Raw genomic sequence first — 124402 nt, forward strand, 5'->3', positions numbered from 1 at the left:
CTCGCTGAGCCCATTGTCAAGAGCGGTAGGCTTTAGGTTAGTCCAAATTTTACGTCGAATTTGTAATGTTTTCTCGTTCTTCGTCCCTTTTCATGGAAATCTAGTCTGTAGTGGCAGTTAATTGTGCAGTAATGTAGTTACAGAGAATGTTTGCATGGTTGGTCATTGAGAACAGACGTCGGTATGTAGTTTGAAGAAGCCGGCGAAATTTGTTAGAAAAAGTGATTTATACTCAAAGTAATGTGTCACTTCAGATAAGAGTAATCACTGTTTTTTGTTTGTAAGCCGTAAGGCGTTTGCAACAGCTCTGAAAAATACCCGCATGGTTCCAGTTCTTTAAAAAGCAGATTTTCGAAGTTTGTGTCTAGTGCCAACTTTCAACCTCGAATAATCAGTCTTAAGAAGTCGTTTCAAAATACTTTTCGTAGTTTGAAGATAAATTTAATAGTGTGGCAGAGTAGGTAACCCCAGAAACCTTAAAGTGCGTTTTAGTTAAATCCAGGTAATTTTTTTTTTGTTTGAACTTTTAAAATAAAGATTGACATTTTTTTTAATAGTAATACATAATTGCTTTCATATCAATTAAAGAAACTGTAATAATTAAAATTGTAGATCATAGGGCGTGGCTTAGCTGTCATTTTATTTGTCCTCAGTTTTAAGATTTCAACAGGGTCCGCCTAGCCATGATGATTTCCAACCTTTGATAGATGGAACTTAATGAAGAAGAAGAAGAGCAAGTCCTGAACCTGAGAAAATTCATTGAAGAGTCGAGACAATTTCAAGTACCTATGATAATATACTTTTTTCCTTAGCATAAGGCATTCGATGGTGTAAGATAGATAAATCTTTGGTAAATTTTAATACAGATGGGCGCACCGATACACCTGGTGATACAAGCCAATTCAGAGCAGCAAAGAGAGTGGTTAGACAAGGATGCATTATTGTGTCCCTGACTTTAATATTCAAGATTTGCTGATGACACTATACTTATATCTGCAAACTAACAAGAAATGCGTAGAATTAAGTGAAAATGTATTAACGTTGATCATAAATTTAGTAAAAACAATGCAAAAATAATATTAATAGGCAGAATAAACACTATTTAGCAGAGTAACTACTTACAGGAATACCAAATAGTAGACAGCTTCCATTGGTATGGAAAAAATGATATGAGTCGTTTAACTAAAGTTTAGAAAGACAGATCTCTATCAAAAAAATCAAAATGAGAGTGGTAAATGCATTTGTATTCTCAATATTGATATACGTGACAAAAAGTTGGATTCATCGTGTACAAGAGCGCCAAAACCTTGATGCCTTTAAGGTGAGATCTGACAGAACGTATAATGGTGTTCTTCACTAGCGAAGAGGAATATCAAATACATAATAGAAAAAGACAAAATATAAAAACGTGAACCAACCCAACGTGAAATACCGTTTATACCCTAAATATTTGTATTTTACGATCCCTGGGATAGGGCAAAACTGTCTATTTATAGCCGGCGCGTGCTCTCCTATTGTTTGAGGGCAAATTGACCCATTTCAAAGACAATCGGAAGCGGATGCACCGCATGTCCAACACTTCGCAAGCAGCTAGTGGAGGTACGGTCAGAGTTATGGTAATTTTACTGTGAAGTGGTCTAACGAAGTTGTATTGGAATTTTTATCATTGTATGAATTACCCAACTTACTAAAACTTTTACCGCCAACACTGATGGCGTACAATAGACTTAACACTCGATACTAATCATCGGAATGATCCGACTACATTTTGGGGAAAATATTTACTTCATAGTAACGTGGGATGCCAACCGTTGTCTCTTTTCTGATCGTTAATATTGATTTTTTGGTTATCTTTGCCGCTGTAAACCAGCGAAGAGCATATTTTAACAAGTGTGAGATGCCGACTTAATACCGCCGTTAAGATAGGATGGGGAAGAGTGCTGCGCACGCCTTGGACAGCTCATCGAGCAAACATTTTCAATATTTATTTAAAACCTTTAGGTTTTTACGTGAAAATGGTGATTTTTTTACAGATAGACTTGGGTACAAGCCCACTCAATTTTGTACTCACCCCAGTTGCAATCGATTTGGGGCCAGTTTTGGATTTGGTTTTACAGTTTCTGGTGTGACTTCGCTGGTTCCACTACTTTTCTCTGTTCTTCTCTCTTTCTTTAATCGTCCTTTCTATATTTCTAATTTCCATTCTCCTTAAATCTTCTTCCACTTGTCCCCATCTTAGTTTAGGTCTGCCTCTAATTCTTTTACCTGGTAGTATCCATTCAGTTATAACTCTTAACGGATTGCCTTTTTCTCTTCTCATTATGTGTCCATACCACCTAATTCTTTATACTCTTATTGCTCTAACTGTGTTCTTTTGACCCATCCATTCTTGTATTTCGTGATTCATCCATTGTCTTGCATCCTCTTCGGTTTGCCTCTTTGGCTCCAATATGATAATCTTCCTATCAAAGACTTTCAATTGTTCTTATTCTCTTGCTGTTAATGTAAATGTTTCTGCAGCATATACCACTATTGGTCTTATGGTCGTTTTGTAGATTTTCATTTTTGTGTTTCGGGTTACCTTATTATCTCTAAACATTTTTTAATTTCAAAAAAACACTGTATCTCCCGCTTGAGTTCTTCTTTTCATTTCTTCTGTTGACTGTTGTTCGAAACTGTGTGCATCTATTGTCAGTTCTGTCATTTATGTCTTCTTTTTTTGCTTACGTTCATGTATGCCTTTTTATTTGTTGCTACAATCTAGAATGTTTGCTAGAATCAGTACAGAACTGTTCCAGGCGATCCCAGTCGAACAAGCGGGTTTTCGACCAGAACGAAGCTGTGCAGACCAGGTAATGTCACTCACCACCTACATCGAAGCGGGTTTCCAAAGAAGACTTTTATTGGCATTTATTGATCTCTCGGCAGCTTACGATACAGTATGGAGAGAGGGCCTTATATACAAAATTCTCCGTGCAATCCCCTGTAAACCAATAGCACGCCTAATAGATAGCATGCTCAACGATCGAATGTTTCAAGTAGTGATGGGCACAGATATCAGCCTACCAAAGAAACTTAAGAATGGCCTACCACAGGGGTCAGTGCTCTCTCCACTACTATTTAGCTTATACCTAGCAGATATGCCGGAAACAGTCAAGAAAGTTCGGATACGCCGATGACTGAGCCCTCGCTACACGATGCAGAATACTAGAAACGTCTGAAGAAGTTCTGACGGCAGACTTATATACATTGGGCAAATATTTTCGCAAGTGGCGACTTCAACCAAATGCATCCAAAACAGAAGTTAGTTGCTTTCACCTGAACATTAAACTTGCTGGAAAGGAACTCAACATACGGTTTGAAAATACCACACTTACCCACAACAAAACACCGAAGTACCTGGGCGTAACACTAGACAGAACGCTATCATTTAAAGAGCATTTAACAAAAACTGCCCAAAAGTTGAGTACAAGAAATAACATTATACAGAAGCTCTGCGGTACCACCTAAGGAGCATCGGTTTCCACTCTCCGCTCTCCTGCCTTAGCCCTTGTTTTTCGACCGCTGAATATTGTGCTCCAGTCTGGCTACACAGTCCACACGTAAAAAAGGTCGACAATCAGCTGCACAGCACTATGAGGATGATAGCTGGTACAATTAAATCAACTCCTACCCAATGGCTTCCAGTATTAAGTCACATCCCACCTCCACATTTACGACGAGTCGACGCACTTACACGTGAATACAAAAAGATCATGAACAATATAAACCTGCCGATCCACCAAGATACCGAGGATGCACGAAATACCCGTCTCCGTTCTAGAAAACCACCAATGAAAACGGCAAGAATGATACATGAGGAGTTCAACATCACGAATGCATGGTCCCAAGAATGGAACGAATGGCAAAATAACATGCCCTGCATTACCCACAAGCCACCAGGTTTTGATCTTCCACGCAAAACATGGTCCACTCTAAATAGGATCCGAACCAGACATGGCAGATGTGCATACATGCTACATAAATGGGGAAAGAACCCGTCTCCTCAATGTGACTGTGGGGAGAACCAAACCATCGACCACATTATTCAAGAGTGTCCCTCAAGATCCTACAATGGTAGCCCTGAAGACTTCCTGTTTGCAACTTCAGAGTCAATTGATTATATAAATACACTTGATGTTTGTTTGTAACTATTTAAAGTTTGTCAAATACCTATATTACTAGTGTTTGTGTATTTGTTCTAAATGTGTTGTAATTGCCATACGATAAATAAATAAATATTTGTTGCTACTATAGTTATATCGTCCAAATATCCTATTATTTGTACTGCATTCTTGTTTATAGTTCCTGCGTTTGACAGCGTTTTTATTGCCTTGCCTAGTGATAGAATAAATAGTACCGTTGAGAGCGCATCTCCTTGTTTTACTCCATTTTCTATTTTTATTATTTATGTTCATTTTCTTTCGGTCTCTATTATGGCTTGGGAATCTCGCATTGTCATTAGTATCATTCTTATAATTTTATTTAGTATATTACTCTCTTGTAAGTCTTGGATCATTTTTCTTCTGTTTAGTTTGTCAAACGCCTGTTTAAAGTATAGGAAGGTAGATGTGTTTCTCCGTCGTACTCTGTCGTATATTTTCTCTATCACTTGTTTTAGCGTATGTATAGCGCCTATCGTGGATCTTCCTTTTCTAAAACCGTTTTGGTAATCCCATATGCTTTGTTCTGTATATATTGTTAGTCTGTCTCTAATTATAACAGTCATTACTTTATATGTTACATTCAGTAAATCAATTGCTCGGTAGTTTTTGCATATTATATGGTCTCCTTGTTTTGGGATTGTCACTATAATTCCCTTTGCTCCATATATTCTGTATTAGTTAGTTTATAAATCTGTCTGATATGAAATACTAACAAGGAAAAAATCGACCCAATTTGTATTAATTCTTCATTATAAACTTTTTTGGGGCCGACACTAAATATTTATCACGTAATTTTAATGATGTATTATGATTTATAACATTTTAGGGATTTACAATTTAACAGAGATTTATTGTATTCATTTTTTACGGCATTTAGTTGTGGAAGTGCTACCATGCCACCTAATAACCAATTTTTTTTATAGGTAATTTAAGATTCTTTTAAATTATGAAGGAAGTATCTTTCGACTGATCATAAAAAACAAATAACACTACCTATTTGTTCAAGATGTAATAAAAGACTGATATAAAACGTTTATGTCCTTGTATTCATTTAGATTGGATCATTCAGTTTATTAATGTCTGTCTGCAATTCAACCTGCTGATATTTTTTGTAGAATTCAATAATATTACAATAATAAAACTTTTGCGTACGTACAGCAATGCTCAAACTTCAGCAAGATTCAACCATATCTTTAATTTAAGAGAAGAGTCGTACACCGCCGATGTCTTCCTATACCTTAAATAGCATCCACTATAAATTTTACGAGAATTTTACCTTTAATTTTAGTGCCCCTAAAAGGAAATTTGACCGTTTTAAAGTTTTATGGCAAATTTTAGGAATATCTTTTTTATAGAGGTTTTATATTTTAGGGGTGCAATTTAAAAGATTATGGAGGGTAATGGTTTTAAGATGATCAATTTAGTTTAATATGTTTAATATATGTCAACGAGAATTATATTGAAAATTGAAAACTAAACATATTCACTATCGCATTGCCCTTTCTTCGTCCCACGTCTTGCATTATAGCCCAGTCAAAATTTGCGGACACGTAAAACAGCGGCTGCGCTGGGACCCAAATCCGAAAGGAGTGCCTTCAACGGTATTGTGCAGTCGATCGTCCACTACGCAGCACTAGTATGGAGTGGGACAGTAGAGGCTCATAACACGAGTGGGCAGAAGAAGTCTGCTGCAAATGGCATGCACCTCCAGGACTGTGTATGCGACAGCTTTGTGGGCCATCACTGGATGTGTTCCTCTGCATGTGTTAGCAGTGAAAAGAAAAGAACTATATGAGAGAAGAGATCTAGAGCTTACTATAGGCGAGAGAAAACAAGAAAGGCAAAAGTAATTGAAAGATAGGAAGAAGAATGAAACAACATGGAGAATGTGGCACAGTGGACAAAGATGCTAATCCCGAACTTAAGAGATTGGATGGACCTATCCACTGTGATCACAGGCGACTGGATTATTTCCTAACGCAGGTGCTTATAGGACACGGGTGTTTTAGAACCTACCTCTCTAGGTTCGAAAAGGCTGACATGGATGAATGCCTATACTGCGGATACCCGGACACTGTGACACATACGATGTTGGAGTACAATAATTGGATAGTAGAGAGGAGCCGAATGGAAAAAGAGACTGATGTAAATTTTGTAACAGTGAGAGTAATGATTGAAAATAAAGCAGGTTGGACTAGGTACAAAACTACACCCGTGCAGTGATCAAGAAGAAAGAAGGAAAGAAATCTATAAGTTATACGAAATAGGTTTTGATAACAGGCAAATAAGTGAGTCAGATTGTAGGGAAGGAGTAAATGTTCGGCATCAGCGTTGCCGTTCTAGGAGCCTTTCAAAACAAAAAGTCAAATATTTGAGACCAAAAAAAGGGGAAGCAGGGAGCATAATGAAATATTTTATTTATTTATTGTAAAGCATACAAAAAAGAACACATAATTTAAATCAATATAAAACGTTATATGGAGTATTACAAACGAACATCTAATGTATTATTTATAATGTAAAACATTTTCGGTCGCATTCAGGAACTCATCGAAAACTCCAGGGACGCCTGGAGTTTTCGCCTTCGGGGGCATTCTTCAACAATGTGATGGATTGTCTGTCGTTGCGCACTACAGTCACACTTAGGAGTAAAGGCTTTTCCCCATCTATATAAGCTGTCAGCACATCTATCGCTGCTTTTTCTTATTCTGTTTAGCGTTGCCCAAGTATTGCAAGTCAGTTCAAAGCCTGGCGTTTTCTGATCGATACAGGCTATTTGGTGTGCTTCCTGTGGTGAGTCACTCTTCCATTGTCTTCTCCTAGCATTGTTGAGGTTGAAATGTTCCTGATGTAAGGAGTTGGCTCTTAACAATGGAGGATATCTGAAGCTCAGTATGTTTATTTCGGTATCAAGCTTATCATTGTGGATGGGTAGTTGATGGTTAGCCTTGATTTTTCAATATTCTCTGACAAAAGAATGACTTCTTTGCAGTTTCGGTGGTGGAATGTGACTCGGAATGGAAAGCCAATAGTTCGGTGTGGGTCTAAGTGTATCTGAGATCATTCGCATTGTCTGGTTTAATTGGGTGTCAATATTCTTCGTGTGTTTGCTATTGAGCCATACCGGGGAAGCATATTTAGTCGCCGAGTATACAAGTCCGAGGGCGGATGATCTGAGTACGGAAGCTGAGGACCCCATGTGGTGCCACATAGCTTTTGGACTATATTATTTCGCGTTTTCAGTTTTGCTGCTGTTCTTTGTAGGTGTTCTTTAAAACTAAATGTTCTGTCCAGAGTCACTCCAAGATATTTTGGTGTTATAAGTAAGCAGTCTGTTTTCAAAGTAAACGGAGAGTTTTTGTTGACTTGGGCATTATTCAGATAGAAACAGCACACTTCGGTTTTCGTTGCATTGGGTCGTAGCCTCCATTTTCGAAAGTATTCTCTCATAACGAGAAGGTCATCCATTAGTATTGTTTCTGTAATATCCATCTTGTTATGTCTTGCTGCAACGGCCCAGTCGTCAGCGTAGCCAAATTTTTGCGAAGTTGTCCCAGGTAGATCGGCGATGTATAAATTAAACAGTAAAGGTGCCAAAACAGATCCCTGTGGCAGTCCATTGCTGAGCTTCATTTGAACACTTTTGAAGTTGCCCATTGTGACCTGAAAAGGTCAGTCGGTGAGCATGCTGTCAATGAGTTTAGTTATCTTTTGACACGGGATGGCACGTATTAGTTTGCAGATTAGTTCTTGTCTCCAGACAGTATCTTATGCAGCTTATAGATCAATAAAAGCAACCGATGTTTTTTACTTTCTTTCAAAACCTGCTTCAATATGTGCTGTTAGAGATAGGATCTGATCTGTGCAGCTGCGGTTAAGTCTTAACCCTGCTTGCTCAATAGGTATCAATTCAAATATGTTTCTACTAATTCTGTTGTAGATTAAGCATTCCAAAAGTTTATAGACACAGCTCAGCAGTGCAATCGGTCGGTAGTTTTGGGGCTGACCATTTGCCTGGTTTTAAGCCTCTTCCTAGAATATTTGTAACAGTGTAGTAAAAATTCTGGATGGATTTTATCGGAGCCGGGTGTCTTTCCAGACTTAATTTCTGAGATTGTTGAAATAATTTCTTCTGGAGTAAACTCGTCAGAGTATTCAGATGTATGCAAGCATGCAGACTTTAGTATTTTTAGTTCTTGTTTTACTTTGGTGGTGTTGTCACGATCTCTAGGTCCTCTTGAGGCTGCTACAATTTGGAAGACCACTCTATTGGGAGCTATTGGTACTTTGTCTCTCGCTGGGAGTCTGCTACTATCAAGTTTTTCAAGTAAAGACCATGCTTTTCTGCTTGGTTTACTAAAGTCTAATTTTTCCATTTTTCTGGCTGCATCCAAACTATGTAGTAGTTCGTCCGCAATTTCTCGGTCTTGGCTTTCGTTGTATTCTTGATACAATGTCTCACATTTCTCATCTCATTCTGGGACATACACTTTACGATATCCTCTGGGTATAGTTTTCTTTGCTTTTCTTTGCTAACAAAACTCATGTAGTTTGCACGTGTTATCTATCCCAAACATTTGTCCAATCTCTCAGTAAAAGTCACCCAGTCTGCTTTTTAAAAGTTCCACCTTCTTGACAATATATGTATTAATGAAGGTAGTGCTTCGGAAGTGTTTATCCTTGAGCGCTGGATGATAGGCCAGAATCTGATTTAGCAAGAAGGCGTTCGGAAGACGTTCTCTCTCGACTGTTGACTGCCACTAGCAACAGATGTACACTCTTGACTGTTGACTGTCACTAGCAACAGACGTACACTCTCTCGAATGTTGACCGCAATTAGCAACAGGCGTGCTCTCTTGACTGTTGACTTTCGCTAGCAACAGACGTCCTCTCTCGACTGTTGATTGCCGCTAGTAACAGACATTCTCTCTTTCTCCGACGCAAATGTGCTCTTTCTCATGATCTTAGTACCGCGGGACACGTGTTTAGAAACTGATAAAGACAGCTTCCCCATAAGAGGAACAACCGCAAGTGAAAGTCTATAAATACCGCTAGTGTGTGTGAAACAGCAGTATTGGTAAGACTGTTTATAAACTTGATTTGGCTATTATCTGATTAACCCTTTATTACCTCTCCTAATTTATATAAACCAGCCCTATTTAATACAGTCCTCATATACTGACATTATATTAATAATTTCACATACGTACACCCTTTTTTGTTCTATAGGTGACTTTAATAAAACGTTCTTTATGAACAATGTGCTTCATTTGTCTCTACGAAAAGTACAGCATAGAAGCTCCAGCATAACACCTGTCTCAGATACTTCCTACACAAGCCTAAAATATGACAGAATGTTTAAGCAATGATCCCGTAAAATTAATTCGATACTTTCATGAAAATTTCATTCATTTTCACCTCACCCAAACATTGACAACATATACAATACAATTAATTTTATTTAGACCAGGCTACTATGGACCCAAAAAATCACAACGATGACGATGAAGTAATTTTAAACTTAAAAGCAAAACATGAAACAAAGCATTAGGGACTGTTATTGACTAATTCCTGATTAAAACAGAAACACCGGGGTATTTTTACCGGTCGAAACTATTATGACAAACTTTTAGTTTGCGGTATAATTATGGTTTTAATTAAATCATGAAAATTGTTTGTGTAAAAACGAGAATTTTTAAACCAAAATGAGCAAAAGCAATTGTTGGAAGTGTTGTTAAATTATACAAAAGTTTTAAAAAGTGATTGTTAAAATTTATAAAATGTCCGTGCCAAAATCTATACAGTACTGTTTTGTAGACCATTGCTAGTATACACAAAATATTTTGATATGCATTTTAGCCTCTTTTTTAAAGCCTTCTGGTCCTTGCAAATCATATGTATCGTGGTTTCTCATTCATTCACAGCGATACATGTAAAATAATTCGTCTTTTACGTCTTCATTCCAAGCATTATGCATTTCCTGCTGGTTTTGGTACCAAATTTGTGACCGATAGGTTCTTAAAAGGAATCTTTCTTCGTAGAGTACTATCTGGTTACTCTCCTCTTTATATCGAGGGTTTCCTGGATATCTGAAGAGATAATTTGTGTTTTTGAAGGATTGAGAGCAACTCTACATTTCTTACACCATTGTACAAATTTATGTAATTGAGCTGGGCCTTGTTGAATACACACCGCATTCTCCACGCCCCATCAACAGTGCCTGATTTTTGGCCTTTTGGCAATTTTCGCTTATGAAATTTTGACAAAAGCACTCTTCTGACGTCTTGTGATTTAACTGTCAAAATTTAATTCGCGAAAATGGCCAGGCAACAAACTTTCATAGCAGTTGAAAATATTGCCGGCAAAATTTGCTCTCTTATGATATTATATACGAGTAAAATTTAGCCATGTCAATTTTTCTATAATAAGCAGCAATACCATCTATTTCTGGTGGTGTTACTTCTATTAAAAATCAAATATTTAATTACTAAAACTGATTGAAAACAAATTTTTATCGGTACTCTCAGTACAGCACATTATTTTTCAAAATTTCAGTATTTTTTATAGTTCTATAGTTATTAGGTATCGCATTTTCAATGTTACGCAGTAAGTATATTATTTTATACATTTGTGTGGGTAAATGAGACAACCTGTACATAACATAGATAGAATAAAATAAATGTCCAATTCGACACTCCATAATGAAGCTCTTTTATAAAAACGAAAAACAAATATTTATTTATATCTACAATCTAACAAGGAATAATAGTTACTAGATTTTTTAAGTTGTGGAATTTGGTTATAAAAATACTTGTGTCAAATAATTAATTGGGTATACCCATAATTACCGTCAAGATGAACAAGTTTCCTGCATGGTAAATATCTTCATTTCTCGTTTAACATCTGATGTGACATTCCTTAGGTAATGTGCTTATATTTTTCATACGTGAGCTGATGTAGGTTTCGTCATTAAACATTGTTCTGGTCGTTTAGATTATCTCTTTTAAAAATTTTCATGTGATAATTTCACGAAAACAAAAGATTTCAATCAGATTAAATGTCCGAGTCGAACATAATAAAATATTAGTTCACGAAAAGGATGCCAAGGATGGATTGTTAACAGAATATTGCAAATTGCAATCCTAGTTTTAAATTATCTAAAATAACAAAATTACACAGTTTATGATAAAACTAAAAACCTGCTTGTTAAAATAATCAATTTCAACATTATCTAGAACTACAAGTATTTAAACCGTCCCTAATGGGTTTAAACAATGTAATTGAAATAGTAAACGTTGTAAAAACAATGTAACACAATAATCGTTCCCATAACAATTAGTGTGCTTTCTGCTGGACGCTTCGTCAGCATTGACAAAATAATTGGTAAATTTTTAATCGTTTCATTTAATTAAAGCAGGCAGACATGGAAAAACGGAAGTGGACGAAAGCTTCCTTCCTCTCTACATAACTGAACATTTGATTACCCGTCCCTTCGACAACATGATAAAAGTATTAATGGTCCCATATGTGTTACGCACATAAAGGTAAAATTAAGTGATAATCTACCAAAAAAATAGCAAAATTGATACCACAACCGAACAAAATGATAACAAGTTTTTTGAAATCGATTATACAGTTTTAATATAAGATAAGAATAAGAAAATATTTTCATAGGTGAAAACCAAAATTTTTTAGGTCAAATTAAAGTAAATTTAAATGAAGGGCCCAATATTGCTTATCGCTGTTAATTATTCAGGGCAAAATAGAAAAAAAAAGGCTGGGTAGTACGTAGGGGAAAGGAGAGTAGGTTGGTGAACACAAGGCTTAAAATTAAATTTTGACCTGTTATGAATAAAATAAAAATATTTATACATTTTGTAACATACCTATACATTTTTTTAAATATAAATAAATAGGTTTTTTTTTTAAGTTTGAGATTAAATACAAAAGTGTTCAATTTGTTATCTTACCCACACGTGTATTAATCTGACAAACTGTTGTGGGTAAGATAGTACCTCCAGATACCTCCAAGTACCTCAAAAAAAAGACCAAAAATAATTTTATGAAAGAAACACAGTTTAGTAATGCAATAAGGTAAGTTTAATAAAACTAAAAGTGCCACATATTAACCAAGTTTATCTTCTTCCGACTCAGGCAAGGAGATGTCCTGGCTTGCCTGCTATTTAACATTGCCTTGGAAAAGGCATTCTGAGACACACGAATTAGAGACGGCGGTACAATTTACAATAGATCGATACAAATCTTTTTTTTTAGAATTAGAAACGGCGGCGAAACAGGTCAGTCTAGAACATTTTGTCTTCATACGAAGACAAAACCAAGTCCATGTTGGTTATTAAACATCCTATAGCAAATGAGGAACGGGAAACAGCATTTGAAAGTCATATATTTGAACGTGTTGACAGCTTCACATACCTTGGCTTGCTAGTGACTACTGCCAATAAAACAAGCGAAGAAATTAAAATACGAATAAACCTTACAAATAGAGCATACTGTGGACTAAAATTATTATATACAAAACACTGCTGAGGCCGGTACTCATCTACGGGGCGGAAACACGAACTATAAGGCAGAAGAATGAAAGACTTCTGGGAATATTCGAGCGTAAAATACTCCCCACAATATTTTGGCCTATAAACGATCAAAGGCAGTGGCGCAAAATATTTCATTTCAAATTATACCAACTCTTTAATAAACCAGATGTAGTAACGTTCATTAAAACACGGCGACTTAGATGAGCCGGACTCAAAATACGAATGCCTGACAACATGATTGCTAAAAAGCTAACGACAGGAACACCTATAGGAAGAAGAAGCGAAGGCCGAAAGCGAATTAGTTGCTTAGATGAAGTTGAGTCAGACTTAGAGATACTAGAGATCAGAAGATGGCAACACGTGCCAGAAACCGAACAGAATAACGACTAGAGGAGTGTCGAGCCAAAGATGATGATCTTTTTCTGGATCCATATTATCGTCTGTACCAGCGTAAGTTATTTCGGTTGATTTCTTGGAATCGGAAGAATCATCATGAAATAATTGTCGATTTGTTTTCTTAATTATATTTTTTTTTCTTTCCCATATATCTTATTTATTTTCTTTTCTTTTGTCTTTTGTAATCCTTTATCACGTTTTCTATGTTAGTTTTTCTTCCTCTTTTTCTTGCAGAGCTTCTTTAATCGGATAAATAACAAGCAATGAATGTTTTCTTTGTAAGGCGTTTACCTTTTCGTTCGACTAGAGGTAATCTAGCCCTAACCTAAAGAGGGAAGCCCAGACGCTTCTTCTTTATTGTTTTGATGTTTTTCATCTCTTTTATTGGACGTTTTTGGTGGCACTAAATTATCTTTTTAGGACTTATTTTTCTAGTTGTGTGTTGATATTTTAAAACATTATTTTTCAATCGTTTGGCAACGTTGGAATTAGCGAGGAAACACCGTTTTACAATCCCGACACAGACATAGCCATAAAACTAGTTTTTATTATTTTTTCGCCGAAGAAATGTCGATCGAGACATCAACTATGGTTCATTTACATTGGCGTTTCTATGGGTAGTGCATGTGTTGCATGTGGAAATAAGCCACAATACATCTATTTACATGTTTATTTTACTGACGTTTCGATCTCTATTGCAGAGACCGTTTTTAAAGTTAGGAAAAAAAAGAAAATAAATAATATAAGATTATATAAATTTATAATCATAAACAAATAAAATAAATATAACTATGATTTATATCTTTGAAAACGGTCTTTGGATATAGAGATGGAAACTTCAGTAAAAACCTGCAGATAAATATATTGTGGCCTGTTTTGAACAATAATATTTAAACAATATAATATAATTAACGTTGAAATAAAAGTGAGTGTACGCCACTGGATTTTCATACGTCTTTCCCCACTTCTACGCCTTCAAACGATGAATCACTCTCCCAAATAGTGAAATTAGAGTTTAGGCAACGAAAAAATAACACTCAAGTATGGCGGGGTCAAATTTGACCCGATTAACGTGTAACACCTAACCAAGTGGAAGGTTAAAGCGATGTACTGCTTGTCGTAAAAAATAGCTGTAAGGCGAGGTTGCTGTGCCCTCCCGTCTTTTTGAGAATTAAATAAGCAGTTTGATTTAGGTCAAAATAGACCCCGCCGTACCAATTAAGGGTTAAATAAAAACCAAACTAATTATTTCCATCACACTGCAGGCGAATTCATTACGAAGCATGTTCCTCTAAGTGAGTAACAGTGTTCGGACATTTGATCCCATTTTTTAACAGATTACGTAGTTATCAACGGCGTATCGCATTTAATATATATACCACATAAATGGGGAAATAGCATTTTAATTCACTTAAGTCGAATATTAAATCGAAAATCGTTATCCGCCATCATTAAAATTTGAAAATTATTTGTATTGTAGTCTAGTTAACTTGGTTATTACTCGCTTGTAGTTTTTTAATGTCTCGATAACATGAGAAACAATATTTTAACCAGTGGCGCACCCAGAATTTGTCTTAGGGGGGGGTTTTGAAATTTTTTTATGCTACCTCCATTTTGGGTCCCTAAAATTTGGGTTTTAGTTTAATTTAAAGTAATAAAGATAGCAGTGCCAAAGATTCAGGTATCTATTATCCTGCCTACCAACTAAAACCACCCTCTCTTACTTGTGCGCAGTTGACTGTCGCACGTACCGTACTCCGAAAGTGGGGTGGCCACTGTAAGGCTGACGATATTTTTGGAACACTCCCTTCTCTTATCTAGATCTTATCTATTGTTCTAAAGTTATTTTCTTGTGGCATTTTAAAGTAATTACTATTTTAATGGGAATAAGCCTCAATTGAAGGTTAAAATAAGGTTATTGACGTTTGACCTTAATCCAACTTGTAAATACAATACATTTTGAAGACGGCTATCGCCGTATTCCCTTTCTATTCCGGGAATCCTCCCGGCCCAAGGCATGCTCCTCTTCCAAACCTCTCGATTCCATCGCTCTTCTTAATCCTTCATTTCATGAGCGTCGAGGTCTACCTCTTTTTTTTCTTCCAGGGGGCTTTCATTTGTGAAGTTTTTGGGGCAAACGTTCGTCAGGCATTCTCAATAGATGTCCAAACCATTTTGAACCTCTTCTTTCTATTCTGTCAATGACCGTTTCTGTAGCATTCATGTTATTTCTTATAGATTCGTTGGTCTTCCTTTCCTGCCTTGATGTTCTAGCACTTCTTCTCAAATAATCCATTTTAACTGCCAACAATCTTCTCTTCAGGTCTGCATTAATTGTCCATACTTCAGAGCCATAACAAAGAAGTGATTCAACCATGGTTTGTCCTATTCTTTTTTTGTTCCTTTTGGAAATGTGGTGATCCCACCATAAGAAGTTCAGACATCTTAAAATTTTACGTCTCTGAATAATTTGTGTTTAATTTCGGTTTCTCCCAAGCCATTCTTAGCAATGAGTGGACCTAAATATTTAAATTTTTCCACTTGTTTGATTTCCACGTCCTCATCTATCAACACTTCAAACCTTGCATCTGAATTGATAATTAAGTAAATATTCTGTTTTCTTCATGCTGACTTGTAACCACCATTTTAAATATTCTCTCTATAGACGCTTTATCATAAATTCTAGATCATAAGAATCTTGAGCTAGGATGACTTGGTCATCCGCAAAGTTCAGGGAGAACAGTACGTCATTTTCTATGGAGATTTGCATTCCCTGGCAGTGGTTTTTCCAATTTTGGAGGGCTGCCTCAATATATAAATTAAACAGTAAGGGTGACATACTGCATCCTTGTTTTAGTCCTTTAGTTACTTTTATTGGCTCTGATAGTCATTATCCGATTTTTAGGTAAGTAGTGTTATCCCTGTATACTTCTGTGATTATGCCTAATGTCTAGGAATAATATGGTCCTAATATGGACTAATGTCGAGTTGTTGTTAAGCTTGCCACAATTTAAGTCTTGGAACTATATTATACGCCTTTTCTAGGTCAATGAAGGCTAGATGTACTTCGGTACCAATCGCTATTTTTTTTTATTAACTGTTGAAGAATATACAAGTTATCTGTGCAAGATCAAAGATCAAAAATTGAAATGTCAATAAACTTATTTTAACCTACAATTGCGACTTATTCCCAGTAAAATAGTAATTAGATCTTATCTCTGTCGTTAGCCTGGTTGGTGTTTCTCTTCTTCTTCTTTCTTTTTAATGACTGCTCGGATGTAATTGTGAACACTATTCCATCCCTCCGTATTTCCCGTCACCTTCACGATCATCTCTTACAGTCACAGGGTTCAGACCTATTTCTTTATACATTCTGTTTCTCTCCACTGTACATCTATTACACTCCAGCATTGTGTGAGTAACAATGTCGGAATATTCGCAGTATAGGCAGTTATCTATATCTGTCTTTCTGAACCTTGAAGATACGCCCTAAAACAGACAATCTACCCAGTCGCTTAGGCTCGGAATCAGCATGTTTGTCCACTGAGCAATATCTTCCTTGTTGTTCCACTCTTCTTGTAATCTTTCGATTGATCTTTCCCATAGAGATGTCTCTTTTCTACTGCTAACACATGCAGAGGAACACAACCCGTGATCGTCCACAAGGCCGCCGCAGATACAGTCATGTAGGCGCATGCTACTCGCAACAGACTCGTTCTGTCTACTTTTTTATAAGCCTAGTATTAGGTATCTATATCTAAATATAATGAAAATATTATTAATTATTGTCTATTTATACATATTTAAAGTAGTAATTTAATTATTAAATTAGCGTTTTGGATTTTTTGTATTGTGTGTGAAAGACAAGTTACATTTTCCTACTATTCTTTATATATTGTTTACTTTATACGCCCTGGGGGGGGGGGTTTAACCCCCAAAACCCCCCTGGGTGCGCTGCAGATTTTAACTGAAGTAATAAATATGATTCAAATATCGTTGTTAAAAGCTATTTTTACATAAAAAAAGATCTGATTTAGCATAATATCTATAATTTAGCTAATTATAAACCTAATGTGGCATTAAAAAAGCTGTTTGTGTGATAGTTAATTTATTATCTCATAAATCTTCGGAAACTAGCTACATGGAACTTTCACATATAATCTCTTTTTAATTTCTACCGTCTTCTAACGACCACAAAAACAGTCTCACCAAAGTGGCTACCAGAGTTCAACCTAAACACGAAATTAGGAACATGAAGTTCCATTTTAAACATATTTCTACGAATTCCTTGCACAGAAAAAATACTTGCGTGCAGCATGTTTGATAAATATCGAGGTTTGTAATGCGGCTAGAAATTACGTGACACATAAGTGCTTTTAAAGAGGCATGACATTCTAGGCCCTCAAGTATTTCGAAAGGTTGTTAAAATAGTTAGTGCAATTAGCATCGACGAGTATATTCGTAACACAAAGAACTTATTCAAATTGTGTTTTATAGACGAAAAGTAATAAGAAAAACTAGAGCGATTTTATCAACAACTGGAAAAGCCTTAAAGGTGATAAAAAATCACAAGGTGAATTTAATATACCATATTAAGAGATTTTACCGCGAAAGGTAGAAGGGAGCTGTAGACCACGTACTCGGACAATATGGCCTTGGCCATAGCAACAGCAGAATGGAAAAATAATACAGTACTACCTTCTAACGAATATTTTTTGCCTGCCACATAGGGTATTAGTATAGTGAAGTCGTTTTACCCTGTCGTATTTCGGATTAACGCCCGAAAAATAATTTATGACTCTAGTTACAGCCACTCTGTTATACTTTCCCTTTTCTACCTGCTTTGTGGTACCGAACCTCCTACTGGTCGGCTGTAGTACTTGAGGATAAATCAGCGCTACCAAAACAATTTTTTTATAAATCGTGAAAAAACGAAAATTGACTGCTTTGTGATGATAATTTATTGAAAAAACTTTTATAATTTTATTTCAAATAAAATTGTCTCGAGGAGTGCATCCATTCCTTGCGGTCGCATAACTGGATAATTTTAGTTGTTATATTTGCAAAAATAGTAAACAGTCTGCGGAGTCGAGGCTCTCCATTCACCGGACTCATCGGCCAATGACCGACGCGCCCTGCCACCGATGCTCCGCCCCCTCGTGTATATATTCAGAGAGCTCCGAAAAATCTCGCTATTAGTATTCAACGATCGCCGGTTTTCAATAGTGACAATGGATAACGTACAAGAAAACGATAGAACACCTGAATATCGAAGTTGTATCGTTTTTTCCACACCCATTGTCTTTCACTGCTCTTCTTTTAATGCTACATACACCTCTCGTTCACTGCTTCGATGAAGTCGTTTTCTATAACGAGTGATCGTAGTATTTGTGGTTGCGTGCTTATTTTCATATACTTCGTTTTGTTGGTATTTATTATTAAACTCATTTCTGTAGCTGATTCTTTTAATGCTACATACACCTCTCGTACAGCGTTTTCTGTTATCCCAACAATATTTATATCATCAGCGTAGGCCAGGATTTACACTAATTTATTATATATTAAACCAGTGGTTGTGATAGAGGATCTCCCTGGCGCAGCCAATTACTTGTTTTAAAAGGTTCAGACAGTTTCCCATGAATTCGTACTCTACATTCAACTTTTTCAAGAGTTAGTTTTGTTAAATTTACCAACTGATTTTGTATTCCTAGCTCTTTTATTGCTTTGCACATTTCTCTTCCATTCATAGAGTCGTAGGCTGCTTTGTAGTCTATAAATATGTGATGAGTGTCAATGCCATATTCCAGGGTTTTTTCCAAAATTTGTTTCAGGGTTGCAATCTGATAAATTGTCGATTTACCACCTCTGAAACCAGCCTGGTATTTTCCTACTATCAGTTCTGCATATGGTACCATACGATGACATAGTACTGTGGAAAATATTTTATACGCTGCATTTAGAAGCGTAATTCCTATGTGGTTAGAGCATTCAAAGATATCTCTTTTTTGTGTATGGTGCAAAGTATTCCAATCATTGGGAAGGGATTTCTGTGTTCATCTTTCTTTTATAAGCTGCTGTAATGCTATTATGGTATCATGACCACCTTCTTTATATAGTTCAGCTGAGAGATGCTGCATCTTTAACTTCAAGAATCGTTGGTAATTCCTCTTTCCTCTCGTCTGTTCCTCTTACCTCATCTGTTTCGTCTTCCAAGTTTTCTGCTTCTTCTTCTAAATTAAGTGCCTAGTTAAAGTATTCCACCCATCTATTCAATACATCTTTCATTGTTATTAATATTTCGCCATTTTCACTTATGTATTACCTTGTGGTTGCCGTGAATTCTTTTTTGTTGATGTTAACTTTCTTGTAGAATGCTCTGGATTCTTCCTCTCTGTTGAGATTTTGTATATATTTAAGTAGCTCATTTAGGTGGTTTCGTTTTTTTCTTTTGTGTATCTCTTTTCTCCTCTTCTCTTTGTGTGGTAATTATCTACAGTTGTTCTAGTTCGTCGGGTAAGCATCTTTCTGTAGGCTTCATTTTTTTCTTTTGTTGCATTCTTGCATTCATCGTCAAACCAATGATTTCTATGGGCACAAATTTCTGTTTCCATTTCCTCTTTCGCTGCTGCTTCAATATCTTTCTTTATTCGGCTCCAGTAGTTGTCTATATCTGTCTGGCATTCTTTATTTAAATTTTGATTCCTTAACCTGTTGGTGATGTTTTCCGAGTACCGTTCTGCACATTCCATTTTATTTATTGTACTATTTCATAAGATACTTCTTCTTTTTCTTCTTCATCCTGTTTGCATCTACATTTCATTTCCGCAATTTTTCCAATTACATCTTCGACTTTCGTCTTGCTTCGCACATCCTCATTTCGTATATGTTCTTTAAAATAAACTCCTAACATTGCTCGATCGATGGCCCTCTGTATTGTTCTTAATCTATTCGCTGATAAGTCTGTAAGTGTCATGGTCTCCATTCCATAGGTATTAGCGGAAATTCCGTCTTCATTCCATAGGTCAGCAAATTTCTTCATCTTCATTCTAGGGTTTAGGCATGTGGCAACAGTGTTTTGCAATAGTCATTATGCCCAATAATAAAAAAAAATATGTACAATAATAATCTTTTAATTGTCAACTTATAGAGGAATTTTACGAGCAAGATTTTACTTTGTTATTTGAAAATTTTCAATTATTCTATGTCCTCTTATTAATGGGACACTCTGTATATGATATATTCCAAAATTGTTATATTACGTTAAAGTACGTAACACTTCACGATCACGAAATATGTACTTTGTTGTAATTTTCCTTTAGGTCAAATTTATTCGTCTTATCCCTGTGCTATAATACATCTTATGCTGTCACAGAAAAATGAACCCAAATTTAATATAAACGATTTTTGCAATACAAGCGTGTCCGCAAAATCAATGTCATTAATCAGACCACTTAAATTTTATATTTGTGTGTATTCCGTTATCATGAATGAACAAAAAGTTGTTTTCATTGAGCTCATTTTGAGGAGTAAGATTGATGGGAACATGGAAAAAATCAGAGTAGCGTAGCAGTGAACAGTATTATTTATGCACTTCCAACATTATGAGCAGTATACATAAATGTTTATTTATGAGCATTGACTGTGGTAGTTACTTTATTAAATTTTTTTATATTTACTTCAAAAATGTATTTTAAATAAAAATTAAAGACTTATGAAGCTGGATTATTATAGCAGTTAATAGAAACACATAGATAGAAAGAAACATCTGTTTACATAAGATTCATTGATCTTGGAAAAACAGACGATAAGACATTCTGAAAGATTCTCCAGTGGACTATAAAAAACAAAGTAGTTCCCGGTAGGTATTTCAAGGTAGCGAAATATGCACGATAGTGTAATAACTAGGGTTAGATCTAGTGTAAAATGGCAACGTAGACTTTTGATAGTGCCCTTTCCTGAAATACCCTTAAGAACACTTAGAACTCTTGGGACAAATTAATTGAGGCCAACCTACCCCGATTCACTTAGGATCAGTAGGAGCCCACACCAAAGTCTGAGTCTACCCTAATCTCAGAGGGATCATCATAATGTAGCGCTAAAATCCTGAGTAGGCCATAGAAAACTGTACAACGTTTTTATAATTGGAAAATTTGAAACTGATTGAATATTGTATCTCTACTGTACATGACATCTAGTCACCGAGCAGTTTTGCTGGATGAACGCTGAACCAAGGCCTTGCCACCTCAGGTAGGCCAGAGCATTAACAGAAGATATAAGAGGAACTTTTGTCATGGCTGTCATTCAGGCAGCACCTAAGTATACTGACCACCAAGCAACATTGTCTAGACTTAAATTGTGAGATTATTGAAAGGCCTCATTAGATCAAACTTAGCTTGTCTCATACCTCCATCCCTATCCCAAGAGTCGTGGAACTCGCCTTGCAAAGACATCGTTTTCCTCTACAGTTGAGTGCCACAGTATAAATATCATATTTTCCTTGTTTTGTTTACCAAACTCCTAAAGTTAGCTCAGATTGGAGATAACTTTGGTTGCTTCTAGATCCTTAAGAGCTGATTGATTGTCACGAGTAGATAGAGATCACGTACTAAGATAGTGAGGACCTTTATCAGCCAAAGATCCTAGCTTTATTCAAGTCAGACGCTACGTCAGTAAACTTTAGCTGCTGTATGCTAGTCAATTCTGAATAAGCTCTAACGAAGCAATATTGATTCTTGTTTTATCTGTTTATTACGATCAGGAAAGTAAACCGAGAATGAGGGTGTAAGCTCACAGTGAAGAAATATACTGTCCTGTACCATGGAAAGGACAAAATTATACTCGGCGACCAGCTCCTAAATGTCACAAACACCAATTAGTGGCCATCATGACTTGTATCTGTACAATAAAATATAAACAGTAGATCTAACAGAACCCCAAAAATTGCTGTGGCGTTTCTTGTGACTCCTAAAATTGACACCATCTGCTGAAGTTAAACCAACTGGGCTTTTGTCGAGGTCACCACACAGCGGCAGCATACATTGGTATAGACCTTACCATGAACAGATATCCAATACAGCATACTCATCATACTACAGTTGAAAATATCTAGAGTTTTTCGATAAAAAACAAGCTCTCTGGTAGGGATGGCGGTTTTTGACAAAACACCGGTTTTCGGTTATACCGGTTTTTTTGCTTACGGTTTAACCTGGCGGTTATAACCGGCCAAAAAAAACCGGTTTTTCCAAAAACCGGTTTTCGGTTTTTTTGATCCAATAGGTTACAAGTTTGCACTTTCAGTTTGCTTCTGTATTTATAAAATAAAATAAAATTTGAATTATAGGTTTGTTTGGAATAATTACTTGAGAATAATAACCGAATCCTAATCACCGTAAAAACCTAACAACCGGTTTTTACTTTAAAAATAAAAAACCGGTTATAACAGGCACAAAAAAACAACCGATAAAACCGGTTATTGCGAAGTAAAAAAACCGGTTTTCGGTTAAAACCGGTAGGTTTTTCCCATCCCTACTCTCTGGTAGGGCTGACGATACTCTCGTTAAGGATAACAAGATACATTTCTTACCCCAATAAAAAAGGTGCAGATTGGTTTTTACAAGACTGATAAACAATTAACAATTTGTTCTTATTTTGCTGTTTTCAAGGCAACAAATTAATTTTACAACTTCTATATTAAGCCATTTTGAAGCTTTTGCAAATTTGATTTCGATTAAATACTTTTTTAATAGTAAGAAAAAATCGAAAAACTGCATTTTTCGTACTTAACCGTTGATAATTAAAAACATTTTTAAAAAAGCACCGACATAATTACAGAAAACATATAAGTTTTTTTTGCTATAGGTATATGCTCAGTAAAAACAGTTAAAAATAAAGAAAAACAATAAAAATTGTTGCAGAAATGAGAATGCTTGAATGGATAATTGGAGTGAAAAATAATACGAAGAGTAGTTGAGTTTCAAGTCCGTGAAAACAGAAGAAGAAGACCTGGTAGGAGATAGTTGGACAAATAATATACCTAAGTATATAAAAAAGTTAAAAGATAAAAACTTCAAAAAAAACAAGGTAATTAGAGATAACAATCCCATGAAGGCGAAAACACCATAGAGTTGTCTTTCAGACAAAAATTCATTAATAATAACAATTTTACTTAAATACATTGTTTAATTATTTCAAAATTAATCAAAGAAATATTTATGTGTGTGGTTTTCTAATATAATTGTATTACTGTATACCTCCACATCGTTTTTATATCAATAAAAGATTTTAAGGTCTACCTTCGATGTACAATTCAATTATCTTGAAAGATAAATTTTATAGCGGTCCCTACTTTTCTATTTTCTAATGTCCAAATTACAATCTGTAGATGACGGCTCTGTTAAATTCTCATGATAGTTACGCTCAGAAATGACCTACGACGACTTCAGATGTGTTCTGCCGAGGAAAGGTGATTAGAGTTTCTCTGTGGAGAACTATATGTTACTTTTTTCTATAGTGGCATTATCAACCAAGGGGAGTTTAATAATAGGCCTCTTCATCGATTAGATATACGTGGGTGGGATTACTTTTTAATAATAGTAATACTGAGTGAATCGAAGGTACCTGCATTTTTTTCTAATACCTTTCATGTCGAGTGAAGACTCAGACAATCGTAGCAATAACATTTATATGTGTTTATTATACTTAACAGACAATATAATTTAGTAAAGTTTCTATCTTTTTAATGATATAGTTGTCATAATTTAGAATAATTATTATAGAATATAAAAATTTATTTTTTTTTAACTATTCAAAAAACCTTGAATATTTTATTATTATAAAACTTTTATATCTTTTTTTTCTCGTAGTATACACTTCTTCTTCTTCTAATGGCGCTACAACCCTTTGTGAGTCTTGGCCTACTTAACAATGTTCTTCCATTCTGCCCTGTCGGATACTTTCCTACGCCACTACCTGATGTTCATGGTTTTAAGATCTCTCTCTACATCGTCTATCCATCTTTTACGGGGCCTTCCTTTTGTTCTGTTTCCTTGGGGCTTCCATCTCTGGACTACTTTTACAGTTCGATTATCTGGCATTTATTCTAGTTGACCAAGCCAGTTTAGTCTTTGTGACTTCGTAGTATACACATTTTTCTTAAATAGCTTAATAAAGCAGACTATTTTTAAATCGACTTTGTTTCTTTTTTAAACAGGTTTTAAACTGCTTTCTCATAACGCTCATTTCTTTACACATAACGCTCAGATCAATTTGCAGCTGCATGAGTTCCCCTTGCCACAAACTGTAAAAGTTCCTTCTAGAGATACAACCGTTGATATACAATACTAACAATTTTATAAAGAAGTTACAACATTATCCGCAAAAACTAGAAGAAATAAATTTATTACATCCCCCACAAGATTCTAGTCAGTGTGTTTATGTTCGTGAGTTTTCTGTATTTTATAAACCTACCCATAATAATACAACTATACATAATTTATCATACCATCCTACACAACATAAAATAGTGGCCTACTGTAGCATGTTATATAGACTAACAGAAATTCTCATGTCAAGAAATAACGATGTATAAGAAATTAAAAACGAAAAGAAAGAACTAAAATTAGTCTTTCCATCAACAAAGAACAAACCCAATACCTTTTGTTCGATTACATATTCAGGCAAGATATTAACAAACATTAAACAAAAAGAAAAGAAAGGAATAAAAAAGAAAGGAATAACACCAGCTTTTAGAACAAACAACAACTTATGCAAATATATTAAGAACAATAAGAGACAAAACAAAACCTCTTACACAGTGGTGTATACAAACTTACATGCGGTGACTGTCCAAAAACTTACATCGGTCAAACTGGTAGAACTTTGAACAAACGTATAGCAGAACACTAAAGGGCTTTTAGTAATTAAAAAACAGATTCTACATACGCACTTCACATTCTAGATCATAATAATTATTTTGTAACATTTTTTTATAATTAGATTACTAATTATTATATATGTATTACTTTAAGATTAATTTTAAAAACCTTTTGCAATTACCGTAGCTACGCCAATAACCGTATCAAAAAATCTCCTATTTGCACCTCGCCAAAACGAATGAGAGGTGCCGATATAGTCCTTTGAGAATGTAACAGTACTTTATTTTTTGTATCTTTATAGACCTAATTCTTCGATATCTTTCAGCTTTTTTATTTCTTAAAATAAGTACCGAAACATGCAGATTACTTGATGGCTGCTTTGTTAGAAATTTAAGAGCAATCGTCATTTTTTGGGAACAAAGAACATTTAGGCCCCTTTTTATAGCGCTAAAAATAGAGTAATAAAATTTTTTAAACTTCTTACAAATAGCTTTACTTTAAAGGGGCTATTTCCTTCAATACGGTCGGAATTCTGAATTTGGTTTCGAAAATTAGTTTACGGATTTTAATATCAGATGTCGCTATTTGCGTCTATACGAAGCTATGTTAGAGTTGCTTCCTAAGACTGAAAAGATTTATTTTCACGTTCAGAGCGACTGTGAAAGCCGTTCGGAAGAGGCCTATTAGGCCGAAATACGTATAAGCGGATGCACAGGCGCCCTGTACGTGAAATCAAATCTTGACTGTCTTTTCCTTTTTATTCCGATATAATCTGTACGAGTACTAGAAACCAATTCGCTAAGAATTTTGCTTAGTTGAGGAGATATGTTGTGGAATGCAATTTTTCGATTCCCCATGTCTCTAATAACATCTTTATCAACATCTGTTTTGACTTGCAATTCTTAGAAGGCACAGATTAAGCAGCATTCTGAATTTGGTTTCGAAAATTAGTTTACGGATCTATAGAAAAGTTATTATAAGTGTGTTACCTCAAAAAGATATGTAGCAGTCAATGATATTAAATATGTAAAGAAGCTTACGACAATGGACATTATCAGATTATGTTGTATAAACAATTAATTGGAACTAAATACAGTTTACAAATTAATTTTCAGAGAACTAAAAAGATCATAAGATGCACTTCCAACAGTATATTATTAGTTAAATTTAATTTTAACTTTAGGTAACATTATTAAATTGATTAAGATTGAATTATAGCGATATTTAAAAAAAATTATAATGGTTACCACTCTTAGCTTCTTAGTTGCTGTCAGTGAAATGAGAACAACAGGTAGGATCCACGCCAACGAACGAGAAAAGACAGTGGCCTTGAGGTCAAAATATGACAGAACAGCAAGGCGTATTTAAATAGTCTATGTTGTGGCTGAATAGCCAGCCAACAGGTGACGATTGATTCAACTTCCAACAGTTCAAGGTTCATAACATTTGGAACTGAGACTAATAAAGATTCTATGAATCAATTTTAATTATAAAATTTTATTAAACTATTTGATCAGAAAACAATTATTTCACATATGTAAAAGTAACATTGACAAAATAATCAATAAAATGTAAGTTGAATGAATATAATTTAAATAAAGTAAGAAAATATTTTATTTTATTTTTATTTGAAATTATTTTAGGAATTTTAACAGGTACTTTATTCTGTTTGTACAGTTTAATAAGTTTTTCAGTAACTTGAGGAAAATAAGGTAGAGATGAGTAATGGGTGGTTGGAGTCCCAAGTACAGTATTAGGCAGAACAGTGTTATTAATGGAATTATTTGATATTATTCTAAGTTGGTCACCATTGGGTATGTCATTTAAAGAGGAACCATAGCTTTGTAAATAAAGGTATTTATTAATGAGGGAGGATGGATAGAAATTCTCAATTTTAATATTTCTAAGCAGTTGAAGGGATTCCCTTCGATTAACCGGATGTGTCAGTCTATTTAGCCTAGAGCTTAAAGCTTTAATTAGGTTTAATTTATATTTGAAAGGATGACAAGAATGGTAGTTAAGAAACCTATTAGAGGCCATTGATTTCCTATACCAACTTGTGGTTAAGCTGTTATCTCCCATTCTAATGACACGCATGTCTAAGAAGGGAATACTATTTGTGATGGGGTCCTCAAGTTCAACAGTGAACTGTAAGTGAGGATCGAACTCGTTGAACAAAGACAAGGTGGCCTGTATCTTGTCTGGGGGTAAGGCTAATAATAAGTCATCAACATAACGCTTAATAAAAGGGATTTAGAAATCTAAAAGACCCAAACGGTCAGATACTAAATCATCCAATACAAAATTAACTAGGATGGGAGAGATTAAGGAACTCATAAGTGTCCTAAAAATTTGACGATAATATTTGTCATCAAAGACCAAAAAATTAGTGTCAAATACTAATTGCAACAGTTCTGCAAATACATCCCACGATACAGGACAGTCAGGTTGGATAGAGTTCCAATGATTTCTTGAGGAGGTAGTGACACTTCTTCTTCTTCTTTAAGTTCCATCTTCTATCGAAGGTTGGAAATCATCATGGCTATATGCGGACTCTGTTGACTGCCGCTCTAAAAAGTTCTGCACTACTGCATTGTAGTGCATTGTAGTGTAGTTGTACTGTAGTGACACTAGAAAAAGGTAATTTAGTGAAAGGAGATACCACATCAAAACTCACTAAAATGTAACCTTGTGGAAGTTCAAAGTTATTAATAAATTCACTAAAGTGAAAAGAATCAACAATATTAAAGTTGTTACCCACCACTCTTCGAGTGTTCCTTAATTTATATTGGGCTGGCGGTCGTACTCCTTTTCTCGATATATATATATATATATATATATATATATATATATATATATATATATATATATATATATATATATCTATATATCTATATATATATATATATATATATATATATATATATATCTATATATATATATATATATATATATATATATATATATATACAAAGGGAATATACAAAGAATGGGATGGAAATAAACCTAAAGAAAACTAATACCTAACAACGGAGAATACAGAAATAAAACAGCTGGAAATAGACGAAGGTAAACAAATCAAAGGAACAGACAAGTATAAGTATTTAGGTTTCATAATATCAAACAAAGGAACAACGGAGGAAGATATAAAAAATAGACTAGGACAAACAAGAGACTGCATACGAAAATTGAACCCGGTACTATGGGATAAGAACATCAGCATGAAAACAAAGAAAAAAATATATAATACCATGACAAGAAGTATCCTCACTTATGGGTGTGAAAATTGGACAATAAATAAGAAAACCAAAAACAAAATAAGAGCAACAGAGATGGAATTTCTAAGGAGAAGCTGCAGAGTAACAAGAAGAGATAGGATAAATAACATGGAGATTAAGAGGAGAATGGGCATGAACTCCGACATAATAGACTACATCGAACAGAAGAGGTTAACCTGGTACGGACATGTCAGAAGAGCAGACCAAAATCGGTGGATAAATAGAATAACAGAGTGAAGCCCGATAGGAAGAAGAAAGAGAGGCAGACCCCGAAGATCTTTCAGAGATGAGGTGGACGAAGCAATGAGTAGAAGAAACCTACAGGAAGGGGACTGGCTAAACAGGAAAAATTGGAGAAAACGGTTGAGTGAAGGAATACAGTGAAAACTGTGGAAATCCTTGTATATATATATATATATATATATATATCCGTTTGTATGCATTTACTTTAAAGACCATTTACGTTTCTTATAACTTTTTACATGTGACACATTCTACAAATGAAATAGGAGTACTATACAAATCTAAACGTAACTACAAAAACACTAAAGGATAGAAAAATAAACGATATCATCCCAAAGGCACTTATAAATTCTCAGTACGTAGTATCCAATAGTAGAGATAAGAGACGTAAATAAAACATTCAAATATTCCATTTTAAAATCCGTAGACATAAAACATTTAAATTTGACTAAACTAGCCGCTTTACAAAACATATCTTCTTACTTTAGGTGGATGATCCCTGTACCTCCGTAAATCACAATGGCCCACGAGACAGTATATCTTGTAAAGAGATCAGCGATACAAGCGAGATACAAATTCTACTACCTATTTCGGACAACGTAAATTTTCGAGACATTTGTTACTCTGAAGACAGCATCATTACAGATACAATGTATGTCTTCTGGGTTTAAGTGATGGTTCGATGATAAAAGAAATCCGTTTAAATTTAAGTAGGTTAATCTCGTACTTCTTTTAGATTCATTTAGATGGGGGAGATATAGAGTAATTAATCGTTAAGATATTTCTAATACATATAAAAGATAGTACGCTTAAAAAGATCTTGTTAAGCAATATCGGAAAAACATTGACTTGTATTTTTTACGGCCGTCGAAAGTATGGTATTATTTTCATTTTAAAATGTTTATTAATATCTAATAAATGAGAGTTATAAAATTATAATTAACAAGAAATCAACAGCCACTTGTTGAGAAGAAAAGTGTTATTTAAGCTCCTTTTTTATCATTTTTCTATTGCGTTTTACCAGTTTCTTATAAAATAAATTGATGGGTTTAATCGTTACTTGACATATTATCTAAAAATAAATCATTGAAAACTTTTGTTTTAAATAGTACAAGTCCTTCTAATGTTTAAGAAAGAGAATAAAACAAACAACAACAATTACCTACTAGTAAATTGTCATACATCCCGGAAAACTGCTCCATTGCTATACATTTTAAGTGGAAAGTGTACAGTACTTGTATACTACTGATGTGTACTCATGGATTGGAGCCCATATCCCCTACTATGAAGCTTAAATATTAGGAATAATATAAAGAGCAGCTTAAAGAAGTCTACAAAGGGATTCCCGATTGAATAGAAGGGCACATGAAGAACTCAGAAAAGATGTAAAGAAAATATGTAGAAGGAAAAAGAGAGAATGTTGAATAGAAAAATACAACAAATTACAGATTATAAGAACAAAAGAGAGACTAGAAAATTTTACAAGGAAACCAAGCAATACACCCAAGGATACATGACAAGATCAACAGTTTGCAAGGACAACAATGGGGCAATTATTAGCGAGAAAGAGGAAATAATGAAAAGGTGGAAGGAGCATTTTCAAGAGCAGTTAAACCCAGAAAAAGAACAAAACGAAGATGAAGAAATAATTCACCACACAGCAGAACAACTAGTTGAGCAACAAACATTGGAAGAAACGATAAACATCATAAAACATCTAAAAAATAACAAAGCACCTGGCACAGATGGAATAACTGCAGAACTGATAAAGAATGGTGGACATGCGCTATGGAGGCGTATCCATAAACTAGTCGACCGCATATGGACACTAGAAGTCATCCCAGAAGATTGGAAAGTAGGAATCATACTTCCTATGTACAAAGGGGAGACAAACGACCCTACAAAAATTATAGGGGCATAACAGTTTTAAATGTCGTTTACAAGATATTATCATGAATTATATACAGCCGCCTGGAATCGTTTTCGGAGACGATGATTGGTGAATACCAATGTGGCTGTGGCTTCAGACCAAAGAGGTCAACTATAGACCAAATACATATGTTAAGAAGTATACATGAAAAATGTGTTGAATATAACATACCTATTTACAACTTGTATATAGATTTCAAACAGGCGTTTGATGGGTTTGAATGGAGTTAGACAAGGTAATGCCTTATCAATAACACTTTTTAATCTAACTTTAGAAGTTGTTGTTATAAAACTGGATATAAACGGCTGTATTAATACAAGATCAATGCAAATATGCGCATATGCGGATGATGTTGCCATAATAAACCGTAACAAAATGGTATTAAGCGAAAAAGTTATCGAACTGAAACGAGAAGCTGCTACGTTTGGTCTATATATAAATGAAAGCAAAACAAAATATATGGAGTGCACAAAATCGAATAAACATGAGAATCTGAAGGTAGACAACCATACCTACAAATATGCCCCCAGTTTTCCCTACCTAAGCCAATAATAAATGACAGCAACAACATCAGTCAAGAAATACAAGCACGGTACATAAATCACAAAATAAAAATATTGACAATTCAAATAACATTAAAATCTAACTTCACTGTGACCAAACGCAACCCTTTATACATGTTCTGCACTACGTGTGGCCTAACTTTTACAACAATACTCTAACAAATAATATTTTGCAAAATACTTTTTCAAAATTTTAGATTTTTTGCAAAATTTTGTAGAACAATTACCATTTGTTTTCAATGCCGATTTCAGTTCTCTACAAATAGTATGTCATGACTTTTGATGTAAAATAATTAGGGAATCAGGAATTTAACAGTTTAGAATTTCCCATTGACTTTCCGATGGTCCCTTTGACGATTAACTAACCGATATAGCTGCAGGCACAAATCAGCTCTATTTGTAAAAAATCGATTGACTTTTATTGAAAAGAGATTTTACAATGATTCTAAATATCGATGTCTGTAAAGAGACCTTCCAAAAAATACTTGTGGTGTTTTGCAGACGTACTGTTATAGACGGTATGGTATAACTTATTGTTTCTGCTTTGTCTACAATTGTGCCATTAACTAACGACAAAATGCTTTATGGGCACATAAACACAACGAATAATAATGATAAATGTATAAGGCACAAAATATCCCTTGCAGCCAACGCTGAACTGTAATTATTAAGATCGTTATTAATACTCATATAATGGTAGCTGGAGTCAATTACATTAATTAGAAGTAACAAGCTGAAGGAATAATGCTGGTAGTACAAGACTGGTATATTATTACGATGTGATAACGAAGTCATAAAATCAGCCCGCGAACAAGAATACGTGTCATATATTTGTTAAAATTTAATTTCTTTCTTGTTTATTAGACAAAAACATGCAGCCAAATAATGAAGGGAAGAGATATTTAATTTTAAGCGTACATTTTTCACAAGAGCAATTTAGTATCAAAATTATATCATACATTGGTGTCTGTAAAGTATGGAACAAATTCAATATTTTCTAAAAAAAACTTTCGAAATTGTAATTCTTCCTAATTTACTTAAAAAACTATAATACAGGGTGAGCCAGAATAATGTAACGAAATCGTCAATTTTTTTTAAATACAATGCTCTGTATTTGATGGAATTTTTCGTCTAAAAGATTCCCTCCAAGCACAAGATTTTTAGGGCCTAATAGATAGGATTTGAAGAATAAATGAATAAAGTTTATTGATCAAATTAAATAATTCAAACTAAAACCAGTAAGAGTTGATTTTATTTTAAATGTTCAAAGTGTAGGCCCTGTCGTATTTGACAGAATCCTAAACGTTGAATTGAGTCTTTGTGGCACTTTCGCAACTTTATAGAAGTATTAAATAAATCTTAAATGGAAGCTATCTGCGTTTCTAAATCACTTTGTTCCTGGTCTGCCGAAGAAGACAGTACCTTTGTACCTTTGCTACATTCATCTTCATCTCACGTGTAGAATCAAGGTTTGATTAAATACATTATTTGTAGCCAAATTACATTGTAGCTTATATATCTTACATTGTGTCGCGTATTTTACGTTTGCTTAAACATTATTAACTTTATTGTGTGTACGAAATACTACTGATTCTATTCCATTTGCTTTTATTAATAATTGCATTAATTTCAATATAATTCATATATTTTAAGTATAATTAAATTTTGTGTGCCCTTTATCAACAATGTTTAATCATTTTTAAACCGATTAATCGTTTCATTACATGGAAATATTTTACCGTGATTTATATTCCTTAAACAAAAACCCAGATAACACTGCAAAGGAAGATCTTACGAGAAAGATAACGAATGTCAACTCCCTAACATAGAATCCTTCGAAATAAAACAAGCTATGGCACAACTAAAGAACAATAAGGCTCCAGGTCCAGACCTTAGAAATGTTGAAAGAGCGGAGTGAAATTATTCTCGAAAAATTGAAAAAAATTTTTAACGAATGTCTTCACAGAGGGGAAGCCCCAGATGATTGGAATGGAAGTTCGACAATACTTCTCTTCAAAAAAGGAGACAGGGGAGATCTGAAGCACTATAGGCCAATCTCCCTGCTGTCCTAAATGTACAAACTGTTTATGAGAGTAATAACTAACAGGTTAACGTCGAAGCTCGATAGCTATCAACCGGTAAAGCAGGCAGGATTCCGAAAGGGTTACAGTACAGAGGATCATCTTACAGTCAGAACGCTAATAGAGAAAGCCAATGAATATCACTTGAACTTATACATTGGCTTTGTTGATTGTGAAAAGGCATTTGACTCCATAGAACTTTGGGCAATAGAGAGAGGTACGAGCAACTGCAGAATAGGCTTCCGATACAGAATACTCATACATAATATTTACAAGAAAGCTACAATGAAAATACAAATAGATGCGAAAACCAAAGCTATACCAATCAACAGAGAAGTTCGTCAGGGAGATATCTCACCAAATCTATTCACACTTGGACTGTAAGACGTGTTCAAAGACATTAACTGGGCAGATAAAGGAATAAATGTTAATGGAAGAAAACTGAGTCACTTGAGATACGCTGATGACATTGTAATATTCCCTACGAGTTTCGAAGAACTACAGACCATGATGACGCAATTATTTCAAGGTTCCCAAAAAGTAGGTCTTGAGATAACCTTGGAAAAAACAAAAATAATGACAAATACACCGAACATTAGAGAAATAACGTTGAATGACATAAATTTAGAAACAGTAAACGAATACATCTACCTGGGACAGAGGATGAAAGTTAACAAAGAAAATCAAACTCACCAAGTCAGCTATGGATAAAATAATAAAAGCACAAAGAGCAATGGAAAGATCAATGCTCGGGGTGAGACTTATAGACAAAAAAACAAACAAATGGATTAGAAGCAAAACCCAAAGTAAAAGACGAAGGAGAAGATGCTGCCAAATTAATATGGAGCTTCGCAGGACACAATGCCCGACTAAAGGATAAAAGATGGAACTACGAAATACAACAATGGAGATCATGGATAGGAAAGAGAAGCAAAAAACCACAGAGAAGACCACAGAGGAGACCACAAATGATGGGCTAATGACATTAAGAATATTGGAGGACACAACTGGAAGCAAGTGGCGCAAAATAGAAAACACTGGATTAATTTGAGGGAGGTATATGTCCAAAGTTGGATTACTTAAGGCTGAAGAAGGAGAAGATGGATGCATATCTTTCACTTGTACAGTTATTTCTTATTATTTTCAACCTTCAACCGAGTTCTCAAATTCCTTTGTTATTAATAGGTTTTTACACGTCCTTGCTACTTAGATAATTTAGTCAAGGCACCTGCGACGGTCATTATTGAATCTTTTGAACTGTTGTAAATGTTTTGTTTTATTGTAGTATGTATAATCACCTTTAATGCATAATTACTTATCTTCGATTGTAAATAAATATTTGTGGGAACATGGTCAAGTCCCATATTTCAATTTTGTAGGTATTAATGATTTATAATTAAATCAAAAACATAATGATATAAATAGAGTCTACTTGAATATTTTCTTTGTATGTCGGAATATACATACTCAATTCGAACGGGAGAAACTAACGTTTTCTAAAATAAATGTATATATTCAAACTTTGTTCTGTTTGCCTTATATGTTATATAGAGGCGATATGATATGATATGTGCAGAAAACAAGTCTTGTCAAACCTCTATGGTCTCTTGAGAAATACTATTTAGTTCAGTTTTTATTCTTTGTTTTAATTCAATTTCTTTTGGTCCGTTTTGCAATTAACAATGTTGAGATATCTCCACAAAAATATAATCTATAGGTTTTAGATTTGGTAACCTCGGTGGCCATTCCATGTGTTCAGTTCCTGTTTTCATCAAGATATCTACAAATAGCTACAGCAGGATAATGATAAGATGCACCATATATTATAAAAAACCATAAACCTGCATCAAAACGTCCAGGAATAATTGTACTGGAAACTAAATGTATTAAAGTTGGTACGAGATACCCTCTTAAAAACTAAAGATAGGCTGACTTGCCTACATTGCCGTCGATAAAATAGGGTCCAATAATAATTAAATTCCTTACAATGCTAGCACATAAGTGGGGCTGGTCATCATCATTATCAATGTGTATGCGTAAACTTGGACATAGGCCTCCCTCAGCTCTTTCCATCTGTTTATGCGGCTTGCATCTAGTTACTATAAACGCTTCAGGTAGTCAGTCCATCTGGATAGTGGGTATCCTCTTCACCGCGGTGCTTCCTATCATGGTCTTCACTCGACAATACGTTTTATCCATCGGTTGTCTGATAATCTGGCGACGTGTTCTGCTCAATTTCATTTTACTGCGATTTTACGATGGAGTCTGTTGTTTTTGTTCTACGAGATATTTCTTTGTTTAGGATTCGATCTCTTAGAGAGACACGTAACATCTGGCACTTCATAGCAATCTGAGTCACGCGTGGGGATGGTATGGCTAAAGAATCAAATAATAAACTATGTACAACTAGATAATAAACTATTTCTGTTAATCAACTGAAGAATACCACGAAAATATCAAATATCAATATCAATGTTTCTGAAGAATACTTTAAGCCACTGATGAAGGTAATACCAACAAATTGGGTAACTGTTTTGGCCAGTGCCGTTCAAGAAGATCTGAAAAATTACTTTAAACTTCTTGCAAAAATGCACAAATAATTCCGTGGCTTTAGCAGAGAACTCAAACTACAGGAGCCAATACAATCAGAGGATAGTATTCATCACATCAAAATTATTGTTAGATGCTTGAGTAGTATATATTTCTAGAAATCTAATAAAAATTACTTTTTTGTTTTTGACGGTTGGATTTTCAATCCTGAAATTGTTTTTAAAAATTTCTACAACTTCTACTGCTCTATTTCGCTAGAGTTTCAGCAAATCCCACAAATCCCACAAGAAACCTCATTTGTAATAGACAATTACCAGTTACTAATAATCCTAGAATGGTACCGTCCACTATACAGATGTTAATTCCTTATTTAGATATCAATCTATTGTCGATTAGCCCTTTCACGGTCCCTCAAACTCCTCCATGGATATGTAAACTTCCAAATTTCAATATCGAATTATCCAAATATAATAAGAATGAAACATCACCTTCCGTTATCAAACAAAGATTCTATGAAATACTACATCAATGCAACTTCGATAAGATCCTTTACTCAGATGCATCTAAGACTGAAGAAGGTGTTGGCTGTGCTGTTACAACGACTACAACCACCGTCAACTTGTTTCGACTCTCCAGCAATTGCAGTATTTATACTGCTGAACTATATGGAATACTACAAGCGGTGAAAACTCCACTCAACGATGATAAAACTATAGCAATCTGTACGGACTCTCTGTCCTCCATGCAGTCCATAAGACACGTACATTCTACCCACCCAATAGTTCAAGAAATCCAGAGTATATGTAATCGCCTTCAAACTAATGGAATTACAGTAACAATATTGTGGGTTCCATCACACGTTGGTATTCCAGGTAACGAAAAAGCCGATCAAGCAGCAAAACAAGCATGTTCTCTTAACGTAACAACAGACATTCAAACATCATCAGATTTAAAAAGAATAATCAAACATAAAATAATGGACCTTTGGAATGATCATTGGAAAAGAAGCAATACCAAGTTAAGCATTCTACAACCAAACATTTTCTACCACCAGCTCCCACCAATGAAAATAAAGGACAAATCGTTCATTCGAAGATTGAGAATAGGGCACACACGCCTTACACATGGACACCTAATTAATTCCAGTAATCAGATTTTGTGCCAGTACTGCAACAGCACGACTTCCGTAACACATGTACTTCTTGAGTGTCAACACTACCTAGCGGCCAGAAGAAAATACAATCTTGGTAACGACCTAAAAGACATACTTATCTCAAACAGCAGCAACTATGAAAATGTATTAAACTTTTTAAAAAACACAAAGTTATACACTTTAATATAAAACAAAATGTATTATAAAAAATGTATTGTAACTAATTTGTACCCAATGTAAAGTATTAACCATGTAAACATGAATGTAAATTGTACCTGTGTCAATGACCATTAGCTGTCGAGACACATATTTTTCGAAATAAAAAAAAAATTTCTGAAGTGAAAATTGTAAATAATTTACAATTATTGTGCTACTCTAGGCTATGTTAACTTAATTTCTCGCGCTAAAACAGCATCTAACACGATTACAACAGAACAACCCTCCTAAGCAAATGTCACAGCCCAAGGATTTAGACGTAAAGGGAGATTAAAACTTTTATAAAAGGATGGTATAGATGGAATAGAGATTTAACTTTAAAACTGTAGCAAAAATGACTATATAGAACCTTTCACACAACAATAAAAATCAAAAGTATTCACAAAATGCATTCATGTTTATTTTTTACACGATTATATTATTGTTATTGCCTATATGTACTTACATATATAATTTTTTTTTTTTTTTCAAATATACGATCTTTTTTTTTTCGAAGGAATTTCACCCGTTGCACGTTAATTCATTCAATTTATAAATTAGAGCATATAATCAGAGATCAGCGTAATCAGATAAAATTGTTTAATTAATAGTCCTAAATTGCCAACGGTTTCATGCCACGAAGGGTCCAAATTGAATAATTCGATGTGTTACATCTAAAACATGTTGCCGAGCGATAATAAACGGATAATATTTTCTTCTCACGCTGAACATCCAAAATTTTCTTGACTGATTACAAATTTCAATACATAAAAATTGTAACAATTAACGAATTAATTACTGCTATTAATTTGTATTAAGTATTCTGTAATTCTGTATTAAAAAATATTCATTAATTTTGTAATATTCATTAAATATTCTTTTCAAATGCAAATAATGCAAAATTGATGCAGAAATTCTGCTACACATTTCACTCTAGGATACTTCAACAAAAACCTGACTCTTACTTTGTGACAACTGATTGTTGAGGGCTACCAAAAAATGCAAAGACCTATTGTAACATTTTCCCCATTAAGACATACTTAGGGTATTGATTATGTACTTTAGAAAGAAACTACAACGTTAAAGGGGTTTTATTATTTTTTCAACGACGTCTCGGCAAAGTCAAACTTGCTAGTATCAAATCAGATTAGTTCTGCTTTCTCCCGATGTTCTAAAAGTAACGAGGAGAACTGATGATTGTCTGACTTGACAATGGCACCGTGGCCGGTCTCAGCTTTTGTGGAGGAAGAGTTCTGAAGTAAGTAGGGATTCTTCAGCACTCCGCATAAGACAGACTGGGCGGGAAAGTCCTCAACCCCGACACAGCGCGTCCCATATGGCTGATAGGAGACCTCCTCTATATTATACAGGATAGATGTGAGTAAGGTTCGCCAAATAAGCATCTGCAGATCAACTGAGGACATGGTATAGGGCAGCAGCTATGCTATTACTAACTCCAAGGCTAGAGAAGAATCGCTTCTTAATAGGTTTGGAATCAGATACTTATAGGTGACAATCAGATATTGGTTTATCGGTTATAATACTGCGGTGTGTAAGGCAAGGAGAAACCAATACACTAAATATTCTCAAGATATTATGACTATGGCAAGTTATGGAAAACAAAAAGCCTCTAGTCCGTGGCAGACCTTGTCAAGGGGTACTAAGAATCTCCACGTTAAATGCTAGGAACCACCCGAAAGTGGAAAACAAAAATGACACATTGACAATTGAAACCTGGAATGCAAAATCTCTCTTTATGCCAGGAATATCTCATAACATCGTGAGAGAAATGAAAAGAATACAAGTCAACATTCTCGGAGTCATTGAAGTTACGTGGCTTGGATCTGGATAGACAAACATCGATAACGATGTGATGTACTATGCTGGTAATGACGATCCTCATCATTATACCGGAGTGGCATTTATAGTTGACGATAAAAGCAGTAAACGTGTAAAGAACTTTATACCTATATCTGATAGAGTAGCTATGCTATAAATTAATACCATTCCTCGAAATATTAACTTTATTCAAGTATATGCTCCTACAGGAGAAAAACCAGAAAGATAAATACGAGAATTCTACCAAGAAATCAAACAGCTAATGAAGATCGCAAAGAAAAGTGCTGTAAACATTATTATGGTAGATTTTATTGCCAAAGTAGGTGAAGGGCGGACCGAAGACGTAGGCTGAAACTTTGGTTTGGGCCAAAGAAATGATAGAGGAGAAATATTGGTCCAATTTTTGAAAAGAAGAAAATCTAATGATCGCAAACACCTGGTTTAAACTGCCAAAAAGAAGATTATATACATGGAAAGCACCTGGAGATAATCAAAACCACATAATAAGAAACGAGATTGATTATATATTAATTGACAAGCGTTATAGAAATGGAATCAGGGCAGTTAAAACATATCCCGGGACGGACATCGGTTCCGACCATAATCCCCCCTCTCTCTCTTTCTCTCTCTCTCTCTCTCTCTCTCTCTCTCTCTCTCTCTCTCTCTCTCTCTCTCTCTCTCTCTCTCTCTCTTTCTCTCTTTCTCTCCAATGGCGCTGCAGCCCAAATCGGGCCTTGGCCTTCTCCAAACTATGCCTCCAACCTTGTCGGTCCCGCGCCGATCTTCTCTAGGTTCTCACGTCTAGCAAATTTTGCGCGTCCGCTGCCACTTCATCCTCCCATCTTTTCCATAGCCTTCCTTTTGGTCTTGCGCCCTGCATTTTACTGCATAATCCTATTATCGGTAAAATCTCAATTAAACTGAAGAAAATCAAACGCAGAGATAAAAAATAAAAAAATAAACGCAAGATAAAACCTAGCCTCGTAAAACTTAAAGATCCAGCAGTACAGGCAGAGATAGAGAAAATACTCAATGATACACTCACTCACAAAGAAAATTCATTAAAGCACCTGTGGAACAGAACAACTACAAGACAACACAAGAAAAACAAAGAATAATGGATGACAGAAGAAATGCTAGAATTGATGGACGTAAGAAGATGTTACAAAAACCGCAATGAAGTAAAATATAAAGAAACCGAAAGAACCATCTGAAACAAAATCAGGAAAGCCAAAGAAGAATCGATGAACAGGAGATGTGAGGAACTGAGGGAATTACTAAACAAACATGACGACTTTAATGCTTACAAAAAGATTAAGGAAGTCACAAATATGAAGAAAAAATTCACTACAACAACTCTAGTAGATGATAACAACCAAATAGTATCTAACATAGAAAATGTAGAAAATATATGGGAAAAATACATCGAAGATCTGTTTGATGACGAGAGAACAGAACCACAAATGAATATAGTACAAGACACAATAGTTGATATATTAACATCGGAAGTTATAATACAAAAACAATCACTACGGCAAAGCCACGAAAGGCCTTAGGTCCAGATGAGGTATATGTAGAAATAATAAAACTTATCAATGAAGAAAATCTTCAGTCCTTCACACTACTATTTAACAAAATATATACCACTGGAATCTTCCCAGAAGACTGGCTTAGATCGACATTTATACCTATAACCAAGAAAAATAAAGCAAATAGATGCTCACAGTTCAGATTAATTAGCCTAATTAGCCATTTTCTGAAAATGTTACTCAAAATTACTTGCACCTATTGCACATCCATTCATTTGACATCCACAAATATGACAAGAACAACATCACTGCGCTCATAAAAGTGAGAAGAAGCATAAATTTGACTTCGAAAACATCAAAATTTTAAAAACTGAACAAGACAAAAAGAAGAGAGAAAGGAGATATACGAATCAATACAAATAAAATAAAAAGAAATACCAACGCAATCAATGACAAAAAAGACAAACAGAACCTAAATATTTCAATCTAATTTAAATAATAATAATTATAACACCATAAAAAACTCTTAAAGTCATAACCTCATACCCTACATATATATAGTATTATTATTATTAACTTCAGACGTAAGATCATCGTGATTAATATTTTTGTAAATTTTTTCGCGAATTATTAATTAAGTAAAGTAAATTGACATCAGATATGTCCCCCATTTATGACTCAGGTCGGTCTAATTGATCAGTAGTTTGAACACCCTCCAGTTCACGATAATAAAAATCTAAGGAGGGTTTTAGAGTGACGATTTAATTTAGTTAGAGCTCCCTATAAATTCCATTTGGTTCCATTTGCATGAGTCAGTGATATTACTTCTGTCTTTTTGTTAACCCTTTAATAAATTGTGGAAGGTGGAAGGACAAAAAACAAGAAGAATAATCCAACGAGGAAATCTAAGCTAGAGATTGTCTATGTCTTTAGATATTCAGAAGTTAAAAAAGAAATAATAGATAAAAAAAATAAGAAATAAACCAAGAAAGTGATATTTGAGCCATAATAATAAAAGACAAAGTAACGTTCGGAATGCTAAGATGACTGATTAAATCCATCTACTAATTTGCCATCTACAAACTATATGTGGGGTGTGACAACTTCAATATGACAATATCGACAAATGATATTGTCGATGGAAAGTTATGGCATTTGCAGATAAACACCCCGTGCGCATACACGTTGTTTTTCCTCAATATAATGATTGGATTTCTAAATTTGACTGAGGAGAGGAAAATATAATAATAAAAATTATATTTTTTCCCGAACTAAAACCTCTCAAAAGTAGAGTCTGTTTGAATTTATATGAAATTCAACCAGTATAGACTAGTCGGGATCTGTAGAAATTCAGACCATAATGGACATTTTCCATAGGAAGCTATTTTTTTGCTGGAATGCCTTCAGGATGTGCCCAATATCGATAATCACGATATGCGCCAGTCGCAAACCCTGTGCTAAATTTTTTATTCAAAATCTGAAAACAATTGAAAATTTCTCATGTTTTTGCTCTTATTTTCGTATATAATTAGGAAAATATTGATCCTAGAGAAAAAATTATAAGAAGTTAAGTTTCGTTATTCAATTTTACACAATATTTCGTTAGCTAGAAATTGAAAATTTAATGTTTATTGTTGAAAAAATAGCAATAATTGGAAAAAAAAGTACAAAAAAATGAAGTTAATCCTTTAAATGTTTTCGACTTTCTAAACTTGACTTACAAACTCCATATTCCGCCTAGAAAAACTTTTTAATATGTTTAAAACGTGTGCTAAATTTTGTTAAGATCGGTCGGATAGGTTTTGCATAATAATTTTGCAATCAAGCCTACTGGAAAAAAATCTCAAATTTTCAAATTTATAGTAAGCCCTAAATAAGGCCCTTAGATAGTTGCAATTTTTTTTACGTATAAAAGAAGGCTTAAACTTTCAAACGCTTTTTGTAAAATTCAAATCGGTTCACTAGGAGAGCCTAGAAATTTTTTTAAAGTTTTAAACATTTTTTAAGCTTATAAACAAATTGAATAACTTTACGAGCTTTAAACATATCAATTTCAAAATTTATACACTTAAAGATCATTAAAAGACGTTTCTTAAAAAAACGATACATTCGGCTTACTGGTTGCCGAGATATTGAAGGTCAAGGTCAGACCTGAAGATTCTTGTGCTTTCAAAAAAAGAAAAATACTTTAAAAAAAATTATTGAAGATTGAGTCAAAATAAAGTTTATTTATGAAAAAAAAATTTTTTTTCGTTCGCCTTTGTTTTAACAATTTAAATTATTTATTAACAATTTATAAATACATATTTGTTTACTAAAAGTAACAATTTACTTCAATGTATAAATTGCAAGCTCAAAAAAAATGCATGAAAAAAAAAATGCAATTACTTGTTTAACATACAATTGTTTATTGCAAATTTCCCAATTTTGCAATTAAAAATGGTATTTGAAACTATGATATTTGAAATCCTTGTCGTCCGAGGCATCGACTCAAAAAAAAAGAGAAAAATTGGTTAACAAGAAGCCGAGGTAATGCAATTTTTAGCGCGCGCTATGATTTTGAACTCGCCGATTCACATTCCGAGCGACATTTTACGCGAAAACGGTTTTTTATTTTTCTCTATCACTTATGGTTACACGGCAAATGTATGCCAACTTCGACCTTTAATATCTCGGCAACCCGTAAGCAGAATGTATCTTTTTTTTTTAAAGAAGCGTCTTTTAATGTTCCTTAAGTGTATAAATTTTGAAATTGATATGTTTAAAGCTCGTAAAGTTATTCAATTTGTTTATAAGCCTAAAAAATGCTTAAAACTTTAAAATAAATTCTAGACTCTTCTAGTGAACCGATTTGAATACACCTTACAAAAAGCATTTGAAAGTTTGAGCCTTCTTTTATGTGTAAAAAAATTTGCATCTATCTGAGGGCCTTATTTAGGGCCTACTATAAATTTTTACGATTTTTTTTTTCAGTAGGCTGGGTTGCAAAATTATTATGCAAAACCTATCCGACCGATCTTAACAAAATTTAGCGTACGTTTTAAACATATTAAAAGGTTTTTCTAGGCGGAATATGGAGCTTGTAGGTCAAGTTTAGAAAGTCGAAAACATTTAAAGGATTAACTTCATTTTTTTGTACTTTTTTTCCAATTATTGCTATTTTTTCAACAATAAACATTATATTTCCAATTTCTAGCTAACAAAATATTATGTAAAATTTAATAACGAAACTTTTAACTTCTTATAATTTTTTCTCTAGGATCAATATTTTCCGAATTATAAACGAAAATAGGAGCAAAAAAATGAGAAATTTTCAATTTTTTTCAGATTTTGTTAAATAAAAAATTTAGCACAGGGTTTGCGACTGGCGCATATCATGATTATCGATATTGGGCACATCCTGAAGTGATTCCAGCAAAAAAATAGCTTCCTATGGAAAATGTCCAATCCAAAACAGATCCCGCCTAGACTAGTATTATTATACATTTTTGTATTCAGGAAAATTTACAATCTTGTTTTGAAAATTATATACGGTTAACGATCAATAATTATGAAATTAATATATTTTTAAAACAAAATCTTACCTCCTTTTTCGGCATTGGTGATTGTAACCCAAAAATCAATAGTCTTTTCTGGCCCAAGCTCTTCATAGTCCCACTTCTTTTTCACACGAACTGACCCGTTGGGATCGACCGTCACCCAAGGATTTTCGTCTCTTATTTTAAACGTTTCCCGATCAGTTTCTTTTTCCAACTGAAAAACTACCCGGCCGTCAGTTTCGCCATCAGTTTCGGTAAATTCGATTCTCTTTGTCGGTCTCACAGCGCGAGTGACACGTCTTTTACTGCGATGTAACTCAACTTCTTCTAGATGTTGAAAATCAAAATCGATGTCAACCTTTGAAGATTCTGCGGGCTTAAAATGGAAAATGACCTGCGCGGGTCTTGGAGATGTTCTGCTAGGAGTGCGTAAGTCATGTGCTTCAACAACGAGCTCCAATTCAACTTCCTCAATGGGTTCTTGGGTGAGAAGCAAGTCTCCAGTTTGAGGAACTATAACCAAGAAGTTTGTAGGTGTTGCCAGTCTATACGCGACTTTGTCACCGTCCGCGTCCGTCGCTTCTACTCTACCGACCGAAGAGAAGCGTTTCCACGTCATCGTTACGTTATCGCCGTCCATCGTATCGTCACCTACAACAAATCTGTACACTTTCTGGGTAAACACAGGGCTATTATCATTTTCGTCCTCGATATCTATCACGACATTAGTCACTGCCTTGTTTATTCCAGTAGGATCAACTGCTTGAATAGTCAGCACATATTTGCTAGTTTCTTCTCGGTCCAAAATCTGCGAAGATACTATATTAACTCCTCCCAAATCTTTACTTATCGTTACATTCGGAAGAACGTCACCAGTCGTACTATCTTGCAGCTCAAAAGATTGGCCGATATTGCCTGCGATAATAGTGTAAGTTATTGGTACTCTCAAATCACTGGTAGCTTGTAATAATGGCAAATCACTAACAGCAGTACCAGCAGGAGAATTTTCTGCAATATGACCAGATACATCTTCGTCAAAATTAAAGCTGAGCATATTTCTTCTATCAAGGACGAAAAGCTCAAGTTTATGTTTGGTGCTTATATTTCCTTTATCTTCCATTACCACTAAATCTATCGGGTGATTGACTAGGGAACTCACATCGGATGTAGTCATTATTGAACCGTCTTGTAACATGGTAAAAAACTGCGAAAAGTCCGAATCCAATAGTTTTAAATTTTCGGAATTATTAAACTTTTTAACACTGTACCCAGGATGAGCATCGTGAGGAATAACCGACACCGTTTTTGATGCACAGATCAAAATTAACGACGAAAGAATCGCCAACAAAAGCATATTGGTATTCATTTTAAACGATATTAATGGTTTTTCACGTCATTGGAACTCCAGTACCTGGAAAAAGAATAATTATATTTAAAAAAGTTGAAATATGGAGTTTCTTTACATTTATTATTTCAAAAACAGCACATCATTAAATCAAAATTTTAATAATATCTAAATTTTTTATTTCAATTTCACTTTGACGATTTTAAATTTATTAATAATAAAAATACTTTTGTGTAAAGAAGCAAGTTCAGAATAGATAAATTTTTTATTTATTTTTCTTACGCTATAAACGAAGATCTAAGTTTTATGTTTTAAAACGTGGTTACTTGTTTTTTTGCTTCACAATACATTGCAGGAGGATGGGCGGTGTGAGCTGACTAGATTGAGTAAATTATTAAGGATTGCAGTTGGTCCCAAGCTCGGGTAAAACAGAAGGGTTGGGCGTAAGATTAGTAAACCTACTCTACAGGAACTCGGTAGAAAGATAAATTATACAGTCTTTCTAATGCGCGTAGACCAGCAGAACAAAAATAAGACGAAATTAAAGTTCTATTACAATATAAGCAGTTTAAAGTTTCGTGCTCAAACAAGGAGTGCTTAATTTTACTTTCGTATAACAGAATTAAAATTGAATTTCAATGCCCACTTTTACCATACCTAGTGACTTAGACGGCGCAAAATTAATCTTAGAACACCGGTACACAATAGGCTCGAAGGACCCGTTGCTTAGTTCGGGTAGATTATGGGCGGGGTCGTTCGTAGAGGTGAAAAACGTGATGAAGAAAAGATACTACACAATAAAGAAAGGGAAACAACTCTCTAGAAAAAGAAAGGGTGTCACTGTTTTAAAGTGTTTAAATCAGCAAAAATATTAGCGGGATATACACAATTCAAGGAAAAAAATGTAAAGTAAAGTTCACTATATCAACTATATTTAAAAATATTGACATAGTAAATATCACAAAATAGACATAGATAATGAATATCCAGGTAAAATATTCAAACAAAGTAAATAAATATCGTATGGAACATCAGATATTGATAAAGTTATTATCGTAACATTATAAGGGATGCCTTATTGATATCTTTTGATAATTACCTACTAAATCCTTTCTTTAAATTGATTAACTGTGTTGGAAAAATAGAAAATACAAGAAATAGCTATTAAGTTTCAAATATGCAAAAGAACAAATAAAATTTACTGTTTAGTTAATCCACCTTGAGTTAAACATGTTTAAGTTTAAGACTGTATATGGATATTAAGCAACATTAAACATTAAATATTAAATAATAATCCCAATTAGGTAACTATATTTAGTCTCTTTTTGTGTTGATAATTTCCTGCCATGAAAGAACTTCACTTAAATCATCGAGTAAAAGTAAAGAATTTTGTATTCACATAACGTCTGATAAAATTATAAAATAAATCCACTGTATGCTAACCTGGCTCAACTTTCTTATGATAAAGGCTGGATATTAGTAAGAATACTGATCTTATTTGAAGGTGAATTTGAAGGTGAAGGTGAAAAGCGGATCTTTCCATCTCAAATTGAAAATGAAAATGAAAAACGGAAAATGAAAAGGATAGCCAGAGATAACCTATATATAGGAAAAACATCCGAATAAAAATTTACCGTTGTATTGATGAGTGGTCGATATTTGACGAAACTATTAGGGTGGTCGGAAATGAACTTTATCTAACGAAAAGTTAGATTTGTCGACCGGTCCGCCTAATGGACGATAAAAAATTCAAATACTCCATTCGTCTTTGAGAAATCATATTCAGTATTTGGAATCAAAAGTAACCTACAACAGTGAACGGGTAAACAACCCCCAAAGGGCAATAGAGGTTTAAACGGTTTATTACGGTATTAGAGTAAGTGCCGAAGGACCTCACGATTAGTCGAAATATATTAGTCTTAAACTATAATTATGGGAAAATATTGATGAGAATTAAAAGGCATTATTTATGTACAGGGTAAATAGGATTTCATTATTTTATAATAATAACCAAAATTAGACAAAATATAATAGAAAAATTGGTCTAAGGTTAGTTTATCAAGGTTTGTCGCAGGGATATGTGCTTAGCCTTCTGTTGTTTAATCTATATACTATGGATCTACATGGTATGGGTACTAATTGTAATATTTTACAATACGCCGATGATTTCTGTCTTTACACTTCTAAAAATTCTTATCAGGAATGTATTGACTCAATCAAACGGATTATGTACAGTGCAAGAGAATACTTTCTTAACCAAGGGTTAAATTACTTCGAATAGATCCGTTGTGGTGTTGTTTACTCGTCATCGCTTACCGAATATATCCAGTATTAGAATTGATAATCTAAGTATACCTGTCCAAAAACACTATACTTATCTCCGCGTCACACTTGATACTAAATTAACATGGGAAGAACATATTAATAACTTTCTGGTCTGGTGAAAGTCTTTCTGGAGATATTCGAAATCTCATCCAACGGTCGGTTGAAAACATCCATGTTTCATTTAAAGTACCCAACAATCTGGGTCAACACATATCTAATTCCAAAGATTCCATCAATTATATGGATCGAAGTGGAGTGTATAGATTAAAATGTTCAGATTGCAATGCCTCTTACATAGGTATAACATGCAGATCACTATCCTCACGTTCTCTAGAACACATAAAAAGAGAAAATACTTCCACTTTCTCTCAACATCTCAAAGAACACAACCACACCCTTAATATCCCAGAAGACGTTTCACTTATTCACAATATCCCCCAAAAAAATTTCCTTAAATTAGACTTATACGAAGATCTTGAAATTCTCAAAGAAAAACAAAAAAGCCCAAATTGCGTCAATCGTCATGTATCCTTCAATCGAGACTTCCTCCCTCTACATCGCCAACTATTTTCATAACCTTCATCCCCAACTCACTTTTACAAAAATCTACATTTATCACTATTCGTTCGCCAGATACCCATCTTCTTTAGTCCACTCCAAAAACTTTTCTGTCAACACATCACACTCTCAATCAGTCCTTGTCTCTCTCTATTAAACCCAAACTTCTAGTCCGACCCACTATACCTATTGTTGTCCATGCTTCTTGTCGGCACCTCCAAACCTTAGACTATTCTTCATCCCTTTCAAACAAACCTCTCAGTCCTCATTTCACTCTTCCACACAATCCCCCCTTAGGGTTTGGTTGAGGTTCTCTGGGGATCTCAGCCTTCTGCATTCTTTCCGTATCTCACATTTTTTCAAAAACAATATAATTTTCTTTTTTCACTTAATTTCAACAGAGCCACCTAAAAACCATTTCATTTTCATAATTAAGGTTTATATACACCTGCAAATCATCCAGCTTATAACTTATCTCTTTACATTTCTCATGTACCTAGTGTTGCTTTATGACAGATAGGTCCTTTTTTTAAGTTATAAGTTGAGTACTATACATACAACTTACTACAAAACCATGATCCAACCATCAAATTCTGTTTATTTTATACATAATGTTAAACATAATTTTTGTTTTACTTAATTTTAACAGAGCCAACCCACAACCATTCCATTTTCACATTTCAGATAATTATACACCTGCAACTCATTCAACTTATAACTTATCCTTTTATATTTCCCATGTACCTAGTGTTGCTTATGACAGATAGGGCCTTTCTTAAGTTATAAGTTAAGTACTATTCTATCAACATATTACAAAACCATGTCTTAACCATCAAATTTTATTCATTTCACATAATAGTTAATAAAATAAAACTTCCACACCACTTAGTCTGTTAACACCCTATCAGATATTTAATTTCATGTACTTATAACTTAATAAGTTTTACATTTACCAGGTACCAAATGTTGTTTTTTGACATACAGGGCCTTCTATAATCGAGTTATTAGAATTTATATAAAGTTAAATTTCACATGACCATTACACTACAAAAGTTTTATTCCATTCACACAAGTACACTTTCGTATTTTAAATACATTCATTCTTATTCCACCAATATCAACAAAATATCAATAACTCAACCTTCTACATGTATCTAGTTTCTATTTTCCAGGTACCAAATGTTGAAGAAACATAAAGGGCCTTATATTAAAATCTTTATTTCACTACACTACCACACACATGTATAGTTGGTTGCCTAACTATAACCACACAATCTTTTCTCCACATTTCATCTCATATACATAACTTTAAAATAACAACATTGATGGTTGATACTGTTATATTAATTTAAAATTTTTTTACTCTAACAATTTTAAATAACGTTGGCTTTTGTCTTAAGTAGACACATACAGTTATATTGACTACTCTGTTACGACTTCCGTCCTAACTTGTCAACATTGTCATTTCAATCAGTTGCTTCCATAAAGTCCTCGTAGACACACCGTCTCAGGACTTGCAACTTCAACGTGGAGTCATATGTCGCCATGTTACCTAATCCAACGGTAACTTTAACATCATAAGTATTTATAAGATATAATGTCGAACAAATGTAAATAATTATTTGTTAACGGGTTTTTACCCATATATTTAGTGGCTACATTCATGTACTCCTAATAAGTATTAACCACACTTTTCTTTATCCTTGGTCAAAATTTTAACTTCATGTTTTTTTAAATTAAGTGGTTACATATTTTCTAGGACACCGATGATGGAATGATGTATTCCGAAAACGTTTTGTCTAACACAGCCCGTTTGGGTTTTTAAATATATACCTTTTACAAAGGATTTTAATTAATTTTTTAATATATGGTATACAGCCAAATACAGGAACGTAGATTCCTTGTGGATATTAATAACTGTTTAGTTAAATGCGAAAAAAACCTAAATGTTTTAACCGTCACCAATAGGGCGGTAATCCTAAGGTTAATCTAATGTTTTATAGTGCATATATCTGGTCAATTCTTGACTATGGTTGCTTTTTGTATGATTCTGCTTCAAATACTAGACAAAAAAAATTAGACTGAATCCAGTACAAAGCTCTGCGTTTAGTTTTAGATGCACTTAAATCTACACCTACTAATAATCTATTAGCCGAATGTATGAAACCTACATTACATTTAAGACGTCTTTTTTTACCAGAAAAGTTTATCCTTAAATGTCAAGGTAATAGCCAAACCTACCTATCGCAAAAAATATCCGAAATATCTGTGTATAGCTTAATTGACAAATGGTGGCATAACAAAAATTCTCCAACTTTAGCTATAGCATTTCCTAATGTTTCTTTCTATTTAGAAATCCCAGCTGAAACTAATTTCTTCCAAACGAATTTCAATATTCGTTATTCCAAAACCAAAGTTTATTTCCCTACTTTTGATGATAACAACGCCATTCAACTTCAGAAACAACTTATCAAATTTAATAAACCATATAGGATTTTCACAGATGGGTCGATATCCATTTTGGGCGTTGATTGTGCGGTATATATTCAAAACAATCCATAACATATTATGTTTAAACTAAACCAACAATGTTCCATTTTTTCCCCAGAACTGTTTGCAATATATCAATCTCTGGAATGGACTATTGAGAAAAAAATGTCTGATGAACAAATAGTAATCCTGTCGTATTCAAAATCTGCGTTATCTGCTTTATATAATTAGCATAAGCATATTTACAAAAACGGTTTTATCGGCAAAATTTTAGAAAATCAACTAAATCTACTTAAAAGAAATAATTCAGTCTCATTTATTTGGGTAAAGGGACATGCTGGTATCTCGGGTAAGACCAAAGCAGATTATTTTGCTAAAGAAGCGGCTTCAAAAGGATTAAAAATTAGTTTGCTCATTAGAAGTGATTTAGTCTCCCTGTATAAACAAGAATTAAAAGAAAACTGGAAAATTGAATGGAATGTTTTCTGTAACAGAAGTAATAACTTTTATACAAAAATTCACCCTCTTTTTCCTACTGCGCCTTTTGCTGCAAGAATTCATCCCAATAGAAGAGTATATTCAATGTCTGTTAGATGCCTTGTTCATCATGCTACTGTTAAAGCCTATCTTCATAGATTTAATTTAAGTGAAACAGAACTCTGCGATTGTAGTGGTAACACTGACGATATCAATCATTGGATGTTCGGGAATATATATATAGTGATGCTGCTATTGAGCGTCTGTTGGAAAATCTGATAAAAGAACAAATACCTCTTTCTCAGAGTCAATCTTCTATTTAATATATCCCTCGTCATAATATTAAGCTTAACTGAATTTTTTGGGAATATTTAAAACGGACTAAAAGAAAAATTTAGGATGGAATGTGTAATGTAAATGTATAAATATAGCTTTATTCCCTCTGTCTATCCTTACGTTATATATTTACCTCCTGGCCGTTGCCTGTCTTGTGTTGTAATAAAGTCGCTACGAAAGGCACCTTAGCGTGAAAAGTATCCCAATATTATGTAATCTCTTGTTGGCTCTAAATATTCACTTCAAGTTGGTTAGGACCCTGAATTTAACGAATGAAAGTATGGTTTCTTGTTAATCTACTGATTCTTGTGATTATGCTTTGCATAACTCATTATTCCAAGTTTGCAGAAACCAGTGACGACCAGAACTTTAAAAACTTTTAACCAACATGTTGCGTGAATGACTCTGTATATTTCATACTCAATGTTTATCAATTTACATTATGATATTCAATTATTATAAAACATAATACAAAGTTATTTTATTAAAAAAATCCCTAATGTCGTATTATCAAATTAAGAAAACCGTACATTTTTAATTTGAGAACCGCTGACTACCTGAGGCAAAGCTGAACAGACACTTTTATTACTTATACGACAGGCTAAAACGATCTTACTATACTGATGTTTACATTATATTTTTAATTTACTTCTAGGCGAAGAACTATTTTGTTAACAAATGCAATAGGTCAATACATCAATAACAAATTCAAGTAGTCAAATACATTATCGTGGCTGAATGGACCAAGTTATCCAAAGCCATTATTTAAATAAAAAAAAATGATAATAAGAAAAGGAGGAAAACGAAATAAAACACTTAGTAATAGAGGACCCGAACCAATATTAAATAGTAAAAATACTGAAATATTTGAAAAACAATAAGAGTTCAGTTTAAAATCAAATAACGATGAAAAAAAAAACAAAGTAGACAAGAAAATTTAATAAAAACCAAAGTATATGAAGTTATTAAAAGAATTTGGTTACCACAACAAATATTACAAATTCCAGTTATTTATTGCCATTTGTTTTATTACATATAACAGTAATTTTTTGAAAGTGTTGTTTATATTAATTTATATATGAGTATTCCATTGTGACAGTTTATTATGTATTAGGTGTGCTAATGTTTTATGTGCAGCTACACACATGAGTTTAAACATAAATACAAAATTCACGTCTGTGGTTTATTTTGTAATTTCTAAATAGAGTAAATTTATTATTTATTGCTGTTAATTCTATGCAGTCGTATATAGAGATCATTTATATTTCATGGATTGCCGATTTGTTTGAATAAAATAAACCGAAGTTGTCAAGAAGAGATTTATGCGACAGTTCTGGTAAAACCGATTAATTTATCTAAACTGATATAATAATTTGAAAGATCTTTTGTTTTATTATTTAGGAATTTGTTTCGTTAATTGTGTTCTTATGTCTTTAAATCATCATCATAAGTGGCTCGACAATCCGTTGTGGATCTTGGCCTGTTTACAAAGTAGTCGCCGTTCCTGTCGATTCCTGGCAACTTCCCTCCATCTTCCACATCATCAATCCATCTTCTTCGTGGTGGTCCTCTATTTTTTGTGCCCTCTTGTCCCATTATCAGACAGAGTAGTTTTAATAACGTGAATACAACGCCAATAAATGAAAATAAAAGACTATGCTCCCACTGCAGATAAAGATGAACAAGAGATCTATGATTCTAGAAATAACAAAGAAATACGAAATTGTTATTTTAATATTACAGCAAGAGTTTTTTGTTTACGATCCTGCACCTGTGTTTTGTACTTCTCTGATCCAAGATCTTTTCAAGATCTTCGGCCACTTGTTTAACTCATTTGTTAACACTATCCTAAAATCGAATTTAAAACTCATGCCGGCGGCCATGTCCAAGTGAAAAAGTCCAAGTTGAGAAAGTCCACAAAATGACATATTTGGGAACTGTGATAACGGATCAACCAGATCCAGACATAGAAATAAAACGTAGAATAGCAATGACTAAAACTACTTTTATGAAAATGAAGTCATTTCTTTGCAATAATCATCTCAGTTTAGAACTAAGACAAAGAATGGTTAAGTGTTTGTTATGTTTGGTCTGTACTTTTGTATAGTGCAGAAGTGTGGACGCTAAAAGTATCGATCATGAACAAAATTGAAGCATTAGAAATGTGGGTTCATAGACGAATGCTGAAGATACCTTGGACAGCAAGGAAAACTAATGAAGAAGTGCTAAGCAGCGTCAACAAAGATAGAGAACTGCTAAAGACTGTTAAACATCGAAAAATGTCTTATCTGGGACGTATAGTAAGGGGAAGGAGATATAAAATATTACAACTGATCCTTAAAGGCAAAATAGAGGGCTCTAGAGGTGTAGGAAGGAAACGGGTTTCTTGGTTGTAGAACATTTGAGAATGGACTCGGACATCAAATGCGGGACAATTATTCCATATTGCAGAAGATCGAGAAGCCTTCGCAATGGAGATCGCCAACGTCGGATAATTCTGATATGGTACGCGAAGAAGAAGCCGCCGGCCAACGCATACCACTATAACTTTAGGACCGCCCTTTATCCTGTGACATTCACAGCATTTACCCGTGAGTACCGACGAACTACACGCCGGTTTAATAAAATTTGTTGTATGGTATCAACACAGTGTCACGTCGGAACAACGTGTAACAACCTCGTGGCATCTCTGTAGTCTCACGCCATCCACAACGTGTTAATATACCTACCTATAATACCTATTAAAATCCATTTAATCCGAATAAAACATGCCTTCGAACACACGACAAGATATCTCAAAGAATTAGATAAAACAAAAAGAAAGAAGACTAATCATTATCATCAATCGCGTCCTCTGCTAGACATAGGCCTCTCTTAATGCTGTCCAGTGTTCTCTACACTGAAGTGAATAGAAGTGTCAACTTCCATCCTAAAACTCAAAGACAATAAAGCCCCAGGAATCGATAAAATCTGTTCGGAAATGTATAAAAAAAGGTGGTGATCAACTTTTGCAACAATCCATAAACAAATAGTACTTATATGGCAGAATGAATTGGTACCAGAAGACTTCTTCTTCTTCAAGTGCCATCTCCGCGGCGGAGGTCGGCAATCATCATAGCTATTCGGACTTTTGAGACGGCTGCTTGAAAAGTTTATTTGATGTACATCCGTACCACTCTCTCAGGTTGCGCAGCCATGACATTCTACGCCTCCCTATGCTTCTCTTTCCTTGGATCTTTCCCTGCATAATCAGTTGGAGCAAGGTGTATTTCTCTCCACGTGTAATATGTCCGAGATATTCTAGTTTTCTTGTTTTTATTGTATTTAAAATTTCCATTTCTTTGTTCATTCTTCCCAGAACCTCTTTGTTTGTGACGTGTTCTGTCTATAATATTTTCAAAATTCTTCTGTACACCCACAGCTCGAATGATTCCAGTTTTTTCATTGATGTCGCATTCAAGGTCCAAGATTCCATTCCATAAAATAAAGTCGAAAAAACATAGCACCTCGCCAACCTAACTCTTAGTTCCAGTTTTAAATCCCTGTTACATAGCACTCTTCTCATTTTGTTGAAATTTGCTCTAGCTTTTTCTATTCTTATTTTGATCTCCTGATTGTAATCATTTGTGGAGTTAATCATTGTTCCCAGGTATGCATATTTGTCCACTTGTTCGACGTAAAGACTGGCTAAAGGTAATAATATGTCCGTTGCATAAAAAGGGTGATCAACTGGAGTGTAAGAACTATAGACGCATTACTCTGTTGGCATCTCCGTATAAAATCTTTGGCAATGTATTGTTTGAAAGACTTAAACATTTTACAAAAATTTTAACGATAAAATAAGATCGTACACAAAAGTTGCTGCTTCTGTGGAAAGAAATCCATACTATTATATATCTGCATTATATAATCCAGATTTCAAGCAGTTGTCAATACTTCTAGAATATCTGATAAGAAGATTGTATGAATTCGACTGTTTTACTTTGCGAATTCAGCACCAAAACATTTACTACAGAAAAAAAAATGGTTAATACAAATGACACCAATGCGGAAATCAAATATTTTCACATAAAAACTATATTATAGTCGATATTGTTTTAGTATAGAAAAATTCACATGAGACACCATTTCAATTAAAAATAATCTTGTGGCTACTGTCAAGTGAGATAGATTAAAAAGTTCGTTGGTCTATAGTGTTTTCTTTCCCTTAAGAATTCCCCTATTCTATCAGTAAAATGAAGCCCTCATCTTTCTCTTGCCGTGGGGAAAACTTTATTGATTTTTGCGCTGGCGGATACAGCCGTTTGGGGGTACGCGTAGGAATTTATAGGGTGAAGTTATTTATCGAAATATTGACAAATCATGTTTTGTCGTATGAAGTATTTCTGTAATGTAATTTATCTTATATGAGCTTGTTATAAACCTTAAAGCGTAGGTTTGTTTTATTAATTTGTAAATTGTAGTAATGTTTATTACTTGATCAGTCGATAAACCGATATAAGTATGTTCTTCTTGGTCACTCTTGGAAATAGTTGCAAGAATGTAGTTGATGTATATAGATTGATACATTGAAAAAATCCCACTGGTAATATCTATCTACATAACAAGTCCTAAATAGCAGGTCTATTTAGATTTTAATTTATTATGTTAGCCTTTTTGGTTTCTGGGCAGTGTTTGAATCAATTTTGTTTTCAATGAACTTGCAAATGTGAATATTTTTAACCCTCGAGGTTAGGTTTAATATGAATGAGCGCTTAACCACTCTTTCACTCTACCATAATGGTCTATTGTAGCCCATCCCTAGATTCAAGTTGTCCTTTTTACGAAGTCTATTAATTTTACGTGACTGATCTATCGCAGATAATATGGATCATTCACCATTCCAAAATATATTTTGCTAAAGAAAAACATATCATTTTTGGTACTAAGCCTTACAGCGTCCTTGATAGATATCTCTAATTACAACCGTACCCGATATGGTTGTCCAAAGAAAACAATGACAGCTTTCTAATAAAAAACAAGCAGAACGAGAACTTAAAAGAGATTACTAAATCTATACAGACATCTTTACTAATGAATCTACATCACCTGATGGTAGTGTCTGCTCATTTATTACTCTAACATCCATATTTAAATTTAAACTCCTCGAATATTCCAAAACCTATGCCTATTCAACTCTTTTATATACACTCCACATATTCTCATCATCATCATCATCATTAGTGGCTCGACAATCTGTCGTGGATCTTTGCCTGCTCACAAAGAAGTCGCCACTCCTGTCGATTCCTGGCAACTTCCCTCCATCTACTGACCCTTAGAATCTGTATGTCTTCTTCTACATCATTAATCCATCTCCTTCGTGGTGGTCCTCTATTTCTTGTGCCCTCTGGTCTTTAAAAATGTTAATCTCTTCGTGTATTCGTGATCTGATAAGATATGTCAATTCTCTGACTTGCTCAAAGGTATGGATATTAATTTGACAGACAAACAGATTTCATCGATTCCTGGGGCTTTATTGTCTGAGTTTTAGGACGGCATTTGACACGTTTTCTCTTGTTGGGTCTTCACTGTGTAGTTGACGTTATAGATTTTGTTGATTGTCTACTACACATATTCTACTCTTTTATTTTCTCTTTATTTGCAATAAAGGTGAGGACTGAGAAGCGTGGACGTTTAAACGGGTGTTTCTTTGGCGCCCAACGTGGCAGTTTATACTTATGTTTGGAGCCTAAGCATTGACATTTATAGAGGCCACGTTTATAGAGCCATTTCAGCCAAGACTGAAAGCCTTCAATATACAGACCTACAGATTGCTAATAAAATGAGATCAGATCATCGCAAAAATTATTGGTAGAAGAACTTAAGACAATGATATGGGTTGAGGATAATAAAACTTTTCAGGGAGGTGACAATGTCCAAATAGCGCTGATTAATGATTTATGTGGTAAATGTAACGGCTGTATATTCAAAATAAAAGAGGTTTATAAGTATATATCATCGATAAAATTTATATATACAAAATTTACATTTTTTGGAAATTTTTAAAACGAAATTCTTGTTAATTAGTAGAACTAAATTACTCGACAAGAAAGTATACATATCAAATGCATATTTAGAAATTCCTTAGAGAACTACGCGTATAATAAATAACAATGATATTCGTCTTTCTTAAAAGTGCCTTCTTCTTGAAATGAGTCTGTATAATTTAAAGAAAAAGCTGCACAGTTGGAAACCTTTTACTCTCCAATTTATGTCTTTTAAGTGCATATTAGAGTCAGTTCTAATATTAACCCATTATAATAATGTATTCAATTGTATTGTAAAATATTTCGTGATGATTTACAATGTATGAAGTTGGTACACTGTTAAACTTGTCTAGTGGAAGAGTTGTATAAATAATGAAACCAATAAATAAAAATCAAAAACGAGATTCTCGTTCGAACCTTCCAAATAACAATAAAACAAATATTGAACATCAACTCGTTGAGTGATAATGGTTTATGAGTGAAAAATTCGATACAATCAAATACAATAGTAATAGTTATTTATGTAACAAGGGTATTAAATAGATGTTTATGCATAGAGGGCGACGATGTTACAAACCCGAGGGCCTCTGGCCCTAGTCGCCTTGTAAGTCGCCCGAGGGCATATACATCTATTAATACCCGCGGTGCATACAAACTTTTATGTCATACTAGTTCGTTATTGCATCTACAAACAAATATGTTCTAAAAAATCCGAAAATTCGATTTCATTTTGACAATATATTTACTAGTAGACACTCTATCGTCCGTGTTATGTTGCTAGGCTACGGAAAGCTGTCAAGCGTGTCAAACTAAAACCCTGAAAATAAAAGATATATTTGAGATCTCTAACGAAACTTTAAAAAAAGCGGAAAAACACCGCAAAAGTTACTACCACGTAAGTCGAGAGATGCCTACGACAAGGAATATGAAAAATTACAGCACTGGATGACATAAAACCATGTAGAATACATTAGTGAAACTGTGATACTTGTATACTTTGTCGATATCGCCGAAACATATTCTCCGAGTTACCTGTGGTCCAAATATTCAATGGTAAAAGAAGACTTGAATCGTAAATTGGAATATTAACATTGCCAATTTGAAATGTTAAATATAGATGTTTCTAATAAGTTATCTTTTTATTTGTATCTTTACGCTCGTGCGGGCCATAAAGTACACTTTAAAGTGTTTTAAAGTATACTTTATGCATTTTTAAAACTACTAGAAAAAATAAAAATTATAACTACAGTTTTTACAGTTTTTATTCAATCCATATACATATAAAAATATTTGAAACATATCACATAGTAGACCAGGCCGGATCTGTTTTGAGATAGATGTGAGAGGTGGCATTCGTTTTTTTTTTGCAGAAATAGTTGTAATAACTTCGGAATAATAACTGACTTATTCTCCCTCTGAAATAGGTCGTATAAAATGTAGTATGTTAGAACAAAAAATGAAGTTAACATCAAGCAAAGAGGAAAGTACTGAGGAAAACTGGACAAGAATTAAAAACATCTTAAAGACTGTTCAAGAAACAAAATTAAGTGCGCTAAAAGCAAGAAAAAAACAAGGGTGGATGACAGAAGAATACTGAGACTTATGGATTAAAGAAGAGAAGTCAGAAATAAAGATAAAAACGAATACAATAGGATCCACGCAATAATCAGACAGAAGATAAGACATGCGAAAACACAATTTCATAGTAAATAATGTAATGGAATTGAACAATATGAAAAGAAACACGATACATTTTATCTGCACAAGAAATTAAAAGAGGTCGCTGGAAACAAACGGAAACAAGTATCTCAAAGTTTAGAAGACAGAAACGGACACAGAATATTAAACATCAATGAACAGTTAAAAGAATGGGAAAACTACATTTCTGAATTATTTGAAGATAAGAGAGTAGAACACTATACACCAATTGCTATATCAGGTCCATCTATAACAGAAAGTGAGGTTACACGTTCAATACAAACGGGAAAAAATGGAAAAGCACTTGGCCCCGATAAAGTAAGTGCTGAAATACTAAAGTTTTTGGGAGAAAATGAAATTAATGCTCTGTGTAATCTTTTTAACAGAATTTATGACACTGGGATATTACCAACTGATTGGTTAAAGTCGACATTTGTCACAATACCTAAGAAACATCGTCCAAAGACATGCGGTGATTATCGGACAATAAGTCTGATGAGTCACGTTTTGAAGATCTTCCTGCGAGTAATACACAGCAGAATTTACACACTGTTAGAGGACAGAATTAGCAATACTCAATTTGGGTTTAGGAGTGGCTTGGGAACAGAAGCCTTGTTTAGTATACAGGTGCTAGTACAGAGATGCAGAGGTATAAATCAAAATGTGTACATTTGTGCAATCGATTTTGAAAAGGCTTTTGACAAAGTCCGACAAACAAAATGCTAGAAATATTGGAAACAGCTGGATTGGACGATAAAGATCTACGAATAATTACAAATCTATACTGGCATCAAGTGGCAAGAATAAAGGTTGAACAAGAACTGTTGGATGAAATAAATATAAAAAGAGGAGTGAGACAAGGCCGTATATTGTCGCCTTTACTTTTTAACTTATATTCGGAGGAAATATTTAATGAAGCCTTAATGGAGACAACCGAAGGTATTATTGTGAATAACTACCTTAGCTTGAAGGGCTTTGCGAATTTTCTAAGACTCTGAAGCTGAGATTTTTTATTCTTAGAAAACCTGTGTTTTATTTCTACAAAAGTAAATAAACCATAAAGGCATTGTCTTTTTCAAGACAATGCCACAATAAGAGCGTACCGGCTAACTACACAATATTGCAACATATTGCGCAATAGTTAGAGACATTAATAAACATGGAAACTTGCACCAAGATGCTATCATTATTTCATACGTTTATTAATTACACCGGAGACGACAAAACCAGCAAAAACTCTATTTAAAGTTTAGTTTAAACTCTAAATCTCGATCTTTTTTAGACTCTTTGTCTAGACTCTAGTTTGAACAGATGTCGATTTTTTTGAATACACTTAACGCTAAACCTTTAACAAATCGTATAAAGTAATCTAAAATAAAAACATGTACGACACACAAACAATCCGCAAATATTTTAAAAAGTATTACGACACTATAATTAAAAAAAAATTAAAATACGTGTTATATTAAAGTATTGATTTTTTTACAGTGTAGTAAGAGTGTTAGCGGCAGGTAGTCAGTCAACGGGAAATTATGTAAATTGCTATTGGCGGACTGCTTATTGATGATAAACTGGTGTTTATTTGTATTCAAACAATTCCCACCAATCATTTTACCACTTCTTATCTTTCTTGAACAACGTTTTATTGGCCGGAATGTCTTTGGTAATTCACACCCATTATATGCCTGTCCTGCATATTTGTCACACGTTTAGTTGTGAATTCACAGGTAGTTGTGTAAATAGATATAATTTACAGTATGTTAGTTTAAGTGAACGCAAAGTTTTTATTGGTAGAAAGACTATACCTATCACTTGCCTTCCAACTCTCTTAATTATAATGATTATAAAGAAAATAAATAAATCAAAAGTTTTTTTTAATTGTATTCTATTTAAATATAATTAATCATAAAATATGTTTATTTTATAAAATGTCAAGGATTTGGGAGTGACTTGGGTACAAATGAAGCCAAACATTTTACAAAAGCGAAATGTTTCTCCCTTTATTCCCTCTTTTTCCTCCTTACTTATATTATGTCTATCTAATTTCATTTTATTATGTATTTGTTTGTTTCTGGCTGGTCACAAAATAGCGAAGAATTATAACACAGATTTTTGAAACTGCCGATTAAGAAATAGCGGATGAACTACTTCACAGTCTGGATAATTCTAGAAACCAAAAATGGACCGTAACAGTGAACCTTAACTTCCAGACATCAAGCAGGTAAGCATGGTCATTACCAAGAAAACTACGGGCCACTACAAAACGCATAAAGGCAACTGTAAACCAGGATTCCTTAGCCTCACATATAGTAAAAATATTGAGGACACAAATAGGGAAAGCACTCACAATCTACGTGATGAGAGTACTGAAAACATTCGGAACATTACCACCCCTTCTCCAATGAAGACATACGAGGCACCAGAATTTGACAATATTCACCATGAATTCCTGATAAATTGTGGCAAGTATACAAAAGTGTGGCTGGCTTGATTTTTCAAAGACATCATGCAAAGTGCAAATATCCCGAAAGAACTAAAACGCTCTGGATAAAGATAATAAGATAAAGCCCAGCAAATACGTTGACAATCCAAAAAAGCTACAGACCAATTGTACTTATGCCTGGTAACTACAAACTGCTAGAGAGGCTTATATATAATGGAGTCAGTCTAGAACTATTCCAGGGTGATCTCAGTCAAACAGACAGTTTTTCATTCGACAGGTAACGTCCCTCACCGCCTACATCGAAGCGGGATTCCAAAGGAGACTTAAAACTTCAGAGGTATTTATTGATCTCAAAACTGCTTACGACATAGTACGGAGAGAGGATTATATATACAAAATTCTCTCCACGATCCCCTGTAAACGAATTGCATGCCTAATGACTAGCATGATCAATGACCGAATGTTTCAAGTAGTCATGGGCACTGATATCAGCTCACCAAAAAACTTAGAATAGCATGCTAAAAGAGTCAATGCTCTCCTCACTACTATTTAGCTTATGTTTAGTAGATATCCCGAAAATACAATCAAGAATATTTCCGCAATACTGAGCAAATATAGAGTACAACCAAATGCTTCCAAAACAGATGGTAGTTACTTCCACTTGAACATTAAACGTGCCGGAAAGGAACTGAATATATGGTTCGAAATTGCCACTCTTATCTACAACAAAAGAAGAAAGTACCTGGGCGTAATATTAGACAAAACACTAACTTTTAAACATCTTTAAACTTTTAAACATCGAACAAAAGCTGCACAAAAGTTGAATATAAGCAACAATATTCTACAAAAGCTCCTCCCTACCACCTGGAGAGCATCGGCTACGATTGCTGAATATTAACTACAATTTGGCTGTACAGTCCATACGTCAAAAGGATAAACACTTAGCTGGACACCACGATGACAGCTAGAGCAATTAAATCAACTCTCGCCCCATGGCTCTCAGTATTAAGTTACATTCCACCCCCACATCTACGACGTACAATATAAAAAGATCATAAACAATGAAAATCTGCCGATCCACTAAGATACTGAGGATGCCGGAAGTAACCGACTCCGTTCTTGAAAGCCACCGACAAAAACGGAGAGGATGATTTACGAGGCTTTAAATATAACAAACGCATAATCCCAAGAATGGACTAGTTGGCATAATAACAATATGCCCTGTATGACCCACAAGCCACCAGGATTTGATCTTCCACTGAAAACATGGTTCACCCTAAATACGATCCAAACCAGAAGATGGAAGATGTGAATGTATGTTTCAAAAATGCGAAAAGCCGCCACCTTATTAATTAGACTAGTAAAAGCCAAATCATCGACCAAATTATTAAAAAGTGTCCTACAAGATCTTATAATGATGGCCCAATACTCCAAAGACTTCCTGTGTGCAATACCATTTAATTCAGTTAATGTTTGTTAATAACTGATTAAAGTTTGACATATATCTTTATTATTAGTGGTAGAAATATGTTTCTAGATTTGTTGGAAAGGTTTCCGCGGTTAGTACAATTAAACCTAGAGCTAAGATTAATAGTATTACTGGAATTAATGTACTAACTCTTCGATGTCTTCTTCAGGGCTTCTGAGGTTTCCCAGGTATATGTATACGGTTTTGCAATTATCAAGAGTCTGTGAGACTCAAACTGAAAAGAATCTAATCTGGTCTACCTGGCAATTATTAACAAATAATGTACTATTGCACGCTGTAGCGATCTCTATACGAAGAAGTATGAAGTCAAAAGACGATGGCGATCTAGGTAAACCGAAAAATCCGAGCCTTCTCTAAAAATTACAAGAAGCTAGATAAATGTATTCCTAACATAATTGTAGCTTTTAGCAAGCTACAAGATTATGCCAGAATTATGCTAGAACAAAAATAATAATTGATGATCATCCAATATCCAATGTCAAAGATAGGTAATGATGAAAAGAGAGAAAGACAATATGGGACTTAATAGACAAAGAAATGACAACACAAGTGATCTCGACACAAGAGAATGGTCTATCTAAACAAATAGAACTAACTTACAAAGCCACAAAAAGAAAACTGATGCCGAAACAGGCAAACAATGAGCAACCAAAAACAATATTTTCTTTACATTATTTAATTTTTTTCGGCTACAATTAGTTCCTTGAATCTCTTTTCGTTTTATTAGGTCTGCTAAAATCGTATGCATTCCTGATTTCTGTACATCAGCGATTATTTTTAGAATCATACAACAAGCAACCCTTGTTTGAATTTTCCACAAGCGAAAAACAATACTATAGTTTTCGCTGCTTCAAAATGACCTAAGCCAACACTTAGTATTACTTCCTTATACCCATTTTTACTCCTACCCAAGGACAGATATCTTGGACAATGCAAACGAAAAACCTAGAATAGACGCTTTTTTAGCTCTCTTAGTCAACAACTACTCACAAAGAAACAGAACAGTGTATACAATGAAAAAATGCCGGGAATCGATAATAGACAAGCACCTTTAATCTGCTAAAGACAATTAAAACTCGTTCGAGAAACACGGCGTGTGAACACTGCTTGTATGACTACTATCAGTGCGGGAGTGTATATAACAGTAATATTGGTAAGGTTCTTTATAAAGTTGATTCAGCTATTGTCTCTATAACATTTAATTACCTCTCTTGCTGAAATTACTTTATTAATTTCGGATATGTGCATGGTACATGCCTTAATTGTAGACCTTGTATCTGATTTATCTTGGCAGTGTACGAATTTTCACAAATATATTCCATATATAATTATTATATAAAGATAATATTATTTTATGTACTTATATGGCTCATCTGACTTCTGAACACTCATTTCGAAATTTAAACCATTTTCTCATTTACACATAACAAAATACTGTTTTTGAACTCAAAATTATTAACAACATAATATGACACTCAGTAAATGGTCTGTAATAATGCTCGCATTAATTAGTACGTATTAACTGTCTCTTTTCTAAAGGAATATCAGTTAATTTGATACACACTGCTAAAGGGTAGCAATTAACCTACCGCTTATACCTGAATGTATATATCATACGTGTAGGTACATTATTCCAGTATTAAATTGAAAATAACGTAGTGACGAAATCTGGTTTTGATTTCAACACGACATACTTCTGATTGCTTGATAAAGGTTCAAAAGGAAATGATGAAAATCTACCTACGAGATATATGATACTAGAGATTTCATCCGTTTCGAGTTACATTGAAATGTAATATGTACAATTTCTTTTTCTATCCCTGATACTTATACGCAATACACTATATTAACCTTATATTTTTTGCCTTATTATTTTATGTTATTTTTCCGATGGTTACAGGTTTGTAAGACATATCCACTAATTTCCAACAAATAAGTTGGTGTTTCTAACATGATAAACCAAGAACCAGAACTAGAAAATCGCTAACTGCTAAACAAAAACCCAAAAATTGGAACTCTCGGAAATATAGTTAACCCTCTGTTAATCATTAAAATTATTTTGCTTTAATAAGAACTTTAGTGTAAATTTGACAAAAGAAGAATTGTTGTACCTAACAATACTTAGAACAAAATCACCCAAAATCACATAAATGAAAGTACTGTTTAAAAATTGTATGACAATAGTCATACATACTGACATAGTCAGTAAAACAATCGTTGCAGATTTCTTTCATGTGGTTTTTACATGCAAACGCTCTGCACTACACACAAGAATTTCTAGAAAATTTGTTCAAATTTCGAGGACAAACAAGGCAACGCTCGACATAATTCTGTCATAGCACAGGGGGTTAAGGGGGATTATTTTCTTTGTCCAGCAGAGATTGTGCTCCCTTCCTCATTTCTCTTGGCAACCGAAGAATTGTTGATCTAACTTTAATTTGTGGTCGGATTAATTCCCAAGCAGAAGCTTTTCAAGGAAGTTGAAGTGATCATTAGCCTTATACACGCAGAGGGCGTTTATGCCAGAAATATTCAATAAATTGTAAAACACAACCATTGGCTAACGGCGACGTTAGCCAATGCGACGTTATTATTTCTTGCGACTTTATAATTCTGACACAATTGATCTACCATATCCACGCCGATTTTGGTGTTGTTATAATCAATCATTGTGATCATTACTGGCTTTCTTTCATCTCCAGTATCTTCATCTATAGCATCATCATTGTGCATGGAGGATATCAATACCACCGACTTACTTTTCTTTGGGGCATATGACACCATAGTACAATCAGCTTGGAAACCAAAAAGAGACGACTTAACTTCTTGATTTTTCTAGGGCAGAAACTCTTGGGGAAGTTCTAGTCTTTTTTTTTCTTACAGTACCCAAATATGTAATTTTTTTCTTCAGTAAACTGTTGTCCAATGATAAACTGCTAAACCAGTTGTCTGCCGTAATATTACGACTGGTACATGCTATGGGCTCTACAAACTGAAGAGTTATTTCTTTACTGGTATTTACAATTTTGTATGGACCTTCTGCGTCTTTTTTGCGCCTACCAGAGTAAATGTTTTAATGCCATATTTGGCTGGTTTCATTGGGATATACTGCTTAAACGCACAATGTCACCTAAATGCTAATAGTTGTTCATCTACTGTAAGATACTCACTAGGAATGAAGTTATTTTGGAAATTCATCAAAAATATTTTCAGAAGTTTTCTGATGGGTGCAAGTTTATCAATTTCCCTTCGCTCTATTCTTGTCTCCACATCATCGAACCGTAGACATCTTATGAGAAATCGAAACCTTTTCTCGCTCATTGCCAGGTAGCATGACTTAACTCCGGATGCTTGAGAATTATCCCATATTTTATGATAATTGTTGGAACTTCTAAGAACCAATCAAGAACAATATCTCAATACATGCACGAATTTCAGTTTCATTAGTTTGTCTAAAATTTTGGTTTATTTGGTAATTGTTCCGTATCTTTTCAATAAAAATATTTGTCGAGACAGTTATTACTCTAATAACTGTTTCATCCAAAAATAACTTCAGCCAATCAATTAATCAATTTCAGTTTCAATAGTGCGTGCGTTTCCTTTTGTACCAGGCATAAGTTTCAAAAGAACAGAAAACGGATACGAACTTGTAAAATGGATCTTTTTTTTCATTTAGTAGCTTGTCTTTTTCCATGTAAAAATTTGAAGGACGTGCTTTATCAGAGTCGTCTGACGTTCCTTCATCTTGGGCCAATTCCTCTTGCTCCAATGTTTCTAATTCAGATTCTGTTTCGTGATCACTTCTTTCAGCAAAATTCACATTCACATCGAGATCATCTTCGGACTCATCATCATAATCTTCTTCTTCCCCAATTAATATCTCCTCAAACCATCGAGACTAAACTAACGGGTCGTTGCTTCGTTCCACTCGTCTTCTTTTATTATTAGACATAGTATTATCTAAAATATCTACTGTAACTACAAGTGTACCAAATGGTAATAAATAAAAGTTACCTTGAATTTTTAAAACAATAGAATCAAATATATGCAATGTAGCAAGATGTTGTAACGTCAGTGGACACGTGGTCTACAATCGTAGACCAGTATTGTTCTATGCTTGACAAAATACTCAACTAAAGTGCCGAACACAAATAAAACCATAAATTAGAATAAGATGCCCGTTAGCAACAGCTACTGAGATTCACGCGCATGTAAGACAAAATGACAGAAATATACAAGTGTTTGTAGACCACGTGCCTAACGGAGGGTTAGGAAACTCTTAAGACTAAAACAGCTACGGTCAATGACGATGAATATAGGAATATTAAATGATTTAAACGGAAAATATGGAAAATTTGACATTTAACTAACAGGTGACAGAAATATTATACTAGACATTACTGTACTCATGGTGCCGAAGAAAAAAGGAGTTGGTTCAGAAAAGGAAACGACGATATGTGGAATACCTAAAGATCATAGAGCCAGAACAGTTGTCGCCATGTTCAAATAACAAAACTAAAAAACGATTAATGAGATCAATCTTCGGATGAACATGAAGATACTTAAAAAATTAATACTGTTATTGTCATATATGCTCCAAAAAAGATGAACGTGACACTTTGACAAAAGCGGTAAACAGTTGAAAAGATTGGTAGAGATTGCGATTCAGAAGATATCCTGACACAATTGACTGAAAATGAAACATCTAAACTTAAAAAAAAAAGTCTTTGGGATATTCCTAAATGAACATCCGATGCTTAAACTTCACCAATTCACAAGAAAGGAGACAAGAGAAATATTGAACATTACAAATTAAAAGTTTTAATTCAAAACGCTGGTAGAGGCATGAATTCTTCAAAAGAAACAGACGAACAACCAGCTGGAGCGATAACATAGAAATTGTTAGCGGTAAAATAATGTCAAACAACTCAAAATAAAGATAATTTAAAGATATTAGAGGAGCAACTTTAGTCGCGAGTAGCAGTAGTAACTGGAAACTGGATAATTAACTGAAATTCGATTATTAACTATGTACTTTATACAATATTATAAGATACTGTCATCGATGTCAAGTAAATTATTACAACACTTTTCTAGAACTTTATACATAAGGTTAGCTCTCTAATCAAACCACCAAATCAAATGACTCGGTAACACCACTACGTGTGGCAGTCCACAGTTGGCTGAAAATGACACCTATACCCATCCTCCAAGTTATCGACGTATTGGTACAAAGAGGAACCATATCACGGAATAACCCACAATTTTGAGACAGGATTTTAAAGGTGTTTAAATAAAAAGCGGAGACTATTGCAGGTCTATAGAAGAAAAAAGAAAGAAAGTAGCATTGTTGTCCAGAAAATCTAAAATTAAGTTGTACAGGCCTTTGATAAGATCAATTGTCTTAGATTTTTTAAAGGATAAATACTCCGAGGAATCTACGGAATGGTGAAAGAAGGTATATTGTCGAGAAATATAAGAAATTTTGAACTTTTTGAGTTGATAGGAGGCGGGAACACATGTGATCAAGAAAAAACAACTTGCAATGAACTTCTGGTGTCAAATGGTATATATTTATTAAAAAATTTTAAATTATCCAAAAATATTTAAAAGTTTTAAAATGTTTCAAATAACGTCGGACCATTATCAGTGTAACCATAGAAAAACGTATGTCTACGTTTAAAAATTATTTTGGAAAAATTAAAATTTTTACGGTTGAATTGAACATGTAGTAAATAGTTAGTTGTACTAACATCTTTAAGAGTAGTTAAAACTAGCGACATATCAAGTCAAATGACTCTTATGTTACATATTTAAAATATAATTTTATCCTGACACTAAATTATTTTTTTTTAGGTCGATATTAAAGGATTTTATTATTTATTTTTAAAACATACAGATCCCTACTCGAAAAAATGGAAGTTGTTCAAACGATTGATACTAACAAACTGACTAGATCAGGAAGTGCAAATTAAGGCAAGACTTTCAAGACAGGCGAAAGGCTGTTTTTAGTGAATACTCAAATAATAAATGTGGGTATTGTTTTAAACTAGATTTAGCTATAAATTAAGGTGATTTAGATAATTGGAAAGAATGCCGCAGAAATGACCCCAGAAAAAGGTCTACACTGCTGTCATTAGGCCAATGCTAACTTACGGAGCTATTGCTTGGGTACCAAAAGTGCTACAGGCAACAGCGATTAACAAACTAAACCATATTCAGCAGATGACTTGCATAAATATGACAGGAACCATGAAAACAATACCAACTGCTGTGCAATGCAGTTGGTCATTAGCATCACGCCTCTAGACATATATGTCAAAGAGGTGGCGCTGGTGACAATGATACGACTGCGCTCAGTTGATGCAAACCTTGATATAGGAATGAGACAATTAAGAATTGTTTCTGCCGGGGAGAGCTGGACGTGCTACCACTGCTTCAGATAGGCTGCAACTCAATTAAACCAAAGGTTGTCTTTGATAAACCCCACAAAATCGAACCAAGACAGTATAGGAAGACAAACTTGGCAAATGCATATTACATATACATCGATAGCTCCAACATGGAAGAAGGCTTAGGATGCGGGATATACTCCAGATCACTGAACCTAAGAATATAGGGGGGAATGGGCAAACATGCTCATAGTATTAGTTATTATATTAGCTCGTAGTTCAGACAGAACTGGCTGCAATCTCCATAACTACAAAAGAGATAACCCAAAAAGGTATAGCCGGGAAAACTATAATACTCAACGCAGATAGCAGACAAGTGCTACTAACCTTGAATAGACCACGTGTCACATTAGGATTAGTAATGGAGTATCACGAGTCACTAACTCAAGCTTAGGATAGTAATACCATCATCCTAAGGTGGGTTAAAGGACACAATAGGAATAAAGGCAACCGCATTGCTGACCAATTGACTACGAAGGCAGCAGGCCTAAGACTCTTAGGACCTGGGGATCTTTTTGGTTGGTCAACTACAACAATCGCGGAAATTGTCAAATGTCACTACCACACACAAAACCGTGAAAAAATTGGAAGAAGGGCAAGGATGTAGACTTGCCAGGGTAACACCAAGTAAACTTGAAAAGTCAGCATCAAAGAAGTACTTTGTGTACACCACCAGGAGATGTCTCCTGGTGACTTGTCCATCTTCCTAGAAATGGCAGGATGGACAATAAACTAAGGAGAACGACAGCTCTCTAGAAGGATGCACATTGGCTCAATTGTGGCCTAAGTGCTGTGGAACTTAACTCGCACTACAGATACAGATACAGACTCCAAAAGTAAATTTTGTACGAAAGAATGAAAGAGTGAAGGAGACGATGTAGACTAAGAACAAGATGTAGGACATGCGGGTTAAGCAGTCAAGAGATGTGGCGAATATGGATAGATAAGAAATATGTTTTTCAAAAATTCCGGAGAATTGCAGTAATTAAATCTTAAAAGAAATTCAGACTCTGAAACAGAAAAAATCATCCAAATACTCATGTTACATTCTGTAAAAAATACTTCATTTTGGATATATGACTGGATTGCAATATATTTCTTGCAAAAATCCTTTTTCGTGTAAGGTTCCAAACAATGAGAGATGAGAGGAAAAAATCCTAAAAATAGCAAACCACTAACATTTTTCAATATTAACAAGATCTCACATACAGCAATTATATTACGAACTGCTGTATATATCTTTATACTAACAAATTTACCATCATTAGTTCCCTATCATTAGTTATTATAGACTTAAGACTACAGAATTTACGATTTAAGACCACACAAAGATAACGATATAAATCATTTCCTGTCAAATTAAAAAAGAAATTTACATGTGATCAATATACCACAACGGCGTTAAGTCAATTCGTTGATCATTAATGTAGTTGTAAAATAAATGATTTATGTTCAGGTGTTAATTTATAGACCAGTAAAATCAAGAATCAACTTTTAAAGAAGGTTTATAAAAAAATTTAAATATCCTTGGTCAAATAATACGGAAGAAAGTCCCCTTTCTTCGTATTTTATATGAGTGGATGACGTGCATCTTTTTTTCAAACTGCTTCTGTCTTGGAAGCGTTATTAGCAATATTTCCCGATATTATTCTGACTTGTGTATATTTACACATTTTTAAAATGTTTTCTAATAACAAATCCACTACACCACCACAAACACCAGAAGAAATTAACCAATACTTTACGAATCTAATAGATATTATATCGAAATCGATAGGAAACTCTGAGCATGACATAAACTACTATCTTAGCACGCTACCTAGAAGGTCGACTTCTGGTTTCGAAATGTATGTCTTTGAAAATTTGAATGTTATATTCATCATCATTCTAGCTTTACAACCCTGCATGTGTCCTAGCTTCCTCAAGAATTTCTCTCCGGTCATCCCTATCTATCACCTTTCTCCGCCAAGCATGAATTCCCATGTTTCTCATGTCTTCATCGATGTTATCAAGGAACCTTGTTCTAGGTCTTCCTCTCCTTCTCTGAACAATGGGCCTATCGTAAGGAATCATTAATGGAATGTTATATTTGCATACCACTTTTACAAAAAAAATTATGAAAGCAAATGTTAAAAACTTTTTCATTTCCCTAATGTTTGTGAGCAGTTTATGCATTTTCACTAAACAAACAGTCGATTTTAAACGATTCGTTAAGGGAAACGTAGTGTATCCAATCTATCGCTTACAAGTAAATTACGAACATAATTCTGTTGGACTATTACAAAACTGGCGGCTGTCAAGTGTTGATTAAGCGTGTTTACGGCAATCAGTAAGAATAACGACATTAAACGAAGATCATACCTTTTTATTACACCATTAAGCCAAGATGAACATATCATTTTAAGTTTTAGGTAGGTGTAAGTAATATTTAACGGTGACAACTGCTATAAAGACCGCTTAAGTACTTTATTTTTATTTTAAATGTAGCAATAGTAGAAAGATAAATCTTTGTATTGTTTCTAAGGGTATAACATAAACTATAATAAGGATATTATATAGTTATGATCTGCAAATGAAGAAAAATTAAAAAGACACAGAGAAAAGGAAAAATAACCAAAAATTATAACAATTGGTTAGTTCTTATGGTTTTTTGTGTATGTCTTTAAAGTGATATTGACTTATTATAGACTTATATGGATGAACTGTTAAACGTGGTATATGATTAGATTTAAAAATATGTACACTTAGTTAGATCCACCATTAACCGGGGCGTTCCTCAAGACCAAAATCTTTCTCTTATATAGAAAGTATAGAAGTTGGAATGCTGCGATGCTATCTCTTCTTTGTCCTTTTGGTGTTAAATCCTGGACCTTGAACGAAGTTATGTACAGAAGATTTGAAGCATTTGAGATGTGGCTATCTCGGAGAATACTTAAGATCCTGTGTACTGATCGAGTCAAAATTAAGGAGGTCCTCAAAAGAATGAAGAAAAACCAGGAACTTGTTTGTTCGGGCTGTTAGGCCGTTGTCTTCTGAGATTAGTTCTTGACGTTTCGCCAACACTAGGGGTTTGCCATCTTCTGGAGATGTTACTGCTACGCTTGTAACATGAAAATGACGCAGCATTGTACTACGGAGGCAATATTTATATTTCCCACTCGCCTCCCCTCCACTGGTTTCGGCTTGAGGGGCGTGTCGTTGTTTGTAATAGCTTTTCTTTCTTCGTGTATGGCGGGAAGGGTGTTTGTGGATTTTAATATTGGTATCCATGTCTTGTTTATTTTTCAGTCCCTCTTCTATCCGATTAAAATTATTTGGGTGCTTATATATTTCCACCGCTTCCCGATACAACCGTGGGTAGTAATGTGAAGTTTTGTCCAGCATCTGCGTTTCTTCAAACAGTATTCGATGTTCTCCGCTTCCCGAAGCGTGTTCGGTAATGGCAGATTTAGCGATATGTGCTAAACGACAATGGCTTTTATGTTCATTTATCCTTGTGTTTGTGTGTCTTTTCGTGGTTCCCACATATACCATTCCACATGTGTATGGTATTCGATATACTCCATCCGTTGCTAATGGATCGCGTTTGTCTTTCACCGACAAAATTCTTACCAAATTCGTCCACAAGAACCGACTTATTTTCATTTTCGGCGTAAAAACATAAACATAACGGTATTTTTTAAAAAGCGAAGCCAAAAGGCATATAACTGTACTATATTAAGGGGAAAGACTCTCTTTAAAGTAAAGCTATTTATAAGAAGTTTAACAAATTTTATGACTCTCTTCCTAGCGCTATAAAAAAGAGCCTAAATGTTCTTTGTTTCCAAAAAAATGACGATTGCTCTCAAATTTCTAACAAAGCGGCCATCAAGTAATCTGCATGTTTCGGTACTTCTTTTAAGAAATAAAAAAGCTGAAAGATATCAAAGAATTAGGTCTATAAAGATACAAAATCTAAAGTATTGTTACCTTTTCATAAAAGACTATATGAGCACCTCTCATTCCTTTCGGCGAGGTGCAAAAGGGAGATTTTTGAGTACGGCCATTGGCGTAGCTGCGGTAATTGCAAAATGTTTTTAAAATTAATCTTAAAGTAATATATAATAATTAGTTAATAATCTAATTATATAAAAAAATGTTACAATGTTATGAAAACTGAAAAATATGTCCTTCTACAATTTATTTTTGAAGATAAGATGAAAGTAAAACAAGGGCCACAAAACGACGAAATTTCTGGCTTAAAGTGAACGACAAAAACCTTTTTTGTCGGACTGAGATGCAATAGCAAATAGAAAAATCCTTTTTAAGGAAAATTTAGAATAATAATCTTAAGGATTTCCAATACACGTACAGTGCTACAAAAAAAAAACGAGATTTTATCACTATTTCTGAACTAAATTGTTTTTATTATTTACAGTTTAGTAACTTCTGACGATAAGCTATATTATAGGCCAAAAGGCAATATCTTCGTCTGTTCCCGTGTTTCATAAATATTTTTATACTTTATTACCTCGTTGAATGGTTAAGAGAAAAATTACAGTCCTCGAATGGCCTATAAAATATGTCAACCGTCCAAATGAGCCCGAAAAACCAGATTCGATACCTTGGAGTCCACCGAATATGAAACACGAGCTAATAATTATAATTTTGTATACTATACAAACAAGTTGCGTGATACACGGTAGCGTACGATTAAAACCGAATAGTATGTACTTAAAAAACCGTGGAAGCCGTAATTATTCCATCTTTAAAATGAAGTGGGTGTATAAATGTGACTATAAAGCAAATAATCTATGTTAATTCGATTTTGATTTACCAAAATTGGGAATCAAATTGGGATACGAGATTAACTAATTAACGATGAGAGAATTGTTATTAAAATTTATCGATGAAATCTTATTTGCATTTGTATATGTATAATTTTATTATTTTTACCAAAATTGGATAAAAATCATTTTGGTGTCATTATTATTTCGTAAATTTTAAATAAAATATCGAAGTCGGACAATTTATTGAGCAATTTAAATGCACCAATCAATAACAAACATTTTTAATCAACGTATATTCTTTATAAGGCGATACACTGGTTTCAACACTTATTAACTAATTTGATGCTTTTTTCTATAACGAGTTTTTTTTGGCTTCAAAATATGCACCAGTTTCCACAATAAATTACGTTTGATCCAAATCTTCGATTTAGCATTCTTGAATGTCTGCATTCTTTTGTCCAACATAACATAGAATCCTTCGAAATAAAACAAGATATGGCACAACTAAAGAACAATAAGGAATGAAAGTTGAATAAATGAAACAATTGGAATGAAAGTTTGACTTTTGATTGAAATACTTTTCTTCAAAAAGGGAGACAGGGGAGATCTGAAGAACTATAGACCAATCTCCTTGCTGTCCCAAATGTACACACTGTTTAGAGAGTAATAACTAACAGGTTAACGTCGAAACTCGATAGCTATCAACCGGTAGAGCAGGCAGGATTCCGAAAGGGTTACAGTACAGCGGATCATCTTCTTACAGTCAAAACGCTAATAGAGAAAACCAATGAGTATCACTTGAACTTATACATTGGCTTTGTTGATTATGAAAACGCATTCGACTCCATAGAACTTTGGGAAATGGAGAGAGGGCTATGAACAACTGCAGGATAGACTTCTGATACAAAATGCTCATACATAATATTTACAAGAAAGCTACAATGAAAATACAAATAGATGCGAAAACCAAAGCTATACCAATCAACAGAGGAGTTCGCCAGGGAGATGTTACCTCACCAAAGCTATTCACACTTGAACTGGAAGACGTGTTCAAAGACATTAACTGGATAGATTGAAAAAATGTTAATGGAAGAAAACTGAGTCATTTGAGATTCGCTGATGACATTGTAATATTCGCTACAAGTTTTGAAGAACTACAGACCATGATGACGCAACTATTTCAAGTTTCAGAAAAAGTAGGTCTTAAGATGAACTTGGAAAAAACAAAAATAATGACAAATACACCGAACATTAGAGAAATAACATTGAACGACATAAATTTAGAAACAGTAAGCGAATACATCTACCTGGAACAGATAATGAAAGTTAACAAAGAAAATCAAACTGCCGAAATTACCAGAAGATAAGGTTAGCATGGGCAGGATAAAGTTAACAAAGAAAATCAAACTGCCAAAATTGTAACCGTTTCAAAAGATTTAAAAGAAAATCATTATAAATTTCGATTATTTTTTTTTAAATAAAACTATTAACCCCATCTATCTGTCAAGTACCTAGCTGTAGCCGACTCAAGGATTCTTCTGTAATTCCCAAATATATCCGGTAGATGAGCACGATCATCACCTTGTCACTCACGCCCAGAATCAGGCGCCATGATAACGTCTCGCTCTTTTCTCTTAAGAACGTGCAACCGTTAAGACGTGTTTCCAAAGTGGGTCTCATTTAGAGGTGAGCTTAGAAATCCTTTTCTTGTCCATATTTCAGATAGATATTTATTTTTTTAGACCCTTATTGGAGAGGCTATATATAATGCTGATATATTTCTAATACATGTCGCAAGATAGTATTGGTATGGAGTTATTCCAGATCATGGCCCAGTAGCGGTATCTTTTTATGGAATACCTAACCCCTCTTATCTAGGATGGTGGTGGATTGATATCGGATGTAGCCGAATCAATGGTTTATTTGGTGACTGATTAAATAAGAAAAGAAACAGAGCAGATTAAGGTTGTACCAATTTTTATTATACCTACTTTCAAGACAACGGAAATAATTATGAAATCAAAAAAATGAAATTATAGTGAAGTGTTTTAATTTTATTTAAAAGGTTTATTTTCTTCATTATTCCTGGTTGATAAATAACTACTATATTATATTCAATGTAAACAAATTTCGAAATTTGGGGTTAATATACATATATATTCATTTACTTTATAACTAATTCTTAATTTAATACGATACAAAGCTTTTTTATTTATGATAATGTAAACATAAAATAGTATTTTGGTATCCCTTTGGGATGACGTAACTTTTAATGTTTTCTTTTTGTTCATTACTAAGAAATAATAAAGAATAGTTTTCTTGTAAACTTTCGATAAATCTTAATTTTTTGCTCGTCCCCGTCGAGGATAAACCAAGGGTGGCGTCCAATAATAAATTATAATTTCATATTATCTAATTGTGCTTGGATTTAAGATACGGTATAGTTTCTATATGTTTAAGAAAACCCCGCCCAATTCTCTTCGACAGTGAGCGATTCTGGCCTTGCATATATCATTTGTATATATCATTTGTAGCACGGCAGTGTTACAAAATTGCTAGAAGAATAAGGTCAGCATGGGAAGGATTTGGAAAACTGAGTTGGATCTTGAAAAGCACTAAAATAGAACAATATTTGAAAACCAGAATTTACGATCAGTGTATCCTCCCTATACTCACGTATGGTTCACAGACGTGGACACTCACCAAGTCTAATATGGATAAAATAGTAAGAACACAAAGACCGATGGAAAGATCAATGCCCGGGATGAGACTTATAAGCAAAAAAACAAACAAATGGATTAGGAACAAACTGCCAAATTGAAATGGAGCTTCGCAGGACACAATGCCCGACTAAAGGATAAAAGATGGAACCACGAAATACAACAATGGAGACTATGGGTAGGAAAGAGTAGCAGAGGAAGACCACAAATGAGATGAGGTGATGATATTAAGAAGATCGGAGGACACAACTGGAAGCAAGTGGCGCAAAATAGAAAACACTGTATTGATTTGGGGGAGGCCTATGTCCAAAGTTGGATTACTTAAGGCTGAAGAAGAAGAAGAAGAAGGTCTGCGAAAAGCCATTACTTTTTGGGAAAACAGAAGTCAGTGCGTTCAATCAGAAATCTAGAGAACACTGTTACTGCTAAATCACTTACAAGTGCTTCGGCACCAACAAGTGTAATTTGGATATTTTATGCCATCAATAACAGCAAGGAATAGAATGCATGTCTGTCTGACGCCTCTTTAAATGTAACATTCTATGATAAATAGGTATCTACCATCAATGCCTTTGATTCTTAATATGTTTAAAAGCATTTTATGTTGTACTCCCTCGAAACCTTTTCCTAATCGATTAATCGATGAAAGCCACATAATATCTTTAGGTTGGTCGCGGCATTTTTGGAGAAATACATTTCAGCCAAAAAGTGCCTCGAAATTACCTAGCGCATTCCTTAATTTAAACAGGGTTTCATCTAGGGGACTTTCGCAATGACTTCTTATTCTTTCATGAATAATACGAAAAATAATTTTCAATGTTGGCACATCAGACTAAATAATCTATATTCGTTGCATGTTTTTGCCCAGAATTTCTTTAGAATTAATATAAAAAAAAAACAGATTACAGCCATTTATTTCACCCATAGAATACACGGCATTAATAAGCTTAATCCGAGCACTGATTTGGTCCTCTTGTGCCATTTTTAAGAGTTTAGCTGGGATGTTGTCTGATCCAATTGCTTTCTTGGTTTTGGCTGATTTTATTGCCTGAAGAACTTAATACAGGCCAGCTACTTCACAAATTTTCTGTGCATATTAAACATGTTATGTTTTTTTTAATTCTTCCATTTCCGAGCATCGATCCACCATCCACTTTTTTTAACCCCTTGTATTTTTTGTTTTCTTCCTCATGCGTCTGCCGTATCCTTGCATTGTCTTATTTGTTTCATAGTTCTAGTATTTCTTCAGTCATCCATTGTTGTTTCTTGAATCTAGTATTTACAGTATATTCTTATATCATCTTGTTCATATGTTTACGAAATAATTTTCCTGTTTTTTAGTGTTTCGATTTTTGTTCTGATATGTTTTCTCCATTTGTTTTAGCCTGACTCTTCCATCGACGACTAAAAAGTAGTGATCAAATCAAATATCTGCTCCAGGGTATGTTGATAAAAATCTAATCCATCTGATTTTTTATTATAAAGGTTGGATTATCTTCAGGGGTTCTTCATGTAGCTTATAGCATATATTTGTTTCTACCATATTGTGCAAAATACAGAGAGTATATTCACTCGATTATTACTGTCTCCCAGGCCCTATTTCCCTAGATCTAATCTACACCCTTTACCAATTTTGGTATTAAAAATTTTCATGTTGTAGTAAGCTTATTATACAGAATTTCTGCTTCACTATTATATTTTCTTTCTGCGGTAAGGGCACATACCTGTATTATGTTAATACTTAATGGAGTGGCTCCCAGCTAAGAGCTTTATTCTGTCATTTATTGGAACAAAATTGAGGATACATAATTCCAATGTTACTAAAATTCCTACTCCATTTCTATGTTGTGAGTCACCGTTATAATTTCCACTATAATACAATATACCACCTTTGTGTCTACAAGAAAAGGGAATCACTCAAACATATTCCTAGATAAAGAGGAATAACAAGGAAGGTGATTGGATATATTTTTTAACTATGGTGTTGATCCATTGCACCAATCAACACTGTGAGATCATTGATAGCATGAAGTATGAATTTTATGGCACATTGTTTACTTATTTTAATACTATTAATAAACAATAATTTTGTGGAGAGAAATTGATAAATTAAAGCGTACTTTAAATAGAAAGCATACTTAAAAAAAATCCTTCTTATGAAGTATGGTTCAAACTGACGAACAAAACGAGAACCCTTATTTTACACCTCTTTTACCTTATTGAATTTAACCGAACATTATAAACCTCTTATCTACAAATTTCAAAACTCTCCTTTTACTAAACGAAACTAGATTCTCTTTTTCGCATTTAAAATTTTGTTTGAAATCGAATTCCAATTAAAGTTGCTCGAAGATTTCTTGTCGAGTAATTTTATACTGTGTACCTCATGCTAGTTACAACTTTTAATTAGTTTTCTGTTTACTCCTTCAATAACTTTTTAAAATGGATTTTCCGGGATCAGCCATCGAGCTGTCTAAAATCCTTAAGCTTCGAGACTTGACTCCATTTCAAATTATACACTATCGTTCGTCTCGTACGTCTCGATTAAATAACTATATAAGATGGCTCAATTTCATCCTATGGTAATATATATATATATATATATATATATATATATATATATATATATATATATATATATATATATATATATATATATATATATATATATATATATATATATATAAATAGGTAGGAATTATCAGGTACAGTGGTCTCTAATAAAAATCTTTGTTTTTTCTAAGAAACTCAATATTTCCCTATTTATTTGATAGCTTCATCAGGAGTACACTGTAAAACAATTTAAACATTACAAAAAATGATATACAAATATATACAATACAAAATTTAAAAACACTCACAGCAATTAAAAGATTTCACACATAAAAACTGACATTGACATCTCGCTTCTCAGCAGATTTCTATTCATTCCATATGTTTCTTTGCCTTTCAGAATTCTTCCCTCTTTTCTCTATTTTCCGGTTTTCCTTAGTCACTCTTAAGTAGTTAAATGTGGTTGTTTTGTGGTATTTATCTCTAGCCTTATTCTATGTGCCCCATTATCTAATTTTTCAATTGCTCTTATACCTAAGTGTTATCTTTGTCTTTGACATGATCACTAAATCATCTTCATATGCTATTACTTGAAGTTGATCTGTAATAATGATTTTGTTTACGAAGTTTGTCCTTCTGATATCAGGTTAAACAGTGCGGGGAGATAGAGTCACGTTGTTTCACGCCTTTGTTTTCTTTGATCTCCTTACAAGTTTTGCCATAGAAACTTATCTTCACTGTGGTGTTCTTGAGACTCACTGTTAGCATAATATGGCTTAATTTTTCTGGGATTCCAAGATGCTCTAGCTCTTCCATTAATTTCGTCTGAATAAATGTATCAAAAGCGCTTTCGAGATCTATGAATATTATGTGCATTTTTTTATTGTATTCTCTCAATTTTTGAATTATTGGCTCCACTATATGTATGACCAGATGTAAAATAGAAATTGATGGCATCAGTATAGAACAAGTAATAAAGGAAATAAAATACCTGGGAATTACACTGTCTAGCTATGGAGACCTAGACAAGGAAGTGAGAGACCAAGTAAAAATAGCAAATAGAGTGGCAGAATGCCTTAATAACACTATATGGCGAAACTGAGATAAAGTCAAGAATTTATTAAGCCTGTGTAAGACCAATCTAATCCACTGTTTGCCTGCCACTTCTCTTATGTCATCTACCCATATTTTTTGAGGTCTTCCCATGATTCTTGTTGTCGTCCTTGGTCTCCATTCTAGAATTCTTCATGTCCACCTGTGTCATTATATCGGGCTAGGTAACCTGCCCAGCGCCATTTCATTTTTGTAATTTCTTCCACAATATCCCTAATCTTCGTTTATCTTCGTATTATCTCGGTGTTTCTAATCTTGTCTCTCAGTGATATTCCAAGCATGATTTTTGTTCCATTGCTCTTTGCGTTGCTTCTAACTTTTTAGCAGATTTTTTGGTAAGGGCTACTGTCTCCAAGCCGTAGGTACAAACTGGTAGTATGCATGTGTTATACACCTTTTTCCTTTAAGTTTACAGGAATGGAGGTGTTTTTCAAGATATATGCTAGTTTGCCGAAAGCGCCCCAGGCCAGTTTTGTTCTTCTTTTAATTTCAGCATCTTGATTTTGTTTTCCTAGTTTGATGACATGACCTAGATATACATAATGTTTAACATTTTCTATAGTATGATTTTGTGTTGTTATATTTATCTGGTCTCTGCTCAGTACTTTTGTTTTACTGTAGTCCATTTTTAAGATGGATCGAATGCTTTATGGAAATCGACTAACGCCATATGAATTGGAACATTATACTCGGTGCATTTTTCTATCAGTGTTCTTACGAAGTGGTCTATGGTACTAAAATGTTTTCTGAATCCAGTCTGCTTGATGGGTTGATAGAAATCGAGCTTATGTGTTAGGCGGTTGGTTATGATTTTAGTTAGTAATTTATACATATGTGATAGCAAGGATATTGGTCGGTAATTCTCGATGTTTGGTTTGTCTCTTTTTCTTGAATAGTAGAATGACTTCGGAGTTGTACCATTCTTGAGAAATCTTTCCTTCAACAATTACTTACATAAAATATTTAATGCCTGTTCCATTTTTCTCTCACCAATTTTCAACATTTCAACCGTAATTTTATCCTCTCCAAAATAGTGGATTAGATTGACGCAAGATAGAGAAAGATGGAAGCAATTGGGAAAGACCTACATTCAGGAGTGGATGGAAAACGGTTGAAAAAAGAGAGTGTAAGACCAATAATGACATATGCCTCAGAAACAAGACCCAACACAGCCACAACGCAAAGGCTACTGGAAACGGCAGAGATGAAAGTATTGAGAAGAATTACAGGAAATACGCTGAGAGATCGAAAGAGAAGTAAAGACATTAGAAGAAAATGTAATGTACAGTGTATAAATGAATGGACACAAAATAGAAAAAAAAGAATGATGTAACCACATAAGCAGAATGGTATGGGACCCGTGTCATCAAAATAGCAAGAGATAAGTCACCAATCGGTAGAAGAAGTATCGGATGACCTTGCAAAAGATGGAGTGGCAACCTTCCATAGAGGTATAAATCCACCAATGACCAAGCAAAAAAGCTTATAAAGAGGAAAACGAAGAAGAAGAAGACTGTATGTATGGAATTACTTGTCGATCTCCTCAGTATGAACCCCTTCTGATATTATCCTAATATTCAGTCAGAGCAAGATTTAAGTTTCATGTTTAGTATGTTTGCTAGATTTTTATATTTGATATTTAATCTGTAATTCTCGCACTACTTCCAATCTCCTTTTTAATAGATGGGGACTATAACAACTCTGTTCCAATCATCTGGTAGTGTGTTTTGTGTTCATATTTGTTTTGTTAGCTTGTTTATTTTTTTGTGTTATTCTCTTTCTCCGTATTTTATTAATTCCACTGCTAGTACATCTTCTTCTGCTGCTTTTCCGTTTCGGAGATTTGAATTCCTTTTTGTACTTACTTGTTCATCGCAATGTATTTCTTGTATGTCTATGTCTTGTCTTTCTTTTAATACCGGGCGAATTTTTTGTTGCTTGTTCTTTTGTATCCCCTAGCTTTTCTGATGGGTTGTTGATCCATGTCATTATAGCAGAGTTTTTTAGTGCTCCCCTGTTTTGCCGTCTTGATACAAATTTTAATAGATGGTAAAATGTAGTAAAAACACAGTAATTAAACAAAGTGTATTTACTGGTTGAATAATCTGAGAAATTGATATAAATGTAGTTTCGTTGACATTGTCACAGCTATAGTCTCAAAAGTGAAAATAGCTGTTATCTAACATTAAGCTAAGAATATATTCCTTTTAATTTATATAATCAAACATTTCCAGTAAAATCACTGTTTATACCAATTGCTCTTATCTATCTCGTTAGATAAAGAACCTTATGTAAACCGACATAAAAAAAGTTGTAAAAGAATCTTTTTCAGATAAAACTACGAAAAACAATAAAACTTAGCTTTTATTAACTTTCGATTTGGGATAAAGTAATAGACAATTAACCAATAACAAAGGCAGTTATAGTTATCGCAGAACTTTACGAATCTTTCGCTTCTAATTAACTTTGAGTATGCTTTTAATTGATAACAAAGAGTGTAGTTTTTCCTTGAACCGTAAATATTTTTGTTAATAAAAACTGTTTTGGAAAGTTTTAATAATGCTCTATGCCTTGAACGTAAAACTAAAATCACTTTGTTTATTGTTAATATTCTGGCAGTTTGGTAACAATTTGAAAAGTTTCCAACACATACAAAGTTATTATTATTATTATTATTAATATTATGAATAAGCAAGGGCAGAGGTACATGTCTCTATTATGCCCAAAAACAAAGAAATTTCATTATTAACCTACTAGTAAATTACAAAATTACAAAAAAAATAACAAAATTACAATTTTTGGTTCAAAAGAAAAACAATATTTTAAGTATAATATAAAACGGTCAAATCTGTTTTTGAACGAGTTGGTAGAGGGAGCAGAGACAATATTATCATTAAGGTTATTCCAGACCTCAAAAACTCTATTTGGTAGAAAGTTCTGTCTTGATCTTGTAGAAAAGTTTTCTTTTTTTAGTTTAAACTGATGACCTCTGAGGCGTTCATCGAGATTTCCAGAATTAAATTTTAATATTTTAAATGTTGTAAAGAAGTCTCCACGTTGTCGGCGAAGTTCAAAAGAAGTTAGGTTAGCCATACTAAGTCTTTGAGTTGGCTTCGAGTGGCTTTTCTTTGAACGTTTTCCAACAAAGTCTTGTCTCGAACCAAATCAGGATACCACGTTGGCCCAGCGGAATTCAAGTATAGGTCTTACGTAAAGAGTGTAAAGTTTACAGAATGATTGCATTGAAATTCTCGAAAAACACCTCCAAATTAGATACTGTGTGGAGTTCGCACGTTTACAAACACAGGTAATATGGTCGGACCAAGTTAGGCTGCTGTTTACAATAACACCAAGGTCGTTATACGAGATCACAGAAGCTAATGGTTGCCCGTTAACAAAGTATGGCATAAGTGAGTTATTTTAACCAATTCGAAGCACTATACATTTTTTTGCATTTAAGGGTAATAACCACTGGGAACGCCAAGTTAAAATAGAGTAAGTCCATTTGGAGGGTAAGCTGGTTTGTAATTGAATTGGCATATATTTTTGTGTCATCAGCGTAGGGAGATATTTTACTTGAAACATAATAAGGAACATCGCTGGTATAAACCGTAAAAAGCAGAGGTCCAAGGTCAGAACCCTGAGGCACTCCACTTTCCACTAACCTGTCCTGTGAGAAAGATTCACCAACTTTGTAATGTCGATCTGTCAGGAAATCATCTATCCAACGAAGTAAAGTACCGCAAACTACGAAATGTTCTGGCTTATGTAGAAGTCTGCAATTAGGTACACAGTCAAAGGCTTTAGAGAAATCTAGATAAACATAGTCGACCGCTGCAAACTGTTAAGGGATGACGTCCAGTCTTTAACACAGTTTGGGAGATTGGTTCGAGTAGAGCCACCAGGGATAGATCCATGTCCATGTGTGTTGGAATAACATCTTCCTGGAGAAGGAATTTGGTCATCTCCTCGGAAATAATGGCTTCCATGACTTTGCCGACTACTGGCAGCAAGCTAATCGGACGATAATTGTTGGGGTCGAGTTTGTTGCTTTTTTTTTAAATATGGATGACGGATGCTAATTTCCAACTAGAGGGTAAGGAGTTCTGGATGAAAGAAGTTTGCATAATTAACGTTAAGGGTATTGCAAGCGTCTCTGCGCATCTTTTTAACAGTTTTGTTGTTAAACCATCTAAACCAGGTGAAGCGGCTGTTCGAAGTTTAATTAAGTGTTGTTTGATATAATCTACTGTGAATTCAACTTGCTGTAAGGATGCGCCGACACGATTACAGTTAATAGCAGGTAAATAGTCATCATTCAGTTCTTTAGTAAAAACCTGTGAAAATGTTAAAGAGAGAGTTACGGAAGATTCTTTGTCAGAGGAGCATAAGGTCTGGTTGGGTTTTCGAAGTAGAGGAATGGAAACTTTAGACATCAAGGAGGAACGTATGTATTCGTAGACTTTTTTAATGTTACCACTTTCTTGTCTTAGATTGTCAAATTTTGTCTTAGAATTTTTAGAGATGTTTGTAAGTTATTTGAAAATCTGCGGTGGTTTTGGAGATTAGAAGCCGGATGTGTTTAAATTTCTGCCATAGATGTCGTTTGTGATTAATTTTTTTTTATTGCTGGTGGATTTATCCATAATTCATAAATCTTACAGAAGGTGGTATTTGTAGAAATTATATTGTGGACGGTATCGAGAAATGCAGTCCACATTAATGAGGGGTCGTTTAAGTCTGCAAAAAATAAATTCTAGTCGATTTGAGAGAGTTCAGTATCAACTTTAGAAAAGTCTGTAGTAGTATATGTTACAATATTATTTTTGCAGGGTAGTATTTGATTAAACTGGATGCGAGCCGTTATAACTGCATGATCTGACTTTCCTATAGGAGAACTGACTTCGAAAGATGAAATCAGCTGTTCGTCATTAATAAGCACTAGATCTAAAGTTGATGGTTGGTTATTATTTCTAAATCTAGTAGGTTCTGTGATGAGTAGTATCAGGTTAAAAAAAAAAAGATGGGTAGATGACATAAGAACAGTGGCAGGCAAACAGTGGATTAGATTGGCGCAAGATAGAGAAAGATGGAAGCAATTGGGAGAGACCTACATTCAGGAGTGGATGGAAAATGGTTGACAAAGAGTATCAGGTTCGAATTTACTACAAAGCTTTCAGTATGAAAAACGCATGAGCGTTTTCAGCGTCAGATAATGAAGATATTGGCCAGGTGATCTCTTCTTCTTCTTCTTTAGATGCAAATCCACTAATGGATGTTAGCGATCACATTTTCCATTAATTCTCTATTTCTTGCAATATGTATCAGAGATTGTATGTCGTTAATCCCTGTCCATTGCCTTATGTTTCGGAGCCAGGACATTTTCTTGCGTCCCATTCCTCTCTTGCCTTCAATTTTACCCTCGATTATAAGTTGGAGGAACTGGTATTTTTCATTTCGCATGATGTGACCTAGATACGCCGTTTTCCTTTTCTTGATGGTTTCGAAAAGTTGGCGTTCTTGGTTTATTCTTTTAAGAACATCTATATTTGTGATTTTCGCTGTCCATGGTATTTTTAGGATACGGCGATAGAGCCACATTTCGAAAGCTTCTAATCTGTTTATATCCCTCGTTTTGAGTGTCCAGCCCTCTACGCCATATAGCAGCACTGACCACACGTAGCACTTAATAAACCTTAGTCTCAGTTGAAGATCGAACTCTGAACAAGTCAGTACCTTCTTGAATTTTACGAAAGCTTGTCGAGCTTGCTCAATGGCGACATTTTACTTCCCTGTCCGATGCCCAGTCTTCAAAAAGCCACGATCCCAGGTATTTAAATTTACTCACTCTTTCAATGGACTTAGTATTCAGTGTTATGGTGGAGTTTTCAAGTGCATCCAAGTTTCTGGAGATGATCATAAATTTGGTTTTTTTGGTATTAATCTCTAATCCCATTCGCTTACTGTATTCTCCGATTATAGTGACAAGTTGTTGAAGATCGACTATGTTGTCACAAATTAAGACACCATCATCAGCATATCGTATGTTGTTGATCAGTACTCCATTCACTTTGATTCCCATCTTTGCATCCTCCAGAGACTCTTGAAATATGGCTTCCGAATAAATGTTAAATAAAAGAGGGGAAAGCACACATCCCTGTCGAACGCCCCTTCTTATATGTATGGGTTTGGATATAGAATTGTCTATTTTTAACTGTGCCGTTTGATGCCAGTACAAGTTTTCAATGCATCTTATGTCTTTTTGGTCTATATCAACTTTCTTGAGGATCTGCATTAACTTGTGGTGTTGGACACGATCAAACGCTTTTTGGTAATCTAAAAAGCATAGGAACACATCCTTCTTCTGATCGTAACAATTTTGGACCAGCACCTGTGTTGCTACTATTGCTTCTCGTGTTCCTAAACCTTGCCTAAACCCGAACTGGGAGTCACTGATGTCCCATTCACATTTTTTGTATACTCTTTGATGTAGTATTTTTAAGAATATCTTTAAAGTGTGACTCATCAGGCTAATGAGTCTGTGATCCTCACATCTTTTTGCATTGACTTTCTTGGGCAGGGGAATAAAGGTAGAGCGTAACCACTGTTGAGGATAGCAGCCAGTTTCATAAATTAAGTTAAATATTTTGTGTAGTGCTGAAATTCCCCTTTCATCCAGTAATTTGAGTATTTCTGACGGGATTTCATCCGGTCCAGGTGCCTTATTGTTTTTTGAATTGAATATTGCCTTTTCTATCTCCTCTTTGGTGATTGAAGGGCCAGTCAGCTGGTCGTCTGTATAAACTTCACTCATGGGTCTTTCGTCATGGAAGAGCTCCTGGATATAATTTTCCCATATATCAATTTTTTCCTTTTCACCCAGCACTATCTGGTTATCCTGATTAACTATGGTGGTTGGTCTTCGTTTTCTGTATATTCCAGCAGTCTCCTTAAGCTTTTTATGTAAATTACGGTCGTCGTGCTGTCGTTGTAAATGTTCTAGATCGATACATTGTTGCTTAAGCCATTCATTTTTTGCTATTCTTATTTTTGCTTTTATTTGCCTGTTAATGTTTTCATACATATTGCTGCCATCTTGTTTATTCTTGTGTCTTCGTCGTTCTTCCATTAGTAATAGTATTTCGTCTGTCATCCATTTTTGCCTCTTGTTATTTCGTTTGTACCCTAAGTTGTTTTTCATGATGTCTGTTACTGCACTTGTAATCGTATTCCATGTTGGTGTTAGATCTTCGGCAATGTTCGTCGTCAATATTTGAATTTGTGCGTTTATTTCATTGCTTATTTCTGCTTGTATCATTGAGTCTTTCAGTTTGTCCAGTGCTATATGTTGTTGAGTTTCAGGCTTGTTCTTGCATGAAAGAGCGATCTTTATGACGGCCACTAATAGTACGTGGTCAGAAGGAACATCTGCTCCAGGGTATGTGCAAGCTCTTTTGACAGTTGTGCTGAATCTACCGTTGATAAAAATGAAGTCTATTTGATTTCTTATTATGTTCTGAGCTCTATCGGCTGGAGATTTCCAAGTATAAAGGCGACGGGGGTGGAGTTGGAACCATGTGTTGGTAACTCTCATGTTTTCTTCTTGACAAAATTGTATAAGTCGGTCGCCCCTTTCGTTCCTTGTTCCAAGACCATAGGGTCCAACTACGTCTTCAAAGCTGCCCTTCCCTATTTTGGAATTAAAATCTCCCATAATTATGTTGACATCATGTTTCTTTGTCAATTTAAGTAGTTCTTTGATTTCACTATAAAAGTTTTCCACTACTTCATCTGATGCGTCTGTAGTTGGTGCATAAACCTGTATGATGTTGAGATTATTTGGCTTCGCTTCAAGTTTTACTAAGGCTGTGCGGTCGGAATATGGTACAAACTCTCTGACAGCTCTCACCAATCTTTTAGTTATCATAATCCCGACGCCTTTTCTATGATCGCGGTCATCATTGCCTGAGTAAAAGAATGTTCCGCTTTCTGTAGTGCATTTACCGGATCCAGGCCACCAGGTTTCTGAGATCCCAAGGATATCTAGATCAAATCTGCTCATTTCTTGAGTTAGGTTAGCCAGCTTCCCGGCTTCAAATAAGCTGCGTGTATTCCAGGTGCCTATCTTTAATGTCTTTATTAAGTTTGCTCGTACGTTTGAAACATTCAAGACCGCTCTCCCCGGAGATCCGATTGGGGAACTATTTATACCTCCGGATAATTTTGAGTTGAATGTATTCATGTGATTGTCTTGGGAAATATAATGAAGGTGGTATCCCGTTGCCTTCCTTCATGCCGCTTCAGGGCATCTCTGGTGATCTCTAAGAACTTAAAATCTCCAGTAATGATAATATTATCAAGAGATGATAGTTCTTCAAGTTTTGTAAAGAGAACATTATCGTGTACAAGTAGTGTAACAGGTGGATGATATATACATACTAAATTAAGGCAAAAAGAATTTCTAGTAACAGATAAGTGAACTGCATCTATTCCAGTAATATCTAATAGCTAAATGTTAATTTTAAAAGTTGTGGTAATAATATTAGATGAATAAATACTTATACCGCCATTGATTTTCTCTGCCTTTACGATATATTGTATATCCATTTATATTAACAGATGAGCCAGAAATTGAGAGTTTACGCCAGGATTCGGCAATACAAATAATATCCGGTTTAAGAAGTTGCACTGTGCATACAAATTCGTCAAACTTAGCGAAAAGTAAATCTAAATTAGTATGTATATAAAAATATTCAGTCATTAAATTTGTCGGTAGAAAAATTATAAACGGAATTTCATGATTCTGGGAGTGTCATTAATATATTTAATAGTTCAAACATGTTCACCGTTATTTTTGCAAGTTTCTAATTCACTTCGGAGTTCTTTTAAACGTACTTGGATGGGTGTCTTGTCGTCAATTATTGAGAATTTTTCCGTGGCTTTGTTCTTCAAAAGTTTTGCTTTATTTCTTCGAATATCTTTAGCGTGGTATTCCGAACCCATTACTACCTTTAACATTCGGGGAAATCGTTGGTTCGCTTTGCCGACTTTGTAGAAGGTGATTTGCTTTTCCTGGCAGCCAACAGTTTCCAAAACAAGCTTAACCTTATTTGCGTCGTCATCTTTTCTACGTTGTGCATCCCCAGAGAAAGATTCTGTTACGCCTGTAATTAGAATATTTTTAGCACGCATCATGCGATGTACAGCTTCTTCTTCTTCTTCAGTGCCTTATCCGGTCCGGATGTTGGCGATCATCAAGGCTATCATGGTTTTGTTGACTGCTCTGCGAAACAGCTCCGCAGAGGTCATCCCAAACCATTGTCGGAGATTTTTCAACCACGAGATACGACGGCGTCCCGGTCCTCTTCTGCCAAATACTTTACCCTGTATAACGAGTTGAAAAATTCGATATTTTTCTTCGTGCCGCATCACATGGCCGAGGTACTCAAGCTTACGTTGTTTAATTAAATTAAGCACTTCTTTTTCTTTTGTCATGCGCTGTAGGACCTCAACGTTGGTGACATGGTCCACATAAGATATTTTTAGTATCCTATGTACAGCTTCGTTAGCAATATTATATAGACTTAAATAAATCAATCTGGCTAAGCTTATTTTTTAACTCAGTTATTTTGTTGAGAGGTTTTATGTTTTGCAAGTTTGGTCTTTCGTGTTTTAGGTGTGTGAATATTATTCGTGTGACTGAAGGAAAACTCTGTGCTGTCATGTATCTACCAATCGAGTATAATTATTCTCCTGTAAAAATTATCGGATACAATACATTCAATATACGATTGTATTACCTATCTGCTCTACATGCTAATACTAAACCCGCGTTAACTAATTCTTCTCTCCAAATACGTTACAATTTGGTCATTATTGCAACCACACCGCCCGGATATCTATCGATTTATAGGCGCAGTCACATTTTGTCCGTTTCGGATTTTTCACTGTCGAATTTATATGACAGCTACAAGATTTTATTATTCGACCTGGTCGCAAACATCGCTTCCGGCTTTCCATAAAAAAAGAGGCAGGCGGGTGACAAAAGAGAATTATTCCCATAGTTGACATTTTTTTAATGTAATTGAAATACGCTGGACTGTAAATAACGTATCAGTGGCAATATTCATGTTTACGATGGAGTATTTATAATTACAATAAAGTTATCGATCCCTTTGAAGTTCGGAATATAATGAGATTTAACGGGTGGTCTATTTGTAGTATGGAATTGGAAAAATTCACCGAGTTCATACTAACTTTGCATATATTGCTTGTGTATGTTACATGTATCTACATGATATAGAAGTTTTAAATTGAGGACGTAATTTTCATGATTTTTTTTTCAGAGGTTGATCTAACAAACACAAAACTATATCCACAAAAAGTGTCTGTACAACGATGACCTTAGTATATTACCCTAAAAATAGTCGTAGGTGAAGACAATGACTAGCAGCCACTAACTAATCATTAAGAATCTATTGAGAGTCATCAACTGAGAGATTAACCCCTTCCACTCCATCGGATCCATGTATGGATATTTTTAGGTATGGCGAACTTTACCACGATATCTACGTAGGGATATTCATATATTATTGCCGAATCAGAAGAATATCTTCAGAGACAGCTCTTTTAGTTCTTTCAAATAAGCCGCCAACTAAATATGACCATTTCTACCAACAAAACTAAATGTATGACAATAGCAACAGATCCGCTCAGATGTAAAGTAGTTGAGAACAACCTTATAGAACAGGTGATGCAATTGGGATATCTGGGCTTAGATATATCATTTCAGACACGACCCAGTAAAGGACCTAAGGAGTCAGATCAACAAAGCATCCGCATTGTCGGGATGTCTGCGGGAGATAGTCTGGTCAAATCCGTATATGTGCACAGATAGTAAAATTAGAATCTACAAGACTTGTATAAGACCGATCATTACATATGGCATAGAAGTGGGCGAAGATACCAACAAAACGAAACAGATGCTAAGGGTTGCCGAAATGAAAACCCTAAGAACAATAATGGGCAAAACAAGAAAAAACAGGGTGAGAAATACAAACGTTAGAGAGCAGTGCAAAATTCAAGATATTGTAAGATGGGGAAGGCAGCGTAAGACGATGTGGTACAATCATGTAAGACGAATGGATGAGAATAGACGCCCAAAAATTGCACTAGAAAACAACCCGCCCAGTTCAAGACCTCTCGGAGGACCAATAGTGCCTTCGAGAGCGATTCAGACAGCAGGAAAAAGTCATTGATGGGCTACAAATGAGCGGCTGGACAGCCGTTACAGATCCGTTTGATGATAAGCTTCAAAGATATATACCCGAATTTCGCTTTGACTATAACTTTCACCCAGCTATTGACTTTTAAGATTGTATGGAAACTGTAAACTGTTTTGAATCATTTGTAAGTAGCAGTATTGTTAAAAAACTATGCAAATAAACCGATCAAAGAGCTGATAAATATTTTATTAATAATCCACACACTGCCATAAAAGTTTTTGGTTTTACTTAAAAACCAGTGACAACAGAAGAAATGTATGTATTTATAGCGGTATATTTTCTCAGTGGATTGACCAAGTATCCGCAAATTTCAGATTATTGGAGTACAGATAATATGCACTGATCCTCCAGTTTTTCATAAATCTGTTATGAGCCGAAATCGCTTTTTGTCAATTCTTAAATTCCTTAGATTTTCACCACCAGAACTTGCTAAAAGTAATGCACCGCTTAGCAGACTAGACATTTTTATGGCTGTTATGATAATTGTCAAAACTTAGTGGACTCAAGACCACTTTTCGCAATAGATGAGCAACTTATGTTGTATAAAGGTCGACCCTATTTTGGACAGTACATAAAAAGCAAAAAATTCGATTTGGCATCAAAATATTTTCCTTATGTCTCAGTCCATCTGAACTTCGAGGATACACCTGAAATTCCTGGAAACCTGGAAAATATATTGGCAAGGATATATATCACATATCGCACATTTTAGGAACAGAAAACTTTTTTTTCCGAGAAAATAGTAGTTGACCTTTGCTAAAACCTATTGAACAGTAATCGTGAAGTGATTGTAGATAATTGGTATGCATCCATTCGTCTTTGTCTCTATTGGCACAAAAGATTTTCCTTACAAGCACTATTTGACCAAATAGGGGCGTTCCAGGAGAATTAACATTGGTTCCATTAGATAGGCAACAATCATATTTTGTTCGCAAGGATATGCTTTTTCTAGTTCGCTACAAGGACAAGAAAGACGTTTATCTGCTTACCAGTAAACATACTGCAGGATTTTGCGAAAGAGAACGATATGTTGTAAAAGGAAATGATCTCTATTATAACAAACCAAAACATATTGAATTCTACAATTAAAATATAGGACCAGTTGATGCAGTGGACTAAGATGTTGAACTGTACAGTCGTTTGCGGAAATCCTACACGTGGTTTACCAAAATAGGTTTGCACCTTTTACATCTTAGGCTATTGAACTCCAAAGTATTTTACAGGCAAGCCCATCAAAAACAAGTTTCAATGTATAAATATACAAAACTCTGCTACCGGGGGAACTCTGCTACTGGATACCAGGGGAAAAACCGTTGCTGGACAAGACTGGAATTTGCTCAGCGGAACATTTTGGAAGTTTTCATAAGTAATAAAAATAATGTTCTTTTATTTTTTGTTTTGGAGCGGAAGGGATTAAGTTAACGTAAACATTGCAAAAATGTGCTCTACAGAAAAATATTGTCCTTACTGCAATAAAAAAGTTGTAGGCGCTGTAATTTATATTATTAGCATGAGAAATTACTACCGCGATAATTGTAATTGGAAATCCGGTGCAATGAAAGGAAATATAGTCAAATTTGGTCAAAAAGTGAGATTGAGTAAGCAGAAATTGAAATTTGATCATTGAAACCAAATGTAATCATTGAGTTTCACAAATATTTTCTGAAGATTTGTAAAAGATATGAAGAGTGCATATGAAGAAAGAAAATATCCAAATAAAAACCGAAGTAATACAGCTGAAGAAATAAATCTGCTAATTAGAAATTAAAGAATGTTACTGTAACCTAGAGATTTATGGAATCCAAATTAAAAATGAAGATCCTGAAGAGGTTCTAATGGAACTTGCTAATGATCTTTTATCATGTAATTTCACTAGTCAGGATGTGCTAGACTTTTAGAAGGTTATTCTACAACCCAGAAACTATAAATTGATCAGCAATTGTGGCAAATTTGTGACATAAGAGATATTGGGGATTATGAATAAAAATGAGAATTTAGTTCATACTCCAAAGTTTGTAGTAAATACTCCACGTGGTATAAATAAAAAACAGAAGTAGATACCCAGCTTGAGTAGGTACTCTTATATATAGTTTGTTGTGAGAATGTTCTCAATTTTGATAGAAATAAAAATATCTTTATGCTTTTTAGGATGAGAATCTACTCAATAAGTTTGGAGTCTACGAGTCTTTAGTTTCATCGTGGCAAAGCTATGGCTGAGATCATGTTTAATTTGCGTTCAAAAAAATATTATAAACCAAGAAGAAGTACGTGTGATCGTGACTTTTAAGTATTATATCGATTTAATAAAGAAAATATTAAGTGGCTTTCTAATCACTTTTTGGGTGGAAGAATTAGAAGAAACAAGAGGTGGGGCTATATATGACTTCGATAAAATGAAAATATTTTTAGATATGTAGGTGATCGGAGGTTTCAAACAGGAGTGAGAGAAGATATTGGTGTTCATCAAACTACTGTGTCTAAGGTTGTGACGTAAGTTGCTGACCAGATAAAAGAAAACTGCGCACGTTGGATAACATTTCCTCACACTCCGACGGATATAATAGAAGCTAAAGAAAGATGGCAAACAAAGTACACTTTTCCTTGTGCCGTGGGTGTGATCTATTGCACCCACGTAAAAATAAAAAGACCACCTCTTCATGGTGATGAATATATCAATCGCAACGGATATCACAGTATCAACGTTCAAGCCACATGAAATGCAGACGAGTAGTGTACAAGCGTAGACGCAACATGGCCAGGATCTGTCCATGATTCACGGATATGGAGCAACTCACAAATTTGTAAAATTGCTAAAAATGAGTTTAAGAGATAAAAATTATTATCCAAAATGGAATTGGTAAGTGCCTTAATTTTTACTATATTCAGTTACGGGTCGGAAAATGAACAATAAAATCGGATGATGCGTCAGCGAAAAGACGTGTTTCTCTGTTTTATCGACTACAAAAAAGCGTTTGATCGAGTAAAACACACAGAACTCATAGAAACCCTAACACAACATGGTATAAAACATAACACTGTAGCACTTATTAAAAAACTATATTGGGATCAAATGGCGTCGATCAAAATAGACAACTGACAGCAGAATTGCCAATAAAAAGAGGAGTTCGTCAGGGCAGTGTACTTTCTTCACTGTTATTCAATATATATTCCGAAAAGATCTTTCAAAATGCCCTCGAAAATATTGAAGAAGGAATAAAAATCAACGGAGAATACGTAAACAACTTAAGATACGCAGACGACACCGTCATTATTGCGGACAGTGCTGAGGGTTTACAACGACTTTTGAATGTCATAACCAGAGAGGGAGATAGCTTGGGACTAAATATAAATACAAATAAAACAAAAGTAATGGCTGTTACATATGCACCAAATGTCGACATTAATATTTGTATCTATAACAAACATATAGAACCAGTACAAAGATTCCAGTATCTTGGTTGCTGGATAACAAACGACCTTGATCACGAGGTCGAAATACGTGCTCGTATAGAATATGCTAGGTCCGCATTTCAACGAATGAAAAAATTCCTAATAAACTCTACGTTATCGTTGGATATCCGATACCAATTTGTAAAAACGTTTATTTATTCCATATTGCTATACGGAGTGTAAACATGGACTCTCGGAATTACAAGTATGAGGCGTATAGAAGCCTTTGAGATGTGGGTTTTTCGAAGGATGCTGAAGATCTCTTGGACAGAGCACGTGACCAACAACGAGGTGCTAAGAAGAATGGGTACTGAGAGAGAACTCCTAAATATTGTAAAAAACAGAAAAACGAGTTATCTAGGACATATTTACAGAGGAGAAAAATACAACTTACTACGACTTATAATGGAAGGGAAAGTGGAAGGAATAAGAGGTCCAGGAAGAAGAAAATGCTCCTGGTTGAAGAATGTATGAGACTGGACAGGCATGGACACACATGCGATATTAAAAACAGCTCAAAATAGAGAGCAATTTGCTTGTAGTTATAGCCAACCTTCAGTAATGGGGAAGGCACCTTAAAAAGAAGAAGAAGATGAGATATGGTACTGGAGGAGAATATATCCACCCTCCTGATTTCACAATTCAAAATTGGTTTATAATTTCTTATGTGTAGATCGAAATATTGCGTAAATTGTATTAAAAGAATCTAATGTATCACGATAAACAGTTTTGGAAAATATCATCCATTTAAATAAATCTCATTTATTATTTTTATTAGTTGCAGCGTAAACGCTTTATTGTCAGGTAGCATACCTTGCACTGTCAGCTGTCTAAATAATATCCTCTGAAGGAGAATCTCGCGATCACAGTGTCATTTAATACTATAATCCAACACGAAAGAAAACATGTTCGTGTAGTTGTCATCCTTGATATTTCAATAGATGTACTTAAGAAACGGGAGATATTTTATTCTTTTTGTAGTTAGATCAGATTTATGAAAGATGAGAGTATCTTTTTTGTATAAATGTCTTATGGAGAGAAAACAAAATTGAACAAAATAAGTTTTTCTAAAATCTACAATATTAATGTTGATTAAAATATCAAAGTATGTTTACCACTTTCAAATTTAACGTTTTTAGGAAGTTTATTGAAAATACTAATTGATCAAATGGACGGTTTTTTCTATTTGATCATATGAGGCCTTGAAATCAACGAAATTTGGTGGATATCGACGTCAAACTTTTTTTTTTTGGTTTTTGGACAAACGATTTAAAACGTTTAACCCATTAAGGGCCGAGACAATCAACAAAGAGAAATTTGACAATTGATTTATTAGATTGGATTAAAAACACATACATTAAGACTAATTTACAACCAAAAAGAATTTTTTTTTCTCATGAAAGGAAAAACAGGTGGGTGCGTATACGCACCTTTGGCCGAATACGCATACAATTTTTAAAAAAGGAACATATTGTATCTTAACTGTAAATTAAATTTTAAGATGAAAATTTTCGAAACATTCGGGGTGTAGATCCACTGTACACTTTTTACATAAATAAATAGTATTACTTTTGCACATCCGACATTTTCTTCTTGCACTATTATCGTCTCTTTCTATAATGCGGCCAATATTGTCGAATCTAGTTTCATCTGGTAAAGCAAATTTAGATGGACGTCCATATACTGAGTTTGACAATGATGTAGCAGTTTCTTCACTATTCTCTGCATGTCCACTATATTTTAGTAAGTTAAGAACCAATCTCGAACGAAACTCCAGCTGGGAAATTTTAGAATCATTCGCAATTTTAAAAATTTTCCAACTATTGATCACCATACTGTCAATCATGTTAGTAAACAACGGCCACCACCACTTTTTTCCTCTTATTTTAATACGGTAATTCACAATGTCATTATCATGCAGATCCACTCCACCCATGTATTGGTTATATTGGTGAATTAGGCTGAGGGATAAGAATTGCTTTGTGTTCTTTACGGTTATAACGTTTAGTTTGCATAAGGGGTAAAACGTCACATGTATTTGTCATTACAGTCACTACTGAATTATCGTTCCATCTTGTCACCAAAACTTCTAAATTGGAATCGAATGCACATGTATATGAACCTCTTTCCTTTTTTTTTCATAATTTTGTTTTCTTCTAGAGGACACTTAGCAGTGCGATTTTCCCTTACTGTTCCTGTTGCAAAGAATCCTTTTTCTTTCAATAGTCCAAAAAGAGCATATAGTATGACGTAAAGAAGTTGTCGAAAAAAACCTTATGTTGCTGTGGGTTTTTAACTATCGAAAGTAAATTCAAAACAACTGCCGTTCCTAAGCTAAAACTATTATCTGTTTTCTCAGTTTTTCCGCCATCTGGAATAAATTTGAACAAATAACCAGTATCAGAACATAAACACCATAGTCTAAAACCAAATCTAACAGGTTTTCCACGGATGAACTTTTTGCACGAATGTCGCCCGAAATATGGAACCATTTCCTCGTCAATGGAAAGATTTTTTGCAAAAACTCCAAATTGTGCAAACTTTCGGTTAATTATTTCAAAAATTGGTGACAATATATATAAAAAAGCAAATATAACGTTTACAGCACACAGCAATTTTATAAATAGTGAATGAAGTGTATTGACTATTGACGAGATCGTAATTTCAGATTGTTTAGTCTACGAAAAAAATATAATATGGTTTCGGCCAAAGGTGCGTATACGAATCCATCGTATAAACATGCAATTATAGACCTTATGTTTAAAGTATGAATGAATAAGTTTTTAGAATAATAAAAATTTCAACATATTTTTATAATTATAGAATACAAAATATGCATTAAGTTTATAATTAGTATCGGAAAAATTTTTTGTATGAAGATGTGCATAAATCATTAAATTATGCAAAATTATAATAATCTTAAAATATTTAAAAAGTAATATTTTTGTCAAAAGAAAAATGATACTATATACCTCAATCTATTGAGATGTTACTTCAATAAAAAGAAAACATTAAAAAAATTATTTTCGGGCCAAAAAAAAATTAACAATAAAGGTTGCGTTTACGCACCTTTGGCCGTAAATGGGTTAAAACTGCTTCTTTTTCGATTTCGCAAGTAGGGGGGACCGGGGTTTGTTGACTAATTTTTTTAATAATTAATTTTTGCTGATTTATTTTTTGAAAACTGTTAAATTCAAGTAAGTCAGCTGGTTCTATACTCCTTCGGGTATTATACGTACATTTTTAACCTATTCGAATTTTCGGTAGAAAAAAATTTTGACTGCTTTGCAAAATAAGTCAACTACCTCCAAGTGCGGATTTAGTTGACTAACGGCCTGGGGTTAGTTGACTCAATATTTTCTTAGTAATATCATAAGAGTAATAATAGAAACACAATTCAAAAACAAATGCGGATTTAATTTTTCACTTTTATTTTGACCTTAGACATTAATAAAATCTAACGATTAAAAACGAAACTCACAAATCATCATCTGAATTACAATTGATGCATATGAAAAAAGTGATATTACTTTTGTTCGTGCATTTGACGTGAGCCCATCAGCTGCAATGGGTACATTACACCCAGTCATCACCTCTAGTGCTACTTCAATAAGGTTGTTTCTGGTATGTAGGGTTACGATAAGCTGCAGACGTAGATGGAATCGGGATTTCTTCCCGGAAAAGAAACTTTCGACCTTCTATAATTTTCGTGTTCTTGATGTCTTGCTTTTGGTTACATGTTTTTCTTTTATATGGACCTTTCTTTTCTTTCACATTCTGTCTTTCTTCCGCGAGAGCATCTTTTATCACACTATCGGCTAAAATAGCAGTTTATCTCTTCTTCCGTGATTTTCTCGGCTTTTGTCGAAGACCTGCTTTTGGAAAAGGCCTTACTTCTTTAGGGGAAAGGAATATCGAACTTGGAGGTTATATTTTTGTCGATGCGACTGTGTTTGCATACAAATTGTCGTTGACATCTGAAAATCTTAATTGGGAAATAGTGCAAAGAAATTTTCTAAATTGTTTCCAAATATTATGTTTGTAAAGTAGGCCGGTTAAATATTTTAATATGCCTTTGTATATTCTAATTTTTAGCCGGGAACCTTAACGAGGCATTATTTCCTCCAATATTTTTATCTCCATTGTCATAAAGGTGTCCAATAAATTGTAAAGACTGCAATTCAACATATATTGGACAAACACACCAATACCTACATAGAAAAATTATTGCACACAAACATAGTGTACAAACCAATGCATTAAACACAACAGCTCTAGCCAAACATTCTCTAGAAAATAGCCATTCTTTTGATTTTGAAAATGTACAGATTTTGAAAAAAGAACAAAATTACAACAAAAGATGCATATTGGAGATGATTCACATAAAAAAAGATCCAAATTCCATCAATAATAAGACTGGGGCAGACACGAATTGAACCGTGTTCAATTCGTGTTGACCAAAGGACCAAATTGAAATTTTAAGTAAGGGTTTACTTTTATACCTGAAAAAATCGCGCGAATTGAGGACCAAGATTTCACGGCGGGCGAACTTTCGACACCAAATTGTCTTTGTACCTGGGGTAATCGAAGGGTCAAATTTTATTATGGGAAATTTCGACACCGCAGCGTAAAGCAGGTAGGTAGGTAATTAGCGGCGATGGACATTTGCACCCAAGCAGGACAAGCGGGTTTTCCCAATATTTATTGTCACGGCGGGGGGCGTGGCACTTGTGACTAATATATTTCAGTTGTAATTTATTTCTTGTTTGACGTTGACTTGTGCACGTATACGGATATTTAAAAAATGAGTTTGATAAAAAGTTCCCGTGGTCGAGATTTATTAGTGGTGGAGCAAAGAAACACTAAGTGTTCCCCAAAAGTGTTTACAATAGGCTGTGAGGACCTCACCATCACAAGAAGTGATTTGGTACATAATCATGAAGCCGATCCAAAAAAGCTTGAAGTAAAGATGGTAACCAATGCATATAAAAGAAAAGCCCAAGAGGACATATCGGAAAAGCCTGCCAAAATTACAAGAACTGCTGTTGCTGAGTGTGATGCCAATTTGCTGACGGTTCCTGGCATAGCTAGCATAAGAAAGAACATTTACAACTGTCGTCGTAAACTGTTACCAGGTCCGTTACCAAGAAGCATATCAGAAGTCCATAACGCGGTTAGTAATTATTCTCCTAAAACCTGTCGCAATGAAAGTTTTTTGTTTTTAAATCATCCTGAAATAAATGTAATTGTATTTTCATGCGAGACAAATATTCGTTTGTTGCGTAAATTAAAAACTTTGTATATGGATGGTACATTTTCATACAGTACCAAATATTTTCTACAATTATTTACTATACATGGCTTGGAAAATGGACATTATGTTCCTTTAGCATACTGTTTGTTAAAGGACAAATTGTCAATGACATACAAAAATTTATTTTCTTTATTAAGGTCTAAGATTTTTGAAACATTTCAATTATCATTAGAGCCAACTGAAATATTTGTGGACTTTGAAAAAGCAATTCACTGTGCTTTATTGTATATGTGGCCCAATGCAAAAATTAGTGGATGCCGTTTTCACTTACACCAAAACTGGTTTAAAAAAATTCAGTCTTTGGGTTTGGTACAAGAATATAAGGATACAAATTCAGAAATTGGAAAATGGTTAAGGCATACGTTTGGTTTAACTTATTTAAATCCAGCAGAAGTTGAAGAATGCTTTCTTTATGATTTAATATCATATAAACCTATAAACGCAACACTTGATATATATGCAGATTATTTACTGGAAAATTACATTTTCAATAGCGCTCTATTTCCACCACACATATGGTCTAATCAGAATCTGTCTATTGCGAGGACCACAAATGCCTGTGAATCCTTTCATTTGAGATTTAATTCTTCTTTTTATTCAACACATCCTTCTATTTTTATTTTTATTGAAAAGTTAAAAGAATTTCAAGTAGACACTTATGTCAAAATAAATAGTTTACATATACCAGCAAAAATCAAAGATACTACTGTTAAGGCTAAATTGGCATTTTTGGAGAAAATGATGGATAAACTACGATCCCAACAAATACGTAGGTTAGATTTTATAAAAGCTGTATCTTATCATTCTTATAATAGCAAATAAATCATTGTATACAAGTATATTAACGGTAAAATGTACAAAAATTAGGTACTATAATAGTTGTATTATATTTAGATATTATTACAGTTATAAAGAAATAAAATGCACATTACTTTTATTAAAATAAATAAATAAATTAATTATGGTATTTTATTTATGTCGCAGCTATATTTATTTGGTGTCGAATATACCTGTAAGAAAAAAACGGGAATTGGGGCTGGTGTCGAAAATTGCCATTAAATTTTAGTCGCTACCTGCTTAGTGTCGAAATTTCCTACGCCCAGATTTCAAGATCCCAATAATCGTAGATATTTATTGCCTATTTAAGAAACAATATTTTAAACATAAAAGCGTTACACATATTTACATTTAATATTTATAAAAATAAAAGAGACGCACATATTTACAATTAAATATTTATACTTTCGCATCGGAAATACAGGTTGGTAAACGCGGTTGAATTTGACGTCTCTTGTAATACATATTATTTCTTACGTAGGTAATGTCTTTTCTTGTCAAAGAATTCATAGCATCACTGTTTTCCCTTATTCCTAACCTAACCTAACCTAGCGTAAACAATTTTACGTTACATTTATTTACCGTACCATGTCCAAAACTTTTCACCACTTTTAAGTACTTTTTTTCACGATACTTATAATCATCCGACCCAAGTAACGAGTTTCCCTCTCACTTAAGATCATTTTAATTTCACTCATTTTGACTACTTTTCAAGACAGCTCAAAATAAAATAAATCTAAAATAATATTTTATTATTAAATATTTCCTTACTCATTAAAATCTCGTTCGGTCCGTAATTCGGTGCACTTATTTTGGCTGTTCAGGTAGCGGTCCTCAATTCGAGAACACGGTAAGACTGACATCAAAGATTTTTCCAATATGTACATTATTTAATAAATTGAGTTGTTTTTTAAATGCACTATGACAGATATTTAAGATACCTGAACCACTCCTATTTTAAGATACCTGCCAGATGTCATCTGTAAATGTCAGATACCAATTTTTAATCCATGTTAAACTTTTAAAAAAGTGTAAACATCAAATTTAATTGTAAAATAAAATGTTTAAAGTTTAATAAAGTGCTTATTGAAAAGGGCAAATTGACCGAAACGTTTAAGCAAAATTTTAATAGTTTTGTTTACATCAGACCGAAAAACCCAGGAAATAAAAAAGTTTCTATTTATATATATATATATATATATATATATATATATATATATATATATATATAGATTATTATTTTATTTCCATGTTAATTTGTATTTCACAACATATTAAAAACACAGAATCTAGTTTTGCCGAGTAATTTTAAATATTACGACCGGTAGAAATATATTTCGCTAATGGTACGTTTAATTACAATGTTAAATATATGTTAAAATTAGATATAACCTCAATTAACATAATTAATGTCACTGGGATATTTCACATAAACATGTGGACTCAAAAGCTGTTGAAAATGTTTTGTTGGTTATGCCAGGTTACGCAATAACCGGAATAACAATGAATGTGTATCAACAAAAATACATTACAGATGCAAATTAATAACTGTATATTAACAGATTACGGTGAAAAGAAAAAAAATGTTTTTAATACTAGTTAATAAAAAAGATGAAAATGAAAGATGAAGATGAAATTATTGGTAGAAGAACTAATGACCCATGACAGTTGAAAAATTAAAGAATTAAAATATGGATGTTATTTATAATTATCACGATTCAAGTCAAGATTAATACCAAATGGAAAAATCTAGGAAAATCATTATTTTATATTAATCTGTCTACAGAGAGTAGTAAAAAACTAAAAGAAATGAGTAACATATTTAAAAAACGAGTTCCCTCTGTACTCGTTGACAATAATATCAAAATTATTTTAAATAAGCACGAAATAAGAAAACAATGACAGCTGTATATATCAGAGTTGTTTGAAGATGTCAATATTGCCGAATTCTACCAAAATTGTACTGACGGCCCAGAAATGATGAAATGCAAGGTAGAACACCCTATAAATAATGCTAAAATTAGAAAAGCTTGTGGTCCAAATGATACACCAACTGAGTTGCTGAAACTAATAGAGGATGCTAACATAAAAGTAGTAGTAAGACTTTTTAATTCAATATATAACACCGGAGTGATTCCCACAAATTGGCTCAAATCCATCTTTGTAAGTGCTCAGAATATCGATTAATTAACCTAATGAGCCACACTCTTAAAATTTTCCTAAGAATAATTCACAACAGAATTAGACACAAATGCGAAGAACATCTCGTAGGTACCCAATTTGGTTTTAGAAATGCTATGGGGACCAGGGAGGCACTTTTTGCGCTTAACATCCTATTACAAAAATGCCGTGACCAAAGAAAATATATATTTGCATGTTTCGTGGACTTCGAAAAGGCATTTAATAAAGAACATCATGTAAAATTAATGCAAATACTGAAAAATATCGGAATAGATGACAAGGATATTCGTGTCATTAAAAATTTGTACTGGAATCAAACTGTTATCATAAAAATTGGAGATAACTACACCGATGAAATCTCCATACAACGAGGAGTCAGACAAGGTTGCATTTTGTCGCTAACATTGTTTAATGTTTACTCGGACCAGTTATTTAAAAAGGCACTTGAGAGACAACCATATGGAATAAAAATCAATGGGGAACTACTTAATGTGATTAGATATGCAGACGATACAATAATTCTGTCAGATAATATTGAAGGTCTCCAAATTCTGCTTGATCGTATTCACGAGGTAGGAGAGGAAATGGGCATTAAAATAAACTCAAACAAAACCAAATTTTTAGTGTTAAGTCGTGACCCACATCCCGATGCAAAGCTTCAATTAAACGGAGTTTAAGTTGAGAAAGTTCAGAAAATGACATATTTGGGAACTGTGATAAAGGACCAACTAGATCCAGACATAAAAATAAAACGTAGAATAGCAATGACTAAAACTACTTTTATGAAAATAAAGTCATTTCTTTTCAATAATCATCTCAGTTTAGAACTAAGACAAAGAATGGTTAAGTGCTATGTTTGGTCCGTACTTTTGTATAATGCAGAAGTGTGGACGTTAAAAGTATCGATCATGAACAAAATTGAAGCATTGGAAATGTTGGTTCATAGACGAATGCTGAAGATACCTTGGACAGCAAGGAAAACTAATGAAGAAGTGCTAAGCAGCGTCAACAAAGATAGAGAACTGCTAAAGACTGTAAAACATCGAAAAATGTCTTATCTGGGACATATAGTAAGGGGAAGTCGATATAAAATAATACAACTGATCCTTAAAGGGAAAATAGAGGGCCGTAGAGGTGTAGCAAGAAAACAAGATTTTTGGTTAAAAAACATTCGTGACTGCACTCAGATATCAAATGCAGGACAATTATTCCATATGGCACGCGAAGAAGAAGAACAATAGAGTCATAATCACGAATAATAAATACTTTTAACTTAAAATAATTATACTACAGCTTCTGTAGCAAATGAACAGATTAAAAAATGCCAAAAGTGATTGTTGGTGTAAGCTATCCCCCACTTAGTAAACAACGACTTAGGCAGATTAAGTTATACCTTATAACAACTTGCTAGATAAGTGGATTCCAAACATAATTTTCATTTTACTTACTTCCCTTGAATAGTAATCTGGAAAACAACATCAATAATTTTCGAAAAATAATACAAATAAAATTAATACGTCCAGCGAATATTACAAGAAAACATTTTCACACTGCGTACAAGTCTGGAATGTTCCAGAAATAACAAACGTATTCGATTAGGGAAGGAGGGAGTGACTCAGCAAGAATTTATATGACCCTTAATTCAGAAAGCGATACAAAGCCGTAAATACATAAAACTGGTTTCACTATTTTCTCATTTTATTTTTGTTTATACTATAATTTATAAAATTTGCAGGGTACGATAAATACAGTAATGTGAATAGATATTATAATACAAGGTGAGTCATGAAGAACTGGCCAAATTGCAACTTTTGCTCGGTTCAGAGCTACTAACAAATCTAGTTATCTGCCTGAATATTTGGTTAAAGCTTTTGTCTTCTTCTTCATCAGATTTAAAAAAAAAAGATTCTCTTGCCATACCCTACCATATATAAACCCAAATTGAGTGTCACTAATTTCATATTCAAGTGTTTTAACAATTTCATCTTGCATAATTATTAAGTTAGGCAATGTAGTTGGGGTATCTACATTGTAAAAATGGCATGCACTCTAATCTCCATGCTGGACAAGCCATACAGTCTGTAACCAACACCCCGAGGTATTAGTTGGAACACAAAGTGTGTTCATACGCTCATACGCTTTTGAAATTCTAGCTCTCAGCTTTCTTGGCTAGCTCTTGTTTCTTTCAACCCTGAATGCTATTATTTCCTTTTCGTTCTACTACACGCTCTATATTAAGCAGGAAACAACCTAAAGCCTAAGTTTGCTAAAAAACAATCATGAAAATGGCTGATAAATACATTGGCCCCGAGTGAATGGAGTAAGAGTGCTTCCGATCAGCTAGAAGCATGAATAATTCTGTATGAAATGAAAGAAGCATGTACAAACCAGGAAAATTTCACAACACGATTAAATAAATGAAGTGGCTAAATATAAGCGTTCTTAGAATAAGTGAGATGGCCAGAGTCTGGCAAAGTAACTATAGACGTTCACAAGAAAACAGATAAAGCTGTAAAAAACGTCCTCCCAATCTCAGACAGGATACTAAGTTACAAATACAAAAAACAACAATAAATGTAAATGTACTACAAGCATATAAGCACCCACACAAGACTATGAAAAAAAAAGAAACTAAAAAATACTATTACGGCGTAGAAATAGTATTAGCATCTACATAGAAACACGAGCTCAGTATTGTCAGTGTGTAACAAAAAAAAGTGGTGAATGGGCACTCTGAACGAGCGCCAATGTAACAAGAAGTGGAAAGTGGATTCAATGATCTAAAGATCTTAGTTGAAAATAACATAGTAACTGGTTAAGTAACGGATTCGATAAAATTGGAGAGTTTAATGCGAAGATTGGCGAAGGTGAGCAAGAAGATAGCATAGGAAAATATGGTCTGGAAATACGAAATTAACAAGAAGATATATTTGCATCATTTTGTGTACAAACTCATCTAGTAATAACAAACACAAGTTTCAAACTCCCAAAGAGACCTCTTTACACCTAGAAATCGCCAGTAAATACGCCTGAACGAGTGGTTTGTAACCAAATAGACTTCATATGTATAAATAAAAGATACAGGAACTCAGTAATAGCAGTGAAAACACATCCAAGTGCAGTTGTACCAAAAGACTACAATATTTTGGTAGGATAAATAAGACTGAGATTAAAAAGGGTTAATGAGTTAAACACTGGTTGAAATAACCAGTGTTCTAGAACAGAAAATAAAGTTGACATGAAGCAAACCGGAAAATAATGATGAAAATTGGACGAGAGTGAGAGATATATTAAAAACTGTCCAAGAAACAAAATTAAGTGCAGTAAAAACAAGATGAAACCAAGGGTAGGTGACAGAAGAAATATTGAGACTCATGGCCAAAGAAAAAAAATGGCCGATTTTGCTTTTTTTAACATTTCAAACACTTATAATAATTGGACAATTTTCAGAAAATTACTAAGTACCTTTTTGTTCAGAATAACTCAAAAAACTTTATCCTGGGGGAAAAAATTAATTTTGGTCGATATCTTAATTTTTCCTAAAAGAAGATGATGGGATAGTTATTGGGGATTGGTCAATGTACAAAATGGGCCATGTAGCCCTTTTCCTTGCCGAGATATCGCTATGGCTATGCTAGCTTTACTGTAGTTGCTGTTTTTATTGGGAATAAGCCACAATTAAGTTTAAAATAAGTTTATTTTTTGACGTTTTAATTTCCACTTCGAAAATCGTTCTCAAAATACAAAACAAACAATGTTTTGTGCATATCCATAAGTAAACTAGTAAAAGCAACAATGGACTCGTAAAACAGCAACTGTCAGAGTACAAAATGAGCTCACTGAGAACTTTTCAAAGTATTAAAACAAGGAAACGAGCTGGTACCGACACTTGAATATGTGATAAAACAGCTGAATATATAAAGAGGTAATCTCCTAACAAATAAATCAATACAGATTGCCGCCTACGCCGATGACATTAGGATCATGTATCGCAGAACAAAAGAGGTGGCAGAAATATATTCACAATTAAAAACAGGGGCAGAAGAGACCGAACTAGAAATAAATACAAAAGACAAAAAAAACTAACACAGGCCAGAGTTAGAGGAATAGACACAATAGAATTAAAGGACGAAAGAACTGTAGAAAGTTTCACATATCTGGGAGTTACATTAAACACGGATGGAACAGAAGAATCAGAAATATAAAAAAGAAGAGTAAAGGGAAACAAAACTTACTTTTCACTTGCCCATGTGTTTCGCTCCAAAAACACACTGGAGATCGAAAATCAGGGTCTACAAAACTATTATCAGACCAATAATATGTTGGATGTAAGACATGGGTGATGATAGAAGACACAAAACGAAAAATGGAAGTTTTCGAACGAAAAGTCTTAAGGAAGATATTTGGAACTATTAACGAAAATGGAGTATGGACATCCAGGTACAACGATGAACTTTACAAACTGTTCAAAGAGGCACCGATCTCAGAATTTGTTAAACTTCAAAGACTTCGATGGGCTGGTCATATAGTGAGAATGGAGACCGAAAGATTGCCAAAAAGCGCCATGGATAGTAAAATTCAGGGCGCAAGACCAAAAGAAACGCCACGGAAAAGGTGGGAGGATGAAGTGGCAGCTAACGCGCAAAATTTGCTAGACGTGAGAAGCTAGAGAAGATCAGCGCGGAACCGGCAAAGTTGAAGGCATAGTTTGGAGGAGGCTAAAGCTCGATTTGGGCTGTAGCGGCATTGGAGAGAGAGAGAGAACTTTACCGACATAAGTTATGACCATTATATCGATACCATCTTTATCAATCAGTTATAAAATTCGATAGCCACCTAATTCAGAAACTTTGAAACTTTACTGTTCTTTGATTTTTTAATTTTCTACTTTTTCATCATAATAGTTAATGGATGTTATTAGTCTATTGAAGCAATTTCTTCTTTACGTCAGTAGTTATAAGCCATTTAATATTTTTAGGTATTTTAAATCAAAGAACCTGTCACTGCTTTGATTTTTTTTTATTAAGAGCATATCTATGTTTTATAGACCTGACAAAGGCTTTCAATCGCATCCAAGTCGAAGAAGTCTTACACCTACTGTATAAAAGAAACATACCAATATTATACAAACCATCGAAAACATCTACTTCCATAATCGAATACAAGCAAAGATAAATGGAAAACTAATACAGTGTATACCAGTACAAAGCGAAGTCAGACAGGGTGACTCGTTAAGCCCACTTCTCTTTAATATGATAATGGACGAAATAATACAAGCAGTACGTCTTCTTCTCTTCTTCTTTGTCAACCATTTTCCATCCACTCCTGAATGTAGGTCTCTCCCAATTACTTCCATCTTTCTCTATCTTGCGCCAATCTAATCCACTGTTTGCCTGCCACTGTTCTTATGTCATCTACCCATCTTTTTTGAGGTCTTCCCGTGCTTCTTGTTGTCGTCCTTGGTATCCATTCTAGAATTCTCCGTGTCCACCTGTTGTCATTATATCGGGCTACGTGACCTGCCCAGCGCCATTTCATTTTTGCAATTTCTTCCTCAATATCTCTAATCTTCGTTCTACGTCTTATCTCGGTGTTTCTAATCTTGTCTCTTAGTGATATTCCAAGCATGATTCGTTCCATTGCTCTTTGCGTTGTTTCTAATTTTTTAGCAGATTTTTTGGTAAGGGCTACTGTCTCCAAGCCGTAAGTACAAACTGGTAGTATGCATGTGTTATACACCTTTTTCTTTAAGTTTACAGGAATGGAGGTGTTTTTCAAGATATATGCTAATTTGCCGAAAGCGCCCCATGCCAGTTGTGTTCTTCTTTTAATTTCAGCATCTTGATTTGGTTTTCCTAGTTTGATAACATGACATAGATATACATAATGTTTAACATTTTCTATGGTATGATTTTGTATTGTTATATTTGTCTGGTCTCGGCTCAGTATTTTTGTTTTGCTGTAGTTCATTTTTAAGCCTACCGCTCCTGAAACTGCATTTAATTGTTGTAACATATCATTTAGTTCTTGGATATTATCGGCTATTAAAACTATGTCATCTGCGAATCGCAAGTGGTTTAAGTATGATCCGTCGACGTTGATACCCTTATTGTTCCATTCTAGTTTCTTAAAAATGTCTTCTAGAGCAAGGGTAAATAGTTTGGGAGAGATGGTGTCTCCTTGTCTTACTCCCCGTTGTAGTCTTATGGGATTAGTTTTTGTGCTTTCGTCCAGCTTTATCTGCATGGTGGCATTTTCATATATGTTTTTAATTATGTTAGTGTATCTTGAATCTATACGTGCATTTTCTAGAGATTCAAGCACTGCCCATAATTCGATGGAATCGAATGCTTTATGGAAATCGACGAACGCCATACGAATTGGAACATTATACTCGGTGCATGATTACATTAAAGGTCATGATTACATTATGAATGGGGAACAAAGAAATCCAAATATTATGTTATGTAGACGACGCCGCATTAATCGCCGAGACAGAAGACGAGCTCCAAAGATTAACACACATCTTCAATAAAACAGCCAAGAAATACTATATGATAATAGCAGAAAAAATCAAATGTATGACATATAAATACCCACTACTATGTAAAATCGGAATTGGTGGGAAAATAATAAAGCAGGAAGCAAGGTTTAGATATCTGGGAATAGATATAACTAGTTACGGAGATGTTGAAGAAGAAGTACGACAACAAAGCTTAAAAGCAAGTAGAGCAGCGGGATGTCTTAATGACACAATTTGGAAGAACAAACACCTAAGACAAGACACAAAAACAAGAATCTATAAAGCAGCAATTAGACCTATATTAACATACACGGCGGAGACAAGACCTGACATATATCTAAAACGAGATGACTATTAGAAACAACAGAGATGAAAATACTCCGACGAATATCAGGGAGAAGTCGGTTGAATAGGGAAAGAAGCGAAAGCATAAGAAAAGCATACAATATAGAAGAAATAAAAGGATGGATGACAAAACGGAAACAGGACTGGAACGAACACATTAGTAGAATGGCAGAGGATATAATAGTACGACTAGCACGAGATGAGTCATCAAATGAACGAGGAAGTATTGGCAGACCAAGAAAAAGATGGTGCAATAATTTAAACAATTTAGGAGGCTAATATTGAATAGGAAACAGGCTTTAAAGCCTTCATACAAGAAGAAAGAACAAGAAGAAAGCTATCATACTTTTTTTCAGATCTTCTATTTCCTTACATCTATCTGAGAGCCACCTCTTGAGATTTCTTTCTAATTTCTTTGTATTTATTCAGGTTATTTACTTTGTTTTCTTCGTTATTTCATAAGATTTTTTTTCTGTAAGTGCTTTAAGTGTTTATTTTTCAACATAGATAAAGGCATATCAAATTTTTTTCCATTTATAGTCAACAGTTGAAGTTCCTGCATTATCTTCTTTGACTTTTCGTAAATTCTAGATTCTTTTAAACTTCGTTTACTGGATATATCAATAGAAATGACAATTGGCAAGGTGCATCGAAGTTATTATTAATTTCTTCCTTATCCCGGTTATTTATTGGATTAAAGACGTTTTCGAGATGGCCAGATTCAACGCGGTTATTGCATATTCCTTTGCTACTTCATCTACAGTAAGCTTTTTACTTGACTACTTTCGTCATCTACGTCCATTCGCCATCTTACTTATTATTTTAATCATAAATTGATCACTCCGGTGGGTTAAGAAGAGCTGTGGGTGCATCAAGAAAGAATGAAAAAGAAAGTACCAAGAAAGAATGAAGTAGGTACGTTTAACCATCGTTGCATAATGTCAACATAAACAAAATTCAGTATTACTCATTACTTGACATATGTCAAAAATTGCTCCTTTTTGTATTGAGCGCTTAAAGCAATAGATTTTTTAAAGCGAATAAAAACAAATTTGAATAATTTTAGAAACAAATAATGAAAAAGACAAACTTAATGGATAAATATGTAATTGTATTGCATCTAGTGTCAAATAATAATCATGTCTGTAAAGCATATAAGTTTCATTTTTTTTTGAGTATTTATCGGGTAAATTATGAATTAAACTTCAACCTAATTTGACTATATTTATATCCTCAATTCACGATTTACACATTTTCATAGTGAAAATCCTCCTAAATCGATAAAATTCTCTTTGGCACCGTCGTACATTATGCGGTGCATCGGCCGTCTAAATTTAACCCCACGGTATACAACTATTGCATCCGTAGTGCAACTACCGAATATTTTCATCAGAATAGTTTGATTTAAGATACATTTTTACCCTTACTGTTTGTGTATATTCGTGTGCAAGTCTAAGAGGGGAAGGGCCACGCATAATATGTATAAAATCAATATTACTCTACAGCGCTACCTTGGTACGAGCCCGCGATATTTGACATTTGACCACAACCATGGCATTTTAGAAAAAATACGGACCCTTACCGACACTTTTTCATTCATGACTTATAAAAAAACACTCAATACTTACGAAAATGAGCGATAATGAGGATCGTAGGTTATTGCAGCTAAATCCGATTAGTAAAAATGTTTGGTACTATGCACTAATGTGTACTAGCTCTCATTTATCATAAAACCAAAAATCACTCCGCAAATTCACTGTTTAAACCCAACAACACAATAAATCCAATGTTTTAGAACATCTTTCACTTAAAAACAAGCCCCGCAGTCTCACTGCATCGATACTACAGCCTGTCTCGCTGTCTGTAGATACGATTTGAGTGAGGAGCGCGCATATGGAGTTTTACGATAGACCACGGCGTACGATCGTTGACGTCTAGAGCCGAACGGCATCTAAAAATGGCCGATCTTCAATCCACCCTCACTTCGCTGTGCTCTGCTATTACATAATTATTGCTTTGCTTTACCGCGAGGCGCTAGCGGTTAGTTGACAAAGATGTCGCATTACCTTACCTTCTTTTTCTTAGGACTCGTGATTAGCCCTGTTGGAATATAGGTACATATGCAAGAGAATGTAGAAAAAAATAAGGGTTGCATGGGGGTTGGTTTGACTGGGGTCAATAACCGGATTTGAATTAGGAAGTCACGTTTGGGGTAATAATATTAGAACAATAATTTCTGCTAAATTTATTTATATATTCTTTAGTTTTTTTTTTCAAATGGAATTGAATGGAATATCTGTGGAGTACGCACAATTTATATAAACAATATTAAAATTAAAGAATAATCCACACATTGTATAATCTTCCTAAAAGGAGTTATACTCCGTTTGAAAATTATTGAAAGCACAATTTCTATTAGTATAGTTTAAACAGGATCCTATTGTGCTATCCCGTGGGAACTTTGTTGCTAAAATGTAAAAAGCATTTTTTTTGGTTTCTAATATCTTTGTAAGACAAAATCACTTGGTCGTCCAAAAATCGTATTGGGAGGGGAGTGGTGGGGAGCCTTACAAAAAAAATGCAATTTTTTTGACGTGACAACGTCTTAAATTAGGTTGTGGCTCGGAGTCATTTAAGAAAAAGTGTAACGCCCGCTCACGTCTGTTACAGTGAGTCGCCGAACGAGAGAGAGGCCCGCCGGACCGGCGAATGCCTTGCGTCTCTCTCCCACTCAAACATGATCGGTCCGCTGCGCGCGGCACTAGAGAATTAGGCGCGTTGAATCGCTAAAGTTGAAAATCGTTGAAAGTATCGTCAGCTGTGTCTGTAGTGAAAATGTGGAGTGCTTAGATTCGTCATTTACAACAACTACAACAATAAAGGTAAATAATTGTACACTAATATTTCATTATCGTAAACTATGATTGATTGATTAATTGTTAGATTGACACAAAAGTTGAGAAACTGAGTTTATAGGTTATGTCATACTATTGACAAATGTTGATAGTGTTAAGTAAATTATTAGTTTAAATCACTCTGCAATCAATCGTAATTCAGTCTATTGAGAAGAAACAGCGCGTATTGCTAGTCAAACATTTAAAATAACAAATTATAACTTCTAACCTGTCAAAACAGGGCGACCAAACAAACGAACTAAACCGACCAATCACCACGCGCGGAGTTAGAATTTAACTGTGTTTAGCAAGAATTTCAAATTCCATTTTTAGTACATGTTTTAATTTTCAACTTTACCATTTACATTTACAAATTTTAATTAATTTCAAATTTATTTAGCAAAAATTTGAACCTTCGATCTGAATAAGTGTTTTGATTTTCAAATTGATTCTTTAAAATTAAAAATATTAAAATATATATAATCAGAAGTGAACGTCACATAACATTATCTGTACTTATTATTATTTAATATGTAGGCAAATACATGTGACCATACTTGGTAGACACAATTGGAAATAGTAATTTTTTATAACTGAAAAAAATAAATATATAAAATACTGGTAGCAAACAATAACTTCAATGATCGATATCTCCGCAACTAATTGATATATCGAAAAAATTTTCAAATAAATTTTGTAGAAAATAATAAGATCAATAATATAATATAAAATAAATAATATATAAAATAATATATAAAAATATAATATATAAAATATAAATAATATATAAAATGATAATATAATAATATATAAAATAATATATAAAAAAGACGTTGTCACGTAAAATCTTCGCCCGTAAAACCGACTACAGGCAACCGATTTTTTTTCGTCGTTTTTCGGATGTACAATATCCGAAAATTCATACGTCAAATTTGTATACCTATCCGGACATTAGAAATATTCTTTTTTTATTTATAAAAATACGTTAAACCATTATTGTATACGGAGTGCCTTCATACAAAATCACTTGCCCTGAAAACCCATATTTTTACAATCGTTTACCTCGCTCTACCTCGAAAAATATTGGGTTTAGCAAAAAATGGCTTCCTATAAACGTTATAGACCAAACATCAGAGAACATGTGGGTTTTTTTAGAATTTTGATTGGATAATTAGTTAAAAAAAAATTAAATAAATGTATTTAATGTGATAATAAGCATTAGAAGTGAATGTTTGTGAATTTTCGTTGAGTAAGTGTATCTGACGGAAGCTGATCCAGTAAAATATTGTAAGTCATACTTTTTTACTTATATATTCCAAGAGTCACTGTTCAGGCGAGGAGAAGAGGCTAGCATCTTTTGAACGATACGTGCATTTGAAGGAGATCATTAAAGACGAGAGGCTCGCAATAATTTGTTGTATTAAATTGCTGATTACCTAGGGAACTGCTAAGAATAGAGAATGTAGGCTACAAGGAACAAGGATTTGGACAACTCATCACCAGAGGGATAGTTTTTTTTTACCATTTGTCAGTTTTTCTTTATTAACAAAGTTTTTTTTTAATTGCTTTAGAAAAGATAGAAATATTTTGATCAGGAGATTTAGAACAACAATTTTGATTTGAAATTTTAATTTATATTGTATATAACATTAATTTTTGAAGGTTCACGTACGTAGAACAAAATTTTGATAATCATTATATGAGATATTTTTTGTTGAAGATATTTGAGTGTGAATTTTATTTCAATATATAATGTTGTATCATATATGTTTTTTATTATTCCAGTATTCTTTAGACCTTACCTATCATATGTAAAGCATAGATATTGAAGCACAAATATAACCCTGAGATAAGAGAATTAAATAGTGTGACAATCATAATTGCATAATTTAAATAAGTTTAATTAATAAATTAATTAGCTCAATTGCATGGCGCACCTCTGACTTTTAATATCACATTAATATATATATTATTTTATTATTATTTTATATATATATAACCAAGACGATGAGGAAGCTTCTACATTAGCTATTGTTGTTATAGGGTTTTGAGTATCTTTTCGCGTAGTCTGTTTTGATAAAAATATCTGATACTTTCGTTCTTGAGTGATTGAATGTTAAATTTGGTGGAGGATCCTCCTGTACTTTTTAAATATTTTTGGTGCGTACATACATATTTTTTCCTTCTATCATTTTGATTTTAATTTAATATATAAAACGAGGACAGATTTTTACATACATATAAGTATACCGCTATTTAAGTCTGTACTGTCTATTTCCGTAAAATTTGACTTGTATGATACCTAAATCCTACAGGCCAATCAGTCTTTCTGTTGAAGGCAATAGAAAAAAATCGTGATATTTCAAGATATTTGGGTCTGTCACTATGTTTCAAGTGTTGTTTCTCTCAGGATACGTTCAGTTTTACCTTCGCCAGATGGGTGTTAACAGGCTTTAGTTTTCCTGAGTATAATTGTAATTGACATTATATTTAAAGCCTCTGTCATTATCGACTCTATTTGTGCAAAGATTTTTCTTTTTACAACGATACCAAGGTCTTCAGCGTAAACAAATCTCTAAGCTTGACGATGCATCGGCTTGTCGTATGTGTAGATGTGGGCTAGAGTAGTGTATAGTAGTGCTTGGATATAGGGACGGAGCCAAAACATTTTTTTTCCTTAAATATCGAAAATTAAATATATAAAATTGTATTTGATATGCCCCTGGCTGACACTGTTTACTTCTAAATGTTTTCTCCGAATCATCTGGAAACAAATATTAACGGCATAATTGTCGAATTTGTCCTCGCCTAATTGCGTTTTAATTTAAATAAGTTCCCAAAAAAAAGTGAAGACCCGGCGCTTTTAGGTTCAATTTCGTATCCAAGGCATCGCAGAAGAGGGATCCGATTGGCCACGATTTGAAACCTGATACGACAATGTACGATTTTGACATGAGGAAAAGAGAAGAACAATGCAGAGTCTGAGCGAATAAGGTTCGTTTTTGTAAGGTTTTGAAAAACCTGGCAAATTTTCCTTTAATTCCATGAGTTTTGGTGAGAAGAAGGTGATTTGAGCTTAAAATGCCATGGGGCAGTCTATGTAATGTAAGTTAATCACCGTTTTGTTGTAAGCTGGATTCTGTGACAAGAGATTAGATAACAGCGTCTGAGATCTAAGTAAGCTGACATGATTTTAAGTGAAAAATAAGAAGCTGATTTAATTTCTCCCAGAATTTAACCAGCCTCCATTTTGTATTATTTGACGTTTGTGGGACAATGTTTTTTGTTCAAATGTAAGATTGTTCAAACCTTTTTAATAGTTAAAAAAGAAATAACTAGCCAGTGCAACAAGTAGTTTTGTTAAATTTTTTAAAATAATTTATCTCTTTTTCTTCTTTTTTTTATATAGACATGACTCTTCCTACTGATTGTCTTTCTATTGAGGAACCGTCTCTTGCCATCTTTACTGCTCTATTTGTTGTCGTTCGGCTTATATAATCGTTCCATGCTACTCTTCTATTTCTTCCCCAGTTCTTGATGTTCTTCACCTTGCATCTACGACGTATATCTATACTTTTAGCTCTGTCCCATAGTGTCTTATCAGAAGTATTTTCCTCTCTGCTGTTTCTAACATCCTTTTTGTCCTCTCTGTGTCAGGTCTTGTTTCTGCCGCGTATGTCATTATTGGTCTGATGACCGTTTTGTAAATTCTGCCATTCATTTCTTTCACGATGTTTTTATTTCTCCATATTGTTTTATTCAAACAGCCTGCGGCCCTGTTTGCTCGATTTACTTGATCTTCCACTTCAGTTTCGAGATTTGCGTAGCTAGATAATGTGATGGCTAGATATTTAAACTCCATCACTTGTTCTATTATCTAACCTTCCAGCTTCAATTTACATCTTAGTAAATTTGCTGTTTTAACCATGCATTTTGTCTTTTTTTGGGAAATTAAAATGTTAAAATAATTTATATATCAGCTAATTGCCATATTTTAGTTTTTTTTTAAATAAAATTAACCTTTGATATTTAATTCATAATTCAGAAAATAGTTTTTTGGTTAGAAGGCTCAATGTAATTTGTTGATAGATATTTTTTGTAATAACTGTTTATGTGAAATTAATAAAAGCATGTAATTTTCTCCCTTTAAACAGGAGTTTAAAAAAAATATTTCTGTTAAAAAGATATTCGCTCTTAAACTTTTTTTAGGAAAGAAAAACCTTAAACCTTTTTTCTGGGCAGCAAGAGGATTTTTTTAAACAGCGTCCCAATTTTAAATAGTTTAGAAATATTCTTGTTTAGTATTTGCCCAGGACATTTCTGTAAGAATTTTTTGATTTATTTTTCTTAGTTAGTTCTCCCAGCAACCCCTTCTCCAAAAAAAGAATTCTTATTCACGGCTTTGCTCTAAAACCAAAACACGAGTAGCAGATCGCAAACGTTTCATTTTTTTTCTTACCCTATCTCCAAGCCCAGTAATTGTTTAGTTTCCCTTTTAGCTCACTATAAGCAAATATAATTGTTACATTATACAGCAATGATCTAATGATCTCTACTAGATCATACTCAAACACAGTGTTATAGGTCTTAGTTAGCAGGGTTCTGTGGTAAATTGTATCGTATGCCGCCATGAGATCTACCAAGGTTACCCCACTATCTCAGCTCAAATCCTTCCTCTATGTACTCTGTTAGTTTCCACTATGTACGTTTTAGTAAACGCGTTTCTTAACAAAGTTTTTCTTTTTGCGTTGTTTCAATTTTCGGTACTTTACGTCGGTGCTTTACTTCACCATTCAGCAGCAGTTGATGTACTATCTGATTTTATCATTACTATGGCTTTTTTATCTCTGTGAGATCACCGGTAAGTTTTTTGATCATATTCTAAGACTGTTTACTGCTTTACGTCATGTACATTTTACTTAGTGTCTAACTTAATCGTTTTTATCTTGAGGCGCGCAGTATCTGCTACAATCTCCGCCATAACTTCTCTAAATGGGTTTTTGCCATATTATTCGGTATATTTTACAGCTATGTATATGACTTCCTCGTATATATGCACAAAAAATATATTCTTAGTAGTTGTAGTCATGTATCCTATGAAGGGTTAGTACATCTCTGTCCCCAAATGTTAAATCAATATGAACTGTTGCTATGGTATATTCTAAAAGTCATTAAAAGCTTGACGTATATATTTTTATTTTAAAATAAAGTATTCACGTGACTGACCAAAGTATTTCAAGTTCCAATTATGAGTAGCGACGAGCAGGGACAATTTTATTTGAACGTCTATACAGCAATTAAAAGTGACACCGTACAGGACAAGTTAAAAAATGGTGTACCGCCGTTTAAACTGTCTCCTAAGGACAGTTGTAATCCGAGCTATACGAATTTGGTATTGCCTTAGTAAGTATAATGTTTTAAAGCATTTTACGAGTAGGACAGACTAGTTCTATTTTTAATCGTTAGATAATTGGAATCCCAGCTACAAGAATTTGGTATTGCCTTAATAAGTACAATGTTTTAAAGAATTATACGAGTAGGACGGAGAAGTCTTTTTGTAATCGTTATTGAACATAATTTTATTTTTGCTTATATAAACAAAAATTTCCTACGCACTTTTATAAATACAATGTATATTTAGCTTGGAAGAAATTTCATATTTCATTTCATATGCAGTATCACATTCTAATTTTTCTCAGCACTTAAACTTAAATCTTCTTTTAATTTCAATGTCTCCTATGCCAAAGTCGATGTTTGTTTTCCAAATATTGACAATGAGAATCCAGTTGATTTTCAGCATCAGATGCCAAGCTTGATAATTCATTCAGGATTTTCATGGGTGGTTTAAAAGCAAGATTGGGAGATTTTGTTTTTTATTTATAATACCTACGTATGTATGTATTTGCATACGTGTTTATATGTTCGCATAATCTATCTAATCTAATATCATTAGTGTCACTCTCTCCACTATTAACATTTATTACTATTGGACTAATTTCTTGACGATCAAATATTCTTCTCACTCATATCATTTAAATATTTCTCTTTCAGTATGATTGATAGAGTTTTTCCACATATCAGGAGTAATCATGTAAAGTGCCTCATGCCACATATTTAGGCAGTTGTTAGCGCTGTTACCATCCCTACCAATGTGCCTATTGTAATAATTTTTTGCTATGCCCCAAAATAATTCAATAGTGTTAAAGATACAATGGTAAGGAGGAAGACGTAAAACTTTGTGTCCATACCGTTCTGCCATATCGTCCTCTATATACTTGGCTTGTGGTTTATTTCTTATCATCATCATATAACGGGGGTCCTACGGCGATTTCCGCTTCCCGGCATTTCAGCCTCCATCTTTTCCTATTTTTCCAATCTCCCTCTTCTAAGCCTCTAGATTGCATTGTTTTTGTAATTTCTCTTCTCCAGGAATTTGGTGGTCTTCCCCTTTTCCTTCTTTCTGGCGGAACATACATTAAGGCTTTCTTTGGCCACCGCTCCTCCTCCATTCTCATCACGTGACCATACCATTGTAATTGCCTTCCTTGTATTCTATCTGAAAGAGTATCTCTAACTCCTGTACGGTTTCGTATTTCCTCATTCCTGATTCTTTCCATTCTCGATACTCGACATGATCTAAGATAATCCATTTTCACAACGTCTACTTTATCTCGTTCATTCTTTGTCATCGTCCAACATTCGGCACCATATGTGGTAATTGGTTCTACAATTGCTCTGTATACGCGAAGTTTGGTATGCATCTTTATTTTATTAGACCACACTAATGAATTCAGTATTCGGATGCATTTTTTCCCTTGGGTTATTCGGTTTTGTACATTTATCTTAACTCTGCCATCTGATGATATGATGCTTCCTAGATATTTATACTGGTTGCAGCCTTTTATGACTGCGTTTTCAAGCCTCAGATCTGTGGTATTTCCTCCAATTTTTAAATATTCTGTTTTGCTTATGTTTACAGTAAGCCCCCATTTGGCATATTCCTCAAATAATTTTCGATTCATATAATTTATATCTTCCTCATCGGTTGCAACCACCACCTGATCATCTGCAAACAACAATGTATACAGAGTTTCTTGTCCCACTTCAATGCCCATAAATCTACATTTATTTCTCCAATTTCTCAATGCTTCTTGGACGTATATTTTAAAGAGTGTCGGTGACAAACAGCATCCTTGCTTTAGGCCTTTAGTGACTTTAAATTCATTTGAGGTTCTGGTTCCAATTTTTAGACAACTAACTGCATTTTCGTACAATTTATATATCGCTCGGATATACGTCGAATCCAATCCGGACCTTTCGAGGACCTCAAACATTTTCTTTAACGGGACACTATCATATGCTTTCTCAAGGTCTATAAATACCAAATGGGTCGCTCTACTTCTTTCGACACGCTTTTCAATTATTTGTCGTAGGATAAATATATTATCAAGGCAGGATCTCCCGGTACGAAAGTCGCTTTGTTCTTCAATATCTTGTATCTGTCTTTCAACCCTCTTCTTTAATATTCTGCCGTACAACCGGCCCACATGGCTCGTCACACTAATACCTCTATAATTGGAACAGTCTCTTTTATTCCCTCTCTTATATATGGAGCTTATATAAGATTTATTCCAATCTTTAGGAATTTCCTGGTCTCCACACATACATTTATTGAAAAGGTCTACTATTAATTCTAAAAGTGCAGTCGGCCCATATTTAACCAGCTCTATGGAAATGTCACCAGGCCCTGCGGCTTTTCCGTTTTTAACCTCTTTTAAGGTTTCCGTCAATTCAGATAATGTTATTATTTCTAAAAAAATGTTTAAAATAAATGACATTTATATGTAAGATTATATCTGTATATTTACTGAGAAACCATGCGCAACAGTTCTGTTTTGAACATCATATGGGAATAGGGAATGTTTTTTTCTGTCAACCACTCCTCAATAGCACTTTTTGGCCATCCTGTATTCGGAGTTTTATGCAATAACATACTGTGATGAGGTGCATTATCAAGTACAATTAGAGAAGCATTCTCTAAGTTTTGTAGCAACTGATATTCAAACCATTTCAAGAAATTTGCGTGGTTCATTTCCCCATAATAATCACTAAGTTGAGTTTTTGAACAAAATATTGCTTCAGTACCCTCTATAAATCCGGTCTCATTTCCAGCATGGAGTATAATATATCTGCAATGATATTATTTAAATGTTCATATAACAACTTTTGCAACGAACATTTTGCCATCCGTTTTAGTGGTTTTAACACTCTTTATATTTCCATTTTGCCAAGAATGACTAATGATCCCATTTTGGAATATTCAAGTTTCATCTAGAAACACGAATTAATATATACCTGCATTCTTTGCTTCTTTATAAGTTCTCAAGAATTGTACTCTTTAATAAACAACGTTAGATAATTCCATAGGTCCTCGTCATGGATTATCCTTCATCCACTCAAACCCAAGTTCTTTAAGCAATATTTTTAAAGACGTGGTACTACCATTAAATAATTATGTATCTTTCAGTTGGAACCACAATGATTAAACCATTAAGTGCTGTTCTAAAAGCATACAGAAATAAAATTATGTTAGATGTATATTTGTTATAATCACACTTACTTCTCTGGTACATATTGTAAAAAATGGTATCATGAATAGAGCTTGTATTTAAAGTTGTTGTATTTGTTATTCGTTTATTAGCGCAACGCTTTTTCTTTGGTGACTCGAACTGTTCACCTTTTTCTGCATTTGACATATGCTGCTTACTGTTCTTACATTGATTTTTAAAGCAGCAGCTACACGATAAAATAATACAAATTTTTGTAAAGTGAACTAATGATATTTTATTCGCATATTACCTCTTGCACAGCGTTTAAGGGTAGAAAAGGGCCATTATTATTCCTTTCTTCTTTAAAATAGTTAACTAATGAAGCCACTAAGTTCTTTGCATCGACTATTCAGCTGTTTGGGCATTTTGACAAATAAATAAATGTTTTTCACAAGATAACCTCAAAAATCAATGATACCACGAGTACAAAAGTCACAGAACACTGATTCAAAACTCAACAAACGACGCGGCAACATGACAATATTTCTGGTAGTGACTAATACTCCGTCATTAATTGGTGGTTTCTTCATGAACATTTCAACACAAAATTTTACAATGAGGGACGTCTAAATCCAAACAAGCTATATTGTATATACATTATTTTGTTACAAAAGTTTTTTTATTGATCGGGTTATTTTTAGAAGTGATTGTTTAGCAAACTAAAGTAACGTACACTTTTTTATAGAAATTTAGCCACACATACAATAGAATTACGACCCTGGTGACATGCACGCAACTTTATTTGGCTTTTACTGTATTATTGAAATTTTAAAAATAGAAAAAAACATAGTATGCGCTAGTCTACAGTGCAGCCTACTATACCACTTTTTGTCGATTAGAATGGATAAATTGCCAACCTCCGTACGGAACTTCAGTATCGAACTAAAATTCCAACACAACATTTATTAACTGTTTCTTCACATACAAGTATATCTCATTTCTAGCAATAGTGTGACTAATTCGAGATAATAATTGCGCATAACATACTAAAATTGCTGCGCATAAACTTTCTAAAAGAAAAACTACTTTAAAATGATCGCTAATGTTACCGGAAATTGCTAAAATATGTCGACAAATGGAAAACTTTAACAATCTTAAACTACTTAAAAAGAAGTTCTTCAAACTATGAACAAATAAAACAGTATTTGTATAGTAGGTATATAGAGCAATAAAGAGCACACATAACTTTCTTAGAACTTTATTCACAATGGCAAAAATCAAAATATGTTGCATTGTATAAAAGATTTATGAATTCGGAAAAGAAAGTTTAATATTGTTTAGCTAGATAGTTCAGCTGACATTGATATTTACCAGAAAATACGAGTATTTCCTCAAATATGTTAAAAAAATAAAAACTTGAATTTTTTTTTGCAATTTATGGTTACCTTGTTTTATAAAGTTCCTTTTCGACCTCGCTATAAGCAGTTCTGTTTATTCATCCGCGGATTAATCCCCTATACGGAATTTATTTGACCATTACTTATTTAAATCAATTTCAATACATTGGCTGAGCACGCACCGAACATGTGCCTCACTTAGATATACCGCCGATTAGGCCAGGGCCGATAATTTTTGAGACCAAAAAAAAATAGCAGCAGAATGGAACCAATTGTAAAAAAAAAATAATTGTTACAAAAATTGAAGGAAAAATATATCGATATCGATGTCTCGATATTTTACTGAAAAAATTAATCAAAAAGTTTTATATACAGATCACGACATTGTTTTATTGACCATACAATACAATGACTATCGCTGCTACATGTTACACGTCACATTGACATTAAAAATTTCAAAGGAAGTTCTGAAAGAACAAACAAATAATTAATAAAATGCCTATTACGTCGTATACCGTGCAAGAAAAAGTGCAACTTGTAACATGGTACTTTCAGGGTCATTCGATACACGAAGTAATCGATTTATTTATTGTTGTCTTCGAAAATGGAGCGTCGTCAAGTGTTACAACAGTTAAAAATACCATTAAACATTTTCAAACTTCCGGATGTGTAAACAGTTGTAAAAAGTGTCATGAAGGTAATGAACCACGTGTTAGACCTGTCGATGAGGAGCGTCAAAACAGGGATATTGATATTTGTGCTTTTATGGAAGCTAGTGAACCCCGCAATAGTATACAAATTGCTAAGAAAGTTAACGTGAATGCTCGAACTGTCCAGCGAGTTCTCAAAAGGAATGGGTTTTAAGATACAACCAACACAAGAACTGTTTCCGGAAGATAACTTTAGG

General features: G+C 34.0%; 1 protein-coding gene across 1 annotated transcript; it reads right to left on the minus strand.

The window, feature by feature from the left end:
* Positions 1-43954: 43954 nt before the first annotated feature.
* Positions 43955-112545, minus strand: LOC140437004 (neural-cadherin-like). The gene is made up of 2 exons (XM_072526220.1): positions 112284-112545; positions 43955-45337 (listed from the first exon to the last, which is right to left on the minus strand). Exon 2 carries the CDS (start codon positions 45290-45292, stop codon positions 43955-43957), a length of 1338 nt encoding a protein of 445 aa, XP_072382321.1. The 5' UTR covers positions 45293-45337; positions 112284-112545.
* Positions 112546-124402: the final 11857 nt, after the last annotated feature.

This window comes from Diabrotica undecimpunctata, chromosome 1 (assembly GCF_040954645.1).
Source record: "Diabrotica undecimpunctata isolate CICGRU chromosome 1, icDiaUnde3, whole genome shotgun sequence".
NCBI classification, from domain to species: domain Eukaryota; kingdom Metazoa; phylum Arthropoda; class Insecta; order Coleoptera; family Chrysomelidae; genus Diabrotica; species Diabrotica undecimpunctata.

What these genes read in the sequence shown, in the direction of transcription:
- LOC140437004 (XM_072526220.1), bottom strand. Translation starts at nt 45,292, where the DNA reads ATGAATACCAATATGCTTTTGTTGGCGATTCTTTCGTCGTTAATTTTG.